This window comes from Gymnoscopelus microlampas (assembly GCF_963454915.1).
Source record: "Gymnoscopelus microlampas genome assembly, chromosome: 5".
Classification (NCBI taxonomy): domain Eukaryota; kingdom Metazoa; phylum Chordata; class Actinopteri; order Myctophiformes; family Myctophidae; genus Gymnoscopelus; species Gymnoscopelus microlampas.
The window spans coordinates 17,293,055-17,437,233 of record NC_139942.1 but is presented as its reverse complement, the minus strand read 5'-3'; the positions used below and the strand labels follow the sequence as shown (position 1 = coordinate 17,437,233).

General features: G+C 42.2%; 4 protein-coding genes across 7 annotated transcripts; 2 read left to right on the top strand and 2 right to left on the bottom strand.

The window, feature by feature from the left end:
* Positions 1 to 51,105: 51,105 nt before the first annotated feature.
* On the top strand, positions 51,106 to 56,006 carry LOC311044967 (neuromedin-U receptor 1-like; the record flags this gene model as incomplete). The annotated part of the gene is made up of 4 exons (XM_084056776.1): positions 51,106 to 51,465; positions 52,000 to 52,390; positions 54,126 to 54,359; positions 55,708 to 56,006. 4 exons carry the CDS (start codon positions 51,106 to 51,108, stop codon positions 56,004 to 56,006), a joined length of 1,284 nt encoding a protein of 427 aa, XP_083912902.1.
* Positions 56,007 to 70,764: 14,758 nt separating this feature from the next.
* cpdp (CPD photolyase) lies at positions 70,765 to 88,972 on the bottom strand. 2 transcript variants are annotated; one of them, XM_084057077.1, is made up of 11 exons: positions 88,740 to 88,972; positions 87,915 to 87,985; positions 86,855 to 87,103; positions 85,899 to 86,047; positions 84,878 to 85,060; positions 83,897 to 84,055; positions 79,249 to 79,447; positions 77,025 to 77,177; positions 75,161 to 75,282; positions 74,115 to 74,274; positions 70,765 to 71,070 (listed from the first exon to the last, which is right to left on the bottom strand). In XM_084057077.1, the coding sequence occupies exons 1-11, from the start codon at positions 88,757 to 88,759 to the stop codon at positions 70,907 to 70,909; spliced, it is 1,629 nt and encodes a 542-aa protein (XP_083913203.1). In that variant the 5' UTR covers positions 88,760 to 88,972; the 3' UTR covers positions 70,765 to 70,906. The 2 variants fall into 2 exon arrangements, with proteins under 2 accessions (XP_083913203.1, XP_083913204.1); XM_084057078.1 differs by lacking the exon at positions 70,765 to 71,070 and adding an exon at positions 72,334 to 72,778.
* A 119-nt stretch (positions 88,973 to 89,091) lies between these two features.
* On the top strand, positions 89,092 to 101,895 carry LOC311045820 (UAP56-interacting factor-like). Of its 2 annotated transcripts, XR_014600810.1 has the most exons (10): positions 89,092 to 89,299; positions 92,266 to 92,604; positions 94,427 to 94,581; positions 96,197 to 96,345; positions 97,147 to 97,219; positions 97,674 to 97,729; positions 98,954 to 99,049; positions 100,087 to 100,213; positions 100,962 to 101,249; positions 101,560 to 101,895. XR_014600810.1 is itself a non-coding variant. In XM_084057878.1 (9 exons), exons 1-9 carry the CDS (start codon positions 89,227 to 89,229, stop codon positions 101,061 to 101,063), a joined length of 1,170 nt encoding a protein of 389 aa, XP_083914004.1. In that variant the 5' UTR covers positions 89,092 to 89,226; the 3' UTR covers positions 101,064 to 101,895. The 2 variants fall into 2 exon arrangements, 1 of the variants encoding a protein (XP_083914004.1); XM_084057878.1 differs by having other exon boundaries at positions 100,962 to 101,895.
* Positions 101,896 to 105,128: 3,233 nt separating this feature from the next.
* Positions 105,129 to 143,372, bottom strand: LOC311046476 (TSC22 domain family protein 2-like). Of its 2 annotated transcripts, XM_084058816.1 has the most exons (5): positions 140,941 to 143,372; positions 125,393 to 125,467; positions 107,504 to 107,555; positions 105,576 to 106,203; positions 105,129 to 105,527 (listed from the first exon to the last, which is right to left on the bottom strand). In XM_084058816.1, exons 1-4 carry the CDS (start codon positions 142,674 to 142,676, stop codon positions 105,784 to 105,786), a joined length of 2,283 nt encoding a protein of 760 aa, XP_083914942.1. In that variant the 5' UTR covers positions 142,677 to 143,372; the 3' UTR covers positions 105,129 to 105,527; positions 105,576 to 105,783. The 2 variants fall into 2 exon arrangements, with proteins under 2 accessions (XP_083914942.1, XP_083914943.1); XM_084058817.1 differs by lacking the exon at positions 125,393 to 125,467.
* Positions 143,373 to 144,179: the final 807 nt, after the last annotated feature.

Below are 144,179 nucleotides of genomic sequence, written 5' to 3'. Positions count from 1 at the left end.
CTCAATTTTTCAAATATTCACTTCCAATTTGAAGCTCAGATTATACTAAAATCCCCCGGGCCCTGTGAAGGTATCTTAGTATAATCTGAGATTCAATTCGAATTCACTTCTCAAGTCTATCTTACTGATTTTCGTTTCAGAACCTAAATAAAACATTGCTTGTTTCTGTCTGCTTCTGTGATGTATGTCCTGTAATGTACTTTGTGTAATGTATTGTGTATGTCCTGCCTGTATCTTGAACGGTGACGTCATGGACACAAAGCAAATTTTGGTGAAAGCTGACAATAAAGTTGTATCGTATCGTATCGTATCGTATTGCTTCATTTTTTCAATTTTCTATCCCACCAAAAAATCAGGAAAATGCTCAATTTTTCTGATATTCTGCTTAGTATTTTGGCTTCTTTTGATTTGGGACTGACACTGAGAAAAGCTCAAAATAGTTTTTTTTTCAAATCTTTCATCCCAGAATAAAAATCAAAGAATGTCTTTGCCATTTTTCCAATTTTCTAGCCTACCCAAAAAAATCAGGAAAATGATTCGTTTCGGTAAAATTTATTTTACCGAAACGAAAGTTAAATCCGAAGAAATCACTAAGTGTGGAGGCCAAAATCGTCCCCCCCAAAAAACCTGTTAGGAGTACGTTTCAGGCAATTTAGAGTTGATTGGTCATTTTCGTTTTGGTAAAATTTATTTTACTGAAACGAAAGTTTTTTTTTTAAAGATATTTTTGGGGTTTTTTTTGCCTTTATTGATAGATGACAGTAGACTGACAGGAAATTGGGAGAGATATGGGGGGGTGACACGCAGCAAAGGTCGTCGGGATCGGGAGTCGAACCCGCGACACGCTGTCAGGCTGGCATTGCAGCCTAGGGTGCCTGGACCGCCACGCTGCGGCCCAGGCCACCGAAACGAAAGTTAAATCCGAAAAAATCACTAAGTGTGGAGGCCAAAATCGTCCCCCCAACAACCTATTAGGAGTACGTTTCAGGCAATTTAGAGTTAATTGGTAATTTTCGTTTTACCGAAACGAAAGTTAAATGCGAAAAAATCACTAAGTGTGGAGGCCAAAATCGTCCCCCCAAAAACCTGTTAGGAGTACGTTTCAGGCAATTTAGAGTTGACTATACTAAGTTGTTATTTGTTTGTTTAAGTCAGGCTATACTCAGAGTCATAAGTTTACAAAATGTACTAAAGTACAGTGAACGTCTGTGCGGTTTGTCTTCATCACTGAAAATAACGTACATGTAAACTGCTGTCATGTGCAGTTGGGGTGAAGAAACACAACCATTTCACTCCTAATAATACCTATTTGATTTGACATCCTGACTTGCTGCTGTAGCTGAGGCTTGAACCTGTTACCTGCGACTCACTAGTCAGTGACTCTATCCATTCACCTACAGCTGTTTCCTTGGAATCTGTGGTTCTGAAACGTTTTGATGTCAACCCCCCAAATTGACATGTATTTGGGCAGTGGACCCCAATAGGAAAAGATGTAGTGTCAGGGCCCCCCATGAAAAAGATTTATATTTATGCTGTAAAACATTTTTTTTTATTTTTTTTATTTTTTATTTGTCTTGTTTGTTGTTCAAGTCAAAGCACCAGGAAGGCTGTACTTATCAGCCATCTGTTAGCTCAATGGGTTGAGACGCAGTATTCATGATCCAGAGGCCATGAGTTCAAATCCCATTGATGTCTTTCCTATGATCCTTTCCTTTGCAGACTGGCTTCCAGAAGATCAACTGAAAACAATCAGGAAGGCTATATTTGTCATCCAACTGTTAGCTCAATGGGTTGAGACGCAGTATACATGATCCAGAGGCCATGAGTTCAAATCCCATTGATGTCTTTCCTATGATTCTTTCCTTTGCAGACTGGCTTCCAGAAGATCAACTGAAAACTACCAGGAAGGCTGTACTTGTCAGCCATCTGTTAGCTCAATGGGTTGAGACGCAGTATTCATGATCCAGAGGCCATGAGTTCAAATCCCGTTGATGTCTTTCCTATGATTCTTTCCTTTGCAGACTGGCTTCCAGAAGATCAAATGAAAACTACCAGGAAGGCTGTACTTGTCAGCCATCTGTTAGCTCAATGGGTTGAGACGCAGTATACATGATCCAGAGGCCATGAGTTCAAATCCCACTGGTGTCTTTACTGTGATGCTTTCCTTTGCAGAATAACTTCTAGAAAAACAAGTTAAAACCACCAGGAAACCTGTAACTCTCAGCCAACAGCTTAGCTCAACTGGTCGAGCGTCTCTCCAATAACATGACTTGACTTGACTTGAGTGGGTTCGATTCCCACTCCGAGTCATGTGTCCCCGGTAACTTGGGGCAACGGATAAATTCACTGATATCCTTAGTGATGCTTCAAGTCAAGTCAAGTCATGTTATTGGACAGACGCTCTACCAGTCGAGCTATGCTGTTGGCTGAGAGTTACAGGTTTCCTGGTGGTTTTAACTTGTTTTCTAGAAGTTAGTCTGCAAAGGGAAGCATCACTAAGGATATCAGTCAATTTATCCGTTGCCCCAAGATACCGGGGACACTTGACTCGAGTGGGAATCGAACCCACTCAAGTCAAGTCAAGTCATGTTATTGGACAGACGCTCTACCAGTTGAGCTATGCTGTAGGCTGAGAGTTACAGGTTTCCTGGTGGTTTTAACTTGTTTTTCTAGAAGTTAGTCTGCAAAGGGAAGCATCACTAAGGATATCAGTCAATTTATCCGTTGCCCCAAGTTACCGGGGACACTTGACTCGAGTGGGAATCGAACCCACTCAAGTCAAGTCAAGTCATGTTATTGGACAGACGCTCTACCAGTGGAGCTATGCTGTTGGCTGAGAGTTACAGGTTTCCTGGTGGTTTTAACTTGTTTTCTAGAAGTTAGTCTGCAAAGGGAAGCATCACTAAGGATATCAGTCAATTTATCCGTTGCCCCAAGTTACCGGGGACACTTGACTCGAGTGGGAATCGACCCCACTCAAGTCAAGTCAAGTCATGTTATTGGACAGACGCTCTACCAGTTGAGCTATGCTGTAGGCTGAGAGTTACAGGTTTCCTGGTGGTTTTAAATTGTTTTTCTAGAAGTTAGTCTGCAAAGGGAAGCATCACTAAGGATATCAGTGAATTTATCCCTTGCCCCAAGTTACCGGGGACACTTGACTCGAGTGGGAATCGACCCCACTAAAGTCAAGTCAAGTCATGTTATTGGACAGACGCTCTACCAGTTGAGCTATGCTGTTGGCTGAGAGTTACAGGTTTCCTGGTGGTTTTAACTTGTTTTTCTAGAAGTTATTCTGCAAAGGGAAGCATCACGAAGGATATCAGTCAATTTATCCGTTGCCCCAAGTTACCAGGGACACATGACTCGGAGTGGGAATCGAACCCACTCAAGTCAAGTCAAGTCATGTTATTGGACAGACGCTCTACCAGTTGAGCTAAGCTTTTGGCTGAGAGTTACAGGTTTCCTGGTGGTTTTAACTTGTTTTTCTAGAAGTTAGTCTGCAAAGGGAAGCATCACAGTAAAGACACCAGTGGGATTTGAACTCATGGCCTCTGGATCATGTATACTGCGTCTCAACCCATTGAGCTAACAGATGGCTGACAAGTACAGCCTTCCCGGTAGTTTTCAGTCGATCTTCTGGAAGCCAGTCTGCAAAGGGAAGAATCATAGGAAAGACATCAATGGGATTTGAACTCATGGCCTCTGGATCATGTATACTGCGTCTCAACCCATTGAGCTAACAGTTGGATGACAAATATAGCCTTCCTGGTAGTTTTCAGTTGATCTTCTGGAAGCCAGTCTGCAAAGGAAAGAATCATGGGAAAGACATCAATGGGATTTGAACTCATGGCCTCTGGATCATGAATACTGCGTCTCAACCCATTGAGCTAACAGATGGCTGACAAGTACAGCCTTCCTGGTGCTTTGACTTGAACAACAAACAAGACAAATAACTTTTAAAAAATGTGTTACAGCATAAATATAAATCTTTTTCATGGGGGGCCCTGACACTACATCTTTTCACATTGGGGTCCACTGCCCAAATACATGTCAATTTGGGGGGTTGACAACAAAAACGAAAATTACCAATCAACTCTAAATTGCCTGAAACGTACTGCTAACAGGTTTTTGGGGGGACGATTTTGGCCTCCACACTTAGTGATTTTTTCGCATTTAACTTTCGTTTCGGTAAAATAAATTTTACCGAAACGAAAATTACCAATCAACTCTAAATTGCCTGAAACGTACTCCGAACAGGTTTTTGGGGGGACGATTTTGGCCTCCACACTTAGTGATTTTTTCGGATTTAACTTTCGTTTCGGTAAAATAAATTTTACCGAAACGAAAACTACCAATCAACTCTAAATTGCCTGAAACGTACTCCGAACAGGTTTTTGGGGGGACGATTTTGGCCTCCACAATTAGTGATTTTTTCGGATTTAACTTTCGTTTCGGTAGTGACAAACTTTCGTTTCGGTAGTGACACAATGGTGAAAAAATAAATTTACTAAGTCCAGAGCTCGATGAATGTTAGGGACCAAAAAAAGTCACTACAAAGTACTACCAATCAACTCTAAATTGCCTGAAACGTACTCCTAACAGGTTTTTGGGGGGACGATTTTGGCCTCCACACTTTTCGGATTTAACTTTCGTTTCGGTAAAATACATTTTACCGAAACGAATCATTTTCCTGATTTTTTTGGGTAGGCTAGAAAATTTGAAAAATGGCAAAGACATTCTTTGATTTTTATTCTGGGATGAAAGATTTGAAAAAAAAAAACTATTTTGAGCTTTTCTCAGTGTCAGTCCCAAATCAAAAGAAGCCAAAATACTAAGCAGAATATCAGAAAAATTGAGCATTTTCCTGATTTTTTGGTGGGATAGAAAATTGAAAAAATTAAGCAATACGATACGATACGATACGATACGATACAACTTTATTGTCAGCTTTCACCGAAATTTGCTTTGTGTCCATGACGTCACCGTTCAAGATACAGGCAGGACATACACAATACATTACACAAAGTACATTACAGGACATACATCACAGAAGCAGACAGAAACAAGCAATATTTATTTAGGTTCTGAAACGAAAATCAGTAAGATAGACTTGAGAAGTGAATTCGAATTGAATCTCAGATTATACTAAGATACCTTCACAGGGCCCGGGGATCTTAGTATAATCTGAGCTTCAAATTGGAAGTGAATATTTGAAAAATTGAGCAATATCTAATTTGGGGTCTGAAAGGAAAATCAGTAAAATAATTGTTTAAAAAGTGAATTGGAATAGAATGTGAGATTATTCTAAGATCCCCTGACCCAATAGGGTCGCGTAGTTGAAAGCGTGAGGAAATACGGAAAAAATGGCCACCGATCGAATTAAAATGCTTTTTATTGAACAATACAGACAATACAGGTATTTCCGAGTGACCTAGTAGACTTGTAACATCCGTGGCCATGGAGTAAGCACTTTATATTTAAAATCTGAACGTGTATGTGGATGTACAGGTTGTAAATAGAGAAAGTACAAAAACCAGGTTGCAGTTCAGCCATGACGCTCATGACGGACGAGCGTCGTGTGATCCATGGCTAATACGCTAATATAATTGCACTTTTACGATACTAACAAGTTGGATAACATAATTCCATAAACTAATTAAAGAACTTACCTGCTATCTAGTAGAGTAGAAGCACGGAAGAACCCGATTTGTTTGTAAATAAATGTTCGCTTAGCCGACAGACGTTAGTTAGATCCACATGACGAATTCAAAACGAATAGGCTCCGCCCAGAGCTGCGTGACGTATTTCTGTGAGAGTGTTCTCAACCTGTGGGTCGGGAACCACAGGGGGGTCCCCATATGATTTGGGGTTTCCCAGATGACAGTGAAGTAAAATTTAAGTAAACTTTTTAAAACCTAAAATAAAAAATAAAAATAAAAAAAAGTAAAGAAAAAGACTATTACTGCATCAAAAGTAATCAACAAACTATACAAAAAAACTGGTCAAACATTGGCCAAATTGCCAAAAATATAAGAAAGAGGCAAAAATAACCCATCAAGCCGTTGTTGTGAGCTTGTAGATCGGCTATTTTCACAATATTGATCTGTGGAACAGAGTCAAACTAAATGCATCAACTCCTACATTCCAAATGCATATTAGGGTTGGGGGTCCCCAGTTCAAATATGATTATTTTGGGGGATCTCGGCCTGAAAAGGTTGAGAACCACTGCTGTAAGTAACAGGATAGATGGGCACGGCATGGGATATCTGCACACCTCAATGTAAATTGGCTATTTTGTCCAAAATGTAAAAAAAAAAAAAAAAAAAAAAAGGAAAATATTTCTAAGTAAAATAAAGTATACATGATTAGAACATTCTTAAACATTCGACAATTAGGGTCTAATATGTCCATAATTGCTTCAAAATTGCTACAAAACCTGTATAGCAGTCATTTGGGGCATAAACAAGAAGTTGAAGGATACAACTACTAATGATAATAATAACTGATAATGATGATTATGTTCACATCATGTAAAACATTTGAAATTGTTGTGCCTCTAGAAGGCAATGGAAAACAGAAAGGTCTTTAGTTGTGTTTTAAAATAAATAAGAGTGGCAGCAGACCTAATTAAACAATATTGTCTTTATGTTATATCTTCCACAATCCACAAACCACAATCTACATTGAATGGAAATGGATACATTTTCTTATATAACTTTGGACTGATATGCACATATTACCTTGCAAATAAAAAAGGGAGATATGAGCTATATATAAAGGCATTATGTATGACATATATGCAAAAAGTCAAATACATATTAGCTATATATGTAGGCATTTATGACATATATGCAAATATATGAACCTGATTGTGGAATATATGTGAACATATATGAGCTACATATGAGACATATATTCCCTATATATCAACATATATGCACATATATGAACCTGAGTGTGGCATATATGTGAACATATATGAGCTATATATGAGACATATATTCCCTATATATCAACATATATGCACATATATGAACCTGAATATGACATATATGCAGCATATATTCTGCATATACCTGCCATATATTGGCATATATGTTCATATATTTCCTTTCCGTGTGTGTGTGTGTGTGTGTGTGTGTGTGTGTGTGTGTGTGTGTGTGTGTGTGTGTGTGTGTGTGTGTGTGTGTGTGTGTGTGTGTGTGTGTGTGTGTGTGTGTGTGTGTGTGTGTGTGTGTGTTTGTGTGTGCGCGAACATGAATGCATGCATGTGTGGTGCATGCATGATGCATGTTCGTGCGTGCATAATGTGACTTCCACCATACGGCAAAAAAAAAAAAAGATCATTCAAACACCAGAGTGCAATGTGCATAAATATTCACTGATCAATATTCACAGTTCTGGTTGAATGTTTTTTTTTTTTTTTTTTACAGGGTTCCGTTTCCTTCTGCAGGCTGCAGTGTTTGGTGTGCAAACCAAAACGTCTTGCTTAATTTCTCTCATGCTGTCACCTGGGCTCCAGACGTGTCCACAGTCCAACGGAAGACACCGACAACAAGACATGTTCACCCAGGCAGCCATGAGAACAATGCAACTCAGTACACATCCTCCTGTCCGCACTTCCGTTTTTTTTTTAAAGCTTACAAGGGATCTGGAACGGGCCAAGAAAATCACAGCACTCCCCTCTCATGGTCTACTCTCAGTGGTAGAAAAAGTACTCAAAATGTTTTACTTAAGTAAAAGTATCAATACTGCAATGTAGAAGTACTCTGTTACAAGTAAAAGTCCGGAATTAAAAATGTACTTGATTAAAAGTACAAAAGTATTGGTATCAAACAAAATGTACTTAAAGTACTAAAAGTAAAATTACTAAAATGTTTGAAAATAGCAGATCTACAAGCTCACAACGCGTCGCGATGCGACGCGTTGTGAGCTTGTAGATCGGCTATTTTCAAATAGCCTAGGTATACAATAGGGCTATAAAGTGGGTCATTTATGTTTTATAATGTAATAATTTATATCTGAAAAGTAACTAGTAACTGAAGTTTTCAAATAAATGTAGTGGAGTAAAAGTACAATATTTGCCTCTGAGATGTAGTGGAGTAGAAGTAAAAGCATTGGAAATTGGAAATATTCAAGTAAAGTACAAATACCTCAAAATTGTACTTAAGTGCAGTACTTAAGTAAATGTACTTAGTTACTTTACACCACTGTCTACTCTACACAGCCAGCCCTAAACCCCTCAGTGTTAATTTAACTCTCATGAAAATGGAACCAAATGGACCCTTACGTGTCCATTTGGTTCCATTTGCTCGCTCAGGGTTATAAATGGATGAATTAACACTCAGGACTTTTACTGTGTGTGTATAGGCCTCACTAATGCAATATTTCACTTTCTGGCACGATCTTGGGTATTAGAGGAGGTTCAACAGTCCATCCCGTTCCAGAAAGTTCACAGGTTAAATTTCCAAAGCTCCCGTGTTTCCCACTTTAATTAAAGCCCTGTGCACAACCTGACCTGGTCACACCCGCAGGCTCCCCGAGGGCCAGAGCCAAGGAATGTGCTCTTTCTTTTGATGCTTCTAAGTATCATTTCTCATCTTTTGACCTGGACACACTGTATGATAGCGTAGGCACCATGGGTGTATGTTAGTAAAAATGTAGATTTAGGAAAAAATCAGTTTGAGTGCTTGCTTCAGAAAACGACTTTTCAGCATTGCGTCGTTACCGCGCGGGAGTAAAGAATTATGCCCATTAACCGGTTCCACCCAGAAATAACAAGAAGCGCTTTATTCTTTACGATTCCCCAGATAATACTTAGTCTTCTTCTTCTTAGCCTTTTTTTCCCCTCGGAGACCTGAACTCATGCGTTTCCGTTTGGAGAGGTCAATCCCGGGGTCAGAGGTTCTGTTAAGCATTTTCATAATGAGGACAAGGCGAGGCAGCACGTGGACGAGTCAAATGCCTTTATAGATGAATAATGTTGTTGTAATCATAGATAGATAGATAGATAGATAGATAGATAGATAGATAGATAGATAGATAGATAGATAGATAGATAGATAGATAGATAGACAGATAGATAGATAGATAGATAGATAGTAAGCAAACACAGCATAGAGACAGGTAAAAATAATAATAATGTAATTAAATTAATAGACTGGAGTCTGACCTTAGAAATCTGCCCTTGCTCGGAATGAGTTATATTCTATCAATAAATCTAATGTACAATCTATGACCAATAAATATAGTCCTGATATACATCTATTGCCTATGAATGGATACAGACCATCAACAGTGAATGTGGGACTGATATATGTGCAGTGTCAGCGAGCCTACAACAGTGGATATCTGGATAATATATGTAGTCTATCAATTGAATATAATGAGTAGACCTGTATATACGTTTGACAACTCCCCTGGGACAGAGTGTGGGCAGTAATAAATGACACTGGCCTCGACTCTTATTAAACAGAATGTGTTTAGATCAGCGATTCCCAACCTGAGTGGCAAAACACTATCATAATCAAAATTATATCATCATATAACATTAGGGTAAGAGATATTGTTTGGTTAAAACAAAACTTTTTTTGTTAAAAGGTTAAAGCACGACATTCTGATAGTAATCATTGTTCTAGAGTGTGTGTTCAGTGACAGAGGTCTCCCCGTCTCTCCAGCTCTTTGATAAACAGAAAATACATGTTCAGGTGGGTTGAAACATGTCAGTCAATCAGGAAAAAAAGAACATTTATCAGTTTTAATTGGTAGTGTTTCAGCTCCAAGTTTGTCTGCTCATGTATTGGTGTCATCCCTTCCAATTTCACTTGTTTAATCTGTATCTGTCTGAGTTCTCTATCCTGATTGGATGAAATTGGTATCCTGACCTGAAAATGCATTTTCTGTTTAATAAGAGAGATGAAGCAGGGACCCCCTCTCTACATTGTATAAAATTGTGTTTCTTGGTCTGCTCTTTTTTCCCTCTACGCCTACACCTCTTTGCCAAAAATAGCCGATCTACAAGCTCACAGTGAGCTTGTAGATCTGCGTGTAGTTGTGAGCTTGTAGATTGAAAAACCCCTTGGTTTAGAGTTGATTTATCAGTGCTTCTGACTGCTTACCGCCTCTGAGCTCTCTCTCTGCTGCTTCCCATATCCCTGTAGTAGTAGCCTAGTGGGGTGACGCAAGTGAGAGGGAGAGAGAGGGGGTCTGAGTAATTCTATCTGGCATGAGGACATGGGGTACATTAACATTACATCACACTGCAATGTATAGCCTATGCTGTAAGCACTCACTGGCCATTCCTTCACATTCCTACCATCTGTGAATGCACATTTGTGCCATCATGTAACCACAATGCCCTCTGGTGTCTGATATGGGTAGTGCAGTGGTTCTCAACCCTTTTCCATTTCAACGACCCCCCCCACCCCCCCAGTTTGATATGCATTAGGACATGCAGGCCCCTATTTGATATGATTTTTTTTTTTTTTTTATCTCTGGGACCCCAATCTAGTACTGTCAAATCTCATTCCATAGTGTTAATTTAGCTCTGAGAGTGTAAAGTGGACCCCTGGGTCCAATTGGTTCCTTTTGTAGGGTATAAATCATTTAGCTGGGGGACCCCCTGGATCCCCTCGGCCTCAAGGACCCCTGGAGGTCCCCGTACCCCACGTTGAGAATCAGTGGTGCAGAGCAATGACAGGACAAAAAGCCCTGCTAGAGCCATTGACTGGTGGTGACTCACAGGCAGCAGATAATTTGTTTTTGTTCTGTGTCTCATTGAAAAGACTCAGCGATTCTCTGGAAGTGGAAGGAACATAAACCGCTGTGTTTTACAGCAAGCGGTTGGCTGGAGGACACCCTCGATCTGGTAAACACTGAAGGAAGCAGGTTGTTTATTGAAAGATGCTGACAGAGGCCAGGGTGGCCACTGGGAACAACTGGGCCAAGAAACACCTCTCCATCGACATGATGTTGTGATATACCATGGATTACATGTTCGGGTTAGATCCCGACCGACATATCGGTCTGGATGACTTTGTGTGACTTTTTGAATCGGTAATTGTGCAGCTGATGTGTCCTAATCATTAGACTGAGGGTGAAAATGTTCAAACATTTTCAAAAATAGCAGATATCATGTCGGTATCATCTCAGTGTCATGTCAGTATCATGGTCATTATCATGTCAGTATCATGGTCAGTATCATGTCAGTATCATGGTCATTATCATGTCAGTGTCATGGTCAGTATCATGTCAGTGTCATGATCATTATCATGTCATTGTCATGGTCAGTATCATGTAAGTATCATGGTCAGTATCATGGTCAGTATCATGGTCAGTATCATGTCAGTATCATGTCAGTGTCATGGTCAGTATCATGTAAGTATCATGGTCAGTATCATGTCAGTGTCATGGTCAGTATCATGTCAGTGTCATGGTCAGTATCATGTAAGTATCATGGTCAGTGTCATGGTCAGTATCATGGTCAGTATCATGTCTGTGTCATGGTCAGTATCATGGTCAGTATCATGTCAGTGTCATGGTCAGTATCATGTAAGTATCATGTAAGTATCATGGTCAGTATCATGTAAGTATCATGGTCAGTATCATGTCAGTGTCATGGTCAGTATCATGTCAGTATCATGTCAGTATCATGGTCAGTATCATGTCAGTATCATGGTCAGTATCATGTAAGTATCATGGTCAGTATCATGTCAGTATCATGGTCAGTATCATGTAAGTATCATGTCAGTGTCATGGTCAGTATCATGTAAGTATCATGTCAGTATCATGGTCAGTATCATGGTCAGTATCATGTCTGTGTCATGGTCAGTATCATGGTCAGTATCATGTCAGTGTCATGGTCAGTATCATGTAAGTATCATGGTCAGTATCATGTCAGTATCATGGTCAGTATCATGTAAGTATCATGGTCAGTATCATGGTCAGTATCATGTCAGTGTCATGGTCAGTATCATGTAAGTATCATGGTCAGTATCATGTCAGTATCATGGTCAGTATCATGTAAGTATCATGGTCAGTATCATGGTCAGTATCATGTCAGTGTCATGGTCAGTATCATGTAAGTATCATGGTCAGTATCATGTCAGTGTCATGGTCAGTATCATGTAAGTATCATGGTCAGTATCATGGTCAGTATCATGTCAGTGTCATGGTCAGTATCATGTCAGTATCATGTCAGTATCATGGTCAGTATCATGGTCAGTATCATGTAAGTATCATGGTCAGTATCATGTCAGTATCATGGTCAGTATCATGGTCAGTATCATGTCTGTGTCATGGTCAGTATCATGTAAGTATCATGGTCAGTATCATGTAAGTATCATGGTCAGTATCATGTCAGTATCATGGTCAGTATCATGTAAGTATCATGGTCAGTATCATGGTCAGTATCATGTAAGTATCATGGTCAGTATCATGTCAGTGTCATGGTCAGTATCAGATCTTGTAGATCGTAGATCTAGATGTTTTTTTTACATTTTAAATACGGCTTAAGTGATTATTTATTTGTTTGCTTAGAAGTTAATCCTTCTCAAATTGAAAATGTAATCAAGTTTGTAAAACTGATTTGAAAATCGTTGCCATTTTTGTCAACATATCAGTCAAAACATTGGTAATCGGTGGTCCAGGATTCTCCAAGATCGCTATCGGACGCAAAATGTGGCATCGGTCGGACTGAAGTTGTGATATAGCTTTCTTTATGATACTGACTGGATGAGCACAGATTCCAGCATGCCTCAGGGATGTGCCCACGTTATTGTTGTTTATTGGTGTGTTATTGTTATTATTCACTATGGGGAATGTGTTGGGGGATAAGTGTGTTATGTTGTTTTATGTATTTCATATTAATGCGCACAATATCTGTGTGTGTGTGTGTGTGTGTGTGTGTGTGTGTGTGTGTGTGTGTGTGTGTGTGTGTGTGTGTGTGTGTGTGTGTGTGTGTGTGTGTGTGTGTGTGTGTGTGTGTGTGTGTGTGTGTGTGTGTGTATTTGAGTGCAAAGCCACACACAGAGTGGTTTTGTACAGTGTACCTTGTCTGGGAGAATGTGAGTTATAAAGAGAGTGGTGGACAGTAACTAAGTACATTTACTTGAGTGCTGTACTGAAGTGCATTTTTTTTAGGAACTGTACTTTACTTGAGTAATATATTGTTGGATACTTATGACGTTCACTCCACTATGTAATATTGTACTTTTGATTCCACTACATTTCTAGAAAGGTAAAAAATAAGTCCATTATGAATCAACCACTCAAGCCCTGTTTAAAATATTATGAAAATAGCAGATCTACAAGCTCACAACGTCTCACATCGACATCGCAATGCGCTGTGAGCTTATAGATCTGCTATTTTCACTGTTGAATTTTCTTTTCTTTTTGTATGTCTGGAAAGTCTTCTTTTTTTTTCGGGGGGAAGTGTCAAAATTCACAGTAATGCATTAATCTAGTTTTCAGTTAATAAAGACTTGTTTTTTGCATTCCAAAAGAATCTCAGGCAGCAAGACCCTGCAATTCCTTTTTCTGCAACAGTTCCGTATAGACAAAAACTGTAATAAGAAAAAGCTACAATGGTGTCACCAAAAACCGAACGAAAAAAGCAGCCTCCACACACTTTAACCCATTTAGATCCGAGGCCGATTCTAAGAACGCCTTCTAAATATTTATTAAAAAATTACAACAAATGTATTTTGCTATATACTGTACAAGAACCCCGAAAGGGGTTCCCGTCCTGAAAGGTATAGTTACAAATAGGGGTTCACGCCCAAAATGGGTTAAATCCATACTTGTATTGCAAGCTTTCCGAAACGACTAAGATTAATGTACACGGGGTTATCCTTATGTTCCCCGGGTTCTATGTTCCCCCACTAAGGTTAGGGTTAGGGTTAGGTTTAGGTTAGGTCCTATGTACACAGTATCACTTTAAATGAAATATATTTAATTCTGTGTGTAACGATGCAAGTCTGAGTGATAAATGTCTAAAATGTAGACATTTATCACTCAGAGACTTGAATGTTCATTTAGACTCTAAATGAACATTCAACTTACTGTTGAACATTATTGTAGGCGGAGAGGAAGCAGCTCACCTGCACAAACTGCACCAGAGAATTCCGCTCAAGAGGCGGACTGAGCAACCACAGCAGACGCTGCAACGCAACAACACACTAATAGCCCAGGCGTTTCGGGCCATATTTTGATGGAATCGTGCACTTTACGATAAAAGCATGAAATTTGGCACACAGTTAGAGCATGCCATAAGGAACATTTTTGGCTATAGGGCCATCGCAGATTTTTCCTGTGGTAACCATGGCAGCCATTTTCCAAAATGGCCGCCACCTGCTGTCATTTTACCAATAACTCACGTGCTAGACCACCTAGGATCTTGATTATGGTGACTAATCCTACATTTTCAAGGATGAGGAATACAGCGGTACTATTTACAACATGCTACTACCTAACTACATATATCTGGCATTCAGTTAATTAAATAATAGTAAACCCATCAAAATATGTAATGGTGTAGTACAGTACATGTTTTCAAACTGACAAGTGAGAGTCAAGAATGTTTCTTTTATTAGTAGTAGTATTGCAAAATTATTTTCAATGGACTATAAGACACAACAAAGGCAGAGTACTCATGAGTCATAGCCTAATGGCATATAGACCAATTATTTGTTTACCAACATTGAGACTGGACGCACAAGTGATTGTTTCACGCAATCAATTCTCAACCTGTTGTTTTGGGGTGCGCTGGTTTCAGCACACCCCAACCCCCTCTTGTGTGTTGGCTAGTGAGGCGCGTCCTAGCGAGACCTGATAGAATGGGTTTCATTGCGCGCATACTGGTTCCGCGCAGACTGGTTCTTATCAGTGTGACGTCGTCTGTTAAGGGGTCTATTCAATAAAGCCAGATGATCTACACAATGTTAGTTGCACAGTCCACCACAGTAGCAAAGGGCAGTACACTGAAGTGCTGCCTTAACACATCTGCATTGTCCACTGCATCCCTTTTTGCAACCACAGCGGAGGAGTTCCCGACAGGCCAGGCTCGCTTCTGTGTGGTCCAGTGCACTTCCCATCCTCCTGTCAAAATTAGAATCAGCTTTATTGTCAGATCACAGGTTTACAAGTGTAAAGAAGTGGATTAAATGATTTGTATTCACCTGTCGCCTTCCTCTTCCACCCCCATTCACCTGGGGATGGGAGTTCAGGGGCTGCAACCATCACCTGTCCCCAGCAGTGGCCAGCTTGGTAGGCTGCCCTCTTTGTATGTTGAATCAGTGCAGCTCGTGTTGGGGGGAGTCCATCAATTGTTCTACCCTTCTGGGTGAATAGCTGCTTCCGTGCCTGATTCACTGAAGCCTGGCCGCTTGTGCGGTCATAGAGCAATACCACAAATCGCTCCAGAGGCTCCATCCAGTCATCTATTTTGTCTGGGGTAGCAGCTAAGGAACTTTTCCCAGTTCCAAAAGCAACCCACAGCTCAGTCAAGTGGAGGTGTTGGGCTGACGTTACTGCCAGGACCAGCACATCCGTGTCTACTGTGCGTATTGTCACCTTGCTATACCCTTCCTTCATAGCATCTTCTAGGTGTAATATGATGCGAGTATCAGCCTCCTCATGTACTGTAGTTAGTTAGGTAGTTACTAGCATGTTGTGAATAGTACCACTGTATTCCTCATCCTTGAAAATGTAGGATTAGTCACCAGAATCTAGATCCTAGGTGGTCTAGCACCTGAGTTATTGGTAAAATGACAGAAGGTGGTGGCCATTTTTAAAAATGGCTGCCATGGTTACCACAGGACAATTCTAAATAGTACCAGTGTATTCCTCATACTTGAAAATGTAGGATTAGGCACCAGAATCAAGATCCTAGGTGGTCTAGCACCTGAGCTATTGGTAAAATAACAGCAGATGGAGGCCATTTTGGAAAATGGCTGCCATGATTACCACAGGACAAATCTGCGATGGCCCTATAGCCAAAAATGTTCCTTATGGCATGCCCTAACTGTGTGCCAAATGTCATGCTTTTATCGTAAAGTGCACGATTCCATCAAAATATGGCCCGAAACGCCTGGACTATAAACCCTGGTGCATACTCAGTGGTGGACAAAGCACTCAACCCCATTACTCACACCCAGCTGGCACACGACGTCCGTTAACGTTGTTTTTTGGTTGGATTTAGGTTGTGACGTCAGCTAACCAAAATCCAACGTTGGACCAACGTCAACTTCCAACGTTGTATCAACGTATTCATTTGACGTCAATTGACGTTGACTAGAAGCGGGCGGCCGAGCGTCTAGCCCTTCGGGTTGCCGAGGGTCTAGTCGGGGACCGGCCTACACAGGAACGATGTAAATAGGGAATGAATGCTCCACCCTTTAAATCAAACCCCATTATACCTGTTGTCATAGGACCCGTTTTGGCCATCTGTTTGCCTGTGTCCATTTATGCCCATCTGTGTGTGCATTTATGCCCATATATGGAGCTATCTGTGTCTGTGATATATGGACATCTCTGTATGTGTCTGGGTGTGTCCCTTTTATGCCCGTATATGGAGATCTCTGTGTCTGTCTGTGTCCATTTATGCCCATTATCCTAAAGGAGTTCGCTATAAACAATGTTGTCAGTAATGCCCTTGTCATTATCCACAATGAAAACTTTTACAGCGCTGGCTCTCTTTCCTCTAGAGAAGGCTGTGTAGAGTTGGCCATGAGCGAACACAGGTTTAGGCAAGTAGATGCCAACTCGTTCATTCTCTTGGCCCTGACCCTTATTGATTGTAACAGAGAATGCTAAGCGGATAGGGAACTGTCGTCTAATGAAGGTGAAGGGAAGCTCACCTCTGTCATAGTGAGGTATTCTTGGTAGGAAGATTGTTTCACCCCTGTTTGTGCCTACTGCAATCTCACACTCAATGACTCTGTCCATCATTTGCATTACCACCATTCTGGTGCCATTCTTGAGAGTGCGGTCAGGACCTGATTGCAGGTTTCTAAGCAGCTTGACTGGTGCGCCTACTTTCAATTTGAGGTTATGATCAGGGATTCAACATAACACTGGCATTGATGAATCTGGAGATCTCATCCCTGTCTTCAATATCGAGAGTGCCAACATCAACTCCTTTATGGACGTATTTGTACAGGTACTTGATGGTACGGAAGGAGCCAACAAATTCAACATTGATGTGGCATTATATTTAAGTAGGACCCAAGCGTTGTAAGGAACGACCCACCTGCTGTCAAACAGAAAGTCATTCTTCTTATGGGTGTGACCGACAATGGGCCGTCTGTACTCTGGGTAGCCATGACCATCATGAGGCAGTCGTGTGTTGGCACAGAAGTTTTTAGGGAATTTCTTAGTACAGATACCATTGACCATGCAGGGGCTGTTAGGGTAGGCCGGGCCACAGGGTCCATGTAGCATGAATCGACACACCAGCTCATACAGCTCTGGCTCCTTTTGTTTGTCAGGTATGTCTGCTCTAATTATTTGATCAATGTCATCGACAGTCAAAATCTCATGTAGGAGTAGCAGTATGTGGGCATGTTTCAGTCCTCTCATCTGTCCTTCAATAGTGTGTATTCTAGCCTTCATCTTCCCAAAGACGCCGAGCTTTGTGTCGTGGAGGAGCTCATCCAAACTGTCTTTTACTGGATCAACACTGATTCACATGCAGGTAAGGACATGGTGTCAAAAAGCAAAAGGCGCTGGCAGTATGGTACTCCTGCTTTAGCGGGACAGGGTTCAACTCCCTGGGGTGCCCTGCTGACCTTTTTCACTTTTGTCCTCTGTTGTACAGTATGTTTACCAGAAATGTTGGGTAGAACCGTGTGTGTGTGTGTGTGTGTGTGTGTGTGTGTGTGTGTGTGTGTGTGTGTGTGTGTGTGTGTGTGTGTGTGTGTGTGTGTGTGTGTGTGTGTGTGTGTGTGTGTGTGTGTGTGTGTGTAATCCAGACACAGGAACAGTAGAGGAGGCCCAAAGACATGGAGGAGAGGAGTCTGGGAGGTCAGGAGGTCAGGTCCAAACGCATGGAGCTCCACAAGCCCGCAAGTACTGATTATAATTTTTTGTAAAAATAAAAACATATTTATTTTATATATCAATCATTTGATTAACCACTAATAAGAGACATTAATCCTCAGTCCATTATGATCCATTATGGTTTTTTTTTTAATAATAATGTATAACCACTCACCATACTGACTCTTGACCAAAGCTCTTAATCTAAACCATTTCCATGTAGATCATTCCCTCTTTTCTCGTGCGTCTCGTCCAAAAACATGTTAGGAGTACGTTTCAGGCAATTTAGAGTTGATTGGTAGTACTTTGTAGTGACTTTTTTTGGTCCCTAACATTCATCGAGCTCTGGACTTAGTAAATGTATTTTTTCACCATTGGGTCACTACCGAAACGAAAGTTGGTCACTACCGAAACGAAAGTTAAATCCGAAAAAATCACTAAGTGTGGAGGCCAAAATCGTCCCCCCCGAAAACCTGTTAGGAGTACGTTTCAGGCAATTTAGAGCTAGATCCAGAGCTCGATGAATTTTAGGGACAAAAAAAAAAAGTCACTACAAAGTACTACCAATCAACTCTAAATTGCCTGAAACGTACTCCTAACAGGTTTTTGGGGGGACGATTTTGGCCTCCACACTTAGTGATTTTTTCGGATTTAACTTTCGTTTCGGTGGCCTGGGCCGCAGCGTGGCGGTCCAGGCACCCTAGGCTGCAATGCCAGCCTGACAGCGTGTCGCGGGTTCGACTCCCGATCCCGACGACCTTTGCTGCGTGTCACCCCCCCATATCTCTCCCCATTTCCTGTCAGTCTACTGTCATCTACCAATAAAGGCAAAAAAAAGCCCCAAAAATATCTTAAAAAAAAAAAAAAAACTTTCGTTTTGGTAAAATAAATTTTACCGAAACGAAAATTACCAATCAACTCTAAATTGCCTGAAACGTACTCCTAACAGGTTTTTGGGGGGACGATTTTGGCCTCCACACTTAGTGATTTTTTTCGGATTTAACTTTCGTTCCGGTAGTGACAAACTTTCGTTTCGGTAGTGAGGACAAAGCGCGGCACAAAGTGACGCGCTATGAGCTTGTAGATCTGCCATTTTTGAATGGCGAAAGTATAAAATGTGGTTAAAGTGGTTCAAATGATTGTGACGCTGTATTAATACATTTTGCTGGGGACCCCCTGGTACATTCACCCATTCACACACACACACACACACACACACACCAACGGCAGAGGAAACCATGCAAGGCACCAACCTGCTCATCAGGAGCAGTTTAGGGGTTCGGTGTCTTGCTCAAGGACGCTTCGGCGCTAACGCAGGGGGAGCCGGGGATCGAACCGTGAACCGGCGGTGGACGTCACAAATGTCCGGACTTGCGAGGCGCACCGTTGCATCCGGTCCACACCAAATGTGGCACCAACACTGTCCATGGGCCTGGCCTTATAGTAGTCACGTGGCCACAGGCACACTATTGTTCCAATCTGCACCAAGCGTCTGTAATGACAATAGTAACACAAAAAAAAAACTAAATTGCACATGTCGTCGCTGTTTTTTGTGTTTTTTTCGTAAATGAATGCCCTTACTTGATCATACAGTGTCACACAAAAGCACCAAACGTAGCAGATCCACAAGCTCAAAAACGCGGCGCGAAGCTTGTAGATCTGCTTCTTTTGAATTTGAATCCTGAAAAGTAACAGTTTTGGACATAATGAGGTTTCCACCGCACAGAGACGATGATATATGGGGCGCTACAGCAGTGTTACAGCAGTGTTTAACACTTCCAATGGACATAACCTCTGTCTGTGACCGTTGCTCTGAACCATTCAATATAGGACTAGATTCATCTCATCTGGTAGAATAAATAAGTATTTAATTAACTGTTCCGTTCTTGTGTATTTGACACAAAAAAATTAACAACATGACTTGACTTGAGCAGCAACAGTTCTTGTACATTAAACTGGTATCAAACAGCAGTTATTTCTTATCAGTTCAGTCAAATAGGGACAGCGTGTGACAGGGAGTGACAACTGGCCCTCATTTAAATGTCAAATGAAGTCCATTGTGTCACAATGAAGCTACAGATCATTACAGCTCTTCTTTACATTATGACCATCATGATCTGAGTCAGAGGTGTAGGACCTAAGCTCAGGACAAAGGCCGAGGATGAGGCAGACATCGGGCAGGTCCAAATTATATTCACCATCTAACACAGTGGTTTTCAACCTTTTTCATGCCAAGGACCCCTAAATTGATATACAAATAGAAAATGTGTTGTGCCAGGGACACCCAGAAGCAAAGATATCAGTTCATTTTCGCTTTAAAAATTATAAATATTCAAAGATATGCACACTTTTTCAAGGTTTTTCAAAAATAGCAGCTCTACAAGCAGACAAGTAGAAAATGACACCTCCAACCAACTTTTTGGTGGAAATGACATCCATGATTTTACAGAAAACCTTTTTTTCTGTTTGAAAACTCCTTTTGTCTGCAGGGGGCACCAATGGGCTCAGTATTTAGTCCAGATGATGCAGGCATTGCATTGGGCTTTCTAGAACACAATTCAGTGTGGCACAATAATCAATTCACTCACAACATGCTGTTGTTTAAGAGATACATTGATGATATTTTTCTCATCTGGCAGGGAACTGAGGAAGCGTTACACAGATTTGTGTCCTACCAAAATAATCTGACCCCTACTCTCAAATTCAACATGGAGTTCAACAAAACTGAAATTCCGTTTCTAGACACCCGTGTACTTTTGCAGGAAGGTAAATAGTCCACACTAAACCTACAGACAAGAATAGCCTGTTGCTCACCTCCCTGTTTTAAAGAAAGGCTTACCATATTCTCAATTAGACTATAGACTAAAACAAATTTGCAGTAGTCCTTCAGACTTTGAGAAAGAGAGAGACATCATGTACGCAAATGTTGTTGAGAGAGGTTACCCTCGAAAGTGGCTTGACTCTGCTTTAACCAAATTGAACAACCAGAAACAGGTTGTGCAGAACAAAAGGAAACGTTCATGTGCCTGCATCACAACCCATTGAGTAATGATGTATAGTATCATAGAGAAACACTGGCTTGTTCTGTCAGCTGATCCTGAAGGTGCGAAACTGTTCACTGACCGTCCGCTCTTCTCCCATTATAGATCTCGAAGCATCAGGGACTATATGGTGAAAGCAGACTGCTACATACCCCCCCCCCCCCCAACAATGCAACAATATACCATCAGACAGTTTGTCAATAGGCTCTATGCACAGCAGCCATATTGTGAAGACATTCACAGGTGTTGCCAATGATACTAATGAAGGCTCTGTTGCATTCTGGTCAAACAGAGTCAGGGTGCTGATATTGTGCACGTTGGCTCACTGGAAACGCTCTGCTACACCAGTGGGTCTAAAATGTGGGTCCAGGGACCCTCATGGTTCGTTAAGGGGGTTCCAAATGGCACCTTACAGGTGTGTAACTCTGAGAGTGTACAAATGAAACCAAATGGACCCGTAAGGGTCCATTTGGTTTCATTTGTACGCTCTCAGAGTTATGGGGGTCGTGGAAATCTGAAAGATCTGAGAACCACCGTGCTACACTAAATGGAACAGAGCCTTCATTAGTATCATTGGTAACACCTGTGAAGGAAGTGATAATATGGCTGCTGTGCATAGAACCTATTGCAGTTCTTCCAATGTAGACAACATCTTCCATCTGGCTAGAAATAAACAAGGAACTTACCACAACCGAAAAAAATGTCTACCTGTGTGCCACCTACATCCCCCCAATTGAATCCCCTTACTATACAGAGGACTTTTTCCCCACACTAGAAGAGGATATCAGCCGTTTCCAGGCACACGGTCACATTGTAATTTGTGGAGACCTAAATGCCAGAACAGGACAAGGGCCTGACACCCTCAACACACAGGGAAACAAACACCTACCAGGAGGGGGAAACATCAGCTCCCCAACATGTCCCCCGAGATACAATCACGACAAAACAACGAACAAACATGGGTCACAACTGCTACAGCTCTGTCGCTCACTGGGTCTGTACATTGTTAACGGTAGACTCCGAGGGGACTCCTTCGGTAGATATACATACAGCTCATCCCAGGGAAACAGCTCGGTAGATTACTTTATCACGGACATAAACCTAGCATCGCTCAGAGCCTTCACAGTCAGCCCGCAAACACCCCTGTCAGACCACAACAGAATCACAGCCTATCTAAACAGATCAACACACAGACACAAAGAACAAACGCCAAACAAACTACATACTATAAGAAAATGTTACAAATGGAATGAACATAGCGCAGAAGCTTTCCAAAATGCTATTAGGCAAAAACAAGTCCAATCACAACTGGATCATTTCCTAGAAAAAACCTTTGAAGAAAACAGTGAAAGTGTAAACAGGGCAGTAGAAGGCCTCAATCATATATTTGAACTAACAGCCTCACTAGCAAACTTAAAAGTATCAAACAGGAAAGCCAGAAAAAACGTTGAGAATGACAAATGGTACGATAATGACTGCAATAATCTCAGGAAAAAATTAAGGAAACTATCAAACCAAAAACACAGAGACCCAGACAACCACAACATACGTCTCCAATATGGGGAAACACTGAAACAATACAAAAATACAGTAAGAGAAAAAAGAAATCAACATGTTAGAAACCAACTGCAAGATATCGAAGATTCCATACAGACAAACAGCTTCTGGGAAAACTGGAACAGACTTAATAAGCTAAAACAGGACGAACTACCCATCCAAAATGGAGATATATGGGTGAATCATTTTTCTAGCCTCTTTGGCCCAATCGAGAAGAACAAAGAACAAAAACAAATAAAAGATAAACTACAAAACCTAGAGTCAGCCGTAAAAGACTACCAGAATCCACTAGATTCCCAAATCAACCTAAAAGAACTACAAGACAAAATAAAAACACTTAAAACCAAGAAGGCCTGTGGGGCAGACGGTATTCTAAATGAAATGATAAAATTCACCGACCTCAAATTCCAAATGGCCATACTAAAACTCCTAAATATAGTGCTCAGCTCTGGGATCTTCCCTAGCACATGGAATCAAGGGCTGATAACGCCACTCCACAAAAGTGGAGACAAATACGACCCAAATAACTACCGTGGGATCTGTGTAAACAGCAACCTCGGGAAGATCCTCTGCATGATCCTCAACCACAGAATCCTAAACTTCCTCACAGAAAGCAATGTCCTGAGCAAATCACAAATTGGCTTTCTACCAAAATATCGCACAACAGACCACATTTACACTCTAAACACCCTAATTGACAACCAAATAAACAAAAACAAAAGCAAATTATTCTCCTGCTTTGTCGACTTCAAAAAAGCATTCGATTCAATTTGGCATGAGGGTCTGATGTACAAACTATTGGAAAGTGGCATAGGGGGGAAAACCTATGACATCATAAAATCAATGTACACAAACAACAAATGCGCAGTTAAAATAGGCGAAAAGCACACAGACTTTTTCCCCCAAAGCCGAGGAGTTAGACAGGGATGCAGCCTGAGTCCAACACTCTTCAACATATATATCAACGAGTTAGCAAAAACGTTAGAACAGTCTACAGCTCCAGGCATCCCCTTGGCAAACACAGAAATCAAATGCTTACTTTTCGCAGATGACCTGCTGCTGCTGTCTCCAACCAAGGAAGGACTACAGCAGCAACTTGATCTCCTACACAAATTCTCGCAGACATGGGCCCTGACAGTGAACCTAACTAAGACTAAAATCATGATATTTCAAAAAAGATCCAGCCGCCAAAACCATCAATTTTTCCTAAATACGATCCCACTAGAACAAACAAAAAACTATACCTACCTTGGCCTAAACATCAGCAGCACAGGGAACTACAACCAAGCTGTACAGGACCTGAGAGACAAGGCAAGAAGGGCATTCTATGCTATCAAAAGAAACATCAAAATAGACATCCCAATTAAAACCTGGCTTAAAATACTGGACTCTGTGATAGAACCAATTTCCCTCTATGGTTGTGAGATCTGGGGACCATTAGCAAACCATGACCTTGAAAAATGGGATAAACACCAAACCGAGACCCTACACACAGAATTCTGCAAATCCATTCTCCGTACCCAGCGAAAAACACCAAATAATGCATGCAGGGCAGAACTAGGACGATACCCACTCATAATCAAAATAAAAAAGAGAGCACTTAAGTTCTACAACCACCTAAAAGAAAGCGACCTAAATGCACTCCATAACAAAGCACTCACACACAGCGAAACTCTAGAGAGATGCCCCCTCAGCCAGCTGGCCATGGAACTCCGGGCACAAACACAAACAGAGCCACGAGATAGAAAACCCATCGGACCAAACAAAATTATAAAACAGCAAAAGGAAAACTACCTGACACATTGGAAAGAAGCAACACAAAAGCAGAGTAAACTAGAATGCTATCTGGCCCTAAACAGAGAATACGCAGTGGCAGAATACCTGAGCACCGTGACCGACCCAAAACAAAGAAAAATCTTAACTAGATACAGACTCAGTGAGCACAGTCTTGCGATCGAGAAAGGTCGTCACAGGCAGACCTGTATCCCGAGAGAAGACAGACTATGCACCCACTGCACACAAAAGGAAGTGGAAACCGAGCTACACTTCCTAACCGTCTGTCCATTGTACCAAGACATCAGAGACACATACTTCCCACAGATTACAACCACACACAGAGACTTTGAAAACATGACCAACGACAAAAAACTCCCATATCTGCTGGGCGAAGTACAACAATGTGCAAACACAGCAGCAAGATTCGTGAGTTGTTGTGATAGGAGAAGGATATCGAACGGAACACAACCACCCTAAAGACTAATCATTGTGTATATTCCTGCACTATACCTGCACCCAGTGATCTTGGTACATAGAAATTGATCTATTGAAGATTCTGACTTTCAAATGTACATTTTTTGTTTTGATTGTATTGCTGTATTGTTGTATTGTGCTTTTTGCTTTGGCAATGTAAACGTATGTTTTCTCATGCCAATAAAGCCCTTTGAATTGAATTGAATTGATTTCCTGTAAATGTAATCTCCAGTATGTAGGCAAAACATCCAGACCAGTCCGCACACGCATTATAGAACACATGAGTGCCATCAGACGCAAGGACATTAAATCTCCCATTGCCAGACACTTTATGGAAGCCGGTTACTCCACAGCCGATGATCTGTCGTTCACAGTGATAGAACAAGTTAAGAAATCTAGAAGGTGTGGTGATGTAGACACCAAACTCCTACAAACAGAATCCAGATGGATTTTTTTATTTACAGTCTGTTAACCCGGGAGGTATGAATGAAGACCTGTCCCTCCAGTGTTACCTATAGGAACCCTTTCATTTCTTTTGTACTATTATGCACCTTTTTGCAATTTGTTTAAAAAAAAATCTTTAAGAAATGTTCAGAAATGTTTTTCAAAATGTTTTTCAAATTTTCTTTTCTAAAAAATACTAACTTGGCTTTACATGTAATGGTCTGTACAATGAATTTCATGTTTTCAATTGCAACACTGTGTAACCCCCGTTTTTTTTTCTGGATTAATATGTCCACGCCCCACTATTGCCATGGTATTGTCCCTGAGCCGAGTTGATCTAGAGCCATAAGAAATGTTTGTCTGTGATCTTGATCTTGATAGCACTGACGAAGGTCCCATGCAGGACCGAAACGTTTGCTTTTTAATTCACTTTGAGCACAGAGCACTATGAGCATTTAAAATAAAGAAATGATATTCTCTTAAAGTCTAAGGAGTTTTCTTTAAATTGTTTTGCAGTGAGCGAGTTTAGTTCTGCCAGTTTTCCTCTATATTTTTTAGACCACTGCGATACCAAAGCTTGTAGATCGGCTATTTTCAAATGGCCGAAATGTATTAGGACCGAAGTGGTTAATGTGTGTTTTGTAATCAAAATCTACAAAATAATTCATCAACAAAGGCCTAAACAGGCCTAAAGAACAGGCCTAAAGTGTCCACGACCATATAAGGGCATAAAAGGAAGTCAAAGTCTACGGCTCGAGGAGCGGACCGTGACAATTATGCTGCGTTCACACGGGCAGATACAAAGCTACAGTCTACCATACATTTTCAATTTAAGCCAGGGGCATGAAGATACATCCAAGGTGTGTATCTGCTACAAAAAAAAAGAAAATATATTGCTGTTATCTTAGCTTTATTCAATACATCTGTGCACACTGCAGTCAAATTGTATCAATCTTTGTGTTCTGTGGGATATACAGACGCTCCCTTCAAGTCTTGAAAGTCAGATTAAATAGTTCCTCTGCCAAGATGCCAAGATTTTCAGAGATCCTTTGAAGAACCTGTCCATGACAAAGCACTTTATAATATGTATCATATTTCACATGTACAGTGTGTTTCAAAATGCACCAGAAATGATAGATGTGTTTTTTATAAAAATCTAAATTTTCAATCTGTGGTCATGTCAAACTCTCCACTTTGATGAATATTCTATACATATTAATGTGTGGATGATTGGTTTACAGGAATAACATTAAAGATGGTTCTTCTCTTGGAAACCACCACGTCAACAGCTTTCGTCTCAGTGTTCTTATGATGATACAACCTTGGCACAGATGTGAGATTAAAGTGGTGTTAAGGGTATACAGTACAGTATGTGCCTTCAGCGGAGACGTTGATAATTATATGATCATGATTTACGCTGTATCTATCCTTGGCATTTACCGTTACTGTGGTAATGTTTATCTATCATTGTGCTAAGGATTGTAAACTCTCAAGAGCTGTAGAATACATTATAAAAAAGGATTGGGGAAAAGCAAGCAGACTCACCGCTCATCATTACAGTTTCCAACACAAGTCTCACAACCTCTGTCAAATAACAAGGGATAAACATCATTATGAGTTGTTGAGTTGAAGCACACTACACCAACACAATCTGCCGTTCTGCTCCACAAACCTAACTTCTATTCTAATGCATTTGGTGTATTTTCGGTTTAGGCAAAGCGAGTATACTCACTGTACTGCTCATTACTACACTTTCCAACCTAAGTCTCACAAACTATCAAAATAAGGGATAATAAACATCATTACATATTTTATTGTTGAGTTGAACAATACGATCTGCTGTTCAGCTTTACAAATCTAACTTCTATTCTATTGCAATTAGTGTATTTTCAGTTTTAGGCATTTCTGCATAGCTTTTTGATATAGGGCAGTGAAGACCGGCAGAAATGTAATTAAAAATGTACCCGATCGGGTTCAACTTCAAACACTACCGGCACCAGCATCGCTTGTTCTACATATCTCAGTTTCTGAGATATGGCTAATTATGTTATGTTGACATTGAAATGACCTGGACCTTTTGTGGGGGAAAATTATATTTATCAGGTTTTTACCGTTTTTTAAGACAAACACAGATACATATACACACTTCACAGTGGAAGAAAAAAAGTATAAAAAGATACACTGCAATATTTATGAAACAGTTATGTTAAACATTAATAAATATTAAACATTCCTATTTTCAATCACTCCTCTTAAGAGCATGTCCCCAAGACACTTTCCCCATAGATGCATATAGTCAGATTTTCCATGGCTAGATAGTAAACGTTTAACCTCTTTGACCTCTTGACCTCTCCAAACAGTAATCATCTCTTCTGTACTTCTCAAAGAAGTACAGAGATAGGATAGGACCGGTTATACCCTGCCACAATTGTGTGAGGGCAGGATAAGATGGGATGACACACAATATTGGTCACTGTCACTGAGCAATAACTGAACTATTTGTAACTATTGTTTCATTTCTATCTGCAGATGTCTCTTGTTTTTCTAAAACTTGAGTGTTTGAGTCTTGTGTCAGAGTGATTGTTATTTGGAATGCTTTAACTGCCTCTCGGCACATGGAGAGCTGTTTTCTCTTTTCTTCATAAAGAGTGTTAGGACACGACCGTGAAAACTTAAAACTCAAACTTTCAACAACGTTCTCTCGCTCGCTCTTGTCACATGTCAGGAACGAATGTTAAGAGAGACAGAGAGAGAGAGAGAGAGAGAGAGAGAGAGAGAGAGAGAGAGAGAGAGAGAGAGAGAGAGAGAGAGAGAGAGAGAGAGAGAGAGAGAGATTTCATATAGTGCGTTTTAGAATCACCATAATCCAAAAGCCTGGAGCGACGATGAGAGATTACTTACATCCCATAGCCTGGAGGGACGACTGCTCTGTCTGCTGCCAGCTGCTCTACTAATGCTGTCAGTCAGTCAGTCAGTCAGTCTGTCATTTACCGACAAACCCATCTGTAGGGCCAGCCAGAGTGTAGAAGAGAGAGTAACGACGGAAAGCGGGCTGCTCTGGGCTATAGTTCCAAACACTGGAACTATCTCATTGAGATACACAGAGAACTTCCACATTCCTTTCTTACAATGGGAGTCAACGCTAGTGTAGTGGTTAATGAAAGGGATCTGTAAAGTTGGAGGTTGGGGTACGATTCCCACTTGGGTCGCCTAGAACCTTATGAAAAATGATGGTGTTTTTTACTTTACTGGAGTATTACTGTACTTTTACTTCCACTCCACTACATCTGCAGGGGCAAATATTGTACTTTTACTCCACTACAATTGTTTGAAAACTTTAGTTACTTTGCAGATATAAATTGTTATATTATAAAACATATACATTAACCACTTTAGCCCTATTTTATACCATTTGAAAATAGCCGATCTACAAGCTTGTAGATCGGTTACTTTGAAACATTTTAGTACTTTTACTTTTGGGACTTTAAGTATATTTTGATGCAAATACTTTTGTACTTTTACTCAAGTAACATTTTGAACACAGGCCTTTTGGTTGTAATAGAGTATTTTCATATTGTGGTATTGCTACTTTTACTTTAGTAAAATGTCTGTGCACTTCTTCCACCATGAAACACAGTTGTGTTTAAAGAAACAATTGCTTTTGAATTCATCCTAAGGACTCTGCATTATTTTCTATGTTTACAAAAAATAAAAATAACAATCACTTTTAAATGCATTCACCCTTCCCCTGCTGCTAATAATGTACTGTAGGGTTCATGGACTCACATGCGCCACATCGTGGGCGATCAGCCACACTACACCTTAAAAAAAGGTGTCAAATGTGGCACCACCAAGTAGTAGTGGTGCCTCTGTGGCACCACAGAGGCACTCAGATGGTATTACTGCCATTCTCAAGTGCTAACCACTGTAACTCTCTTATACGGCTCTGGGGCCAACATGAGCCCAGGCAGCCAAAGGGCAGGGAGGTTGATAGCACAAGAGGTAGGTTACCTTAGGTGAGATATAGTGATAACAAACAGGCTGAGCAGTTTGGAAAATAGGTTACAAGCTCAGTCGGAGCTTTTCTTGGCAATGTCAGCTCAGTCTCATCTGTACTCATGCTGCTTATGCATTGTGTTTGAAATACAGCTATTACAATGTTGGCAAGTTTCTACAAGTTCTACAAGGATCTACAAGTTCATAGCGCGGCACCGAGTGCCGCGCTATGAACTTGTAGATCTGCTATTTTTGAAAAACCTTGAAAAAGTGTGCACATCTTTGAATGTTTATATTTTTTTAAAGCAAAAATTAACTGATATCTTTGCTTCTGGGGGTCCCTGGCACAAAACATTTTCAGATGGGGCTCCGCGGCCAAATGTATATCAATTTAGGGGTCCTTGGCATGAAAAAGGTTGAAAACCACTGCTCTAGCAGATACGCCTTAGTGTCCCATTGAAGATTACAATCTATTGCTGGCCAACAGTCTGAGCAACCATCTATAACACAGATCTGAATAGAGTGACTGATAGAGAGAAGAGTCGGATATTACTTAAAACCCTATGTCGTCACTGTCGGGTGGAAACCTATAGGTCCAAAACTGTAACTTTTCAGGAAATGGAGATGGAGAACCTGTGCCCCATTCGATCCAATGTAGTTATTATAGTCACAAGCTGTTGTTGTCATTGGTTCAATATTTATAAAACTCACAGACAGACTTAAAGGACAACTTTGTTTTTTTACAACCAATGTTTATGTTTTAGATTGTAATTAAAGTAAATAAAAGATGAGTGTTAAAAAAATTAAATTTACTGCTTTCTATAGTTTTAGCAATTTTCACAATCTTTTTTACAGTGTTTTCACAGTGGGCGGGGGCATTCTGTCCGGTGGCTAAATATGTATTTTTTTAACACAATAACCCGGCGTTTTCTTTATTATTATTTATAGTAGCTCTTCTAGCCCCCAATAACTCACATCTGGCCATCTCAGACAGCCGGACCCTTTTTTATTGTGTAAAAAAGGCATATTTAGCCACCGGACAGAATGCCCCCGCCCACTGTAAAAAATATCGCAAAAAAATGCTAAAACTATAGAAAGCAGTAAATGAAAAAAAAATTACACTCATCATTTATTTACTTTAATTACAAGCTAAAATATAAACCTTGGTTGTAAAAAACCAAAGTTGTCCTTTAAGCACTTTCACTTTAAACATTTTCAAAAATAGCAGATCTACAAGCTAACAACGCGTTAGCTGTGAGCTTGCAGATTTCGCTACTTTTGTGTGACCCTGTAGTATGGTGAAGTACTGTAGGGCATTAATAAAAAGAAAACACGTAACAAGTTGAAATATGGAGATACAAGGTTTCTGCCCGACATTGACAGAATGTGATACGTGCATATCTGCCATCATTTATCTTACCTCCCGCACAACAATACACAGAGATAATGGGCATTATTTGGGGCATATGTACAAATGGTGATTAATCATAATTAATCACAGCTAAGCTGTGATTAATGTTTTAATCTTTTCATGTTTTGAATCTTTTGGCAGCCCTAAGATAAACACATGTGTTGTGATTCTTTTCAACGGAGGGCACACTTTCCAAAGGATCGGTGAAGGTCGTTTAGGAGATGAGCAGTCTGCCTCCCTTCGATCCATCAGCTCGAAATGTGACAAAACAACTTGAAGCGCAAAGTTTAAGAAAGAACATACTTTGTGGGTACACTATATACAGTACTTATACTCATCAGTCACTAGTCGTGTCGAGGATTCCAAAGTGTGTACGTGGCCTTAAATGGCCTGAAAAGTAGCTTGAGCGTTGCATTGTTGATGCTCGATTCCAGCACTGGCAACTACTTTACTATTTTGAGGGCTACAGTTCGGGAATTGTTAATGAGAACATCCAAAAATGGAAGCGATCCATAGTTTAGGGGCGAGTGCCGAATAGATAAATGTCAAACAAGCACTTCACCGCACTTCAAACGGCCTAAAATAAATTCCTCGTGACTGAGCTCATATTTATAGGTGCACATACAAACGAGCGTGTGCTGCGAGCGTGCGCCGGTGTCTAGAAGCTTTGTATCCGCTCCTCACGGTTCCATTTAGTGTAGCGCAGTGGTTGTTCTGATAGACATTCCTTTTTCAAGCAGCAGCGACAATAATAAACAGTGGGTGCAGGTGCCCAATACGTTAGAACAGTGGTTACCAACATTTCTTTCCTTGGAGGCCCCCTTATCTTTCATCTGACACAAGCTGAGACCCGCAACACGTGCACGCGCACGCACGCAATAGTCCTTTTTTCTTTTTTACTTACGCAAAACAGGAATGCCAGGTTGAAAGTGGATGAAAGCATTAGCGTCGCAGAAGTATAGCAAAAGTAGCAGATCTACAAGCTCGATCTGCTACTTTTGATGCGTCTGTGTGACGCTGTTGGAGGATCAAGTAGGGCATTAATTACGACTTAAAACACTTTTATCCAAATGCTCTACAATGTGCATTACATTCACAAACCGACGGTGGAGGAAACCATGCGAGGCCTGCTAATCGGGAGCAGTTAGTGATTCAGTGCCTTGCTCAAGGACACCTCGACACTAACCAATGGGGGAGCTGGGAGTCGAACCTTGATTGATTGATTGATTGATTGAGGTACAGTTATACAATAATGATAAAAGGTTAACACATAAAGCCCTGAGAGCTTGTTTGTGGTCCTATGTATTACATTTATCAAGACATAATAAAGACATACAATACTATACAAGAAATTATCAATACTAGGAGCAGTAAAAGTATATATACCGAAAAACAGTGGAGGGTATTTTTTTTCCTTGTGGCTAGCTAGAACAGTGGTTCTCAAACTTTTTCATGTCAAGGACCCCCAAAATGATATGTATTTGGCCGCGGACCCCCATCTCAAAATATGTTGTTCCAGGGACCCCCAGAAGCAAAGATTTGAGTAAAAAAAATAAAGATTTTTGAAAAATAGCAGATCTACAAGCTCATAGCGTGGCACTCGGTGCCGTGCTATGAGCTTGTATATCTGCTATTTTTGAATAGCCAAAGAATAAAACGTTAAAGTGGTTAAAATGATTGTGATGCTTTATTGGCGCGTTTTGAAAAGCCTCCCATCCTAGCTTCAGACAGGTCAATGAGTGCATTAATAGGGTCAGTGTGAAACAGGTCACTTCGATTCCCCTCAGTCATTACAGTGTGTCACCGTCTGTAATGGACCCTGTGATGACACCCCCGCCATCAATCACCAAGCTGAGCTCGTCACCAAGAGAACGGCCCAGTTAGAAGCCTTTTATGGCGCTTTTCCACTACAAGAACTATAAGTTAACCGTATTGTGCGTTTGTTTCCATATGCTACGGCTCGGTTTATCTATGCACAGCAGCCATATTGGAAAGAATTTGGGCCTCTTCCTTAATTCCTTCATAGGTGTTACCAATGACACTAATTAAGGGTTTGTTCCGCATTCTGGTCAAACATGTTGGCTCACTGGAAGTGATGGCCATTGTATTTTAACAGTGAGCATGATGTCACCTCAGTTATCCTTTTAGTTCAAATTCCATTCAGTGTGGTAAGTGAATGTCATGGTGTTGTACACGGTGATCTGCACAGAGTCCAAGCTTTATTGAATAAATTACACAGGATCTGTTGTTTTACTGGAGCAGATAGCCTACTGTAAAGCGGCACTATGTATTTTTTTTTTATGAATACGATGTAATTTTGTCCAATCTGTATGGTAGAGTATGTAAATACAATATAACTTTATACAATTGGGGTGGTTGTATTTTGTCTCCCCGCTTCTATAGAGATCATGTCAAAGTTCATGTCTCACCAGTGGTGAGATGAAATGTTTTACTTAAGTAAAAGTATCAATACTGCAATGTAGAAGTACTCTGTTACAAGTAAAAGTCCCAAATTAAAAATGTACTTGAGTAAATATACGTATTGGTATCCAAATGCAGATCTACAAGCTCACAACGCGTCGCGATGCGACGCGTTGTGAGCTTGTAGACAGACCTGATGAATGGTACACGTGGAGTCTCCAGAGCTGTGGCTGACATTGTGTTTCATCCATCCCTGGACTTGGCGCTCCTCCAGCTGGCTGAAAATGTCTCGTACACTCACGAGATCAGACCTGTGTGTCTGGCAGCGACCGGAAGCGAGTTCCCCCACGGCACTCCCAGCTGGGTTCTTGGCTGGGGGGAGGGAGGTACAGTAGTACAGTAGAATGCCATTGAATTGAATTGCCAAAAATATGGGCGCAGGTTTGAGAGTGATTAATACTATACATGTCTAGCCACTACTACTACTACTACAGTGAGAGGCTGCAGACTGATAAGATTGTTCTACTGTCTATTGTCTCTGTCTACAGTCGTTCTGCAGCAAGTCATGCTTCCAGTTGTCGACGACGTGATCTGCAACTATGCCTATCCAGGACGACTTAACGAAGGCGACAGTGTCTGTGCTGGCCGGTGTACCCGAGGGAGACATGTACATCTGTGAGGTATACTATGCCATTCAGATCCCATTCAAATCTTAGCCATAACTGAGTAGAACTGAAGAGTAAAACTATGTTATTTCTGTCTTATCAGGGCGATTTTGGGGGTCCAATGGTCTACCGCGACAAGTACCAGAGATGGATCCAGGTTGGAGTTGCAAGCTGCGGTGCCTGTGGCCACTGTGCTAAGCCTGACGTCTTCACCAGAGTGGACGGGGCCGAGAAGTGGGTCGATTCCATCGCCGATGACGTGTGCTTCTTCTGGGTTGAGAGCAGCTCCCGCCCCACTCTGCCAGCTGCTGTTGGCTCAGTGCCAGAAGGTGGGTTTGGAGTAATACGGTCCTAGACCAGTGGTTCTCAAACCTTTTAAATTCAAGGATCCCCATTACTCTGAGAGCGTACAAATGGAGGGGTCCATTTCACGCTCTCAGAGTCAGAGAGGTCAATTTGGATGTAGTCTGTAGTAATCTAACTACTGTTTCCCTTCTCTCGTCCTCAGTGGCGGCTGACCTTGGCGCTGCACGGTATCTGGAGGACAGTGTGGAGGAGTGAATCTGAGGAGGCGAGCGAATGGTCCGACCGTGGGAGGCAATGTTCAAACATTCATCAACTGTTTCTGTTTGTAGATGCAAATATTCAATCAGGTCACTCCTTGTAACTCAATTAAATTGCATTTTTCATGGTCTCACCAATTTCTTGTAAAAAAGATTAAATTAGATTAATAAATACATGCTCCTTGTCTTGTTTTTTCTGTTTCCAGATCATGGACAAAGGAGAAAAGTCAAATCAAGCCGCTCCAAAGACCACAACACTGCACTCCACAACCTTCTCTGGCTTCCGCTCAAGAAACGCCCCTCAACAACAACCATCCTAACTAATCTAAAAAGACAAATAGCTCAGAATAAGTTGATTAGAGTCTTGTAACTGATCTTATTCTTATTAAGCCATATAAAAACAATTGCAACAATAAAAGCTCACAAGCTGACAGGCTGTGAGCTTACAGATCTGCTATTTTGGAAATTTCTTGAAATGTATTGAAATTGCTTACCTATAATGACAAGACCAGGTTGAAAATGATCTATAATACAATAGGCATTCAACATTATGGAATAGGTTATGGAAAGCATTTGATGGGAGACACTGCATGCAAAACAACAGCCTTTCATACTTTGTGGCAGGCTGGTGTTGTTTACTGACAATAACCCATTTTCAAGTAAAAAAGCATGTGATGCAATGCATCACAGATATCAAGTCAAATCCTCAGTGTTCATTTATCCATGTGTAAGTCTTTAACCCATTAAAACCGGGAAAGCATTTGCGTCATTTTACTATTAGATTTAGCACATTGGTTGGCTAGTTAAAAATAGCAGATATACTCATAGCGTGTCACCTCATGCCTGGTACAGAAAGATAAGGTCAGAACACAGGGCTCTTTTCTCTATAATGATGTACTGTCATGCACTAGGGAACACATGGCAAAAAAAACAGGGAGTCCACACACAAGTCAAACGTTTAAAGTTATATAATGTATTGATCTAAATTAAATAAAGAATGACAATAATCCAAACATAAACTGAGACGAGCACGTCAGTAATCAGTCATGTCTGCAGTGTATGGATGTATGGTGTGTGTTTGTGTGAGTGTTGTATAAAAAGGTGTAAAGTAAGAGGAGGAAAAGAGGAAGGTTGGTAGGAGAGGTAGTTATACACATTCCCAAAAAACCCTCACCCAGCTGTCCTGAGTTCCACTCTGCACTGATCATACCAACACATATGTGCACCTGTATGCTATATTATGCACAAATACCTGTTACTGCCACAGTATCCTGCCTCAGCAACCTTTGTACACAGGAGAAAATTTAAGAGAGCCAAAGACAGGACAGTCTACTGTATATAGTGGAGAAAACAAGAAACATTAGGATTAGAGGTGGGCATAGATTAATTTTTTTAATCTAGATTAATCTATCTGCAATCCTGGAGTTAATCTAGATTAATCTAGATTAAAATGGCTCATTTGAAGTCTGCCGAAGGCATTCAAAATGTGTGTTCTAGGGATGCACCGATGGGATTTTGGCCGATATCGATATCCGATATGATATATTGCTGTTATGACCGATAACCGATATAACCGATGTCGATATGATCAATAAAAAAAACAGTTTTATCCAGTCTGAAAAACATGTGTAAACACTGCATTTGAAAAGGCAATCCCTGTTTATTCCAAATTATTTTATATTATCATCTGGATAATCCCCAGAGCAAAAAACATATGTGTCAACTGCAAAAAGTACCAGTGACAGCAGCTTAGAAAGAAACTTGGCAAATATCAATTGATATTGAATAATTGAATAAAAAGTTTGGGCCCCAATACTGACCCCTGGGAGACGCCCAAATGATTTGAGCTGTATTTGCCCAGCTTCACAAACTGTTGACGTCTGTCCAAATAACTTTGTTTTAATCCAGTCTACTGCAATGCCTCTAATACCAATTTTCTCCAGTTTGTTTATTAATATGGTGTGATAGATAGTGTCAAAAGCTTTTTTGGGGTAAATTAATATTCCAATTGCAACTGTGATTCTTTCAATGGATTCCATCAATGCCTGAGATGTTGATCTGTTAGTTCTAAAACCATATTGACTCTCTGAGAGTAGGCTACATTACATTTTTCCAAAAAAGAATCTAGTCTGCTATTGAAAAGTTTCTCCAGTAGGCCTATCATTGAAAATTGTGAACAATTGGTTCCATTTGGACACTGAATTTACAGACCCATAAGCCATAAGGGTCCATTTGGTTTGTACACTCCGAGTTACAGACCCATATAAGGACCCACTTTTAGAACCACTGTCCTACACTCTGTGTGTGTGTGTGTGTGTGTGTGTGTGTGTGTGTGTGTGTGTGTGTGTGTGTGTGTGTGTGTGTGTGTGTGTGTGTGTGTGTGTGTGTGTGTGTGTGTGTGTGTGTGTGTGTGTGTGCACCCGCACGCTTAATAGCATACATGTGTTTGTTGTTGTTAGCATGTAGCACTCATTAGCATGCTCACGCAACAAGTATTACCAAACAGCGCCCAACTACTGCTATGTTTGTTCATCAACACGGTAGCGGTCGGAGGCTCTGCTTTTGTCCAATGACCACTTTAATAAGCTTCGCTGGGCTTACAGACCTGAAGCAAATGAATTAACGAGTGGAGCAACACGCTCCTCCTCTCTCTGTCTGAGTGAAATGAATAAGAGGCAGTGCGCACGTCTGACCATGTGAAACCCGACACCTATTCCCCCCCCCCCCCCCCCCCCCCCCACACACACACACACACACACACACACACACACACAGAGTAATTCGCCCAGCTACATCAGCTAATGTTTTGGCTCCCAGACCGAACTTTGAGAATAGATTAACGGCGGTAATTTTTTTTATCGCACGATAAGAGTCCGCGTTAACTTAGCCCGTTAACGGCGTTAACGGCCCGGCCTTAATTAGGATACACAGCAAAACGTGTCAACACAAAACCTAATGTACACATGACAGTGCATCTGCCATCATGTTCTCAGAACCTTTTTGGCGAATATCCATATCGTAGGAGTGCAAGTAACCTCTCCCTTCTTCCCCCTGTTCTATCACAGACTTGTTATCTTACTTTCGAGGACAAGAGCCCAGACACACACACACACACACACACACACACACACACACACACACACACACACACACCCACACACACCCCCACACACACACACACCCCCCCCCACACCCCCCCCCCCCCACACCCACACACACACACACACACACACACACACACACACACACACACACACACACACACACACACACACACACACACACACACACACACACACACACACACACACACACACACACCTCTACCCCCAGCCCCAACAAGCACATGCACGCACAGACACAAACACGCGCATACACTGAAAAGACAGCTACTCTTTGGAACGGAAGAACTGAAGTTTATTGTGTATGAATTATCAATCGATACTGACCATATGCATTATATACCCAGTTGTGGGCAATAAGGCTGTCGCTCAAAACAAAAGAAAACAAAGAACAGAAAACAAACAATGAAGGTGGTGATAGGAGGGCGATAGTGAACTTTTCCTACAAAGGTTTTTCAATTGACATTCCCAATTATGATTTTATTTTTCATCATATGTGATTAATGAATAACTTAGCATTTAGTCTTATGCAGATTATGTTTTAATTAATTAATGTAACAATTACTTTCTAAATCATGATTGCATGATTTACTGTAATAATTACATTTGCATGTAACAAAAAAAAGAAAAGAGGATAGAACTGAGGAATTAGTTATATGGCTGCAGTGCTTATATCTAACCTTTACATTTGACCATCACTTTATAATACTTCTACAATACACTATGATATTTGATAGCTTGTAAGTGCCTAGATGTCTCCACTAGGCCTACTAGCTATTGTTTTGGTACAGCCTATCTTTGTTCAGTTTGTCCAGGCAGCTAATAGCCTGATTATCAGACAGAAGCTGCGTGGAGCTTCAGTCTGACATTGGCTGCAGTGTCCGCGATTAGAGGGAGGGGATTCGAATTTCCCTAAACCAATCACAAGAGATTCACGATTCCGCCTACATCTGACGTCATCGCACAGCTTGTTTTAGCAGATATTCACTGATTGGCTTGTCGTTAGACCACTCCCACCTCCGACTCTGATTTGTCAGGTATTGCTTCGATCGCGAAAAGCCATAGGCTGACATTATAATGCCAGACCAAGAGGAGCTCACTCAGAGAGTGGGCGGGGTCTATGGGCTGGAACCAGGCTAAGCTACAGCATAACTATGATCTCTTCCCTGTGCTCGAGGCAGAACTACCGTACGACTGACATGAGTGTTAATGTACTTCTGACCATGATATCATGTAACATAAAGCATAATAGCTGCGAGGCGTTGTGAGCTTGTAGATCTGCTATTTTTTGGCAAAGAGGTATAGGTGTAGAGGGGGGAAAAAGTCTAATCTGAAACCCCATTTTATACAATATAGAGGGGGTCCCTGCTTCATCTCTCTGTCAGCTAGGGGGTCCTTGGCCTGCAAACGTTGAAGACCCCTGCGTTAAGTTGAACCCCTAACTGCTCCTGATGAGCAGGTTGGTGTCTTGCATAGTTTCCTCCACTGTCGGTGTGTGAATATGCACATTGTAAAGCGCTAGGGATGAAGGCGCTATTGTGCATCATTTACAGGCCAAGCTTGCTGTTTTTTACATGCGACACCTGTGCGCAACAAAGTATAAATCAGGAATTATTGTACATTGTCATATTAATTAGGGCCGACCACCATTGGTGCAAACAAACAGTGGCACATTGTAGGGCCGCAAATATCGATTATTTTCTTAGCAATTATTCTCTCGATTACTTTTTTGAAGTGCATATTTTCATATTCAAAATAGCCGATTAACCACTTAAGCGTCATTTTATACTTTCGGTGTGAAAGTGTGAAAATAACCATCTACATTTTGACATTTATATAATGACATGCCCAAAATATTGATAGATTATTAATTGATTATTTTGACATTAACAATTAACAATGTTTTTTATAATTGATTAACTGTTGTGCCCTAAAAGCGTCCATATGTAACATTGTTTTCAAGAGATGCTAAATAAACCACCACCCGCTGCACAACCTGTGTGGCGAGAGGGAGTCATGTACAGACAGACAGACAGACGCAGGGGATTGGCTCTCAGTCCACGTCCGAAAGAAAAGCGTAATTATTGTATGGCGGACTGAAGCTAAGATACCATCAGTAGAAAGCTTCTGACACAGCGGTTACAGAGCCACCACACCTATCCCCAATTCCTTAGGGATTAAAAACTGTTTGAATTACATGTCGTCAGAGAGGGAGGATGACAGAGAGAGAGGATGACAGAGAGACAGAGACAGAGACACAGAGACAGAGACAGAGAGTGAGGAAGAGAGAGACAGACGACAGACAGACAGACAATATTCAGACACAATTCAAGCAGCAGCACAATCATTTGAACCACGTTATCCATTTATACGTTGTCAATTCAAAAATAGCAGATGTACACGCTCGCGGCGCGTCATACATATCAATTTGGGGGTCCTTGACAGAAAAACAAACGTTTGAGAAACACTGTTATAAGAGATCCACGTTTTGGAAGCCAGCAAACAGAGCCGAGCATTTTCAGTTCGGCACGGCAGTGCCTGTGAGGGGCTTCTCATCCAAAATTCTCCTGTCCCATTTCGTTGCCGTCGGGCAGAAACCTCTTATCTCATATTTTAACTTTTTGTGTTTTTTCGTAAATGAAAACCCTGCTTGATCATACTGCAGCATCACACAAAAGTATCAAACATACGGATCTGCAAGCTCAAAACGCGGCACGAAGCGACCCGTTTTGAGCTTGCAGATCTGCAATGTTTTGCTATGTTTTTATCTGAATCCTGAAAAGTAACAGTTTTGGACACACTGTGTGAGGTTTCCTCCCGACAGAGACGATTTGTTGTGTCTGCGAGAGAGAGAGAGAGAGGCCCTGTGAAGAGTGGAGTGCTCTTTCATTGGAACGCTGCATGTTCCTATCAGCCATGAAAATCTCAACACGTCAAATAAACCATTTTGAACTATTTTCTACACCCACACGCAGACTACTGTTCAGTGGTCATGCAGTGCATCCTACCGTTTGAGGCTTTAAGCGCTACTGCAAGAATCACAGTGGTAATCTAGCCGTGACTGTCTGTACGCGCTAAGCCACTTTGCCACCACACATGCCAGTGGTGAGGAGCTGTTCAACAGGGCTCTAAAACAGTTGGTGCAAAAGTACATTTACTCAAGTACTGTACTTAACAGGCCTTGTGGTTCAAAGAATGATGCTATGCGAGAGTGCGGTCTAGCCGACACCAACTCGGGACTCTGAATCGCTACCCTCGCTAGTGGTGGGGAAAAAAAGAGTTCATTTCAGTGAAGGAACGATTTTGTTCACGTTCACGGCAATGATTCGTTCAAATGATTCGTTCACGTTCTCGTTCAGTAGCGCTATTTTTAGCGGTGCCAACCGCTCTACACTTGACTTTGTCCGTATGTCCGTCCGTCCGTCCGTCCGTCCGTCCGTCCGTCCGTATGAGCCTGACGGCAAAGAAGAAACACATACAAACACACGCACGCACACACACACACACACACACATGGCCTTGGACATTGCCTATGCCATCTCTCCTCTCTTTGGCCACACGTGCCACTGCTTATCAAAGAGGGGTCCAGGGACCCCCAATGATGTTATGTCCGTCCGCCCGTTTATAGCACGGGATTTCAAACAGCTATAACTCCAGTTCGCAGCATGCCACCAAGTCCTAATTTGATATGTGGACTTAGACCACCAATAGGGACGAGCATGAATTGCTGAAGTTATCAAAGCAGGCTCCAGGGACCCCCCCCCGTAAGTTATGTCCGTCCGCCCGTTTCAGCACGGGATGTCCGTTTCAGCACGGGATGAGCACGGGATTTTAAACAGCTATAACTCCAGTTTGCAGCATGCCACCAAGTCCACATTTGGTATGTGGACTTAGACCACCAATAGGCACGAGCATGCATTGATGAAGTTATCAAAGAGGGGTCCAGGGACCCCCAGCGCCCGTATGAGCACGGGATGAGCGCGGGATTTTAAACAGCTATAACTCCAGTTTGCAGCATGCCACTAAGTCCACATTTGGTATGTGGACTTAGACCACCAATAGGGACCAGCATGAATTGCTGAAGCCCCGCCCCCTCTGTCTTCCCATTGGCTGGCCTTCAAGCAGCCATAACTCAAGTTCGCAGCATGCTATGGAGTACAAATTTTGGACATGGACTAAAGCCAGCAATAGGGACTAACTGTCATTACTTAAGCCCCGCCCCCTCTGTCTGCCCATTGGCTGGCCTTTAAACAGCCATCATTCCAGTTTGCAGCATGCTACCAAGTACAGATTTGGTAAGTGCACTCAGACCACCAATAGGGACAAACTGAAATGAGTTAAGGCCCGCCCCAAAGGCACCGCTTCCTTCACACAGGGTGTGATTTTTTGCTAGTGTTCAAAGTTTACTCGAGTAAAAGTACAAAAGTATTGGCATCAATACTTTTGGCGCAGTTGCCCTGCCAGCCTCATCCTTCTCTCTCTGACTTTGTCTGTGACCCGTGGTAGGTCCCCGTCGGTGACCACATTTCTGATGCGGTCCGTCCACGTGACACCTAGTGCCATTCGTAGCATTCTTGTGTAGACTCCATCCAGGGCCACCCAAACAAAAACAAAAAACGTATTACGGTCATTTCCGAGTCGCACGGCCCAATTATTGGTTACGTTAACGTTTGGGCTGGGATGCTTTTCAGCAGTGGCGTAATTTACACAGGGTTGCTGGGTTAAAACAGCGAAACGCTGGATTGCAAACTCCCTATTAGTGGATAACTTCAAACTGAGTCGTTTCAGAGTGAAGGCTCCTTCATCAGAGTAAACGTGCACCGAGGCAGAACACAGAACACACCATTTCATAAGAATGCATTACATAAATAGACAGGAATCACCCGCACAAAGTGCAGGAAGGCCTCCCATAGTGATTATTAGCGTTGAGCATTCTTCAGGTAACGATTCAATCGCAAATACAAATCTATCTATCAATAATTTTAATATAACTGCTGAAAGCAATGCATAGTGTCATACTGCAAGCAATACTGAAGACGTCTGAGGTTTGGTCTGTGAATGTGAAATATGTTAAAATATAAATTATTTAAAATGAAATGAAATTATAAAAAATGTGTTTATGTAGTTCATGTATTCAAAGTACTGTAGGTAGTGGATGCCATTATGACTGATAAGGTTCATTACATTGCATCCAAAGTTGTCGACATGTCTTTGTTTTTAGCTTTTTACCCCCCTGTTCTCCCCAATTTAGTCGTCATGCCAATTGATTCCTCCCCACACACATTTCTGCCTTCGTCCTACTCCTCCCGCCCAACACTCCCTGCTGACAGGTGCCACCCAGCCAGTAGAATTATGTGCAGTGACAATTATCACCCTCCCCGCCCGGCTTCCAGAAGGCCAGTGTTTTTATGAAGTACTTTGGAAACATTTAAAAGGAAAGCGGACCTGAGTGTTGAACATAAAAAGGTAATACAGTATGTAATACAGTAGGCCTATATGAAGGTGCCAGGTTGTAAATGCTTTGTAAACAAATGAAACATTTAATCAATACTAAAAGATAAAGGTAACCAGTGCAGGACAGTCGCCAGGAGTGGACTAATGACTAAGTGATCACATTACATTACAGTCATTTAGCGGACGCTTTTATCCAAAGCGACTTACAAAAAGTGCATTCAACATAGGTAGGCAAGAAAACTACTAATCACCAGAAGTCTTAAGTGCATTCAACACTTCACTTGTTCTGGCATTTCTTAAAATTCTACCAGCCGCATTCTGAATTACCTCTAGTTTCCTTTAAAAGAAAAATTGGTAGTCCTTTAAAAAGGGAGTTACAGTAGTCTAAGCAGTGATGAGCGGGCCGACCCATAACCCGCGGGTCAACCCGCGGCGCGGGTGGTCGAGTCAGGATTTCAGATGCAATTATGCGGGCTGCGGGTGAGCGGGTCAGCCGCTCTCACATGCAAAAAAAAAAAAAAAAAAACTATTTTGAACAACATGCTTGTTTATAGGCCATGACAATGTTGTGCTACTGTAGACATTTAAAGCGACTTTGGGTACTTAAAAGAGCCCTATGATGATGATTATTTTTTTTTCCCCACCGCGGGTCGCGGGGCGGGTTGAGCCATAGATTTATATATGGGTTTGCGGGGCGGGTTGAGGCGGGTTGGGTTCCGTGGCGAGGCGGGGCCATTTTCAACCTATCATCATATAATTGGTCCTCACTCATTTTCATGATAAAATGGTAGCATTTTTTCCTACTCGGTCTGTGTCTCATAGGAGGGCTGTGGACACTTCAGAAACCCACCTACCAGTAACATCAACAGTTTTTTTTTTTTTTTTCAAACAAGATTATTATTATCATTTTTGTATGTTATTAACGTGAGAACAATGGCTTCCATTATAGCATGCTAACTTTCCAGGAATAGAAAGCCTGCAGTTTCTATCAGCTTTGATTCCCCATCGTTAACGTCACTGGTAAGCAGGTTTCTGAACTGTCCACAGCCCTCCTCTGACACAGCCCAAAGACAAAAATTATACCATATTATAATGAGCATTAGTGAAGACCAACTATATAAAGATAGGTTGAAAATGGGTGAAGTCGTCCTTTAATCATGCTCATGTATCACGCTCATGTATAGGCTAAATGAATAATCAATTAAAATATTTTTTTTATATAAATACATTTATTTTACATAACATTAATTTCTTTTATGTCAACGAATCGACACAAAAACGTAAATATATTATAGTAACTAAATTAATTAGTCTGATTAACCTCTTAACCCTGTATTATACTTTGTAGTACAATGCAAGAATTCAACAAATTGTGAGCCAGTAGTTCTGCTATTTTCACAAAAGTTTGAAATGACCGTGATATTTGAAGTCATATTGCCCAGCCCTAATAGAAAGGTCATGTCAGACAACAGCACACAGCATAATAGTAATAATAATAATAATAATAATAAACTTTATTTGTATAGCACCTTTCATGACATGAAATGCAGCTCAAAGTGCTTTACAGAGCAAGAATACAACAACTAATTTAACAATAAAGCAAAAAAGAAAAGCAAAAGCATAAAACAACATTAAAATAATAGCAAAAAGAAAGTGAATCAGGCAATACAGTGAGGACATTGATAACAACACAGAGATTTAAAAATCAACCAAAAAAAAAAAAAACAGCTAAAAGCAAGAGTGAATAAGTAGGTCTTGAGCTGTGCTTTAATGCGGGATCGTAAATAAGTTTCAAGTCTTCCCTCACGGTTTCATCCGTAACCTACTCTTGACCCTAGCTTTTGTTGCTGAACTCAAATCTTTCCCTTGATTACATTTGCTTAAAGATTATTTTTTAAATGTAATGTTTTACCTCAGCTTGGATTTACTAAAATAAACTGTTGCCTGCACTTATGTCCTGCCTAATGACTATGCCATCATCACTGTCACGTGCTTTATAAATTGAATGACATTTATCCCAGGGGGGCTTTGATGAATGACCTGATGAAGCCCTTCCTGGGCTAAACATTGTTTGGATGTTGGATAAATAAATCATGGAACAAGCATATTATTCTGTGTGCTGACATTACCTTTCTTTACTTTCTTTTTTGAGTTCCAAATGTACACATCCTGTGCTGTATACACAGTCACATTAATTAAATAAAATGTAACTCAATTTAATACTCTCAGCGTTAAATGAACACTGGAGATTTTGCAGTGTGTATTAACCACTTTCAAACTGGTGTCCCTACTTTGGTCGTGTCATTATACGGCAATATTTTCAAAAAGATATACATTAGTAGGCTAATTTTAAAGTTGATCATGTATTGAGGTGTATTGTATATTACGTAAATAATCCTTTCATTGTGACCTAACCAAATTCATGCCGCTTTAATATAATTCAGCACTTTATGTTTCAAGTTTCGGCCAGTGGCGTCAGTTCAGCAAAAGCTAAGGTATGGCAGCATGCACGCGACGGTCACCCCGAAATTTTTGTGCGGTTATGGGCGGGTTGGGTTCGTTTTTTTCCAGTTTCTGGTTACTTTATTTCGGTTTTAGGGTTAGGATTCGGGTTAGGTTAGGGTTATGTTATTTAATTCTTATTTTTGCCTGATTTTCCCGATTTATTATCAAAAAAGTACTTCTTTTTTTTTTCTTCCCTGGAGCCAGGGTATGGCAGCTGCAATAGCCTGCCATACCCAATTGACGCCCCTGGTTTCGGCCCTATCGAGGTCAGTATGGGTCGTGGTCTAGGCGTGGATGGTGGAGAGAGAGTACCCCCATCTGCAAGAGATGGGGTATGAATGGGGTGAAACTGAAAGATAGAGTGATGGAGGTGTGTGTGCGTGAAGTAAGTAAGGAGAGAGAGATAGATAGAGAGTAAGGGGGGGGGGGGGCTGAGACAGAGACACAGAGAGAGAGAGTGAGAGAGAGAAGGAGAGAGGGTTATTATTGTTTGTGTCTCTCCACTCAGTGGAGTCAGTGGTGGAAAGTAACTAAGTACATTTATTTAAGTACTGTACTTAAGTACAATTTTGAGGTATTTGTACTTTACTTGAGTATTTCCAATTTCCAATACTTTTACTTCTACTCCACTACATCTCAGAGGCAAATATTGTACTTTTACTCCACTACAATTATTTGAGAACTTTAGTTTGCTAGTTACTTTTCAGATATAAATTATGATATTATGAAACATACATTAACCACTTTAGCCCCATTTTATACCTAGGCTATTTGAAAATAGCAGATCTACAAGCTCACAACGCGCCGCAGCCCGACGCGTTGTGAGCTTGTAGATCTGCTATTTTCAAACATTTTAGTACTTTTACTTTTGGTACTTTAAGTACATTTTGATGTCAATACTGTTGTACTTTTACTCAAGTACATTTTTTATTCTGAACTTTTACTTGCAACGGAGTACTTCTACAGTACATTGCAGTATCGATACTTTTACTTAAGTAAACAAATTGAGTACTTTTTCCACCACTACATATAAAGACAGAGGCAGAGTGGAGCAGCAGTCTCAGACTTCCACTTCTTCTACTACGTGATGCAGGGACGGACGCACATCTGGATTTTTATCTTCTGAACAAGCTGAGGATCGTTGTTCATTTCCAAAACAAAGCAGGTGAGTTTTCACTTCCATTTCCCCTTCTTCATGTTGCGGAGTAGAAGTATGAATGATCGAAAAACGAAAACACTCAAGTAAAGTAAGAGCACCTCAAAATTGTACTCAAGTACAGTACTAGAGTAACAATGATGGGTACAACATTGGTAAATGGGTAGTTTAAGTTAATTGTGTTGATTGTATTCATGCTGTGGTTCGTATTGTAACAGTAAGCTGACTTAAAATAAGTGTTAAATAGCTCAGCATTCCCCTTGTAATAATCTGTGATTGTTCAATAATGGGTCACTGTCTCTCCTGCCTTCAGTAACAGAAAATATATGTGCAGGTTGGGATGCCAATTTGATCCAATCAGGAGAGATAACTCATACAGGATAAACAAGTGAAATTGGAAGTGATGCAACAAAAAGAAACAAACAGACAATGTTGGAACACTATATAATTGAAGCTGATAAATGATCGTTGTGGAGTTCTCCCATAGAGTTAAAACAAATAAGAGTTCTCCCCACTGATTGGATCAAATTGGAACACTATAAAACTGAAGCTGATAAATGGGTTCTTCTCCCCTAATTGGATGAAATTGGCGTCACACCTGAATGTGTATTTTTTGTTTACTGAAGCGCTGGAGAGACGGGGAAGCCCAAAACCTTTTGTTTAAACCAAATAATAACACTTACAGCACTGTTAACTGCCTTACTGTATGTGTGTTGATAAGCTCTATTAATAGTTGTCTGGTAATACTGGCTATGAGGAAGACTGGTATGCAGGTTTGGATTAATTCCAGTGTGAATAGATTATTTAGACAGGAGGATTAAAGAGTGTTTAACACGCTGCCACTGGCCTGTTACTCATCTTTGTTTGATGCAGTTTTTTTTAAGCAGTGTGAGCCAGGCATTAGGCAATGGACTACATTCTTCCAAGTAACGACTGTATAATACATTGTCTGATTCATTCTCAAATACCTAACAGTGTTTTTAAACCTAGCATAAGGCTGGACCATGTATGGGCAATTTGTTGCAAATTGTGGCCAATTTGTTAGAGGGATAGTTAAGTGGGAGTGCTTTGCGCAGTAACAGCACACATTTTATAGCTCTATTCTTCTTGACATCTACAGTGAGAGTCATTGCAAAACACTTGGACTTGTAATACTGTAGGCCTATGCTGATCCCTGAGCAGCTTTCTACAGATGAAAGTCCCCTATTACTTTAGATTGGACTCCTAGGGCTAATACAAAGTACTTTTTTAGGCCCATATTTAGTTTAACAACTGTTAACAATTTTCTAATCAATCACTTACATCAGGGGATGAAGTCTGCCTGCCTGCCTGCCTGCACGCCCGCCCGTCCGTCCGTCCGTCCGCCTGCCTGCCTGTCTAATGATCAAGTTGAATGGTGAGAGATAAGCTTAATTAAACACAATTTAAAAATAAAGTGTCAACTGACAGATTTCGAAGACAGCTCCTCTGAGTTGAGCTTTGGTGCTCGTTTCCTTTTGTCTGACATAATCTGTAATTAATATGATAAAAGAAGGTGTTCATTATTACATGCTGTGAGAGGAAAGGAACTGTCGCCCTCATGGGCCTATATCAATCCACATGTGATTGAGACCATTATTATAATTCACATATATGTGATAACTTTCTATTATTCCGTTGTAATAAATAGGATGATTGATATCACCTATCAAATTCAAAGTATGTGCATTTTACCCCATTGCTCTTCATCTACGTCAACTGTCATAGTGCTGTCCCCCCCCCCCCCCCCATGACATTTTGGGGGACTTTTCTGCCTTTATTCTATAGTACAATGGAGAGAGACAGGAAACAGGGAGAGAGTCGGGGAGTGATATGCAGCAACGGTACGCGTCTTAACCACTGGGCTATTGGCGCCCCCAATGTGTGGAGACGTTTCTGCCTGGCTAGGTACATGTTGCCATTTAGCAGCGGATTACGTCTTCAGTGTAGAGGCTGCAAATTAACCCTCGTGTCCCCATATTTTCTAACCATAGCAATCGCCTCTGAGCTCTGACCACAACTTAATCCAATCCTTAATTCTTTTCACAGTGCAGACAATCTACCATTGCATTGGTAATGCTTGCACATGAAAAAAACAAGATTGAAATATTGTAATTTAGTGATTGAAAGCTAAAGCAGTCTCACGGCAACGTATAATGTGTGCATCAAGCGTATCTTACCTATTCTTTTTAACTTACTTTAATGTAGGCTACGTGAGGTTTGCACCAGGCAGCGGTATTAGGAAAGCTAGAGGTGTTCTAATGTCCAGCTATCTTGCCAGGTGTTCTGAATGCTTGCCGGCCCGGGACATACGGTTGTACCAGAGCCAGGCCAACAGTTGGCCGCCGCCATGCACTATTGATGTTTTAGAACCACCACAAACAGACACCAACTGTCTGCATTGCATTTCCACCCCCCTGTGAGCTCTAGTCTCAGGCAGCCTGTGGATACTCTATGAGGAGGGCCATACATGATCCACACATCCAATAGGCTCTACGCACAGCAGCCACATTGGAAAGAAATTGGGCCAGTTCCTTACTATCATAGGTATTACCAATGATACTAATGAAGGCTCTGTTCCATTCTGGTCAAACAGAGTCAGTGTGCTGATATTGTGCATGTTGGCTTCCTTGAAATGAAAAGGTGTGAAAACCACTGTGCTACACTAAATTGAACAGAGACTTCATTAGTATAATTGGTAACACCTGTGAAGTGTTAGCCTGGAGGGACGATTGATGTGCGATTGGTTAGTTAATGTTATTTGTTAGGCCAAACAGGATAGACTACATGCCATAGACCATATTCACACGGCGGCCATATTGCCATTAAGTCAATGAAATGCCACCCCAGTTGCCACCCCAGTTGCCACAGCAACGCAATGTTAAATTCCAAAATGGCCGCCGTGTGAATATGGACTATAGTATGAGGGATGATGACTCTGTGATTGGCTAATCCATAGTTAGGCAGCGGCCCAACCAGCCGACCAATGCTGTAACTTCATGGCCAGACTTTCTGAGATCTCCACTAGGTAGGCGGAGCTAGGCGGAGGAGCGTTAACAACAATTTGGTACCACCCACCCATAAAACAAACATGGGCAAATTCTCCTTCTACAGCACTGCCACCCAGGATTGGAATGGACTAACCCCATCCCTCAAAAAATGCAGTTCGCTGGGCTCATTTAAAAGAGCCTTAAAAAATCACCTTTCAGGAGGCCAAAAGAGGAGGTAGTACCATTTTCCCATTAGATAGCCGACCCCCCCCCCCCCTGTTCTTGTACATATCTCCCCCCCCCCTTTTTTATTTTTTTATTCTCTTTTGTTGTACATAGTATTATATGTATGTATATATGTATGTATATATATATATATATATATGTGTATAGATATATATATATGGATATATAGATATATATATTCTTGCTGTTTTTTTATTTTCTTTGTGTAATGATATTCGAACTGTGATGCCACTATATATGTCTATGAATTGAATACCAAGGCCCTCATTGGAAACAAGTCCGCAAGGACTTTTATGAACGGACCTGTTAGACAAAGTATTTTAAATGTAAATGTGTTGTTTTACATTTTTTGCCTAATAAAATATTCAATCAATCAATCAATCCAACCGCCTGGCTCTGCGAGGCTAGTAAGACTAAGAGCTGGCCCGACCGAAAATATAGTAGACTGTAGACATTTTTTAATAAACCTAAGCATCTGAAGAAACAGTAGTTAATTCTGAATAGGAGTGTGAGTCCAGGCCCTCCTTGTACTCCTTGTTTTATTGTTACGTTTTTTTTTAAATCATATCTCCTATTGCTTTTTTGTCAGGAACATAAGTAATGATACCTTTGTTTGAGGCCTGAAAGGAAAAACTATGAAGCAGATAGGAGAAAAGCAATCATAGCTTATCACCAGGTAGAAATGTTTTGCGTGTCCAAAACAATTTGCATAACTGCAGACTAATTATACAGTAATTAGTCATGACACAATTAGAGTAGGTAAAAACATTTATTTTCATGATATTTGATCATTTACTGTACTTTATATGAGATCTGTCTCAGTCTGTCGTTTGCATGCCCCCCTTCTCACCAGTCTGATTGTCTTTTATGGCCCTATTAGTGTGTCACCGTCTCACTGTTTTCACTTTGTCTCTGTCAGGTGGAAACCTCATATGTCCAAAACTGTTACTTTTCAGGATTCAAATTCAAAAACAGCAAAAGTAGTAACTTCAAAACGTGTCGCTTTGTGCCACGTTTCGAGCTTGCAGATCTGCTTCTTTTGACACTTTTGTGTGACGCTGTAGTATGATCAAGTAGGGCATTATTTAACGAAACAACACAAAAAGTTAGAATATGGAGATAAGAGGTTTCTGCCCGACAGAAACGATTTGCTGTGTGCAAACAAGGTTATTTGGGCAATGTTCTGTTGACCACAGCATTATTACTTGACCTTTCATTTGTTACACTAAAATGCATCAACACGTCTTACAGCAGCCATCTAACTACTCCTCATCAGCCGCCATGTCTGTGTTGAACTGCTCCTTCGTGACTCGCTCCACCACCTCAGACAGCGGCGGCGCCGCGGTGCACGATGACTTCGGCTGCCCCGAGGCAGCCGTGGCGTGTGGCATGAACCTGTCCTGGATCCTGGCCAACGCCAGTGCTCAAGACCTGGACGAAATGTGCCTGAGCGAAGTGGAGTACCTGGCGAAGTACCTGGGTCCCCCGCGGTCCCCCGTGTTCCTCCCCGTCTTCGTCGTCTTCCTCGCCATCTTCGTGGTGGGCGCCCTGGGCAACGCTCTGACCTGCGCCGTCATCATGCGTTACAAGGTGATTGTGGGAAAGGTTCAGCAGCAGGAGGGGTAATGAGAGATTCATCCTCCCAAGGGGCCAACCAATAGACTTAAACGGTCCTTTGTGCCACTAGCTATGAAGTGTACCGAGGCACAGCTCGTTCAGTAGACTAATTGCTCGGAAAAACAACTGTTCAGCACAGTAAGGACTCTATCTGACATGCGTTCTCTTGTATTTACTTTGTCCTGCACTATGCAAGCACTGCTGAGGGTGTATAGAGTTGCACTGTATATCGTAAATGTCGTAAATTATTGATAGTGTTGCATTGCATACGATGTCTTTTCCTACAATGCTGTATCCACTTGCTCTTGTTCTTGCTCTGTAACTCTATCTTAACCTCTTGAACCCCAACATGCCTAATCTGGGGGGGGGGGGGGGGGGTTGGACTATATTCAAACTAGAGAATTTGGTGGTTAAGAGTTGACTTCCACTCATCTAGAGGGTTTAAGCGGTTAATAACTGCTGTGCTGCCTTTGGCGACTGAATCAATAAGGTCTTCTCTTACCTAAGGTGATGCGAACCCCCACCAACTACTACCTGTTCAGCCTGGCCGTGTCCGACCTGCTGGTCCTGCTGTTGGGCATGCCCATGGAGCTGTACGAGCTGTGGCAGAACTACCCCTTCCTGCTGGGCGAGGAGGGCTGCTACTTCAAAACCTTCCTGCTGGAGACCGTCTGCTTCGCTTCGGTCCTCAACGTCACGGCGCTCAGCGCGGAGCGCTACGTGGCGGTGCTGCACCCGCTCAAGGTCAAACGCACGACCACGCGCTCCCACGCCAAGCGGGTCATCCTGGCGCTCTGGGTGCTGTCCATGCTGTGTGCTGTGCCCAACACCAGCCTCCATGGGGTGGTGGTGCTGGCCCCGCGGTTTGGACGAGAATTCCCCCAGTCTGCCATGTGTAGTACGTATGAAATGTGACTTTATTTTCATTTTATTTTTTATAGTAGCTAATAATTTGTTCCCCTTTTTTCCTCACATTTTATTCTTTATGCCAATTAACACCCCCACACACATTTCTATGTTGCCACTGGTGTTACTCTACTGGCTCAACTGCCAGTGAGGAGCCCCGACGAGAGGATGTAGTGCTTCTGTCCTACAACCCCCCCCCGTTCAACACCCTCGCTGGCATAAGAATAAGATACAAGTACAGCAACAAAGATCAACCTCCCCCTGGCTTCTCTCCCCTGAACACAGCCAACTCTCCCACATCAATTTAGTTTAGCAGACGCTCTTGATCCGGAACGACTTGCAGTAGGTAAACACATACTCATATAGTGCCTCAATAATATAGGATCATAGGTAAACCAAGAACCTAGCATCAGTCTAAACATTATAATATAAAAAAAACATTATAGAAACTATAGGATACCAGGTCAACAAATGAATCTATAGCATCTGTCTATATAACATACAATCAAAATTCTGAGAGAGAGTCTGAAGAGGCGAGTTTTCAGATTACGGCGGAACATTGGGAGTGAATCTGCAGTTCTAACTGCAACGAGGAGTCTGTTCCAAAGGCGCTCTGCCACGCAGAGGACAGGTACTTTAGCAAAATAAAGAAATATAAAATAAAATGATAAAATAATGAAATATAACATTTAACTATGTAGCACTAACACACACTGAAATGGGTTTTTTAATGACATGGCACGGACCCCAACCATAGAGCCACATATTACTGCCTGCAGACCCCGAACTCCAGCCAAACCTCATGCATATTGTTTAGTTGATACAGCCAACCGCAACAAAAAACGATAACTCCCCACAACAATTACAGTTATGGCAGACACTGTTATCCACTGCCAAATCAATGAAGACATCATGAAACCTATAGTCAACAAATAACAACGGTAAATAGTCACATAAATAGAGTGGAAAGAGAACAATGTAGTGCAGGGGTCCTCAACAGGCGGACCGCGGTCCGTTTCCGGACCGCGGGGCACCTCTCTGTGGACCCTGGGAATATAGTTATTTTCGCGCGCGCGGGGGGCACATGCGCGCGCGTGCATGTGCGGACCCTAGCCTTATTCAAAAACGGATTTGTGGACCTTCAAGATTTGTTGTTGAGGACCCCTGATGTAGTGCTTCAATATCTCATCGTTGCAACAGTGTTGATTTTGTCGACTAAAACTATGACGAAAAATGTTCGCCTTTTTTCACTGACGAAAACTAAATAAACACGAAATAAAAACTAAGCTATGATGTATAAACCAAGACTAAGTATATTGACAATTTCGTCAACAAATAAAAACTAGCCAAAATGTTAGGGAGGGACTAGTGGAGAAGAGATCCAGTAAAAATAACAAGTAAGACAAGTCATTTTATATTTGGTTGCGCTGTCGCACTCTGAAAATAGCCGATCTACAAGCTCACAGCGCGGCGCGCTGCGACGCGCTGTGAGCTTGTAGATCGGCTATTTTCAGCGTGCAATGCAGTGTAAAATCAGCCATTACGATCAACTGTAGATTTTGTTGATTATAATCTTATATTTAGTCGACTAAAACTAGACTAAAACTAAAACTGACTAAAATATGACTAAAACTAAATGGATTTTTATCCAAAAGACTATGACTAAAACTAAATCGAAAATTGCTGTCAAAATCAACCACTGTGTTTTCACAACATACTGTCTATAGCTCTGGTGAGACCATCCTGGATGTACCACCTGATCGCCCTGATCTCCACGCTGTTCTTCTTCCTGCTGCCGATGCTGTTGATCAGCGTGCTGTACCTGCTCATTGGGCTGCGGCTGCACAGGGAGCGTGTCATCACCATGGTTGAGTCCAGGCCCGGCGTCGTCAGGGACGGCCTCTCCTCCGCACACAGGCAGCAGCAGAGGACGAGAAACCGCCAGGTCACCAAAATGCTGTGTAAGATATGATGCCATTGCAATTGACTTTTTTTTTTTTTTCGCTAAAGAAAATCAAACACAGTTTAACCACATTAACCTTTTTTTTTGCCAAGGAAAATCTAACATAGTTTAACCACATTAACCTTTTTTTTGCCAAGGAAAATCTAACATAGTTTAACCACATTAACCTTTTTTTATATTTTGCTAAGCAGAATATAAACATAGTTTAAGCACATTAACCTTTTTTTTGTTAAGGAAAATCAAACACAGTTTAACCCTGGTGTCCCTATTTTGGGCATGTTATGTCAAGTTTTCTTTTTTTATTAACGCTTAAATGAAGAAAAAAACGTAACACTTTTAGAGCATATGTCTAGTGGGGACAGAGTTAGCAATAAATGCCAAAGAAAATTGAGTTGTTTTCTTTTAATAGCAAACTTCCCTAAAAGTCAACGGTAAGAAATAGGCAATGCAGTACTAACAGACACTTGATTTGTTCAACTGCACACTGTGTGGAGGTTGGAAAACTCTGGTGGTCCAACACCGCCGCCCTCGCTGACTGTGATTGGCTGAAACGTGCCCAGCCCCTGTTTGACTACCAAATACATCACAATATGGTCACGAAAAGCCATTACAGCTGGTCTTTAAGTGGTTAAACTGTCTGCTCGTGGCTGTGCGTGCGTGCATACGTGTGTGTGTGCGTGTGTGTGTGTGCGCGTGCATGCGTGCGTGAGTTACTCATGTAGGCCTACCAGAAGAATAATACCTGGGCACTTCAGGAGAGACTACCCAAATAAAATACTGGAGCACTGGACTGGTCTGCACGTATTTATTATTTTACAGGGGTGACATTACGTTTCGACTTGCGTCTTCCTCAGAGTCAAACAAACGTCTGAAGTGCCCAGGTATTATCCTCGCTGGTTCAAGTTGTCCCTGTTGAGCACCAACGAGCCCTTCTGACTTCAACTGGTTGAAGCGCGCCGGACTTCTCTTTGTACCTTCATAAAGGACTACGTTTGCCTGGTGGTGCCTGCCTACAGCATACCTTTTTCTCAACTTCGTTGCTGTCGGGTGGAAACCTCTGGATGTACAAAACTTTAATTTTTCAGGATTCAAATAAAAAAAAGATCAAAAGTAGCAAATCTGCAAGCTTCGCGTCACGTTTGGAGCTTGTGGATCTAAGTGAGCGACGCTGTACTATGATAAAGTAGGGCGTTAATTTACGGGGAAAAAAACCCAAAAGTTAGAATATGGAGATATTCTGCCCGACAGCAAAGACGTATTCTTTCTCAACATTGTAATCATGCCACCAACCATGCAGCCTGTGTGTCTGACCGTGTCCCCACCAACCCCTGTTTTTTTCCTGCCAGGCGTACTGGTCGTCGTGTTCGGCCTGTGCTGGGCTCCGTTCCACGTGGACCGCCTGCTGTACAGCTACATCGTCATCGACCCGTGGTCCATGCGGCACGTCCGGCTCTTCGAGTGCGTCCACATCGCCTCCGGCGTGTGCTTCTACCTCAGCTCCGCCGTCAACCCCATCCTCTACACCCTCATGTCCACCAGGTTCCGGGATATGTTCAGACAGGTCACCTGCATGACCCCTGCGGCGTCGCCGAGCGCCCAGGTGACCCTGTGCGAGAGAACGCCACACGACAGAACCCAGAGGTAAAGGGACATTTCACTTTCAAACATGTTTGGGGTTATTTTTAACGTCTTCTCTGGCTTTTGTGAGCACCCCCCAGACAGTTATGAAGTTGCTTGATTCGGTATTTAGATATTTGATATAAATTTTAGCAGACACGCCCCCTTCCTATACAAACCCCCCATTGTAACTTCAAACCTGACAGATTTATTGAAAACACACATCCTTGGTTCAAGTGACTGATATTCTCTTTCTAATCTAATACGTGAGGAGGCTGTGTTTTTTTTTACTTTTTTTATTTATTTTTCTTTATTGGGGGGGAAATGGATTTTTTTCTAAAGAGAGATGGGGATACCCCTTCACAGCCTACACCACTGGTTCATAAAGTGGGGTCCGGGGACCCCCAGGGGTCCCCAACAAAATGAGGAACAGTTTAAACAAAAGCCCAATTTTTCTTTTTCAATTATTTGAATATAGCAGATCTACAAGCTCGCAATGTGTCACGTTGTGGGTTTGTTGATCTGCAATTAATTTGTTCTTTTTTTTAATAAATGTTGACAAATCTTCTCTTATAGGGTTAGGCTGGCACAAAGTATTTTCAGATAAGGGTCCGTGGCCAAATATACATAAATTTGGGGGTCCTTGGCATGAAAATGTTTGAGAACCACTGGCCAACACATTGTGCAACCCTAATACCTAATTTATGTTATACGTGGTACATTGGCGTCTCGCACCGAAAATAGCAGTTCTACAAATTCACCGTGAGCTTGTAGATCAGCTATTTTTGGTGTGTGACACAGTTGTACAAAAAAGTATAAATCAGGCTTAATCTTGTCATAGAGTTTGAGTCCTGAGAAAAAGATGATCCTGTTGTGGGACTATTTACGACCATAGACTGTAAAAAGAAAAATGGACAAAGCAAGCCCCATTGGTTTCTGCAGACCGTTTTGAAGCCACTTTTTCGGAATTCAAATCCGCCATCTTTGAACTCCCAGTCCCAAAAACAAACCGTAAACGACTGCTATTGGCTGCCAGCGCAGCGAGGGCGGGTCTTCACTCGGTAGAACCAGTAGAAGCTCTAGAATCATACCCTTCTTTATCATATTTCTTTTTAATTTAATGGGACCATAATTTACTAAACGCATATCATGGTAATTGAAAGAATACTTTAAACTAGCGAATGAAAGCTTAAAGTATTTAAGACAATGGTTATTAAGGTAATAAAATCAAGTGTAGTGTCTGGCCAAAAAACAGTTCGCTTGAATAGAGAGTTATTGCTCCTGCAGCCAGCATGGGGGAAATAGCAAAACTAGTGGCCATTCATATGAACTGTCACTTCCTATATGGACTCAATTTAGAAACCGGATGCTAGCCCCTTGGTTATGACTGTTGGATCATGTCTGTCAGTTGTGAGAAAATCAAATAATGATGTGCACTTATAATTTGCCAAGTGGCTTCTGGTAAAATCACATTATCTCCTAATTCAGTGGTTCTCAAACTTTTTCATGTCCTGGACCCCCAAAATGATATGATTTACAAAATATTTTGTTCCTGGGACGGGTGATGCTATATTAACTAATTATGCTGGGGGCCCCCTGGGACCCCCCCAAGGACCCCTGGGAACCACTGTCCTAATGCATATGCCATGTCTTTTCACTGCGTAATAAAACATTATGTATTTATTTGTATATAGTTTGAAACAATTTACAGCTGTAAAAATAGCATAAAGCATATTTCTTAACTGATGGCTACGCTGATTATAAAATATTGTACAATCTTGCTACTATTGTCATTATGGCTTTTTTTGTTGTTAATTGCTTTGATGTTTTTGAAAGGGTGCATACAAGTACATAATTACAGTGTTAATATTCATTGTTAATGTTCTCCTGGGGGCTTGTGTCTAATTAAAAGTAACTAGGCCTAGTGAAATGAGTTCATTATTTTTTCTCGCTCATGTCCATATTATCACAATAAAAAGGAGAGAGAGAAACGATTGCTTGTCATATGACCAACAGGCTACTCTTTCAGAGATGATTTTGAATGCAAATGTATTGAATCATTTTCTCCCAATGCCTCTGAGAATATTGTGTATTTCTGTTCATTAATATAATTGTACTCCGCCGTTCTCCTTTTGAATGACAATTCAAAGGTGGCAATAGACCCAATCCTCCCAATTAGGCACACAGTTATTTTGGTATTCGGAATTCTCCGGATAGCTTGCAACTATGAATTTCTAAGGTTTTCTTGAAACAGCAGGCTTCTGCAGATCACTCACTATTTTAACATTGATAGTCTAAAACCGGGGTCCTCAAAAATGTTCAGGCCAAGGACCCCTTATCTGTGAGAGAGATGAAGCAGGGACCCGCCCCCACTACATATTGTCACAGATTCAAAACATTTGTTCATCAGTGTTGTGTAAATTAATGTTTTGCTTTTTGTTTGTTTTTTGTTAATCTGTTCTATATGATGGATTCATGTTAATGTGCATTTTCAGCCTTTCAACCACTTAAACCCTCAATGCCGTTGGCTCTGTACTTGTCTGCTCTTTTTTGTTACCTCTGCAAAACTCTCATGCCGAAAATAGCCGATCTTGTAGATCTGCTATTTCTTTTTTGTTTTGGCTAATGTTCTCCTCAGAATAGGGATGCTAGGGTTCAAGTGGTTAATGTAAAAAAGAAGTACCTATTACACAGAGATTTGGTGGCCCCTCTGTAGTAACTCTGAGGACCCCCTAGGGTTCCCGGACCCCCTGTTGACACCTGGTCTAAATACAACATGTAAATAGCTGAATATTGACTAAAAACAACCTGTCACCACTCTTTATAAAGCTGCTTGAGGACTCATATTCTTGTATGATACCTCAAAACAAGCAAAAACGCCCGGCACAAAATGCAATTATGCTGGAATAGCAAGAACAAGTAACAACTAGACGCGTCGCAATTCAGGGCAATTGCAAAGTGTGGTTGTGCCGACGCCGGTCGTGGACTGCGGCCGCCGGGACTCGAGGAATACGCCAGGAGGAATACTGTCGGACGCTGCGCCAATTACATTGTCACGTCTCTCATGAGATCACTTGCGTTTCATTTTGAGAGGATCGATCCACCCCGAAATAATGTTTTTGCATCAAACGGTTACTTTTTGCGCATTTGTGGCGCCCCCTATGGATCAAAGTGGAAATGCTTTTGGGGATTCGTTGAGTAAACCACCCTCGACATGTGATTCAAATTTGGGATCGATTGGTCGTTTCGTTTTTGGCATTTTTGGTAAAACGGGCTCCTCCCACTAACTTTGGAAGACAATTACAGACGAACGGTAAGGACTATCAAAATGCCGTTTGGATAGGTTTATCGCATGGGTCCATAGATCCCGTGTACCGATTTTTGTGAGATTTGGAAAAAAATTGTAGGAAAAGGAGCAAAAAGTGTGTTTTGAAGAAAATTCAAAATGGCAGAAAATCTATCCTGACGCAAATAGGCGTGGCCTATATGGGGAGATGCGTTGTGACCCAAGGAATCCAGCGAAAAAGACATTTTGATTTTTCGACCTACGGTTCAAGAGTTATAGGCCAAAACGTAAAGGGGGCTGTTATAGCGCCACCATGAGGCCGACTGGTGTAATAATTTTTTTGATAATTTTGGACTAAATTATGAACCTTCCCTCAAAGTCTTGTAACTCTAGCCCTTACCGTTTCCGAGAAAAAAAAATATTTGAATGGGAGTTTTTTCATTTTCCCATTAAAGTGTATGGGGAAATTTAATGCACTAATAAATCAATATCAATTAAACTATTTAACCAATCTCTTAGCAAAATACAAGCGCACGATTCCCGTTCAAGCCGGTCATTTTGACATATGGCACTAAATTGGGGAAAAAAACAGTGGGAGGAGTAGCTGGCTCCTTTCCGAGCAAAGGAGTAGCGTCGACTTCCACGACTTCGCCTCGAGCTCCTGTCCATGAATATCACAAACAGGATAGGTGACATGGCGCTCAGGCTCTGCTCCTGTCGGGGAGGGTGGGTCTGATGTCATTGGGTATAGGAGTTCCTCAAAGTGTTCCTTCCACCGCCCTACGACTTCCTCACTTGACGTCAGCAGAGTCCCGTCCTTGCTGTACACAGCTTGGATTGTTCCTCGCTTTCCCCTCCTTAGGTGTCGTATGGCCTTCCTTGTATAATGACCCGAGACCATACATTCCCACAACACACCTTGGTGCATTCTATTGTGTATTGAGGCAATGCTCTGGGGATTTAGGGCTAAGTAAAATGCAATAATAGGGCAACAATGTAGGCTATATATGAATGTGCACGTAGGGCACACCTATACACAGATGGTTAATATTTAGTAGTAGGAATCATGTACACAGCACCTTCAAGCACCATTAATGTATACCTTGCCATCTTATTTCTTACTATATACTATTCTTTATTTTTGTATTGTTATTTCTGCTGCAATGTTGTTTACTTTTGTGCACTTTAAATGTTGAATCTTAAATCCTGAAATACAAAAAGAATCCTATACTTGATTTACTGTACATGACATTCACCCATTTCAACAAAGAATAAAATGAGCAGAGTTCGGAGATTTTACGTGGGTAGAATATTTAGTAGCATGAAAAAGAAAACAACGATACAATATACTGCAGAGCTTTTGCATGATTACCAGTGTGCAGACTTCATTTCTTCTTTGAATATTTAGTAGCCCACAGGTGAGCAGTGCAAACCCTGACTCTCCTGGGTACAGACATGCAAATGTCAGTTGTTTGATGACCGTCCGCTATACATATCACAAACATAGGCTACTATAGTGATATAGACACTCACACTAATATCGTCACTGTCGGTTGGAAACCTCATTGTGTCCAAAACTGTGACTTTTCAGGATTCAAATTGAAAAGTAGCAAACGTATCCAGATTTTCCAGATCTGCTACTTTTGAGGTTTTTGTGTGACGCTGTAGTATGATCAAGTAGGGCGTTGATTTACGAAAAAATAAACCACAAAAAAACACAAAGAGATAAGAGGTTTCTGCCCGACAGCAACGCTGTATGTTTGTGAGTCCAGCGCTGCTCTGGTTTGCTGCTGTGCTGTGGGGAGGCAACATGAAAGCAAGGCAATGATGAGGCCCGGCAGATTCACTGTCGTTGGCCTACTTCTAAAGCCTGTGCATGGACAGCCGGGAGGAGGAGGTGGAGGAGGAGAGGAGAATAACATCTCTGAACTGATCTCCATGCTGCTGGACACAGACTACTCTCATCTTTGAAGTGCTTTCATCTCCCCCCCCCGCCAAGCTTCAGCACAGAGCGTTTTAATCAACACCAATCCGGCTTCAATGTACAGCAGTGATCCTCAACTCTTTTATTTATTCATTTCCAGGACCCCCGGTATTAGGAATTAGGCGATGGACCCCCTTTTGTTATCTCATGGGACCACAATCTGTCCTCAGTCTTCAGTGGTTAAGGATAATTCCTTTTAACAGGTTGTTCATGAAAGTCCTTGCGGTCTTGTTTCCAATGAGAACCTGTGAGCAATTAGGGGTTAAGAGTCTTGCTCAGGGACAAATTTCATTTCATCGATGCTGACCTGGCCTGGAATCGAACCTGGGACAACCAGGGCCTCTGGCTCCCTAGGCAGGCTCACTAACCATTCAGCTATGGCCGCCCCTCCTGGTAATTTAATTCTGTGCAAAATAAATTGTAGCAATAATTTGCTCCCCCCCAACAAGAGAACCAGTGCTGTACAGTATGTCACCTGCACGAATGTTGCCCTGCTCTTTTGGATGGCTGTTTGTACGACTCCCAGGACTCAACCCCCGGGTCAGCATGGGAACCCAAACATCAACGGCTCACACAATGGGGAGATATTGGGCTTACATGCGCTGACAGGGCTACTCTGTTACGCTAGGAGGACTCTTTGGACTTCAAGGTAGTGGTAAGTGATATTTTTTGGTTAAAACAAAACGTTTTTTGTTGAAAGGTTAAAGCTGTGTAACTTTCCTCTTCTACCCCGGATTTGAACCCAGTTTCCTGCTTAAGTTTATCATTGAGCTAATAGAGCCGGCCTGCTTGCTCCGGGGATAAATTGAATCTTGACCTTCAGGTCAAAATTCATGTCAGATTCATACATGACCTTTGACACGATCTAAATGTCTCAATAGAAGAGCAGGGAGACAAAATACAACCGCCCCAATAGTATAAGTTATTTTGTATTAACTCATTCACTGCCAGATTTATTTCTGGCTGTGTTTGCCCCACTGCCAGCAATTTTCGTTTTGTTTTTAACTTTCAACAGGTCACAAAAAAATGATATTCATTATGATCGCATGGCCAGTGTACGCATGTCCAGTGTAAACACACACGCTAAACATTCCAATCGGCTTGTCTACTTCTCATGCAGCCCCATGTGAACGCGTCATTTCTGGTCAAAGATGCACGGTTCTCTTACTTTTTCAGCTCGCCACAGAAAATGTACATCCCTTATGATCGCGTGTCCGACTGTTGGTAAACACACAGGGTACGTATGTGTGTCACCCAGAGAAAAAATATTCCATCTGCGACATTCCCTTCTCCTGTAGCAGCAGTTTTCAGCAGAGTTAAACAGGAAGCGGACGGAAACAGAAATCTTGGATTGACGTTATTTCCGTATCCGGGTGAGGTACAGTGAAAATGGTCACTGCGGGTGATAAAGAACAGTTTAAAGAACGTTTATTATGTCCGTGGCAGAATTGGACATTGGGAAAAAATATGTTTTTTTCCAGTTAGCATTGTTAATATTGATTACTAATTGACGCAATGATTACTATTTTCCGATTAGTAATCATTGCTATAGAGTGTTTTCTTCAGTCACAGGAGTCTCCTTGTCTCTCCAGCTCTTTAATAAACAGAAAATACATTGTCAAGAAGGTGACACATTCTCAGCCAATCAGGAGAGAGTACCCATTTATCAGCTTACTTTTTTTCAGTTCCAATTTTTGTCTGCTCATTTGTGTTATCCTCCAATTTCACCTGTTTAATCTGTATCCTGTCTGAGTTATCTATTCTGATTGGACAAAATTGGTATCCTGACCTGAAAATGCATGTTCTGTTTTGACTCCTGTTACTGAACAAACACTATATAGCAACAATGAGTACTATCAGAATATAGAGATATTTAACACTTATTTTACCCAAATAAAGCCAATACCCTAACTTTCACTTTATATTCATTTGAAAGGGGGTGCAACAGCTTATCGCACCGATGGATTTAATCAATTATAAAAAGTTACCGATAATCAATTTAAATAAAGATTATGGGGGGGGGGGGGGGGGGGGGGGGTAAATTTAACTCTTTTGTTTCAAAAGTATAAAATAGCAAAGCACACAATATGCAACACATTCCTGCAGGAAACGCCACGCAAAGAGACACGTTTTGAGCTTGCAGATCTGCTATGCTTTTGAAACTTTCGTGTCACGCTGTAGTATGATCAAGTAGGGCATTGATTTGCAAAAAAAAACAAAAGGTTAAAATATGGAGACAAGAGGTTTCTGCCCGACAGCAACGATATCTATCAATATACATTTAACTTAACCTTTTACAGTAGAGAGGCTTCCAGAGCATTGCAAATATATCTGGTTTGGAATACAGTAGGCTACATCTAGCAGCTTCCTCCACTCTCGATGTAATCACTGCACAGTTCCTTTCTGCAATAGGGTCATCATTTCAAAATTTCAGATTTTAAGTCATATACATATAACTGCATGAAAACGAAGAAAATTATGTTGCCGTTTAGGTGGACTAGTATGTAAATATGAAAAGTTGTCCCGTATCCGTTGTCCTACTGTATACCTTTAAATTATTCAGTATCTGCATACTTGTGCATTTGATACAGGATATTTTGTTTATGCTGTACTGTATATCATTCTCCCACTGTCGCCGAGGTCACGTTAGCAGTGCCAGTGCATTAAACAGCTCAGTGACAGGTTGATGACACCAACATGTGAATGATGATGTTGGCAAAGACTCGGCAAAGATAAAAAACGGTCCGGGAAGGTTACGGGACTGTGGAATCCCAGCGCAACTTCTCAATTGTGCTGTCGCTGCACTCTTCTTAGTATGTCTATAATATCATCTCTGTCAAACTTTTTGAACAGGGAACCAAAAAACAACCTCCTTTGTGTTGTGAGAAGAATAATATAATAATAATATATAATAATTCAACATCTTGTTGTCTTTTTTCTCTCTGTGACAGCAGCATGTTCTTAGTTCCTATAGTGCTGAGCAACCAATGCTCTCTGAGACAGATTTAAATGAATTGTCCCATGAGGAAGTGCCACTATACACCAAACACAACGTGTTTGATTGCTTTTACTGAAGGAAACACCTTGTTAACGGTAGCTGAGCTATTCACAGCTACACAGTATGGTTGACTGAACAAGTGAATTAGTAGTAAAGCTTAATGAATCTCCACCAGGCCCCAATGCTGCTTGTTAAGCACACCAGCAATATTCTCAGCTCTATATATCCTTGTGGTTCAGCGAGATGTTCAGCGAGATATGGGGCATTCATTTATACAATGAATCTGGTTAGGTGTAATGTCCATGGGTCCTATATGTCTCCCTTACAGTGTTGGGATAGTTACTAAAACATAGTAATATGTTACTTATTACATATTACTTGTTTAAAAAGTAATGTAGTTACTTTACTTATTACTCCCTGCCAAAAGTACCTAGTTACTTATTACTTTAGTTACTTTTTTTTTCTCGCCCCCAGTAATTTGCATCCTTTCTCCCCAAAAGTCTGACTTTGCATTTTCAACGTTAGCAGTTGTTTTTTTTCTCTTTTCTGCAGCCTACATTGTAAAATCCTCATTGTACACTCATTTGAATCAGGGCCGGCCGCTGCCATAAGCAATATAAGCGGTCGCTTAGGGCCACAACCACTAGGGGGCCACAAAAAAAAAAAAAATGTTTTTTTTTTTTTTTTTTACTTTCATATTGTAATTATGTCATGTATCTCCTATCCAACAACTAGTGTTATTATTTTAGTATGCAATAAAAAAATGACAATGATTTTATAATGGGGGCGTTTGGGGAGGGGGGCCACCCAAAAAAATCTTGCTTAGGGCCACGAAAGTCCTAGGGCCGGCCCTGATTTGAATTATATTAACACTAAGACTTTTACAGTGTATGAATTCATAACTTACAGACTAAATGAAAACCATTTGACGACTATGAATTGAATACTAAGGACCTCAATGGAAACAAGTATTTTAAATGTATTGAATGTATTTTTTGCCTAATAAAATATTCAAATTCAAACACCTGGGCTCATCATGAGACACAATCTGCGTCAGACAGAAAACAGACGTCAAACAGTCAGTGACCTATATTATATATATACTAGAAGTTCGGGCCGTCTAGCGTGACGCGTCGTTCACTTTGCAATGCCACCTTACAGGCACCTCACAGTGTGAGAGAGAGTTTTGTGCTCTCCTAAATCCACGGCAGGCTTTGAAAGTACCCACTTCAGAAAGAGGTGACGTGCATCACCTCTCCAATGACCAAAACCCACTATGGAAGCCGTCGAACTGGTGCGATCTGACGGCATCCTAGAATTTATAGGTAGGATGTGATGTCATGCGTGATGTCATGCTGTCGTGAGATTACGTCACACTGGCGTGATGTCAGATTACGTCACACTGGCTACATACATACATACAGACAACCGACATGGCGCAGGATTCAAATTGTATATATAATATAGAAATATAGAAATATAGAATAGATATAGATATAGATAGAAAATAGCCGACCTACAAGCTTACGGCGCATCTTCATCGGTTAACAAGTCGCTTATAATAAGCAGACATGGCAACACTGTTTGTTCCGGTTTAAGGGCGGCCCGCCCTTCCGCAGCTGATAATAATTCACACAGACAAGTGCGCAACGTTTCCGTATCCACTCTAGACCGGATCAGCAAGCAGCCTGCATAGCAACTCGATCCCAACCAGTCTATCATTATATCAATGGACCAAAAACAACACAGGATCAAATAAACACACTCAAACCCAGAGTACCACCGAGGCTCGTGAAAAAAAAGTAATAAGTTACTTTTTGAAAAAAAGTAAAGGTAATATTATTACTCAAAACGTGAAAGTAATTAGTTACGTTACTAGTTACTGGGAAAAGGTAATAATATTACTTTAAGTTACATATTACTTTAGTTACTTCCCAACACTGCTCCCTTAATATGCCTAAATGTATAATCTATTTATCTATATATCATGGATTGCACTGTGATACTTCCTACATAACTCGTTGCTACAGTTTGTTTTTACTTACAATACTTACAGTATAATGTAGATTTGAGTCTCAGGATAGTTTATCTAGCAGCGCAAATTGTACAATACTTGATTTGTTATGAATCATTGTGGATGCTTCAGGAAAATATTGTTTGTGTGATAGTGTGTTAAACTGGTTTTGATGCTATATTAAGTCATTTGGTTGGGAACCCCCTGGAAATTCCTCAAGGACCCCTTGGGGCCTACGGACCCCACTTTGAGAACAATTGCCCTACAATGTGTGTTTGTAGCCTACTTGCCTCTGATCTATATCATTGCTATATCCATATTTGAACTTTATGTGTTTTTTCCCGCAAATTAACGTCCTACTTGAGCATACTATAGCGTCACACAAAAGTATCAAAAGTAGCTACCAGATCTGCAAGCTCGCGTTTTGAGCTTGTGGATCTGATACTTTTGCTGTTTTTGAAGTTGAATCCTGAAAAGTAACAGTTTTGGACATATGAGGTTTCCACTCGACAGAGACGATACGTAGACATGGTTCTTACACCTGAGTTCCATCACAATGATGGTTGTTCAGACTCAGTCGTTTGTATAATGCAAGGAATGACAGATTCAAACATCCCTGTGTGTAGCATTACAGATAAGCCACAGAACACCACCTGGTTAGCGTACATTAGTACAGCAGCATGAAGCCATATTTTGTCTTTAATGTGACAAGAATAGTAAGAATGGAAACGGCTACGTCGGGCAGCATAGGAATACAAGAAGCAATTAAAAGCAGAAAGAGGCAATTATCTAGAAAAGGAAATATTATTCTTTAAAGTGGTGATGATTTGAGGGTCATGTGAAGACAAGCTTACAGTTCAGCCAAAGTGCACCATCATGTGTTGGTAATTAACAGAGCAAAACAAAATAAAAAGAACGGAGGATAAATAGGCCATATGTATGTCACACTATGGTACTACCCCCTTTAACAATGCCACAGGAATTGTTTTGCTAATATGCACGAAAGAAAAGTATAATCTCTGGAACTATTAAATGCCCTTTCTCATGGAAGAAACTTGAATAAAAAGAGTAATTTCCCTTAGTAAATTGTGAAGCCAATTGTCACTGGCAGGGATTCATTTTATCTTCTGCTATCGGGTGTGAAGTTAATTATGCTGGTATATTTCAAGAACGTATTATGGCTCCTCTGCTTAATTACACTTATCTTTTATGACGCCACATTTAAAATGATAATAGCACTACTTGTGAAATACTCGAGCACAAAAAACACAGAAATAAGCTGTAAATATAGGCTATGTTTGGGGTGGTCCACATTAAGCTGCTCTGTTTGGTCATTGCTAAGGTATTTTCTGTGAAGCATGGGGTGGACTGGATATTCACCAATAAGCTGTAATGTCACACACAAGTCGACACTATAGTGGACAAAAACAAGAGAAATAGTGAACTTATCCGGCATTTCATGACATGAAGAACCAGAATACAACCAAACAAAGCATGAAGTTTCCCCCGCTCACCTCGCTCCCTTTCATGTCCGCGTCTGACGTACACAGTATCGCACGCACTCGGGCACACGCACACGCACTTACTTGCAAGCCCAAGACAAGTGTAGCATTGGTAGGCTACTCTGTGGAAACAGCAGTCTTTCATGTATTCCGTGATGGTACAATCTTTGTCAAGTAGCCTACATGAATGACACCAATGATCCCATCGTCATAAATCATACCATACGTTTGTATATTAATTCAACCCATTAGGAGCAGAGCGCAGGGCGCGTTCTAGTTACACTAAACTTAAAGGCTCTATGCATAGCAGCCATATTGGAAAGAAATTGGGCCTCTTCTTACTTCCTTCACAGGTGTTACCAATGATACTAATGAAGGCTCTGTTCCATTCTGGTCAGGGTGCTGATATCGTGCATGTTGGCTCACTAGAAACAATCCATTTTGGTTCCCAAATGGCCCCTTATGGTGGGTGTGTAACTCTGAAAGTGTACAAATGGAACCAAATGGTCCATTTGTACACTCTCAGAGTTATGGGGATCCTTGAAAATAAGACAACCACCATGCCACACTAAATGGAACAGAGCCTTAATTAGTATTATTGGTAACACCTGTAAAGGAAGTAAGGCAGGGGCCCAATTCATTCCCAATATGGCTGCTGTGCATAGGTTAGAGCCTATTCCCTCTTGGGCTGAGACGGGCATAATAATCTCAACGTTTATGGAGTTATCATTGATGAATGAATTATAAACATTAATGTCCTGCAATTATTTGAAAACTTTAGTTATTAGTTACTTAGTAGATTTAGATAATTATTACAAAACATACACTAGCCCTATATCCATTTTGGCCAATCTCACAATGCATGTGAGCTTGTAGATCTGCTATTTTCAAAATATTTTTATACATTTTATTATACATTTGAAAACTGAAATGGGACATTCTGCACAATGAGTACTTTCTACTTTTGGTACTTTAAGTACATTTTGGAACCAATACTTTTCTACTTCTACTCAAGTACATTTTTTATTCTAGACTTTCACTTGTAACAGAGTATTTCTACATTCCAGTATTGATCCACAGCCAAATGTCATTTTAGGGGTCCTTGACATGAAAAAGTTTTAGAACCACTGGTCCAGAGGGACCATGCAGTGTTGTGCCAGGTAACTAAACTATCAGCATGGGTTAAAAACACAACATTGATCTAAATCCATTGAACTAATAGTGTGATAAGTGTAATGGTGCATCGTTGGTGCACCATGCATCTTGTGATGATCATGGTTGGATCTGGTTATATGGAAACGTAAGCAGAACTTGGTCCCGGAACTTCACAGGTTCTTGAAAGTTCCGGGTTCTGTAAAGTTCTGGTTCCACCCTTGTAGTGGAAAAAGGGGCCGAGTGTGGCTGCTGGGGTGGCCATCACAAGCAGATGGCTTCAAAGTGCATATGATATGATGAGGAAAAAAAAACATGATGCTTTAGTTGTCCAAGCCCTCCATGACGGATAACAATATTGTGCCATTGCACTGCAGGGCAGGCACACTTTGATGCAATATTGAGAATTTTGCAAAATCCTCACAAGCAGATGATGCAAGACCGGATCATCCATAGGCCGTGGGGGGCGAGTGCCCTGGGGCACCAGCCAATGAGGGCACCACATGATTCAAAGGGGGGAAAAAGAAAAATAAATCTATTACCCCCCCAAAAAAAATCAAATGCCTCTAGCAGCCTAGTCTCACGTGGCCAGACTGTTGCCTCCCACAATTTTCAGATGTTTCCGGTCATACACTTTGGGACTTGGAAGCTCTGATCATGATTGAAATATAAACCGGATGTGAGGCCTCCTCCCGGAAGGTCCAATCTGCTCAGTTTAAAGCTTGTTGGATGCGTGACTTTGAGGACATTAAGGGGATGCGTCCCCTGTCTTACTGGGTTAAATGCTAAACTAGCGGAACAAAAACAAAGAAGCCTGTAGAAAAGTTATTCTAATCTAATCTTCTTGAAGCAAGTTATATATCTTCGCTGTTGGGCAACATTTTTAATGTCCAAAACCTTTATTTTTCTAGGACATGGAAAAGAGAAGCTGTTGAATGTATGTTAATGGATCCAATGTTGTTATCATTTAGTCACAGGCTCTTGTTAAAACTATTCCTTGGTTCAGTGTCAAAGTCAAAGTAACATAACCTTTTTATTACTTTTTTTTTTAACTGCAGAAGACTTCAAAGACAACATGCTATGACATGACATACAGTAATACATAATATATTGTGCTGTGCGTAAACAAACAACAAAATGCGAGTTCCAACAAACAAAAAAATTACAGTAACAAAATACAGAAGAACAGAAAAGGCATTTCTATCAACTGGACCAACACACCAGCCCCACTCCACGAACCCTTCTATATAAAGAATGTTTCTTGAGATGAATTAATTTATTAATGTTAACGTTGCAAACTAGCAGGAAAAAGTGTGTAGAAAAGTTCTTCTAATCTTCTAAGCTTCCTATGGTATGGTTATACAATAGTGTACATCGTCTATGTCGGGTAGAAACCTCATATGAAACCTCATATTTATTATCTCTAATGTGTGACTGAACCGAGTACTGATTACATTTCTGTCTAATACAGTATTCAATCATTTAATCAATCAATCAATGTCCAAAATGTTTACTTTTCCGGATTAGAAGTAGCAAAAGTAGCAGATCTACAAGCTCAAATCGAGTTTGAGGATCTGCTACTTTTGATGCTTGATGTGTGGGGCTGTAGTATGATCAAGTAGGGCATTTATGAAAAAACACAAAAAGTAAAAACATGGGAGATGAGAGGTTTCTGCCTGACAGCAACGATATGTTAATGAAAAAAAATCTAAATCCTAACATTTCTTTTCAAGATTTTTCAAAAATAGCAGATATACAAGCTCATAGCGCGGCACTCGGTGCCGCGCTATGAGCTTGTATATCTGCTATTTTTGAATAGCCAAAGACATCTAAAGTGACACGGAATGCGTTCCAGGTCTTAAAGTTGCAAACTGTAGCGGCGCAAAGACAATGACGTTTGTAGGAAAGTTCTTCTCGAGGTCGGTCACATACAGTACACGTAAACGCTAGAACACAAAACTGTCCCGACATTTTCTTCATCGACAAGAGCTTCTAGTCTTGACTCAAAAGGTCTTTTTTGGGGCAGTACGTCCTCTCAAAGCGGGCCACGTCAAACTTGCGGAGGCAGCCGTTGTAATTCATGTAGCGGATCTTCCCCAAGACGCCTCTCTCTGTCCAGGCCCGGTCATGAAGCCCACAGATGGACCACATGCAACCTGGAGCAGGGGGGGACATGAGTTTCGGAAGGAACATGCGTTTGAGGAACGTCTTCGGCAAAGAATGTTTTTCCCCCTTTAAGATCCGAGGCCGATTCTACAAATGTCTTCTAAATCCCAACAGTTTTCTGAAAAGAATGTATGTTTCTATATCAGTGGTTCTCAAATGTTTCCATTATTGTCAAGGACCCCCCAAATTGTATGTGTTTGGCCGCGGACCCCCCGCCGCGGACCCGCCCCCCCCCCCCCCCAAATCTGAAAATATTTCGTTCCAGGAACCACCAGAACCAGAGAGAGGAGATTTGCACACATTTTCACAAATGTTCAAAAATAGCACCGAGTGCCGTGCTACGAGATTGTAGATCTGCTATTTTTGAAAAGCCAAAGTATAAAATAATGCTTTTTTTTTTAAGCTGAAATCTAAAAACAACGCAGATGCGTTCCAGGTCTTAAAGGGTTATAGTACAGTGGTTCTCAAACTTTGGACCCCCAAATTGATATGTATTTGTCCCCGGACCCCCTATGTGAAAAGGTTGTGCGCCAGGGGCCGGCAGAAGAGAAGATTTATGAAGGGGGAAAAAAACATTTTCGATACTTTTCAAAAACGTTCAAAATGTGCAGATGTGCAAGCTCGCAGCGCGGCACAAACGGACACACTGTGAGGTCGTACATCTGCTATTTTAGAACATAAATGGACCCCCTAGAATTCCCCCGAGGACCCCTGGGGGTCCCCAGACCTCACTTTGAGAACCACTGTTATAGTACAACGATTCCCAACCTGGGTCGTCAGAATATTGCAAGTGGGCCCCAAATAATTGGCAAAACACTATGATTTTATTAACAATATGGCATGTTTTCCTTTTAAAACTTGGACAAATGTTTTCTACCAATAAATAGGAATGAATTGATCATTTAAATTAAACATGCTCCGAAAATGCACGCGGCCCACCCATCTGACCACTTAAAATGGCTGCCGTGTTAGCCACTTAAACACATACGTTGTAGCGGAGTCCCTCAGGGCTCTATACTGTTGTTTTCGCTCTAAATTAAATATCTTTGCTGAAAATGGAGAGAGATTCACTGCATCATTTTATATTGTTGATTTCGGTCTTGAATGCCATTGTCGTGTGATATCAATGTATCCTTATGTCCCAGTATAGTGTTTGAAAAAACTGAAACTGTTCAGATATACATGATGACATTCTATTGGAAATGAAACATCAAAGTGAACGTAACATAACCCTTTTATTACTTTTTTTAACAGCAGAGAACTTCGAAGATGCTATGACATGACATACAGTGATACACAATATATTGTGCTGTGTGTAAAAAGAAAAAAAACTAAAATGCAAGTTCTAACTAAAACTACACAGTAACAAAGAACAGAACAGAAAGAACAGTTCCAATCCACCAACCCTTTTATATAAAGAATGTTTTAGATGCAAACTAGCGGCACAAAAACAATGTTTCGTAGGAAAAGTTCTTCTTGAGGTAGGTTACATACGGTATGTAAACGTTTACAATAAAAACTCTCCGGACATTTTCTTCACCGCCAAGACTCAAAGGTCTTTGGGACAGTACTTCGTCTCAAAGCTGGCCACGTCAAACTTGCGGAGGCAGCCGTTGTAATTCATGTAGCGGATCTTCCCAAAGACGCCTCTCTCTGTCCAACCCATGTCATGAATCCCACAGATAGACCACATGCAACCTGGAGCAAGGGAATGAGTTCGGAATAGTCTCGTGCAGCCAGAGAAGTTGTTCCACAATCTCCGAATGCTACATAGAGTCTGGAACTACACATCCCGAAAGCCGAGAACGGAAGCTGTCGACTGTTCCGTCATTTCCGTTTCACGAAAATATATTGAAAAATATCTTTGCTTTTTTTTGTATTTGCTTGTAGATCTGCTATTTTTTGAAAAATCGTGAAAATGTGTCCAAATCTTTGAATATATATTGTTTAAAGCGAACATTTTTAACTCTATTCTTTGCATCTGGGGGTCCCTGGAACAAATCATTTTGAGATGGGGGTCCGCGGCCAAATACATACACATTTTGGGGTCCTTGACATGTAAAAGTTTGAGAACCACTGATATGGAAACATACGTTTTTTCAAAAAACTTAGGATATAGAAGACATTTCGTAGAATCGGAACCTCAGGCCTTAATGGGATAAGCAGCAAGTTATATATATATGCCACGATTATTTAGATTTATATTGGGACAAAATTGCTCGACTGTAAAGACGAAACAGAAGCGGGGAGGAGGCATCGCATCCGCTTTATCCTCTGATCATTTTCAGAGCTTCAGCGCTCCAGACTGTATGACGGAAGCATTTGGAAATTGTGGGAGGCATCAGTCTGGCTCACGAGACTAAGTTCGCAGGGACAAGCATTTGAGGAACTTCTTCTGGAAAGAATGTTATAGTGAATGAGCGTAACCCAACAACCAACTTAACTCTTTAACTGCCAGAGTACATACACAATCTACCCCCTTCCCTGCCATAGAATAACATGGCAAAAATAGGTAAAATGTGAATTTTGTCTCCGTTTATTTTTTAACATTGAAGTGAATGGAGCAGAAAATCTTCGCATCGCGTTATCTCCTGCTTCCTTTGTGATAAACAAAAAATGCAAAAAATAAATAAAATAAAAATGTTTTCAAAAATCTCTTTTTTCTCGTCGACGGCTGGCTGAGCCATGCGGAGAAAAACGAGAAATCTCGTCAATGGCAGGAAAAGAGTTAATCTTGCTCATGTGGGTCAATTGAATAATCGAGAAGCAGGTTTTTTTTAATGATTGTCAAATAGATTTTTTTTATAAATCATCTAAATTGATTAGTCTGATTTTTTCTTTCTTTTCTTTGTACAATAGTGGCGCGCGAAAATAGCCGATCCACTTAGGTCACAACGCCACGATATGCTGTGAGCTTGCAGATCGGCCATTTTCTATAATGATGTAATAGTAATAATGATACAATAGTTCATTGAGTTAGAAATAATTGTGATAGTGCCAGCCCCTAGAGAGAACATTTTAGCCTCAAACTTACCGACAAAACCGTTCGGGTCCTGTCCATCCAGCGAATAGCGGTCATTGAGATAGAGGGCGTTGGAGAGCGCCTCCTCTGGTGAGGAAGTCCACTCTAGAATCTTTTTGGCCCAGTACATCCTCAGGAAACCATGCATCTTCCCTTCAGTGACCATCTGGTACTAAAGGTGAAACAATACAGAGCCAGGAGAAAACATGCTAATGTTATATATTGCAAAGACCTGGAGCGCATCTGTGTCACTTTAGATTTCTTTGGCTACTCAAAAATAGCAGATATACAAGCTCATAGCGCGGCACCGAGTGCCTCGCTATGAGCTTGTAGATCTGCTATTTTTGAAAAAACGTAAAAAAAAAAAAATGTATATATTTTTTCAAAAATCTGCTAGGATTTAGAAAACAGTTTAAGAATCGAACTCAGGCCTTAATGGGTTAAGCTGCATACTGCAAACGCCAACATTACTGTAACAACTTAAGCCCTATATATTTCGTCGTACGACAACTAGCAAAAATATCAGATCTACGAGCTTACAGCACGTCGCATCGCGACGAGTAGATCTACTATTTTTGAGGAAAAAAAATCGAATATTTCTTTATCAAACAATTTGTTTTGTTTTTTTGCGGCAAATGTAACTTTTTGTCCAATCTATATGGTAGACTGATGGTCAAGATTACATTTATCCCCTGAGCAAGCAGGCAGGCTCTATTAGCTCAATGGTAAAAAAATGTCAGCACTTGCGCAGGAAACCGAGTTCGAACTTTGATTCTGCCTATGCTGGCGGATTCTGCCAAATGCTTTTCAATGGGAATTGAGTGGTTTGTTGCCAATCGAGGATTTCCGCAAAACAAACACTTCGTTCCCATTGAAAAGCATTGGAAGAATCCGCCCGCATAGGCAGAATTAAAACTGACCGCACCCTAAAAGAGGAAAGTTCCATAGTGCATGTAGTTAACTAGAAGTTGTACAAGAAAAAAAAAAAAACACCTGGACTCTTCATAATAACAGGGATACTAGGAAGTGTATATTGATTTTTGGTTTGGAGAAGAGACCTGGGCTGCATTCCAGAGCTTGTCATGGGTCTTGGCTTTCTCCAGCTGCTCGCGGTTGTAGACGTACTCCCTCGAGTCTTTGCTGTGATCTTTCAAGGTCTTCTGTGCCCACTCACTAGCACCTGTTTTACCCCCCCGGAAACAGGATTTAAAATACAAAAACGGATTCATCATCACATGCAAAAAACATCACATTACGTGTATATCCCCCAAACGACAGCCTTGAGAACAAAGAGAATGGCTTAGTCTAAATCCTCACCCAAGGGATGCCGCGGGGAAAAGCCTTAAAACTGTTAAAAACATTTTTTTTTTCATGAAAGCAAAGAATTACAGGAGGAATAAGCAATGATCCTCAAACAGCAGTGATGATCCAAAACGTTTGGAAATTTCCCACATCTGCTCCTGCTTTTGTGTGCACCACAGACAGTTTTTATCTGGCTCGATTCAATATTTAGATATTTGATATTCAAATTTGATCAAACCTCACCCTATATGAGCCTATTCAACTTCAAACTCGTTGAGTAGACTCATTGAAAACACACTGCTATGATCCGTCTAATGAATGGTGGAGACCTTCATTTCTTTCCATTAGTTATTTCATTATGTTAATATTTTCTGTAATGCAGTATTGCTTCAAGGAGTCCTGTATGTCCATGCATGAAATCCATGCATGAATTAACTAATCAAAAAACAATGAAGGTCTCCCCATTCATTAGAATGAATCAATTCATCAATTCATTGATTCAAATGAATCAATGAATCAAGCAAACTTAACAACCCATTAAGACCTGAGGCCGATTCTACAAAATGTCTGTTTTTAGAATGTCTTCTAAAAAACGTTTTTTTGAAAAATACTTATGTTACTATGTCAGTGGTTCTCAAACTTTTTCATGTCAAGGACCCCAAAATGTACATGTATTTGGCCAGGGACCCCCATCTCAAAATATGTTGTTCCAGGGACCCCCAGAAGCAAAGATTTGAGTTCCAAATGTTCGCTTGAAAAAAATATATATTCAAAGATGTGCACACATTTTTACGATTTGTCAAAAATAACAGATATACAAGCACTCGGTGCCGCGCTATGAGCTTGTAGATCTGCTATTTTTGAATAGCCAAAATGTAAAATAATGCTTTTTAGCTCAAATCTAAAAATGACACAGATGCTTCTCCATGGGTTAAAAACTGACGCCAAACTGACCCCAGAAGTGTGTTACCCCATTAAAACTGGGAAAGCATCTGTGTCATTTTGGATTTGAGCTGTATATAGCAACATACGCTTTTCAGAAAACCCATAGGATTTAGAACAGCGGTTCTCAAAAAAATTGCAGATCTACAAGCTCACGCCGCGTCACTTCGTGCCGCACTGCGAGCTTGTATATCTGCTATTTTTTAACATTTTGAAAAAAGTTGAAAGTGGGTAGAAAAATAATAATTTAGATGTTTTTTAAACACAAATCTTCTCTTCTGAGGGTCCCCGGTACAAAACATTTTCAGATGGTGGCACTTTGGCCTATTCAAAAAGCTTTTTTTGAAAAATCGAGAAAATGTGTGCAAATCTTTGAATACATATATTTTTAAAGCGAACATTTTTAAACTCAAATCTTTGCCTCTGGGGGGTCCCTGGAACAAAATATTTTGATGAGGGTCCGCGGCCAAAAAAACATATAATGTTGCGGGTCCTTGACATGAAAAAGATTGAGCACCACTGATATAGAAACATACGTTTTTTTTCAGAATACTGTTGGGATTTAGGGAGACATGTAGAATTGGCTTCAGGTCTTAACGGGTTAAACTATCGAACTGGAAAACAACAGGGACAACAACGTCACAGTAATAACACCTTAAAGACACATTCAGAGCTGACCTTCAACACTGTCATATTTGTCATTGTAGAAGCAGAAGTTGTCGGTCAGCTCCCTGCGCACCACCAGCTCCTCGATGAAGGAGGAGACGGACTGGCTGGCGTTCTTGCCACAACGCTGCACCTGCAGCGCCACACGCTGGGCTGACAAGTGTCCTGCGGGGATGAGAGGGTGGTGGACAAACAGGGGACAAAGATTGAGAGCAAACGGAGGAAAAGACGGGTTGACAGTTGGCAAGCAAGAAGGAAGAAAGAGAGACAAAAGTACTGGGAAAGCTTCTGACAGTTTTAAACAGTCTGGATTTCAACAGGATCGACGGAGGAGACGACGGTGTGTTGAAAACACACAGAAACAGGGATCAGTGCTTCAGTATGTCATTTAGGCAGCCGTCAACCCATTAAAGGACGACTTCACCACTTTTCAACATATCTTCATATAATAGGTCCTCACTAATGCTCATGATAAAATGATACAATTTTTTTCTACTTGGTCTGTGTCTCATAGGAGGGCTGTGGACAGTCCAGAAACCCGTCTACCAGTGACATCATCGTTAGGCAGGATTTTTTTTTCCAAAAAGATTACAATTTTTTTATTCAGATTTTTATTAAGGCGAGAACAATGGGATCTATTATTGCATTGCAACTTTCCAGGAATACAAAGCCTGCAGTTTCTATTAGCTTGGATTCCCCATCGATGATGTCACTGGTAGACGGGTTTCTGAACTGTCTACAGCCCTCCTCTGAGACACTATTATATGAAGATATGTTGAAAAGTGGTGAAGTCGTCCTTTAAGACCTGGAACGCATCTGTGTCACTTTTTGATTTGAGCTAAAAAAAAAAGCATTATTTTACACTTTGGCTATTTAAAAATAGCAGATCTACAAGCCGCGCTACGAGCTTGTAGATCTGCTATTTTTTTTTAATCGTGAAAATGTGTGCAAATCTTTGAATATATATTCTTTTAAAGAGATTTTTTTCGCTTTAAAAGAGTCAAATCTTTGTTACTGGGGGGGGTCCCTGGAACAAACTATTTTGAGATGGGGGTCGGCGGGCCAAATACACATCATTTTGGGGGTCCTTGACATGAACAAGTTTGAGAACCACTGATATAGAAACATACGTTTTTTTTTTTACAGAAAACTGTTAGGATTTAGAAGACATTAGTAAGAATCGGCCTCGGGTCTTAATGGGTTAAAGGGGCTTGATGGATGCAAACAAAAGGGGTGTGGTTGTGGTTTGTTACGTGGGCCACAGGGTCATGATGCACATGACGGTTTTAACCACATTAACCACATTAAAATGTTTTCTAAATCCTAACAGTTTTTTTGGAAAAAATCTAAAAAGAATGTTTTCAAGATTTTACAAAAATAGCAGATCTACAAGCTCGTAGCGCGGCACTTCACTGGAGTATTTCCAATTGTTTATACTTTTACTTCTACTCCACTACTCCTCAGAGGCAAATATTGTACTTTTACTCCACTACAATTATTTGAAAACATACTAGTTACTTTACAGATATGAATTATGATATTATAAAACATACATTAACCACTTTAGACCTATTTTATACCTACTGTAGGCTAATTGAAAATAGGCGACCTACTTGTAGATTGGGTATTTTCAAACATTTGTGTACTTTTACTTTTGGTACTTTAAGTGCATTTTGATACCAATACTTTTGTACTTTTACTCAAGCATTTTTTTTGGGAATTCCGGACTTTTACTTGCAGCAGAGTACTTCTACATTGCAGTATTGATACTTTTACTTAACCCATTGAGACCTGAAGCCGATTCTACATGTCTCCTAAATCCCAACAGTTTTCTGAAAAACGTATGTTTCTATATCAGTGGTGCTCAATCTTTTTCATGTCAAGGACCCCCAAAATTATATGTATTTGGCCACGGACCCCCATCAAAATATTTTGTTCCAGGGACCCCCCAGAAGCAAAGATTTGAGTTAAAAATGTTCGCTTTAAAAAAATATATATTCAAAGATTTGCACACATTTTCACAATTTTTCAAAAATAGCAGATCTACAAGCTCGTAGCGCGGCACTTGGTGCCGCGCTACGAGCTTGTACATCTGCTATTTTTGAATAGCCCAAAGTGTAAAATAATGCTTTTTAGCTCAAATCTAAAAATGACACAGTTCCAGGTCTTAATGGGTTAAGTAAAACATTTGAGTACTTTTTCCACCGCTGAATTCTACCCAGCACTAAATACTGACCAAAGCGCAGCCAGGGGGAGAGCTGGCTGAGGGCGTCCGAGTTGGGATCGTTGCGGTGGGTGGCGAAGTACTTGAGGCGCACGTCGATGAAGGACTCCAGCGTGGCCATGCCCGCGCCGCTGCCGGCCGTGGCCCAGGACGCCTCCTCCACCGCTCTGTCCACCGGCAGGGCCGCGAGGGTCTGGGCCCAGTCCGTTGGCTGTAAAGTGTGTGAGGTAGAGAGAGAGACAAGAGGGGAGCACAACACAGTGTTTCCAGATTCTGTGAGAGAAACAGGCAACCAGGTCTAGGAAAACTATAGGTTACTGGACGTAACCCCGGTTTTATGATAATATGAGCGAGATGTCTCGCTTATAAGCGAGACATCGAGTGAATATTTGAAATAAAACCAGCCCAAAAGAAGCAACTAGGTTTAGGACTTTAGGTATGGAATAGTCTAACCCCATCCCTCAAAAAAAATGCAGTTCGCTGGGCTCATTCAAAACAGCCCTAAAAAACTCATCTTTCTGGAAGCCAAAAGAGGAGCTAGTACCAGTTTCCCTGTAGACAGACGACCCCCTCCCCCCTTCCCTTTTTGGGGCGGTGTAGCCGCCCCCTATAAGTGAGTTTTGGACACTGACCAATCCTGCACCGTGATTAGCCAATAGTCTACAACAACGCATTGTATACCCCTAACCCTTCCATTGTTAATGCAAATCGATATTTTTGCAAAGTCAGCCAATCACATTACAGCTAGTGCCATCACCACTAACTGTAATGTGATTGGCTGACTTTGCAAATTCAGGACTGTGATTGGCTAGCGAAACACATGACACATGTGCAGCCCTATGAATAGCAGTATGGACTTTAAAAAAAACGAATTTATCCTTTTTTTAAAGTGAGTCATGTTGTGATGACTACACACCGCCCACTTCACACTGGGTGTGATTTTTTTGTATATATTTTTATTTTTCATGCTTTTTTTGTACATAGTGGTATTTTTCTCTGTATTTTTATGTTGATATTTGAACTGTTTGGTTGCTACTATATATGTCTATGAAATTAATTCAAGGACCCCAACGGAAACAAGTCCGCGAGGACTTTTTTGGTCGGACCTTTTAGACAAAAGTATTATAAATGTAACTGCGTTGTTTTACATTCTTTTGCCTAATAATCAAAAAACTATGGGCCACATGAGCACTTTAACATATACATCAGCTATTTGAAAATAGCAGATCTACAAGCTCACAACGCGTCGCGATGCGACGCGTTGTGAGCTTGTAGATCGGCTATTTACAAGACAAATATTGCGAGGAAATTATAATAAGCAGAACTGGCAACCCTGAGCACAACAGGTCACCACCACTCACTACTGACAGGTCAGCGTGGCTTGTCGGCTAAAAATAAGGTTTGTTATATACCCGGCAACAGCACCAAAAAAAAACCGCCTAGGGTCAAATATGCAGTTTTGATTGGCTGAGTCGCGTGGGGTTACATGGGGTGACGTGGATTCTCAGTAACACTGCTAACGAGAACAGACGTGTACAATTTGTTCTCAGCTAAAACGTTATATTACCTAATGCAAACCCTACAGCAGTCCGGTTCATAATTACACCTTTTTACAAATATATGTAGTGTACAGTATATATATATACATATATAAAATCAGGTAGCTCTCATGCAGAAACGATTGGACTTGCGATCATAATGAAAAACAAAAAGTGTGATTTTTTTTAAAGTTATAAAAAACACTAAATCTCTGGCAGTGGGCAAACACAGCCAGAAATAAGTCTGGCAGGGAATGAGTTAATACGGCAGGCCCCCCCCGGGGGAGCAGTTAGAAGGTTAAGTCCCTTGCTCAGGGACCCTTGAACACCTTCTCATTAGCTGACGGCCTTAAGTTTGTCTAACCCGCTCAGCTATGGCCACTTTGTTAACATTTCCTGTAACTATGGACACTCTGCAAGTTAGCCGTGGTGTAAAAGGGATAATGAGCAAGTCAATTAAGATAAAACAACTGCACTCCAGGGGGAGAGAATGGAAGCATCCCCATGTCAGGTCATTATTTTTCTCATACCTGAAGAAAGACACTGTCTCCCTGAAAGGAGCGAACAGATTTTTAGTTTTCTTTTTTTTTTTTTACAATCTGAGACTTTGACCTTGAGCAGCGCCAGGCCAGTGAGAGCTCGGCACAGTAGCAGCTGAGGCAGCAATAAATGGGAACATTATTTCGAGTGGTTGTGTTGTTTTAGTGTTCGCCGTACAATAAAAACACCCCACATAGCGGCTTGAGACCGCACTGATTAATGGCTACTGAAAAGGCTTCATTTGTGTGGGCAGTGGACATCACTTATGAACGGCTGTTAAATGGCTATTCCAAGAGTGGGCTCTGTTTTGCTTTAACCCATTAAGACCTGCAACGCATCCTTTTTGGATTTGAGCAAAAAAAGCATTATTTTACACTTTTACACTTTCAAAAATAGCAGATATACAAGCTCGTAGCGCGGCACCGAGTGCCGCGCTACGAGCTTGTAGATCTGCTATTTTTGAAAAAACGTGAAAATGTGTGCAAATCTTTGAATATATACTATTTTAAAGCGAACATTTCAAATCTTGAAAACACTCAAATCTTTGCTTCTGGGGGGGTCCCTGGAACAAAATATTTTGAGATGGGGGTCCGCGGCCAAATTCATATTTTTAGTTTAGGGGGTCCTTGACATGAAAAAGTTTGAGAACCACTGATATAGAAACGTTTTTCAGAAGACTGTTGGGATTTAGAAGACATTCGTAGAATCGGCTTCAGGTCTTAATGGGTTAAGTGTATAGTGCAACTTAATCACTTTCAAAGTGGTGTCCCTATTTTGGGCAAAAAAAAAAGCATATAAATGTATGTATGGTATAGTGGTGCATACAAATAACATTGCTGTAGGGTGGAAACCTTGTTTGGCCAAAACTGTTGGAAATAAACAAAAAAACATATGTGTGCCCATGGGGCCTAGCACCAGCAGAAAACACAGATGGATGCAATTACAATCTACTGAGGGACACAAAACAATTGATTATAAATAATAACGTCTCCCAGCTCACATAAGATACACTCCCCCACCATCCCCTCCCGTCCCATCTCCCACAGTGGTGTAAGTACTTTTACTCGAGTGCTGTACTTTTTTTTTTTTTTTGGTATTTTTACTTTACTGGAGTATTTTCAATTGTTTATACTTTTACTTCTACTCCACTACATCTCAGAGGCAAATATTGTACTTTTACTCCATTACAATTATTTGAAAACTTTAGTTACTAGTTACTTTACAGATATGAATTATGACATTACTAGAGTTTCGGGGGGCTACGCCCCCCTCAACCCCAGCCGCGCACGGGGCCCAGCGTGGCCGCGTGTATATTGGGGTACTCAAATTGCTGGAGTAAAACTGTGGAAAAGTAAAAAAAAAAAAAAAAAAAATTTGAAAAAAATATATTTTTGATGTTTGAGGGGGACCCCCTGTGGAGTGTTGGGCCGCGCGGGGACCCCCCTGGAACATGGCGGACCCCTTCGGTGTTTTTTTTTTTTTCATGAAGGTGGTTGCTTGTTTCTGGCGCTTGTTTTTAGAGAACCTGGCATGCCAACGACTTGGCAACCCGACTTGTTTGTTTTTGTGTTTGGGATGAACATGGCACGTGAAGGACGGACATAGTGTGAGCGAGACATGAGTGAAGTGAAAGTAACGGCCTGGGTGGAACAAAGGAGGTACGTAAGAAGGGGGGGGGGGGGTTGAAGCAAAGGAGCTGCGTGTGTGTTGGTGTGGAGGAGATGGGCAGAGTGCAATGGCGGCGCAAGGCAGCGCATGCTGCCGCACGTTACACCAGAAATGGTGCCTGGAGAAAATGGTGACCAAAAAAAAAGTTTGGAAAAAAAGGAAAAAACCCCCGCAGCGGCTGGCTGCTGTTGTGGTGATGAGGTCGTGCGCACGGTAAACGGTACGAAGCTGCCTCCCCTTCCGTTTTGTCCGACATTTGGTGAGTAGAATTAATTATGTTGCGCGGTGGAAAAGGTGTACTGAGCAGTGAGATGTCCCCTACGCGAGGCGTAAATTCAGCGCGGCCGGCGTGGCGAGTCAGTTGGCGACATGTGGTCTGGCGGTGCGTTGTTTATTCGATAACAGAGCTGTGGGGTGTCGCACCTAGGGTGCGGAAGTTGCTCGCCATTTATATAGTTAGATAAAACATACATTAACCACTTTAGCCCTATTTTATACCTCGGCTATTTGAAAATAGGCGATCTACAAGCTCTGAAAAACATGACTTTTTCAGAAAACTGTTAGGATTTAGAAGACATTTCTGGAACTTTGTGAGCTTTTGTGAGCTTGTTTATCTATTTTTGAAAAATCTTCAAAGTGTGAGAACTACTGATTTATGCGGCATTTGTAGAATCGGCCTCATGTCTTGGAACGCATCTGTGTCACTTTAGATTTCTTTGGCTATTCAAAAATCTTGACCATTTTTTTTTTTTTTTTCTCCAAAAACTGTTAGGATTTAGGACTGTTAGTTAACTGTTAGTTAGGAAGAATCACCTCAGGTCTTAATGGGTCTTAATGGGTTAAATACATTAGATGGATGAAGTGTCGCACCGCTACTTTGAACGAGCCTCCCCGAGTCGTGGCACTGCACTCACCTTGGCAGTTCTGGTGGCTGTGTAGGGGTGTTGGTCCACCATGGGGAAGTCGGTCAGGAACTCAGGCAGAACCTTGGTGATCTTTCCTCTGATGGTTCTGGCAGCGTACTCCAGCTTATTGGACGCCACCCAGCATGGCACTACATTGTGGGTGTCGACCTGTGAATGGAAAATTAGATTGAATTTCATAGCGTAGTGGTGTTGGATCTTAGCCGCACACAAGGTTATTATAGTTATCATATTTCATTCATTTTTAGTATTTCATTTTGATTTTTTCGTTTTCGATTGCAGTTTAGTTGCAATTCGTTTTTAAAGCTGCTCTGCTTTTATTTTGTGAAAAGGCTTAGTTTGAGTTTTTATTATTATTATTTTTTTTATTAATATGGGATATTTATCAGGGCGAGACTCAAAAAGCTCAGAAAACGTTGTGTAATAAAAACTCTACAAAGTCATTAAAACACAAAATCACAAAACATTTTCATGTTCTTCTTTGGGGTACTCATCAGGGCAAGATAAAAAACCAATAAGGGCACCATTTTTTAAATGTATTCACAAAATGTTTTATTCATATTCATCCAAAAATATTAGGCTTATGTATTAAATAAACTGTCAAAGACTAAAACTAAGGACATACTGTCTATAATTGTCTAAAAAACGTTCAGAACCCAAGATATCGTGATCCGAAGATTTTCTGCTCCATTAACTTCTTGGTTAACTTATTACTTAAAAAGGCTGTATCTCTGCTCCTGTGTACTTTTTTTTCTTTTTTTTTACTATGTATTTATGGTCCAGACATGCTATTTTTAAAGTTGACAATTAATGTCAACGAGGTCGCGATGACCTCGGATCATCATACTGGAGATAAATAATCTGTGACTACTTGAAAATTGAAAAATTGCTGGCACAGTACGCACATCTTTTTTTTTAATGTCATTGGCAACGAATGAATTAACTACAGTATAATAACCTTGTTGTCTTTACCTGTATGAGTGGGATGTCGTCGGGAAGGGCTTTCTTGACATCCTCCAGCCACTGCAGTCGCTCCCTGAGAGGGCAGAAGTCCGTGACCACGGCCCCCAATCCACGGTCACCCACAAACCCCGGCAGCACTTCCCCGGGGGCGCCATGGAGGAGATGGAACTGGATGTTTAGGGCTTTGCAGTCCTGTGAGATTGGAGCGGGGGGGGGGGGACATGAAGTTAGTCGCCAAAAGAATAGACCAGTGGTTCTCCACTTTTTAATTTCAAGGACTCTCATATTGGTACGCATTAGGCCACGGACCCCTATACGTTATGGGGGTCTTAAAGTTACAGGCTAGAACTCTGAGACTGTACCAAGGGGTCAATTTGGTTACATTTGTACACTCTCAGAGTGACATACAGTACCTGCAAGGGTCCATTTGGTTCCTCCTAACGATCAATCCTTTAACTGGGGGACCCAATGGAAAGGGCCGCTTATTCAAACCACGCCCTGATCTTTTTCTTTGGCTACGTTAAAGGTAGCTAGCCTAATACTGTATATGCGCAATTTTTGGCAAAATCCTTCAACAGCGACACCGACAGGCAACGATTTCTTTTTCCATTGCAGTTGAAAAGGCTTCCGAAATCAGGGAGAAAAAAGCCTGCCATGGCTCACTGGAGTGGATTTTTCAGTTAAAACATTTTAATACACGTTTGAAGGACCATAATAAAGACTTCTAATGTGTTGTAAGACTGAATGTCATGAAACCTTTCATTAAAAAATGACCAAAAATAGCCTATCTACAAGCTCTCAAAGCGTCGCGAGAGCATGTAGATAGGCTGCACAACATGCTTTCATAGAAGACATGCTGGCGTCTATGGAATCCGTCGTGGCGACTGAGAACGTTAATTCATGGGAATGCCACCTTCTGGAAAGGGGAACTACGGTCATGCAAAGAGCCTATTGAACCCCTGAACCAAACCCACCCAGGCCCCTACAGTGGTGGCGGGGCGACTATTTAAACCCCTCACAAAGTCTCTACCTTGGCAACTTCCTCCAGCCCCTTCAGCAAGAAGGCGTAGTGTCGGGCGGTGGCCAGCTCCGACTTCGGGACAACCAGACAGACGCCTACGTGCAGAGGTAGTTCCTCTGCCACGGCAAGCCTCTGGGCATGGATCAGTGCCCAGTTATCTACGACACAAAAGTAAGCAGTTAACAGTTTTATGAAAGAACGTATGTTTCTATATCAGTGGCGCTCAAACCTTTTTATGTCAAGGACCTCCAAAATGATATGTATTTGGCCGCCGACCCCCATCTCAAAATGTTTTGTTCCAGGGACCCCCAGAAGCAAAGAATAGAGCTAAAAATGTTCGCTTTAAACAATATGTTTTCAAAGATTTGCACACATTTTCACAATTTTTCAAAAATAGCAGATCTACAAGCTCATAGCGCGGCACTCGGTGCCGCGCTATGAGCTTGTATATCTGCTATTTTTGAATAGCCACAGTGTAAAATAATGCTTTTTTAGCTCAAATCAAGAAGTGACACAGATGCGTTCCAGGTCTTAATGGTGTTAAAGGACTTAAAGGAGGAGTTCACCCAAAAAATGACTTATTTTCTATCAATTGCACACCTTATTAAGCCTTGAATCCATGGATTCTTTTTTGTTTTTGTGGCATTCCTAAGCTAATAATTTGATTCCCGTCTCCTACCGGCTAATGTATCCGGTAGGAGACACAAAGTAGATTATTTGTGTCTCCTACAGGAAATACACACGGTCATCAAATTATTGTCTTAGGAATGCCACAAAAACAAAAATAAATCCATGAAATCAAGGCTTCATGGGGTGTGTAATTGATAGAAAATAAGTCATTTTTTGGGTGAACTCCTCCTTTAACCAGAACTTTGCTCAAGGTTCATATCCAAGTCAAGGTCACTATTCTCCATATAACGTGCCACAACACGTCAGCGTCTGATCTGCGGTAAAGCTGCGATTACCTTGAACTCTGTGGTCTCTTGACATCCAGTACAGAACGCCCTCAGAACCCTGCTTCAGCTCTTGGGTTTCCGATATGAAACGAAGACGCTTTTTGTTGAACTTCATCTCGTTGTTCGCCCCCCTCTGCTCTGCCACTTGCTCCTGCAGCCATCCCTCCGGTTTCTCTCTCTTCCCCTGGCTCATGGGAGGAAACTTCTGCTTCTTGCCGCCGGGAGCTTTCGTCGCCGCCGCCGATGCCTTGCGCTTTCCTGACATTTAGTGGTGGGGAAAAAAAAAGGTTCATTTCAGTGAACGAACGATTTCGTTCACGTTCGCGGCAATGATTCGTTCACGTTCTCGTTCAGTAGCGCTATTTTATAGCGTTCAAAATTGACTTGAGTAAAAATACAAAAGTATCGGCATCAAAATATACTTAAAGTACCAAAAGTAAAAGTGCTAACATATTTGAAAATGGCCGATCTACAAGCTCATGATGCGACGCGTTGTGAGCTTGTAGATCTGTTATTTTCAAATAGCCTAGGTATAAAATAGGGCTAAAGTGGTTAAAGACGGGGTGCCGTGATTTTCAGTGATTCCCCCCCCCCTAAAACATAATCATCAGGTATTATGGTTATACTAGGAGGAAGATTTTTTTCAAAAAAGTGTACAAAAAGTGTTAAAATTATGTTTTTATGTGGACACGCCTCCAGTTCATTAAGTATACCTGGTTCTCACCTTAGCACCTCCTCCACCACCTTAGCACCTGTTGAGTTATGATAATGAGGGGGAGGGCATGTTTTTACTATGTCACTAAAGCGCTGTTTTTCTATTGGCACGTTTGACCCTCAAGGTTTCAGGCTCCAGGAAGAAACTCAAAGTAGTCAGAGAAGACATAAAACACCATAAAAACACCACCAGGGGGCTTAATAAAGTCCTATCAACCTCATAGACAGAAAAAGTTTTTTTTTTACGTCTCGCGTGAACGTAACAGTTTCAGAAAGTGAACGAGCTTGTTGACGTTCGTGGCAAGTGAACTAGTTCTTTTGAACGAATCGATCACGAACGACACATCACTAGTACCTGACATGATGGTTTGACTGCTGAACAGGTTGGTCAAGGAGCTGAGTGGTAACCAAGGTTTGAAGATGTGCCTGGATTAGAAGGAAGATCACACAGAGGAAAGATTAGCCATAATCATTAGGGTAACACGGAACATCAGGAACCAACACAAGGTCAACAGCAAGGAAGAAAAAAAACATCCTCATCTTATATTCTAGCAGGCTCATAAAAGGCTTGTACACTTAATGTCACTGTAAATCAGTACAAAGGTAAATTGTCACACACACACGCACACACACACACACACACACACACACACACACACACACACACACACACACACACACACACCCCAATCTAGCCCTAGAATGGCTGTGGTATTACATTAAAAGTTTGCAATAGTACAGTGGCGTATACAATGGTGCTAAAAGGATAACACAAATAGGGGTCCTGTGTATTCAATTCATCGAGACATTTAAAGACAACAACATACAATAATATACAAGACATCACCTGCAGGAAACAGTAGTAGGGGGTGAACACCAATATCTGTGATCTCTTGATCGATGAATTGAATACACACAGGACCCCAATGGAAACAAGCCATAGTGCTTTCTTGGGTTTATCCTTTTAGCATCCTTATGTACTGAACTGTACTTTCTGTGCTTTCTATTTTTTACGAAACTGTTAATAAAGTATTCAATCAATCAATCAATCAATCAATCAATGGGTGCAAATATTAGTCCTAAAGAGAAAACATTGCACATGTATTATTACACAGAAACAAATCGCAGAGGCATCATGCCTAGACGTGTAGAAACATGATCTCAGCATGGGGTTACTTACCTCCTGCAATGCAATAACATACAACGAATGGCATTAATGTAGAATAGGACACGAAGGAAGGAATGCAAAGCTTCTGAATATGGTTATAATAAGCTTGATTCTCTCTCTAAAAAAAACACCCGACTATTGACTGTTGTTCTACGGCGAAAACGTGTGCGTGTGGTTAGTCCTTGCCTGCCATTAAAAACAGGGTTACACAAGCACATATGTTACGTCGACACGTGAGCGTTAAGTAACGCCGTTGTTTTGGTCATTTCGAACTCCGCTTCCCAGAATGCATCGGGGTCACCGAACGTCACTCACGACGTCGCTACGTTGTTTACGTCCTGCGTGAAGGGGGAGGGTCGGTTGGGGCTCCTTGGTTGCTATTGCTAACACTAACAGCAAAGAAGCTGTGTGTGTGTGCTGCTAGTGCAGTGTGTATAGGAGCGTATATCACTCTTATCTCCATATTTCTGTGTTATTAGTTAATGTTTTATTTGCGGGTATGAGTAAAAAGGGGTTCCCGGCCGGCCAGAGGAGGACGCCAGTCGTTCCGGATAAGGTCGATATGTCATTAGGTAAGAACTAGGCCTAGAGACGAACCAGCAACCTGCTACTACTAACCTACATACTGTACTAGTAGTACTACTACTAACCTACATACTGTACTAGTGGTACTACTACTAACTACTATCGTTAACCACTTAAACCCTCAGTTCTTAGTCAAAACTGACCAGAGTTTTGATTAATTGATGTACTTTATTTAGTAAGACATGAGAACATCAGTATGGAAGTACAAATTAACAATACAAGGTCTACTAAACTGGGAGACTCATTAAGCACTGAGCTTGTTTAAGATGAGATCCCCATGCACACAAATCATGATGACATATAAGAGACAGACAGAGATATACACACTACTATACAGAATGTCATACAATCAGCTTACAGGTTACTGGTATGAAGAAAAAATAATGTACAAGAGAAGAAAAATAAATAGGGGGGAGGTTAAGACTTTAGACAGGGCCCATTTTCGAATTGCAGCCTCCTGAAGGTGTATCTTTAGGGCAGTTTTGAAAGTGAGTAGGGTTTTACACTCCTTTACTCCTTTTGGTAGGGCGTTCCACATTTTTGATGAATAGCATGAGAACGAGTTCATTCCCTTTGTTGAGCCAAATCTGGGTTGAACGTGATTAGTGGAGCTGCCTATGGTGTTATGATCGTGGACTTCATTAACATTTTGGAAGTATTTAGACAAGTTGCAACGGTTCTTTGACCGAATTCCCTCTACACCAAATGTCTTTGCCAAAAATTGCTCATGTGTGAGCTTGTAGATCTGTCATCACCACAGGTGAATGAGTGACCTAGTTACCGTTACTCACCCTCATGTCAGTGGAAAGACCAGTTTCTTCGTCCACAAAACACTACATTTTAACACTGCAGGGAGGCTGTTAGATAAACGGATTCTGATTCAACACAATAGGCTCTATGCACAGCAGCCATATTATCACTTCCTTCACAGGTGTTACCAATGCTACTAATGAAGGCTCTGTTCCATTCAGTGGTTCTCAGATTTTTCCACGACCCCCATAACTCTGAGAGTTACACACCCGTAAAGGGCCATTTGGGCCACCTGATTCGGATGCTATCAATGCATTGAATGGGAGATTATCACGTTTTATCAGACCATTGAATGGGCGAAGTAGGCGACCTACTTACCTACCCGCGATTTATCAGACCATTCATTGGGTGTTATCAAGACATACTGACCTACCAACGGAGATGACTTAAATAGTTCAGTTTCGGTTTTGGTTTTGGTTGTTTTGGTTTCGGACCATGACGGAGGCGCGCAGTCTCAGGCGAGCTGGAGCCCCGCGAAGGACCACCGAGGGAGCTAAAGCGACCGAGTTGCCGTCCTGAGCGGTGCGACGCTCGCCTGAGCCTACTCAGCGCCGTTGGAGTTATGTACCGATAGGCACAGAATCGTAAATATTGTTGTGGGGACTGCTCCGCCTCCAAAGTAGGTCAGTAGCTCCTGATTACGCCCAATGAATGGTCTGACAAATCGCGGGTAGGTCCGTGTATCGCCTACTCATCACCTACTCGCCCCATTTAATGGTCTGATAAAACGTGATAATCTCCCATTCAATGCCTTGATAGCATTCGAAGCCGGTGATTTGGGAGTGTTTCCAGTGAGCCAACATGCACAATATCAGCACCCTGACTCTGTTTGACCAGAATGGAACAGAGCCTTCATTAGTATCATTGGTAACACCTGTGAATGTTTTACAATACGGCTGCTGTGCATAGAGCCTATTGGAGACAGTCCTGTCCTTCACAGTTGGAAACAGCACACACAGTGAATCATCAACACAAGTCATAATCCAAGCGATTGAGATTATCTGCACTGGTTGTAAATAATATAAGAGTTATTTTTGGAATTCATCTTTAGTCTAACTTTATTATCAAATCGCAAGTTTACACAAAAGGAGTTAGTTAAATTATGATGTGTAAGATTCCCACACATTGTAATTACATTTAGAAGAAATAAGAAGTACGGTTGCAGCAGCGTAGAAAACGGTGATAAACAACAGGGATTATGTCTGTATTTGTAAGAAGAATAACGATAAAACATATAAACCCAGAAGCAGTCACTACGTAGTAGCTGCAAAAAGAGACAGTGATTCTACTCTTTCTACACTCAGTCTGCGCGCAGGGGGGCTCTCTCAGGCTGGTGGGTGCTGCTGGCGGGGAGGCATTAGCATTTCTTAAACTTATCTGGTTTGGTCGTTAAGGTGTCTTGACTGTCCTGAGGAAGAAGCTTTTCTGGAGTGTACGACTACCACTGCCTTGTTGCTTTGTGACTGTACTAGTGGGGGCGTGGTGGAGCCATTTCCCATGTGAGCAAATCTGAAACGGTTCATGGTTGGGGTGGGTGCGATCTTTAATGATTCTGTGAGCTTTGCTGACACAGCTTTCATCGTATATAGATAGGTCATGGATGGAGAGAAAGTTGCATCCGTTGATGCATTCCACTGTCCGCATGACCCATGGTATTGCCTCTATGATTGAGGTCGGTACAGTTCCTGTACCAAGCAAGCAGTGATGCAGCCAGTCACGACGCTCTCAGTGGTGCCTCTGTAGAAGGCCCGCAGAACTTTGTGGTCCATGCCTGCAGTCACCTGAGAAAGTGGGGTCGTTGTTCTCCTCTCTACTGCGGCACCTTCTATGCAGACTCATGGGTCGTGCTGTCCGCGTGGCTTCCCTGTGTCGTGTATGATCGGCTCTTTTGTGTTGTCGACATTGATAGCCAGGTTGTTCCCTCGGCACCATCGCGTCAGTTTTCCACGTCCCTTTAAGCTACAATGGTCAAACTAACTAACTTTATCCATGTTCCACTGGCATGAAGATGGATAGATCCGTATTATAATGACTGAATTGTCAATGTTTGGGTGATCTATTCTTTTTCCCTTACTAGCCATAGTAAATACTAGAACTTGCTGAAGCATTTCTATCACCCTTGTTTGTTTTTTTACCTCATCAGATGACATCATTCGTTTGAACAGAAGAGAGCAACAGTCAAAGGGTAGACAGCCCGCCGGCGGGAACCGACGGCCGGTTATGAAGAAGGGACGTTTTGCCCAGGGAAAGGGGTTCACGCCAAGGACTGGAGGACCAGCCCAGGGAAAGGGGTTCACGCCAAGGCCTGGGGGACCAGCCCAGGGAAAGGGGTTCACGCCAAGGCCTGGGGGACCAGCCCAGGGAAAGGGGTTCACGCCAAGGCCTGGGGGACCAGCCCAGGGAAAGGGGTTCGCGCCAAGGACTGGAGGACCAGCCCAGGGAAAGGGGTTCATACCAAGAACTGGGGGACCAGCCCAAAGAGGTATTTTACTTCATATTATAATTGGTTATGACTGGCTATATAGTACCTGGGAAAAGGCACAGAGTGCCACGCTATGAGCTTGTAGCTCTGCTATTTTTGAAAAATCTTGAATTTGTGTGCATCTTTGAATATATATATATATATATATATATATTTAAAGTGAACATTTTTTACTCAAATCTTTGCTTCTGGGGGTCCCTGGCATAAAACAAACAGATTTGCACAATAACGGCACGGAGCTCAACCAAAACGCGTGCTCACATGGCGCTGCCCCGGAAGTACTCTCCGTACTGGCAGAGATGTGCGCTCCACTGAGCATGTGAACCTTTCTAGTGGTTTTTAGTCATGGCTGCCAGTTCCCACCTGATGTCGTGAGGGAGTTCTGACCGCTCCTCACCGTACTGAATAACTACTAGCTTGCATAATGTCTTCAGTGTTGGACTTAAATCTAAGATGAACAGACCATCTCCAAAGAATATGATACGATCTCCCACCATGCAACAGCACATACAATACATCTGAGAAGGGCCGTTTCCCCTCACTTCAACATAATTCCAGGTGAAGGTCAGTGGGTTGAATTTCCACATATAATTTAAGTATCCCCCGTTGTAGCCACCATACATGTACAGCTCTCCATTGTAGGCAAAGGCTGAATGATCCCGGCGTCCTTCTGGGAGAGGCTGTGCAGGAGGTGTGTTCAGCCAGTTGTTGGTCTCTGTGTCAAACATCTTAGACAGCCACTTGCTGGACTCAAATACAAACATCTTTGTCCCGATGATGGTGGCAGAGTGACGATGTAAAACAGGTGGTGGAGTTCCTCTGGTGTTAATTAAAGCCCAGACCATTGTGGTGGTGTTCAACTTGTACATATCATTAGTGAGGGATCCTCCATAGATATACATGACCTTCTCCAAGACACAGGTTGTGTGGTTGAACCTCGCCTCTGGAACGGTTCCAGAAATCTCGGGCTTGAACCATCTGTGGGAGTCGACATCAAATCCATAGAGCAGGTTGCAGTAAGGATACCCTCCCCAGATGTAGACGCAATCTTCTATAAGTGCAGCTGTGTGGCCATGTCGCCTGGAGGGAACATCAGGGGGACCTTTTCCTCTTCCATTTGTCAATGGGGGCAACTTCCTCCAGCGCAGAGACACTGTGTTAAAGATGCGGACTTTCATCTGACCACTGTTCTTGTGATAGTTTCCTTCAAATAAGTACACCTTGTGTCCGACCGCCACAAAAGCTGGGGAGTCATTATGATGTCCATTCAGATGTATCGTCCAGTGAAACATTACACACACCAGCACCACTGTGTGAACCAGTAAAAGTAATTTAAAGAAAGGTTGCTAGAAGGCAGGGCAATTTATTGCCAGAAGTTGCTGAATGGTGTTGTGTTAGAAAATACAATAACAACATTTAAAAGGACAATTACATCTGATGTAATAATGATGTTGTGATATCATTGCGTGATGACATCATTATGGAATAGCTAATGACGTTACTCAACCTGAATGTCTATTTGAGCTAAATCTATGATCAGAATTTTGTCAGTACTATGACATTTCCATATTTGGGCATATCATGATAAAGTCGCGGCGGATTTCCCCTTTAACCGGGCACTGCTGATTATCAAGTCTGTCGATCTGCGGCAAAATGTATATCAATTTAGGGGTCCTGGGGGGGGGAGGGGGGGATTCTATTTTGTTTTTATCTTATTTTAAAATGTACATAAATGTAATACCGTACCTTTTTTTTATTCGCCAAGTTAGATGTGTAAGTACTCTGCAATCAATGATGGGCTCTTAAAACTCATGTTTTCCAGGTGGAGTGGTAACGAGGTTAGGTCTACGAGCCAGAAGAGGTCCTCCTCCAGTGGGTAGAAGACGTGGGCAGGGGGTCATCACAGGCCTGGCGGCCAGGAGAACCGCCGCGCTTCAGAAAGTCATCAGCCCACTCAACAAAGTAGCTGTATATCAGGTAATACTTCCTTCACAGGTGTTACCAATGATACTAATGAAGGCTCTGTTCCACTCTGGTCAAATCAGAACCTATATGCTCTAAAAGCAGTGGTACCCAACCTTTTCAAGGCCATGAGCACTATTCCAATGTGTAAGCCGAGATCTACCAGTACAATATGTAAAAAAAAAAAAAAAAAAACAATGAGCAAGACACATTTAATTTAGCTATTTCTGACAGGCTCAATCTATTTGCATACATCCACACAAAAGCTAGTAGTCTAATTGTGAATAGAAAAAATGACAAAAATATTGGAAAAATATATTAAAAGGTCAACATATTAGAAAATGTTTTAATAAAGTTGACACTTTTTAGGTTACTTTTTAAAAACAAATGAAAACCCACAGGGACATGAAATACATTTAATCTAATCTTCAATGCACTTTCACAATATTGACTTTCTCATCAATTAATATTCACATTTATATATTCCGTCCAATTGATTGATAAGATTGTTTTTATTGGCAAAAAAAGCATACACATATATATTTGTACTTTTGACAGATGTGACGACAGATTATCTGTCATCGATTGTTAGGGATAATTAAATGTCTGTGAGGGTTTGTTAAGATTTGGGAAGTCTAATGCACAAAAAAAAGCCGACAAGCTCATGACTTGAGCTTTAACGTTGTGAGCTTGTAGGTCGGCTATTTTCCCCTCATGGGTCCAAATAGTGTCCGGTCGTGTCCTTTTTCCTTTAAATGATAAAGTGACACGCTGTGAGCTTGTATATCGACTGCCATTTTTGAATAGCCAACGTATAAAATATGGATAAAGTGGTTAAAATGATTGTGATGGTGCTTAACAAATGTAGCTGGGGGGCCCCCGGACCCTACTTTTGGAACCACAGCTCCAGGGAAGGGCTGTCAAACTTATTTTTAGGACTGGGCAAATTGCCACTTCATGCAGGCCGGATGGACACCCCCCCCCAGACTAGATGTGCACCTGTCTTCATGTTTTTAATAAATAGATGTGAGTAAAAATGAAATATAAAAAAAAGTCTTCCCAATGAGTCTGCCCATGAGTCTCCAGTTTGAAGATTCTTCAGGATATGGCATACATACATACATACATACATACATAAATACATACATACATACATACATACATACATACTTACTGACATAAGTACCAAGAAATTAGTTGTTTGAGGTAAACCATCTGTCTTGAAGACATCATGTGTGCTCTGTCCGTTATGCAACATCAAACAGTAGAATGCACCTGTGAAGACATTTATGCTCAACTGAGCTAATGAGCTTCTTGGACTGCACCATGTCGAGGGGTGTTTTCTAGATCGTGAAACATGCATAAATAAACATACAATAAATACATAAACCCACATCAATTATATTAAAACTCTTAATGATCTACAGGCAAGTAAGTCTTTCCTTCAAAATGACTCTGTGCACTTCTACAACAATATCCTAACTACGCAATTAACCATTACATCACAACTAGGGCTTGGACCCGTTAGGATTTTAATGGTTCCAAGGCCACTGTGCAGGTAGAGTCGCACATGAAGCGTCTGTGAATTCAACCCCTAGTGATGTTGTCAATTAAAACGTCCTCTCTGCAGAAACCGGGGCCGAAGGCGAGGCCCTTCGTTCAACGCAACAGCGCCCCGTACAGAAAACCAGAAGTACAGCGGAGGCCCTACAGACAGACGGACCTTCAGAGGAGTCAGAGTGCGACATCAGTCAGGAGGCCGTTTCAACTGAGGAGACGGTAAGACGCGCGATAATACCTTGTAACTGCATATTGAACCACTTAAACCCACGTAGTTTACTAGGGGTCCTATACCAGACCTGCTCCTTTTTTCCCTATACACAAAATATTTTGGCCAAAAAAACTGCCAATCTACAAGCTCAGAACGAGCTTGTACGATCGTCGTCGTGAGGAACATAACAGGAACATGAGCGTTGACGTTGCTTAGCCTTTCGGACGGCTTGTAACGTTTTAATTGGGAGAGCTCTCTTGGTCATAATTCTGTACACATAAAAATAAACAACTCATGGCACTTGCGCACACGCCGCATTTTGATAGACAAACTCGGGTTATTTGGCAGTGGTGGAAAGTAGCTAAGTACATTTACTTAAGTACTGTACTTAAGTACAATGTTGAGGTCTTTGTACTTTGGAAATACGAGTATTTTCAATTTCCAATACTTGTACCTCTACTCCACTACATCTCAGAGGCAAATATTGTACTTTTACTCCACTACAATTATTTGAAAACTTTAGTTACTAGTTACTTTTCAGATATACATTATCCTATTAATAAACATACATTAACCACTTTAGCCCTATTTTATGCGTTGTGAGCTTGTAGATCTGCTATTTTCAAATATTTTAGTACTTTTGCTTTTGGTACTTTATGAACATTTTGACGCCAATACTTTTGTACTTTTGCTTGTTTACTTGTACTCTATATTGCAGTATTGGTACTTTTACTTAAGTTTAGAATTTGAGTACTTTTCCCACCGCAGGTTATTGGTCCTATAACGCCTTGCATGTCCTGATTTTACAGGCCCCTGCCACCTGTCCATCAGGCCCAGAGGGAAGCCCGTCAGGCCACCTTTCTCTTCCACAGGGGACTCAAGGTATTGAATGCCTTCAGTTCACCAGATGCCGCCTGGCTGTGAGACGCCCTGGTGCTTGGGGGCCTCATACCAATAGGCTCTATGCACAGCAGCCATATTGAAAGGGCCCCCTTCCTTACTTCCTTCACAGGTGTTACCTAGAGCTTGTAGAGCTGCTATTTTTGAAAAATCGTGAAAATGTGTGCACATTTTTTAAAAGCGAACATTTTTGTTCCAGGGACCTCCAGGAGCAAAGATTTGAGTTCAAATTGTTGTTTCAAAAATAATATATGTATTCAATGATTTACAACAAAAAAAATCAAGGTTAAAAAAAAAGTAGCAGTAGATCTGCTATTTTTGAATAGTCGGAAGTATAAAACAATGGTTATGGCTCAAATCTAAAATGGCACACATGCGTTCCTCCCGGATTGAATGGGTTGTTCTTCCCCCTGTTGGATTTCCCATCACGCTGCAGGTACACACCCAGGTGCAGAAGCCAAGTCCACAAGCTGCTCCAGTCAGAACTCGTCCGTGAGTATTCCAGGATATGGAGAGCCTTTTCTTTGTTGTTGTTTGTTTTTGTTTTTTAGCTGTCAAATAAACTTGACAACTGTATGGACCCCACAGGATGATTAGCTGTCGTCCCCCCCCCCCCCCCATTGCTATATAGACTAGTGTTCAGTAACAGGAGTCTCCCTGTCTCTCCAGCTCTTTGACACATTCACTGCCCAGGGGCTTTCTATATGCTGGCAGGTAGCTTCTGCCAGCATTTTGAAGCATTCTGACTTAATTTTTCAAGAACCACAGAATATTTATCTCCAGTATGATCGATCCCCTGATGGTTGCTAATCACGGAGGAAATCACTGTGCTTTCGTGTTAGAAAAAAAAAATGTCATTGTGACCTCCCGTTCTCTTGTTGTACCCAGTTGAAAATGGCATGTTTGGCCAAAAATACATAGTAAAACACAGGAGCCGAGATACAGGATTTTAAAGTATTAAGTTAACCAGGAAGTGAATGGAGCAGTAAATCTTCGGATCACGTTATCTTGGGTTGTGGACGTTTTTTTTTTTTTTCAATGACGGAGATGGCGGTGAACGGGTGGATTTTAAATGACGGAGATGTCCGTCAATGGCAGTGAATGTGTTAATAAACAGAAGATGCATTTTCCGGTCGGGATAGCAATTTCATCCAATCAGTAGAGACGACTCATACAGGATAAACAAGTGAAATTGGAAGTGATGATGCAAAGAAATGAGCTGACAAAATTGAAACTGGCACACTATAAGATTGAAGCTGATAAATGGGTACCCTCTCTTCATTGGCTGAGATTGGTATACCCACCTGGAAATGTATTTTCTGTTTATCAAAGCGCTGGAAAGACAACACTGTTACTGAACAATGATTTACTAGAACTTTAACCTTAATAAAACAATAAAACATCACTTACACTATCTCTAAATATCGTCTCTGTCGGGTGGAAACCCTCATATGTCCCAAACTGTTATTTTTGAGGATTCAAATTCAAAAATGGCAAAAAGAAGTAGATTGAATTGAAAATAATTGAAAAGTTTTTATTTTTTTATCCCCAAGCTAAAACATGGGGATAGGAGGTTTTCTGCCCGACAACAACGATGTGATGTGAGCTGTGTGACTGCAATGTTGATGGAGAGGGATTTTGGAGGGGTAGACACCGTCTGTGCAGCTGTGGTGTAATAGGTCTGCCTCTAAAACACCTTACACTTCTCACCACCAGGTGGCAGACACGTCCATCAACAACACGCACATCAACAGACAGCAGTGGAATCCTGACCGTTTCAATTGACAACCCCACAGCCAGAACACAGCCCGAGTAAGTTCACATTAGGTGTGCAACAGTTTGTCGATTTTAATCGATTATAAAATATTTGATCATTTAATAAAGCAATTGATTCATAATCTATCAAAAAAAATCAAAAATAGTGACAATAGGTGATCTACTGTAAATATCTCAATAGCAGAGCAGGGAGACCAAATACAACCCCCCCAATTGTATAAGTTATATTGCATTAACATACTGTATCATACAGATTGGACTAAACATTTAACTCATTGAGTGCCAGAATTTATTTTCTTTTTTTTAAACGTTTGGCAATTCTGGCACTCAATTGTACTACCTTAACCTATGAGTATGTAAAAGAACAGAAACGAATAAACAAAAAATATTTCTATATTATGTTGTCCCAGTGCCAGAGTTTTTTTCACAGAAAACAAAAAGTGCTTAGGAAGCGAGATACAGCCTTTTTCATTTCTAAGTTAAACAAGGAGTGGATGGAGCTGCAAATCTTCAGATGATGATATCTTGGGTTCTGGACATGTTTTTTACTATTTTTTCAAAAACACGTCATTGGCACGTTGAGCCATAGCGGTAAAAACACGTGAAACACGTTAATGGCACTCAATGAGTTAATTTGCCAAAAAAACGTACATAATATGCTCTATAAGTCAGTTATTGGTTTTAAATATAGTTTTTTACTAGGTTTTCGGTTGATTGCTCAGCCCTGCAACAACTTCACCCATTAAGACCTGGAACGCATCTGTGTCATTTTTAGATTTGAGCTAAAAAGCATTATTTTACGCTTTGGCTATTTTTGAAAAATCGTTGAATATATATATATTTTTGAAGCGGACATTTTTAACTCAAATCTTTGCTTCTGGGACCCCCCTGGAACAAAATATTTTGAGATTGGGGGTCCATGACCAAATACATATAATTTTGGGGGTCCTCGACGTGAAAAAGATTTGAGCACCACTGATATAGAAACATACGTTTTTGGGATTTAGAAGATATTTTGTAGAATCGGCTCCAGGTCTTAACAACTTAAAGATAATGCTTGCTGTTTTCTCAAGGCCTCCCACCTCGTGGTTCCTGCACCCCCCTGCCGCCGCCCCCGCCCCCGTCAAGACAGAGGTGGTGGAGAAGAAGATCCCCAAAGGAGTGCCCCTCCAGTTTGACATCAACAGCGTGGGCAAACCGGTGAGAGCCGCGCGATAAGCCCGCTGGATTTAGCGTGCATGCCTAGATATGAGGATCAGAATTCAAGCGCTCGCCTCCCTAATCCTCTTAACGCTTCAAGACCGGGAACGCATCTGTGTTGTCATTTTTAGATTTCTTTGGGCTATTCAAAAAAATTGCAGATCTACAAGCTCATATGATTATTTAAAGGTTTTAAATAAGTATTTGGCCACGTACATTACATTACAGTCATTTAGCAGACGCTTTTATCCAAAGCGACTTACAATAAGTGCATTCATCGACTAAACAAGATCCAATAAAACAGTTATTGGATCTTGTTTAGTCATTAGTATCATATCAAAACAGTTTGAGATGGGGGGGACCCCCCCCCCCATCTCAAAATGTTTCGTTCCAGGGACCCCTAGAAGCAAAGATTTGAGTTACAAATGTTTACTTAAAAAAAAATGTATATTCAAAGATTTGCAAAAAAAAATCACGTTTTTTCAAAAATAGCTGATCTACAAACTCATTGTAGATCTGCTATTTTTGAATAGCCAAAGAAATCTAAAAATGACACAGACGCGTCCCCGGTCTTAATGGGTTAAGAGGATCGATTTCGTTCTCAAAGGAGGACGTTGACTCGCTTCTAACTGTTTATTTTTATGGTAATAGAAAGAAAAAAAAAAGTCTGCAAGCTAATTTAAAGTGTGCATAGGATTTTGCTGACAGGCCTCTCTTCTGAACGTTTTCTCCTCCTCTCTCCTCGCAGCAAACGGCCATGACCCTGAACGAGCGTTTCCGCATTCTGAAAGATCGACGCGTGGCCACAGCGCACAGCAGCAAAGGCAGTCGATTTGTCACCGTGGGCTAGCTAGCAACAGGACGGGGACGGGGGGGGGAAACGGACGCTATACCTGGGAACCCTTTTTCCTCCCACTCACAGGCCTATACCACCGACGTGTACCCCAGCTTTTCGACGGATGGAATAACTAAGACTGGTCTCTCTGGTTAACCTGTGGATATGGACAGGCTGGGATTTACTCGGGGAGGAAGACCGGTACAATAGGCTCTATGCACAGCAGCCATGTTATCACTTCCTTCACAGGTGTTACCAATGCTACTAATGAAGGCTCTGTTCCATTTAGTGTAGCACAGTGGTTATCAGATTTTTCAATTTCCACGACCCCCATAACTCTGAGAGTGTACAAATGGAACCAAATGGACCCGTGACGTAAAGGGCCATTTGGGAGTGTTTCCAGTGAGCCAACATCAGCACCCCGACTCTGTTTGACCAGAATGGAACAGAGCCTTCATTAGTATCATTGGTAACACCTGTGAATGTGTTACAATACGGCTGCTGTGCATAGAGCCTATTGTGCACACGTGCCCAACGACGAGAAGAGCCTGTGTGAAGGTTTATTAACGGAGGGTGATTAATTCTTTCCTTTGGGTTTACAGTACCAATATTGATATCACGTTCTCAGCTGTTTGTCTTGTGTCATGGAGATAACTATATTGGGGTGAAAAATGTTTGTTGTTTTTTTGCCCGGGACTTTGGACTGTTGATACAATGATAACTGCTTAGGTGATGACGTTTTTTTTAACGCCATTGAGCTGTTGTAGTGGAACCTATCTACCCCGCCCCTTCCACATTTTTGTAAATTGTTTTGTATTGTTTGTTCAAATAAAGAAATAGAACACAATTCGATGTTGGTTTTTGTAAGTTATACTGTAGATTTATAAGCTTGCGTTGCAGGATGAACATCCTCTGGGTGCCTCTAAAGTTTCCATTTGTAAACAAATGACACCATCTAGTGGTGAAATGAACCAAACTATCACCTTTGAGATTTTTGTGCATTATAAATCAAATCCATTATTACCGCATTTAAAATGTCAAGCAAAGTCACATTTCAGTAGGGCTGGGCGCGTGACATCATCGTACCTGGAGGTTATGCGGGAACGCCTACTGAGTGGCATAAAAATACTTTCTGGCCTTGACAGCCCATACATCCAAACAGAAAAAGATTGTGTTAAACTCACCAACATGGCAGCTGTATGGAAAGCTTAAATTATCCTCTTTCTATATGCCAAGTTTTAGAGACATGTTATGAGCTACTTTCTGTCAAATTCCGTGCAGGTGATTACTTTTCTAAGTGTCAGAGTTTGTTTTCAATAACAGTATGTCCTGCTGCCTCCTGCATTATGTGCAAATTAGAAACAGGTGGTACGTTAGGGAGGTAGGACCGTTGAGTGATTTCTCCACGCTGCTCAAGTCTAGATGAGGGGGGCGTGTCCCAGTGGAAAAGTGACACACATGCATACTCTCTTTATCAATATGAGACTAGATAATGTCTGGGATTTGGAATATTGACATGGCAAAAGTAGTTTTAATACTTTCTAAATCCTCAAATTAAAAAAGTGAAAACTAATGTTTTCCGGTCTCGTCACATCACGTTGTGAAGCTTGCAGATCTGCTATTTTCATGATTTACTTTACTTTGAAGAGGGGAAAAAAAGATATCATACGGTATTAACATTACTGTATCGATAGATATTTGGTCAAAAATAGTTATTTGTAACCCATCCGTATAATTCAGGGCCAAGAGCAATATTAACCCATTAAGTCCTGGAACGCATCCGTGTCACTTTAGATTTCTTTGGCTAGTCAAAAACTTGAAGAAAAAAAAACGGTTAGGATTTAGAAAACATTTTTAAGAATCGCCTCAGGTCTTAATGGGTTAACTCACTGAGTGCCATTAACGTGTTTTTACCGCTATGGCGCTGGGTGCCATTAACGTGTTTGACATGTTTTTGAAAAAATAGTAAAAAAAAAAAAAAAAGAAAAACATGTTCAGAACCCAAGATATCATCATCTGAAGATGTGCAGCTCCATCCACTCCTTGTTTAACTTAGAACTGAAAAAGGCTGTATCTTGCTTCCTAAGCTCTTTTTGTTTTCTGTGAAAAGAACTCTGGCACTTTTCAGAATCAATCCTGGCACTCAAATTAGTACATGGAGCCCGTTTTTCACACTGAAATGCATTCCCACTGAACAGCAAATTTGCTTGCAGTATTGCCCATGTGAGCTCATCATCACTCAGGGTTTCAGATTCATGCAAAAACAAGCAACAAAACTGTTGGAATCTGAATATTGCGTTTATTTAAATACATTAAAATTTGCAATGTAACAAAACTATTGGCATATGAAATTCAAACACCATTTGAATGAACAAAAAAGAAAAAAAAAAGAAAACATGGCTCACTTCATTTTTCTGAAGCTAGTGTCTGGGTAACACTAGGTTTTAGTTTTACTCTCTGCCACCTCCTGCACTTTGCTCTGTCAACCCTCCCTCCCTCCCCCCCATTTACATTGTTCACAGACTACTATGTTACAATAAGAGTGCTGAATAAAAATGAGGTAAGAAAGTGGTTTTGAAGGTTACAGAACATGCAGAGACATGCTGAAAACAGTAAAGTAAAAAAAAAAAAAAAAAAAAAAAAATGTGAAGGAGGAAGAAAAAACACAAAATAAACAAGAAGTGTGCATTTAAAAATAATTTACACAGCTTTGCATCTTTGGTTAAAGGTTGAATGATTTCTTTCACAGCTTTCTTTCCCCCGGACCCACCCGAATACATTGAAACAAAGAATGGGGGAGGGGGGAGTATGGCAATAAAACTTTTTTTTATATATATATATAACAGTGGTTCTCAAACCTTTAAAAAATGTCAAGGACCCCCCAAAACTCTTGAGAGCGCACAAATGGAACCAAACAGACCCGTATACGGCTCCGTTTGGTTCCATTCGTGCGCTCTCAAGAGTTACAAACCTGTCGGGGGTCCATTTGGGGTCCCCCGGACCGCACTTTGAGAACCACTGAGATAAACGTAATCAGAACTGACGTCTTCATTGACCACTTGAGCCCAATTCATGGAGTCGTCGTGCCGCGAAAAATGGCCGACACACAAGCTCACAATCGCGTCGCGTGTTTGCGAGATCGGTTATACTCGGCGACTGGTTGAAAGTGGTTGAAGGGCCTGCTTGCAGGCAGGCGGACATTTCCATGTTGTCACAAGGTGGTGTTCACCTACATACACATGTGTAAATGCTAATATTCATATCGGGCATACATTCATTCGATCTCGACTTTTGACTGTGTGAATGAGCAATTCCAGTGAGTTTAAATTTCACTTAGTGTTGAACATTTTTGTCAGAATTCCTTTATTATTATTGCCTACATTTTATTTTTGTACAATTGATGTGATTCATTATCCCTTGGAGGAGGGGGGGGAGATGCGACCAATCATCTGCAACACTGTAAAAGAAAGAAAATCAAACGGAGGGAGGGAGGGAGGGAGGGAGGGAGAGGCTTTCGTCGATTTTTTTAAAAACGGGTTTCCGTGACATTGTTCTTTTAATATGAAAATAGCAGCCCTGTAATAAATAAACATCAACAGTAGAACTCGAGAATGAACGCATGGTGGTGGTGGGGTGGGGGGTGGGGGTCGTGGGGGGAGGGGGGAAGGGTCGGACACGATGTCAAAGTAACGGCAGGCGGCGCTTTGAAAATAGACTCTCTCTCCCAAAACGTCCTGAACCTTTTCATGTGAAACATGCAAAGGCTTAAAAATACACTCCCCTTCGCCCCACTGAAGTTTTTCTCTTTAAAAAAATATTATTCGCTCTCTTTTTGACACACATTCTTACTCGTTTTCATTCCCCCCGTCGTCCCCGTCCCCTCTCCCCCTTTCCGTGCGCCGTGGGGGGTTCGGGTTCGGGTTGCGCCCCCCCCCCACGTCCGGTACCACCGGGCCCGGTCTTAAGTAGGAGAAGAGGCAGTCTTGTCTGGTCCACAGGCTCTGACCCAGCAAAAATCAACCAGTCCAGAACTCCAGCTCAGTGACCGGTGAGTCATCCCGCCCCTCCCTCCCTCCTCATAATAACCACCACCCCCCAAAAGTCTGACCCCAATACCCTCAACTCAACGCTTTGTCTGTCCTCTCGGGATGATTGCATTAACACTGGAAAAGGCCCACAGCAAACACGCATACACACAGTACATACGTACACAAAACACTGGTTGACGCGCACACACACAGACACACACACACACACACACTCGCACACATGCGTGCTTGCACACTCGTCACATTCGCGCACACAGAAGCACTGCACTTTTTATGGTCAAGCTGGTGGCTAAGAAGACAAAGTTTGTTTCTTTTTTTCTAAATTAATTCACATATACTAATTGTAATAAGTCGAAGAGCGGGCGCCCTTCCTCATTTTTGTTTTGGTTGTTTTTTTTCAATCGTCCCTCTAAAGGCAGCGGTTCTCAAACTCTTTGAAGGACCCCCCCCCCCCCCCCCCCCATAACTCTGAGAGTACTAATGGAACCGAATGGAGCCGTTTTTTTGTGCACTCTCTGAGTTACAGACCCGTTAAGGGTTCACATTTTGGTTGCCTAACTATCAATCATTTAACCGGAGACCCACCCCCCTCAAGGACCCCATGATGAGGGGGGGGGGGTGGGGTCTGGTCTTTGAGAACCACTGGCTCTAAGAAAGCGTGAGTGAGGAGAGGATGGAGGCCCGTTTCAAGCGGAAGTGACACTGGGTTGCGGCGGTAGTTGTTGTTGTTGGCCGTTGGGGTCGTTGTGAGGCTGATGAGTCTGCGGTTGAACTTGAGGTGGTGGTGGTGGTGTGGGCTGCTGCTGCTGCGGCTGCGGCTGCGGCTGCGTCTGCGTCTGCTGCGTCTGGGCCTGCAGGCTCAGTCCTTGCTGGGGAGGGGTTCCGGCCGAGGAGGGGGGGGGAGCGCCGGCGCCAACGGCAACGGCGGCACCGCCGCCGGTCGACTGCGCCGGGAGCTGAGAGAGCTGCTCGCTGTTGGCCAGAGACTTCAGCACGGCGTTCTCCCTCTCCAGCATGGAGTTCCGCTCGAACAGCTCCTTGATCTGCTCCTTGAGGACCTCCACCTCCTCGCGCACCGCGTACATCAGATGGCTTTTCACCAGATCCTGGGGGAGAGGGAGAGAGAGAGAGAGAGGGAGAGAGAGAGAGAGGGTCAGTGGCGAGATAGCGGCTGAGAAGGAGTGTTGATTTTGACAGCACATTTTGATTTAGTTTTACTCATAGTCTTTTGAATCAAATTCCATTTAGTTTTAGTCATATTTTCGTCGTCTGAAATGTTTTACCGTTAGTCTAGTTTTAGTCGATTTAGAAGATTATAGTCGACTAAATCCACAGTTTATTCAGTCGACTAAAATGTATTTTGGCGGTGCCTTGATGGCGTCGTAATGGCTGACTTGGTTGCATGCTGAAAATAGCCGATCTACAAGCCCACAACGCGTCGCAGCGCGACACGTTGTGAGCTTGCAGATCTGCTATTTTCAGAGCGCAACACCCGAGCACAACCAAACATAAAATGACTTGTCTTTTTGTTCTACGGGATCTCTTCTCCACTAGTCCCTCACTAACATTTTAGTCTCGTTTTTTATTTGTTGATGACATTGTTAATATATTTAGTCTTAGTTTTAGTCATCGTAGCTTAGTTTTTATTTCGTTTTTATTTCGTTTTCGTCAGTGAAAAAAAGGTATTTTTCGCCATAGTTTTAGTCAACGAAATCAACACAGCTGAGAAGGAGGCGCTTGGATCACGTGCGGTTCATATGGCCTGTTTACGAGGTCTTTTGACACACAGCCGACTTTGACACAACCAGAGTAGCATAACAAAGAGGAACTCATGGCTTTCATCAACCACATGAACCCAAGTGCCCCTATTTCTGGGCGTGACGGGTGGACATTTGGCAAAGAAAAAAAAAAGAATGGCTTATCTACAAGCCCATAAACTGGTAGATAGGCTTTTTGTCCTGTGAAGAGATTTGGTGTAGAGGGAAAGGGAGACAAGTACAGACCCCTGGGGGACCGAATATAATCTACATTCAATGAATGGGCTAAACTGGGTTTCTGGGCAGAGCCAATACAAAGACTTTGGGGTAGTCCTTCGTATTGGGATGTTGATATGATTGGTTTTCAAAGCAGTAGGTGTAGGTTTGTTATTGGCCATAATCGCCAATGTTCACGCTTCTGGGTCGCGGACCAATTGTTATGGGAGTAAAAAAAATGAGTTTCCTACATTTAAAAATATATATATATTATTTCAAGACTTTCCTATAAATTACATGCCCAACATTGGCATGCCAGGTTGAAAGCGGTCAACATTCCTTTTCTGAAACATTCTCAAACAATGGCCCAAGACCAAACGCTATAGCATCAGTCACAAGAACAATGTGATCACTGGGAAAAGGGTTTACTCACCATCGCCTGTTCAATTTTATTATCGATGGCAACGACACTGGTTCCAGAGGCACTGTAAAACACAAATAAGATCACGTTACAATTAATGAAGTTGTAGAGTTAGTCAAAGAACATTTAGTCCGAAATATGACCAGTAAATGCTTGATAGAAAACGGTGTTCCACATTAGGGCCATCCTCAGGGTTGCCAGTTCTGCTTATTATAATTTCCCACGCAAGATCTTTTTTGAAAATAGCCGATCTACAAGCTCACAACGCGTCGCGATGAGCTTGTAGATCTGCTGTTTTCAAATAGCTGATGTACATGTTAAAGTGCTCATGTGGCCCCATAGTCACTTCTTTTGGGCTAGTTTTCCTAGACCTGGTTGCGCGTTTCTCTCACAGAATCTGGCAACACTGGCCCATCCTAATCGCATCCCCCATGGCATGATTTTTAGGCTAACGCGACACGTCATCCAGTCATTCAACACCTTTACACAACCAGTCACAAAAAAAAAGAAGGAAAACAAAAGCAGAAAATCAAGGGCAACATTGCTTTTTTGTTGTCGTTGTTGTTGTTAGAATGAAGGTGAGTACTCTGAACCAGTTTCAACAAGCAGTTGGATGCAAGCCAGGGCATAGAGAATGAACCCCCACATCCACCCCCGGCAGCAGCCAAAGTAATGCCATCTCCTGTGCATTAAGAATAGGCCTATTCTGGGTCAGGTCACAGAGTTTACACATGAAAGGAGAGAAGCTGCCATGCTCAGTCACAGTTAATACCACGTTGTCACCTCGACTACGGTAGTTAAAAGATTTAAGGGGCGATGTCATACTCGGCCTGTCGATCAAAACGTCTTGGAAGTGCTAATTCAATACACGTAATAATAACGTTAAACTTTATTTAGGCAGAAATAAAGTTAGTGTTTTATATTTAAAAATAAATCAATACCAGAACAAAATAATTAACACAAATTTGGGTAAAAAAAGGTTTGTGACGAAAAAAAAAAAAAAAGAACCATTACATTTCAACATACAAATGATGGAAAGGCTGTTTGACAAAACCAAGTAATAACACAAGGTTAAAATTAGAAGAAGGACACCCACTGTACTCAATGGGCAAGATAACCTACATGATATCTTAACCCATTAAGACCTGAAGCCGATTCTACAAATGTCTTCTAAATCCCAACAGTATTCTTTCTATATCAGTGGTGCTCAATCTTTTTCATGTCAAGGACCCCCAAAATGACATGTATTTGGCCGCCGACCCCCCATCTCAAAATATTTAGTTCAAGGGACCCCCCGGAAGCAAAGAAAAGAGTTAAAAATGTTCGCTTTAAACAATATAATATTCAAAGATTTGCACACATTTTCACGATTTTTCAAAAATAGCAGATCTACAAGCTCGTGCCGCGCTATGAGCTTGTAGATCTGCTATTTTTGAATAGCCAAAGTGTAAAATAAATGCTTCTTTAGCTCAAATCAAAAAGTGATACAGATGCGTTCCAGGTCTTAAATGGGTTAAAAGTCAAAACCACCTCCCCAACAAACAAGGGTTGCCTACAAAACATGTTATACCCGTCTTCTTGAGCTTATTACAAATAATAAAACCCCACACAAATATAGTTCACGCTGAAAAAATGCATGCAGGCAACAAGTAGTACTGTGGTAGGCTTATACAACACCATTTTGGCAAGCTCAGAGTCACAACGCATTCGCGCCGTGTGGATTCAGGCTCTTTGTAGGGTCAAGCAAGCGACCCCCCCGGACGGACGACATCATCATTACCTGCGGCGTCCCCTGTAGAAGTGCGACGAGACTATGATGGCCTCCTCGGTAGGGTAGCTGTGCGGGTACCCGGGGTAGCATGGTAGTTGATAGGAGTATGAGCACCGCATGGTTCAGGTCGCACCGCGGTTGGTGGTTCGGTCGAGGTTACCGTGTCGGGGGGGGTGGGGGTGGGGGGGGGCAGCCAGGCAAGCGGGGGACGACAGCAAGGCAAGCGGGAGAACGGTGCACTCTGGGTCTCTCTCCCGGGAGAAGTGGGCCACCGACCGGGAGCGGATAGGAGGCTCGGAGCGCACCGGAGGAGGAGCGGGGGGAGGGAGGAGGAGCGGCGACGGAACTGAAGTGAAGTAGGTCAAAGCCCCCGGACTACATTTATAGAAAACATGAAATGTGACCCCGGCGCGGTTGTAGAAGTCGAGTCATACTTGCTCTGCATACCACTGGCTCCTCTCTCCGCCCTCTTTGTAAATAGCGCTTTAAAACCAGAGTCATACTTCGACCGCGCTACGGTGGTGTGTGTCGAAAATACCAGACATGCAAGCCCACAAAGCGTCGCCTTCTGCGAGGCTCTGTGGGCTTGCATGTCTGGTATCTTATGACTTAAGATAAGGAGGAGGACAGAGTGCGCGTTCGACGTGTCAAATTGCGAGTGAGGCGGATTTTAATTGGACTTTTCCACGTGCCTTTTATGCGCAAAACGTGTCGGCTTATCGTGAACAACTATTTACACGACCCGGTCAGCGGCATAAATCAATGGTGACCGTGTCACCAAGACAGTAAAACACACATGCCTCGTCGCCTGCTTGTCATTTGACAGACGGTTGTCGAGAAAAAGCAAGTTTGGTAGCCCTATGTGGGTCTGACTCCCGAGGCCCTAAGGTTTCCTGTTTAGCCCATTAAGACCTGAGGCCATTCTTAAAAATGATTTCTAAATCCTAACAGTTTAAAAAAAAATGTTTTCAAGTTCTTTCAAAAATAGCAGATCTACAAGCTCATGGCGCGGCACTCGGTGCCGCGCCATGAGCTTGTAGATCTGCTATTTTTGAATAGCCAAAGCTTACACCATTCTATAACTATACAACTAGACCATGTAGCCTATTATTTCCAAAAAGCCAAAGATGCTCTCTCAAGATAATTATGTAGCTCCAGGAAAAGCGGAAACGCATTCTAGAAATACTAAGAAAAACTTCTTGCAGAAAAGCTGCTTGCCAACTATCTAGGGGAATTTTTAAAAGTTTCGACTGGGTTCTCATAAGGTCATCGGTGTAATAAATGAACGTGCAATGCAAAAATCGAATTAGTACATGTAATGAAGTCAGCAGAAATAATAACAGGGAGAATGTTTTGCCTCCCTCCTGCTGCTTGATTTTCAGGGAGCATTCATTCTTTCTCCCATGCATATCTCTGAACTGAAGCTCAGTGGGTGATAGGTCGGCCACGGTGCATGCGTCCTAAAAAACACCACCGCACCCATGTGGCGGGCAGTGGTACTGCACACAACAGGTCCTGACAAACACCTCAAGTCCCTTCACAACAAATGGGTTCTCAAAGCAGGGTCCAGGGTCCTTTTGAGGGGGTTCCCCAGCAAAAAAAAAATCAGGGCCAGTTTAACCAGTTTAACTATACTTTGTGTATTCTACAAGTTCACAACAAAAAAAGCTTCTCTATACTGTGGTCACTGGCACAAAACCTCTGTAACTCCACGGCCAAAATACATATCACTTTGGGGGGGCGTCCTTGACGTGAGCATGTTTGAGAACCACTCCTTTCACGAGACATTCTGTTCCTGAACATCCAATTTAAGTGTCCCAGACGAACGGAAGCTGATGGCTATCAGCAGCCTCTCCCTGCACTGTGCTGTGTTGCTGGTGCTGCGCGAGGGGGAAAAGGAATGTTGCCTCATACCTCCGCCGCTGTGGAATACCTGTCTGTCACTCACTAGTGGTGCTCCTTTTGTTCCCGAGAAACGCCTTTGATCAGAGCCACACGTCGGATGACGGGCAAACGCAAACACGTCACGGGGATCAATGCAAACGAACGCAGAGCCAAACGTTAAATAAAGACAACAACCGCAGTTAAGTTGTCGGCTTAAAAACACTCACAAACATTTAGTGAGACGGCACTTGCTCAAAAAGCACTAGCACGGCCTACCCCCATGGGTTGCCAGATCTGCTTATTATAATTTCCCCCGCAAGATTGTATTTGAAAATAGCCGATCTACAAGCTCACAACGCGTCGCGTTGTGAGCTTGTAGATCGGCTATTTTCAAATAGCTGATGTATATGTTAGAGTGCTCATGTGGGCCCATAGTCGCTTCTTTTGGGCTGGCTTTCCTAGACCCCGGTTGCTTGTTTCTCGCACAGAATCTGGCAACACTGCCTACCACCCACTTACACCACCCCCCCCCCCATGAATCTATTAGTTACATAAGCTGGGGGGTGGGTGGGGTGGGGGGGGTGGTGGCTGTGTAAACCTAAACTTCACCCCTGTACTAAAATGTGTGTTTAATTAAGACCAGGGCGTCACACACCGACCCTTTCCTATGTGTGGGGACTATAGGCTTTCCTGTGTCCTCAGGGAGTTCTCAATCAGTCTCTGACTAAGAAGAAGTCTCCAGCACTCCATACCATAGAAGCACGGAACTTGGGAGTGTGGGGGGAGGGGGGGGGGGGGGTCTCCACTCAAATACACCCATTCCTTCACCAGTTGTCCTCGACTGACTGACTGACATAAATGCATTTACGTTTCCTGTGTTTACTTCCTCCTACTATACAGAATATTTATGTTAAAGAGTAGAGAGAGACGGGAGGAAGAAGGTGGTAGGGGCTGGGAAACCAACTGAAAATATATCGAAACCGACATTTCAAACCAATAACCGACGACTTAACCCATTAAGACCGAGGCGATTCTTTAAAATGTTTTCTAAATCCTAACAGTTTTTTTTTTTCACGTTTTTTCAAAAATAGCAGATCTACAAGCTCATAGCGCGGCACTCGGTGCCGCGGTATGAGCTTGTATATCTGCTTGTATATCTGCTATTTTTGAATAGCCAAAGAAATCTAAAGTGACACAGATGCGTTCCAGGTCTAAATGGGTTAATCTTGCTCATGTAAGTTAACGAATAAAAATATTTTCAATGAATCGACGCTAACAAATTCGAATAGATTTCGACTAAACAGATTAGTCCACTTAACCCGATATTATACGGTACTTAGTTGCACAATGGTGGCGTACAAAAATAGAGAATATAGCCGAACTGCAAGCTCACAATGCGTCGAGCTAGTAGATCTGCTACACTTGTTTTTATAATCGTTCTGCCCTGGATTTGAACCCGGTTTCCTGCTAAAGTGCATGCTGACATTTTTTTTTACCATTGAGCTGATAGAGCCCGCCTGCTTGCTCAGGGGATACATTGAATCTTGACCACGAGGTAAAAAACTCTAATTGTCTAGGTGAGACATGACCTTTGACACGATCTAAAAAGGTCTCAATAGAAGAGCAGGGAGACCAAATACAACCACCCCAATTGTATTAACATACTCTACCATACAGATTGGACAACATTACTTTTATTCATTAATTAAAATAAAGTTACAAAGTGTCGCTTAAATGTAATTACAAAAAATCTAAAAAACGTTTGAAATAATCGTGATACTGATTTGAAGTCAGATCTCCCCAACCCTAGGAGGGGAATAATGTTGAATGTATGTCTACACTGAAATTGAGTCGTGTTACAGTCCTGGTTTGACACTAATCCTGGTTTTAATTGGACATTTTATGTAGCAGAACGCAGTCATTCTTGTCCACTTTAACCCTGGTGCCCCTATTTTGGGCAATTTGGCCAATATAGGTTTTATGTCATTATGGATAGCAAACATAGCAGATCTACAAGCTCGCAACGCATCATGACGCGACACGTGAGCTTCTACATAGGCTATTTTCGCCATTTGTCGTACGAACAAAGTATATGGGGCTTAACCCATGAACTCTTTGACTGCCAGAGTATTTTCATAAAGTACTCCCCCAGTGCCAGCGATTTTCGTGTTTTTTTTGTTTTGTTATTTTACATTCAAATCGTTTGTCTGGCTGCGGTTTTAAACACACACGCCAGATCGACCAGCAGATCGACCTCTCGATCACTCGCTCGACCCCCCCCCCAAACAGGCTCAAACAGTCCAAACGTCATATTCGGATATGGCGTTTTCGCCGCTCGCCGATCGGGCTGCAGATCGTTGGTATACACGACGACGATAACTGTTCGTCATCCAGACTAAAGAAAATAGAACTGGAGCTCTCCTTTCGTTTTTTATACCGTGTGAAAAAACGTGTTTTTCCCTACTCTGGCCTAAAATGACACTTTTCAAGCTTCTAGAGAACCGGAAACGGAATCTGCGTCATGAATCCGGATCCCGGTGAGTGTGAAGTAAACAGAAAGCGAAACTGATGGTGAAAAATACACAGAACAGCGTGATCACAGATTAAACAATGAAAAAGCTATCAGCGCGTCTAGCGCGTCGACGGCCGAAGTGGACAAACTAGCAATTGACTCGATAGCGCGCCGACGGCAGTCAAAGAGACCTGAAGCCGACTCTACAAATGTCTTCTAAATCCCAACAGCATTCTGAAAAACGTATGTTTCCATATCAGTGGTGCTCAAACTTTTTCATGTCAAGGACCCCCAAAATTATATGTATTTGGCCGCGGACCCCCCATCTCAAAATATGTTGTTCCAGGGACCCCCAGAAGCAAAGATTTGAGTTAAAAGTGTTCGCTTTAAAAAATATATGTATTCAAAGATTTGCACACATTTTCACTATTTTTAAAAATAGCAGATCTACAAGCTCATAGAGCTATAAGGATAATTCCTTTTAACAGGTCGTTCATGAAAGTTTCCAATGAGAACCTGTGAGCAATTAGGGTTAAGAGTCTTGCTCAGGGACAAATTTCATTTCATCGACACATATGCTGGCCTGGCCTGGCATCGAACCTGGGGCAACCAGGGCCTCTGGCTCCCTAGGCGGGCTCACTAACCACTCAGCTAAGCTAAGCTATGAGCTTGTATATCTGCTATTTTTGAATAGCCAAAGTGTAAAATAATGCTTTTTTAGCTCAAATCTAAAAAGGAGACACCCTTAATGGGTTAAGTGGTTAATATTGGCCCAGCGCTTGGTATTTGGGGGGGGGCTTAATTTGGGGGGTAATTAATGTCAAACTGCTCCAGACATGAGATGACCGGCTAATATTTTAAAAACGTAACATTAATTGTGGTGGCACCCGTGTCTGAATATAGAGGACGACCTGAATGCAGCGCGCTGTGGAGTAGAGTGTGTTCTCTATACCGAGGATCTCAAAATAACAGTGGGTTTTAGGAGAGAGTATGAAACCAACACACACTGAGCAGTGAGAGCGTGAGAGAGAGACAGTTGCATCTATGTTCCCGATGGAGAGACGCAGGGGGGGGGGGGGGGGGGGGGGGGGGCGGTCGGGGGGGGGACAGATGACGAGGAAGACTGTTTACTCCTTTTAATTAGAGATGGCTGGGAAACAAACACATAGAGGATGGGAGGGGACGGAGGAAGGGCAAAGACAGAAAGAGAGTGGTGTGGTGGACAAAAGTACTCAAATGTTTTACGTAAGTAATAAGTATCAATACTGCAATGTAGAAGCACTTCGTTACAAGTTAAAAGTCCGGTGTTCAAAAATTGACTTGAGTAAAAGTACATTTTTTGACTCAAATCTTTGGGATTCCCCATTACAAAATATTGGGGGTCCGCGGCCAAATACATAAAATGGATTTGGGGGTCCTTGACATGAAAAAGTTTGAGAGCCACAGATATAGAAACATACGTTTTTCTTTTTCTTTAAATGTAGGATTTAGAAGACATGCGTAGAATCCCCCAGAAGCAAAGCTTTGAGTTACAAATGTTGGCTTTGAAATATATATCTATATATTCAAAGATTTGCACACATTTTCACGATTTTTCAAAAAAAAATAACAGATCTATTTTTTAATAGCCAAAGAAATCTAAAAAAAAATGACACACAGATGCGTTCCCGGTCTCAATGGGTTAATGCAGGTTGCCATCATTAAAATACAGAGCTTATTCATTATGCTTGTCCCATCCGTGGAACTTTTCAGCTCCAGATTTGCCTCCCAGTGCCTGACGAATCTGCCAGCTGGAACCGCAGGACCAAGTTACGTGATGTTTCTGTCCCTTCTTTTATAATAATACTCCTTGGAGGAGGAGGAGGAGGAGGGGAGGAAAAACAGAAAACACCCCCCACCTCCCCGCCCCCCTTTTTAGCATCATCATCATCAGGACATGTGATGGGCTACTGGTGGGGTCTGTTGCTATGGCGATCGGTAAACAACAAACAGTGATATTATTCTGATTTATTGCTGCTATTTACACCCATAGCGTCTCTCTCCCCGACTAGTCTCCGGAGCAAAAAGGCTCGAATGATGAACGGCGCCCGAAGGTTATTTAACCCATTAAGACCTGAGGCCGATTCTACAAATGCCTTCCAAAAAAATCGGTAGTTCTCACACTTCAAATACCTTTCAAAAGAAATGTTCAAAAGTAGCAGGTGTACACAGTTCGAGTACGAGCTTGTGGATCTGCCGTTTATTGAATAGCCAATGCTAAAATCGGCACGTTTGATCGCCTGGAGCCAAAACGGAGTCGAGGAGCAGCTGATGTCGTTAAGTCATGCTGGGTTGGGTCGTTACTGTTCACTTAAAGCTGCACATGCACCAGTGGTGGAGAAGAAATACCTAGAGTTTTTACTTAATTAAGTGAAGGTAGCAATACCAACTATATAGCAACATAGCTACATAGTATAAAATAGGGCTTAAATTCATAATCTGAACCTGCAAAGTAACTAAAGTTGTAAAATGATTGTAATAGAGTAAAAGGTCACATATTGTCTACAATCTCAACGTTGAAATCGAGCCAATGTCGCGTACATGGCTCGATTTCGCGGCTCAAAATTGTACCCAAGTACAATACTTGAGTAAATGTACGTAGTTTACATTCCACCTCCTCTGTCAGCTGCACACGTGCATTCTTATCCACAGCCAACCAAGAAGAAGGGAATAGCAACTGGGATGAAGGCCAACATGGGTGGCTTCACGTTGGCCCCACGATTACGAACTCACGGTGCACTAGATTGAACAACTTCCCGAAAACAACTGGTACTGTGGGGGGGGGGGGGGGGGGGTAGCCAGGCGCGAGATAGCTAAATCTTTGAATATGTATATTTTTTAAAGCAAACATTTTATTTTTAACTCAAATATTTGCTTCTGGGGATTCCAAAAATGTCTTCTAAATCCTAACAGTTTTTTTTTTTTTTTTAATGTATTTGGCCGTGGAACCCGCATCTCAAAATATTCGGTGCCGCGCTGTGAGCTTGTATATCTGCTATTTTTGAATAGCCAAAGAAATCTTAAAATGACACAAGATGCATTCCCGGTCTTAAAAGGGTTAAAGAGCCAGGAAAGCTTGTAAGCCTGAACCGCTGGATATAAAAAAAAAAAAAAAAAAACGTGTAGCTGAACATCACAGCGAAAGCCACGTTTACAGTACCTTGCGGGTTTTACCTGCGCGTAAGACAAACAGTGTTAAAAAAAAAAATCACACTCAGTGTGAAGAGAGTGGTGCCTGTGATGAGTTAATTAGTGTAACTGGTTGCATCTTTGTGTTGCAATCAGCTGCAGCTGTTGAGGCTGCGCTCATACGGACACAGAGCTGTTGAGGCCGTGCTCATACGGACAGACGGGCGGACGGACGGACAGACAGACACACAAAGTCAGTCCTTGGAGTGGCTAGCACCACTCAAAAAAAAAAAAAAAAACGCTTCTGTTCGCGAGCCAGAGAGTCCCAGAGGGATAAAGGGCCGGGCTCACACACATCAAACAGCGGCGCTGCCATGGGTTGGAGCCGTTGAAAGCTTATCGCTGTCACTCATTGCACAACCCCGTTGCAAACTCTTCTGTAAAGTTTACCTTGTGCAATAGCAACACTGACGTGGAGATTGCACTCATCCGTACAGGCTTCTGCTATGAAGTTATTTTAGGGGCCAAGAGGGAAGTGTGTTAAAGGACACTAGGAGAGCATTGGTTTTCATTAATGGTGAGACGAGCCCAGGTGTGCCTTGGGATTGCATGACAACCAACCATGCGTTATTATCGCCATAAACCTGAATACAACAATACAAAAGGTTATGATTTTTTTCTTGTTATATCAGTACTTAGTGCCTCATTTCCCAACACAGAGAATTATTATTATAATTATTACTATAATAAATAGTATTGTTGTCGCTATTATTATTGCTATTATTATTATATTTTAAGCACTTTCAACCAGGAGTCCTATTGTTATATTGTTTTTCACAAATTTCCCAAAATAGCAGATCTATGAAACCTTTAATTTGGTATTAGTAAGTAAAAGTTTACGTAGCGATAAGAATGCTAAACGTGTGTTATAGAGGCTATGTTGCAGGGATAGGAACGCAGGTATTAATACGGCATCACAATCCTTTTAACCCATTAAGACCTGAGGCCGATTAAAAAAATGTTTTCTAAATCCTAACGCTTTTAAAAAATATATATACATATTCAAAGATTTGCACAAATTTTCACGATTTCACAAAAATAGCAGATCTACAAGCTCGTAGCGCGGCACTCGGTGCCGCGCTATGAGCTTGTAGAGCTGCTATTTTTGAATAGCCAAATAAATCTAAAATTACACAGATGCGTTCCAGGTCTTAATGGGTCAACCCCTTTATTTTATACGTTGTATATACGTTATACCTCTGCAAAAATAGCAGATATACAAGCTCGATAATGCTATTTATTTATTTTTTTAAGAAAAACAATCTTGAAAAGTGTTGAACTACTGCTGAACATAGCAAGTCCCGGAGGCACTGAGGATGTGAAAAGCGGTGGACATAGAATAGCGATCATTCCTTGCCTCTAGCTAAACTGTCAACATACCTAACTCCATCCCCTGTGAGGTCACTTTAGTCACAGACTAGTAAAGCAAAGAAACCTTGTATCTCCATATTTCAATTTTTTGAGAGTGTTGCGCAAAGGTAGCGAAAATACTAGTCGAGCCACAAGCTATATCAGTACTTTGTGCTCATGTCCAGATACAGAGGCAAATCACACATACCATAGGTAGAAACCTCTTATCTCCATTTTTTTTACTTTTTGTGTTTTTTCGTAAATTAATGCCCTACTACTTCATACATGGGCAACTGACGGGCCGGGGGCCACGTGCGGTCCCCCGGCCTTCACTTAATGCGGCCCGCAGGTTAACCCATTGAGACCTGAAGCCGATTCTACATGTCTCCTAAATCTCAACAGTATTCTGAAAAACCTATGTTTCTATATCAGTGGTGCTCAATCTTTTTCATGTCAAGGACCACCAAAATTATATGTATTTGGCCGCGGACCCCCATCAAAATATTTTGTTCCAGGGACCCCCAGAAGCAACGATTTGAGTTAAAAATGTTCGCTTTAAAATATATATATATTCAAAGATTTGCACACATTTTCACAATTTTTCAAAAATAGCAGATCTACAAGCTCGTAGCGCGGCACTTGGTGCCGCGCTATGAGCTTGTAGATGCTATTTTTGAATAGCCCAAAGTGTAAAATAATGCTTTTTAGCTCAAATCTAAAAATGACACAGTTCCAGGTCTTAATGGGTTAATATCGGAACACTGATATATTATTGATTTCAGCTGTTACAATTCATGCAAACATGACCCGCTTTAATTACTTCAGCCTATATTAGTAGCTTAATGACTAGTATTAAAATGCTATTGTCTTTTTTGTATGTCCAATGTGTTTCATAAGTTCAAAGTCCAAAGTTCATAAAGTTAACTTAAGTACAACTAAAATGCATTTGACATTTAAAAAAAAGTTACATATCAGGATTCCAATTAAAAAATAGCAAAAAAAGAAATCAGGATTCCAATTAAAAAATAGCAAAAGCAGCAGATCTGCAAGCTCGAAACGCTAAAGCTGCACTATGTAACTTTCCTCTTCTACCCCGGATTTGAACCCGGTTTCCTGCTTAGGTGCAGAATTTTTTTACCACTGAGCCTGCCTGCTTGCTCAGGGGATAAATTTAATCTTGACCAACGCGTGTCAGATCCTGTGTCTAGGTGAGACATGACCTTTGACACGATCTAAAATGTCTCAATAGAAGGGCAGGGAGACACAATACAACCACCCCAATTGTATAAGTTATATTATTGTATTAACATACTCTACCATACAGGCCGCCACCGGAGAACAAACAGCTATGCAAAATGGACTATGTTGTTAATTTGGTGGATTTACGGTTGATCAATGGTTAGAAGGTTATAAATATCCTCCTGTGTAAAGTAAAATGACTCCCATTTCGTTAACAGTCCAGTAGGCTATATGCTCCGTCGTACGACCGTGTCACGCGGCCAAAATAGCCGATCTACAAGTTCACAACGCGTCGCCATCGCGACGCGTTGTCAGCTTGTAGATCAGTTATTTTGGCCGCGTGACACGGTTGTACGACGGAGCATATAGCCTACTGGAATTCATTCCACTGCGCAAGCATTGATAGCTCAGCTGTGTTGATGAGACGGTGCGTCAAACTTAAAGCACTGCTACAGGGACTATTTAATGTCTCTCAGTCAAAAACTCTTCTCTTTACAGGGAAACGGACAATAGCGAAACATTTTTATTATTAATTGCCCCACAATATGAATACATTTGGATGTGTTTTGATGGTAACTGTTGTATAATCGCAATATTACACTCGAGGGTGTGCTTTACCTTACATTATTGGCACTTCAGTGATGCTGGCGGAACTCGGCTTCGCCTCGTTCCTGACCGCATCACTGGCGTGCCAATAATGACGGTAAAGCACACCCTCTCGTGTAATATTGCTTAAATCACACCCAGTGTGAAGAGAGTGGTGCCTTTTGAATTAGTGTAACTGGTTGCATCCTTGTGTTGCAAACAGCTGCAGCTGTTGAGGCCGTGCTCAAACGGACAGACAGACCCAAACACACACATGGTCAAGTGTAGGAGTGGCTGGCACCACTCAAAAAAAGTTACAAAATGCCGCTTTAACAGAGTAGACCAGCTTTTTTTAAAAACTATATTTAAGTGAAAAGTGGTTACGTGTGTCTGTGTGGGCTTCATAAATATTGAACCACTTAAAAGTATTAGAGCTTAAGAGCTTGTGGGACTAAATCACAACTACATTGGAACACAGGTTCTTCCATTTCTTGAAAAGTAATGCTTTCGGACATGCAAGCTTTCCCTCCGACAGCAACAGAAAGGCTTTCTCCCTTTTAGCGCGTTCCGACATGTGATAAAGTGAGCTCAAAGCTCAAACAAGTATGGCCTGACCACATGCTAAAAGACACCGCAGGTGGGGCTGCTACCTATGAGGCCCTTCACGCCCGCTTTTAACCCATTGAGGCCGGAAGCAGAGTCTACAAAATGTCTTCTAAATCCGAACTGTTTTTTTTAAAAACGTATAGTACTATGTCAGTGGTTCTCAAACCTTTTCATGTCAAGGACCCCCAAAATGATATGTATTTGGTCACGGACCCCCATCTCAAAATATATTGTTCCAGGGACCCCCAAAAGCAAAGATTTTAGTTAAAAAGGTTTGCTTTAAAACAACATATATTCAAAGATTTGCACACATTTTCGTATTTTTTCAAAAATAGCAGATCTACAAGCCCGTAGCTCGGCACTTGGTGCCGCGCTATGAGCTTGTATATCTGCTATTTTTGAATAGCCAAAGTGTAAAATATTGCGTTTTAGCTCAAATCCAAAAAGTGACACAAATGCGTTCCCGGTCTTAATGGGTTAACACAAACACTGCAGAAACTCAATCATGTGACCAAAATATGATAAGCAAAAAATTCCTCTGAGCTTATGTGATTGCGCACATTGTATGATAACAAGGTTGACCGAGCGCCCCAGTCAAAGAACACCGTCAAATCTTGGCTTTTACAATTTGGTTAATGCTTCAACTTCAATTATTATCAGCTCTCAAAAACATAATCAAATATTTCAATCAGATACTTGAAAATGAAATGTTTATGTAAAGTCACTTTCTTTCTATTATATTTTAAGACCTACAATTGTGTGTGTGGGGGGGGGGGGCTTTGTTTATAAATCTGGTACCATAAGTCTGGTAACTGAAAAAGTACCACACTACCTGACAACCCTATTTAACACATGGGGTGCCAGTTTTTTTTAGAAACAGAGTACACTGAGTGCCAGGACTTTTAACAATTTTTTAGGAGCCGAGATACAGGCTTTTGAAGTCATAAGTTAACCAGGAAGTGGATTGGAGTCTAAATCTTCGGAAAATGATATCTCCTGGTGCTGTGAAGGAAAAAAAAAAAAAATTGAAAACATTTTTTTTTTCTTCAAAAATTAGTTTTTTTCAAAAAACGTATATATACGGTTTTGGCACTCCATGGTTGTATTCCCAAAACCGTATATACACGGTTTTGGCACCCAATGTGTTAAAAAAGGTTTTCGGAAAAAAAAATTAAAAGATAGTGAGCCATATTTTAACCCATTAAGACATGGAACGAATCTGTGTCACTTTTTCATTTGAGCTTAAAAAAGCATTATTATACACTTTGGCTATTCAAAAATAGCAGATCTACAAGCTCATAGCTCATACCGAGTGCCGCGCTACGAGCTTGTAGACCTGCTATTTTTGAAAAATCGTGAAAATGTGTGCAAATCTTTGAATATATATATTATTTTAAAGCGAAACATTTCTAACTCAAATCTTGGCTTCTGGGGGGTCCCTGGAACAAAATATTTTGAGATGGGGGTCCGCGACCCAATTCATATAATTTTTGGGGGGTCCTTGACATGAAAAAGTTTGAAAACCACAGAAATAGAAACATACGTTTTTTTCAGAAAACCGTTAGGATTTAGAAGACATTTTGCAGAATCGGAACTTCAGGCCTCAATGGGTTAAAATAGCCGTAGGACTTACAGTGGTTAATTATCAATATCCAAGTCAAATATAAAGTCATAGAAAATGATGACAAGTAATGTATGCAACGGCTGCAGCAGTGGCTCAGAAGTATAGAGCGGTTCTGTGGTTATGAGGTTCTGACATCATAAGTGTCCTTGAGCAAGGCACCAAACCCCGGCCTCAGTTGGATCTGTTTACCATTGAGCTGATAAGAGCCTTCCTGCTTGCTCAGGGGATAAATTGAATCCTGACCATCAGGTGGTCACGATTCGTGTCGGAGCCTGTGTCTAGGTGAGACGTGACCTTTTTTGACACGATCTACTCGTCTAGACAAAATACAACCCCCCCAATTGTTATATTATACTCTACCATACAGATTGGACAGAATTAAGTTTTCAAATAATTGTAGTGGAGTAAAAAAGTACAATATTTGCCTCTGAGACGTAGAGGAGCAGAAGACGTACTCAATGGACATACTCAAGTATAATTAGAGAACCTCAAAATTGCAGTTTAAGTACAGTACTTAAAGGACGACTTCACCACTTTTCAACATATCTTCATATAATAGGTCCTCACTAATGCTCATGATAAAATGATACAATTTTTTTCTAATCAGTCTGTGTCTTAGAGGAGGGCTGTAGACAGTTCAGAAACCCGTCTACCAGTGACATCATCAATGGGGAATCCAAGCTAATATAAACTGCAGGCTTTGTATTCCTGGAAAGTTGCAATGCAATAATAGATCCCATTGTTCTCGCCTTAATAAAAATCTGAATAAAAAAACTGTAATCTTTTTGGGAAAAAAATTCCTGCCTAACGATGATGTCACTGGTAGACAGGTTTCTGGACTGTCCACAGCCCTCCTATGAGACACAGACCAAGTAGAAAAAAATGGTATCATTTTATCATGAGCATTAGTGAGGACCTATTATATGAAGATATGTTGAAAAGTGGTGAAGTCGTCCTTTAAGTTACTTGACACCACTGCCTCCCTTGCTCATCCTTTCGCCTACTGAAACAAAAACCAGCCTCTGGCGGAACTACACACACATGCCCACACAAACATCACCGTTTGAAACCGGAAGTGAAGCACGCAGCACTCAGCACTCGGCGACGTCGAGGCGACCACATCTTCAAAGCTGGTTACGGTGGCACGGCATATATAGCCCACGAGAGAGACAGAGAGAGAGAGAGCGAGACAACCTCAAGACGCGACAGACGACAAGGCACATCAAACCCACAGACACATTTTAACAGACAGGTACAATGGATGCTGTGGTGATGGAACCAGAGGGCATTAAATAATATAAGCTACAACAGAAAGAGCAAGTTATGGTTGGTATGGTTATGAAATTACTGCGTGTGTGTGTGTGTGTGTGTGTTTATGTGTACAGTTCCTCAGTGGCTGGAGATTGGTGTGTCAGCTGAACACGGCTCTAAAAAACAAGTTTCATTTCCCCGTCACTCACAATATGGTTTCGACTTTCAAAAGTGCTTCCCTTTTCATTTTTAGGAATCTGAAGAATGTTTAGCGACTCTCCAAGGCTCCTCCCGATTCACTCTAAAGCTACAGTGCGAGAGGTCGTAACGTCGGCAAGCGCCTGTTTGTTGCCCCCTCGGGGCTGGCCAGGTAATGCACCAGTAAAAACACCTGACATTTCCCCGGCGGTTAAACAATGATTTTGTAACCGTCTAGTCGACTAGTCCAAAAACAAGTTCACAACGTGAACGATTTTTTAAAAAAATCCTAAATCTTAACGCTTAAAAAAATATATGTATTCAAAGATTTGCACACATTTTCACATTTCTCAAAAAATAGCAGATCTACAAGCTCGTAGCGCGGCACTCGGTGCCGCGCTATGAGCTTGTACATCTGCTATTTTTGAATAGCCCAAAGTAATCGTAAAATTGACACACAGATGCGTTCCTGGCCTTAATGGGTTAAAGGGAGAGATGTGGGGATTTTAGACTTCAAAACAAGTGTCTCTTCGCAGAATAAAAGCGGTTTGTCAAATTATGATAATAAATATCGACTTAGCATTTAGTAAACGTTTAGTTGGGGGCTGCACTGTTTAACCGTTTAGTTGACTCGCCGGTAGCCGCGCACATTCCCTAGAGAGGTATGCGTGTGGGTTTCCTGTTCGTTTCAGATAGACGCACGACTCTGATTTTGCCCTTTGAAGACTGAAGTTCAATGGCCAAGGCACTGACGGGAAACGGTGACTCAGAGATGGTGACATGCCAGGAACAAGATATTACTCACTTTTTTTTGGTTTTAGGCCTAGTGCCTCCTCGGTTCTTTACTGTTAGCATGCAAGCACTCGTTAGACGCTTTGAAGCAGCTGAGTAGGGACGGGTCCAACATGACTTGTTCTCCTTCAGCACACCTGTAACAACACTTAACCCATTAAGACCTGGAACTGTGCCATTTTTAGATTTTAGCTAAAAAGCATTATTTTACACTTTGGGCTATTCAAAAATAGCAGATATACAAGCTCATAGCGCGGCACCGAGTGCCGCGCTATGAGCTTGTAGATCTGCTATTTTTGAAAAATCGTGAAAATGTGTGAAAATCTTTGAATATATATATTTTTAAAGCCAACATTTTTTACTCAAATCGTTGCTTCTGGGGGTCCCTGGAACAAAGTATTTTGATGGGGGTCCGTGGCCAAATACATATAATTTTGGGGGTCCTTGGCATGAAAAAGATAGAGCACCACTGATATAGAAACATTCGTTTTTCAGAATACTGTTGAGATTTAGGAGACATGTAGAATCGGCTTCAGGTCTCAATGGGTTAAGTTGACACCCTGTGTTGTTACAGAGGGAGAAAAGTGGCAGAAAGAGAGCGACAGAGAGAAAGAGAGAGAGAGAGAGAGAGACCAGGAGAAAAAGAAAAGAGCGACTGTTGCGAAGTCTATTGGCCAACACTTCCCTCGCTTGCCAGGCTTTAGTTTCCAAATCCCCATCCATGCACATGGACAAAAAGCAAAGCTCAACTGGGCTACCGCGCACACACACACACACACACCCCCACACACGTTTGTTATTTGCACACTTTGGAGAGAGAGGCCTTGTCCAGGCCCCCAACCCCCAGTCCAGTTACTGTACCTATCACTGTGGGCCTTCGAGTCCCGCAGTCTGCTGCCAGGTTGGAAGGCCCGGTAGAAGGCCTTGGAGGGGTTCCTGTACCAAAACCACACATTCAGAGAAAAACAGGAAGGAGGAAGAGGAGAGAGGAGGGGAAAGTGGAAGGAGATTAAACCAGTCAGAGACAAGAGGCTATGGTGGTGGTGGTGGGTGGGTGGGTGGAGGGTTGGGTAACATCTCACAAACGGTTTTCCTCGAAGCCTTTCCTTCAACTGGGCTCTGACTCAAGAGCGATATCGCAACGCCTTGTTACCCAATCGGTATTCCACGAAAGACCTTCTAGGCAGATTCTATGACCACTGCCACACAATAGACCATATTCACACGGAGGCCATGTTGCTATTAAGTCAATGAAGTGGCACTTTCAATGTTAAATTCCAAAATGGCCGCCGTGTGAATATGGTCTATAGAGAGAGGGGTGTGAGAAGAGGGGTGCGGGGGTGGTTTGGAGGAGGGGGAGGGGTGGGGGTTAAGTGGAGTACCGTCGCGATGCTGCGCGTTGGTTCACAGAGGGTTAAAAAGGTTAACCGCTTAAAACTCCAGGATCCAAATTTTTGCGGGAAGTCTTTCGCGGGAAAATAGCAGATCGACAAGCTCACAACGCGTTGCAGCGCGTTGTGAGCTTGTCGATCGACTGTTTTCGGCGAAAGCTTTCCCCTGCAATAACAGAAAACGGAAAGGACCCTAGTATAGAGCCCTGAGGGACTCCGTTCGTTCAACCATATGGGGTTTAAGTGGTTAAAAAAAGGTTAAAGAGACTGCCCGAGGCCCGCTTGAGTGTATGTTGTTGACAGAGACGCATTCCTGGGGCGGTATATATACAGAATTCACAAACATCGGTATGCTTTCCCGAAACAAAACGGATGACACGTTCTCTTCTCCAAGTAACGACAAAATTAAAAACAAACAATAACAACGCTCGTTTGTTTCCCCAAGGGATCTTTTGAGGGAGTTCGAGGAAGTCCCTGGAAATTACTCACGGCTGGGAACCGAAATGGACCCTTGCAAGTCTGCAAGTCCGAGAGTGCAAATGAACCAAACGAGTGAAGGAACCAAACGGACCCATTTCGTTCCAATAGGCTCTATGCACAGCAGCCATATTATCACTTCCTTCACAGGTGTTACCAATGATACTAATGAAGGCTCTGTTCCATTTAGTGTAGCACAGTGGTTCTCAGATGTTTCAATTTCCACGACCCCCATAACTCTGAGCGTACAAATGGAACCAAATGGACCCTTAAAGGTCAATTTGGTTCCACACCCGTAAGGGGCCATTTGGAAACCCCTTAAGGAACCATGAGGGTCCCTAGACCCAACTTTTAGACCCACTGGTGTAACAGAGTGTTTCCAGTGAGCCAACATGCGCACTATCAGCACCCTGACTCTGTTTGACCAGAATGGAACAGAGCCTTCATTAGTATCATTGGTAACACCTGTGAATGTCTTCACAATACTGCTGCTGTGCATAGAGCCTATTGTACACTCACAAGAGTTATGGGGATCTGTGGTCCTAATGATGCCTATATACCGATGCCAAATTACAAAAGTTTGGAGAACCACTGCTAGGGGTTGTACAAGTGCTGCTGCGGTAGTTTGGTTGAGGTCTGGAGGACTTGGGGAGAGGAGAGAGTGCTCCTACTGTGTTGATGAAGAGCTGGCTGGCTCACATGGTTGACATTAGCCTACCTCTCCTATAAGCCTGGGCTGACTATGGGGGCCTTTGCAGGCCACAAGTACACTGTGTTCTATGCCAGAGGATATATATGTCGGGAAGGGGGATAAATCCCGCCCCCTTACACGCACGTACACTCACCACACACACACACGCACCTTCATCCACCCCAAGCTCATGACTGTAGAACCTAAGTTCTGCATTTGCTCCCTTTCTTGCCAACGTACAAATTGTGAACACTCACTGCACACGCGTATGCGCGTACATGTGGTGTGGTAAGCCAACACACGCCAAGGGGGTGGATGAGCACGTGAACAGTGAACACACACACACACACACACACACACACACACACACTGCATAGGGTAGTGAGGTGAGGAGAGTGTGTGAACATTATAACGAAGGCAAGACTCTTTTCCTAGAAATCTCTGGCACAGCCTTTCTTTGTCACATTACCTCATAACTAAACACTCTTATAGGCCCTCCTGTTTCCCTCCCTCTGCTTAGCTTTGCTTTATAGGCTGACACACACACACACACACGCACACACGTCCACAGACCAACCACTCTATTTATCTGTCTTATGGTTCAGAGCTAGCGGGGGGAGCGTTTAGCAGAAGACATCAGCGAGCTCAGATGACTTGGACACAAGTGCCTCATCTCGAATGAGGTCAGAGCTTAGGAGAGTCATCCTCCCCTGTTTTCGAGTAGCCGTGGCCCCATGCTCTCAATGGCCCCCTTTGTAACGCTAAAACTGTATAACGTGTCAATATCCATGTATGAAAGAACTTCTTTGTAAAAAAAAACTACAAAAAAAAAAGACTTGTCAGTGTGTTAAGCAGCCAGGGGGGGGGAAACGCCATCTCCTCCGATAAACCTGGAAAGAGGGGAGCGAGGTCGAAGGGGAGAAGTGGGCGACATCGTGACATGAAGGGGCGACCAACCACACACACACACACACACACACTTGAGCTAAAAGCTCGTAGATCTAAGAGCTTGTAGATCTGCTATTTTTGATTAGCCCAAAGAAATCTAAAAATGACACCGATTCTTTCCCGGTCTAAATGGGTTAATGACCTTGATAACTCCACTGGGCACGTGAAAAGCTGCTTGGCTTTCCGAGAGACATGGAGGGAAATGGGGAGGGGGACAGGGGGACAGGGGAAGGTGAGAGTGGAGAAGGAAAGTGGGAATCGATGAGGGGGGCGGAGGTGGCGAGCACAGAGAGAGAGAGCACACCGGTCACAACATAGGCTCTATGCACAGCAGCCATATTATCACTTCCTTCACAGGTGTTACCAATGATACTAATGAAGGCTCTGTTCCATTTAGTGCAGCACAGCGGTTCTCAGATTTTTCAGATTTCCACGACCCCCATAACGCTGAGAGTGTACAAATGGAACCAAATGGACCCCTAAGGGTCCATTTGGTTCCATTTGTACACTCTCAGAGTTACACACCCGTAAGGCGCCATTTGTAAACCCCTTAACGAACCATGAGGGTCCTTGGACCCACATTTTAGACACACTGGTGTTGCAGAGTGTTTCCAGTGAGCCAACAATGCACAATATCAGCTGTTTGACCAGAATGGAACAGAGCCTTCATTAGTATCATTGGCAACACCTGTGAATGTCTTCACAATATGGCTGCTGTGCATAGAGCCTATTGGGAGAAGGCGGAGAGAGAGAGAGAGGAGCGAGCGACGAACGGACGGAACGAGAAGAGAAACGAAAGAGATATCGCTCGGATTCGTTTCTCAAAAAATGATCTTTGGGTGCGACTGCTGTCCACGCCGTTGTTTGCGAGCGATCAGATTTGTGTATTTCAGACATCGTCGTCATATGATGAACCGACACGTGACGGTGGGGTTTGCAAGGCGTACAAAAAAGTGGGTGAAATTCTTTGCCAACGCGAGCTCCCGTCATTTTACGGTTTGAAGAAAAGGGGTAAAGAATAGAGAAAGCAAGAAAACAGGAAAAACAGTACCGGTAAGCGAATATGAAGAAAGAGTTAAACAGTATGTCAATATGAAGAAACAGGAAGTCGGTATGTCAATATGAGCAGTGTGACACGTATACATAAGGTATAAGCTCACACCTCGTCGCTTATTTTCGGTTCGGTGAGCGACAGCATATGGTTGCTGTCGGGGCGTAAGAACTCTTATCTCCGTGTTTTAACTTTTGGTGTTTTTTTAGTAAATGAATGCCCCCTACTTGATCACACTACAGCGTCACAAAGTGACGCGTTTTGAGCTTGTCAATCTGCTACTTTTGTGTGACAGAGACATATCTCTATGAATCACATTTCAAACCAACTAGGAATGTGGTTCAAATCTGATTCACGAAAATCTCTTTCCATGTTTTTTTTTTTTTTATAAAAAATCTTTTGAAAATAGCAGCTTGTAGATCGGCTATTTAAAAATGGCCCAAATGTATATAGGGCTGAAGTGGTTAACGTATGTTTTGTAATAATAATCAAGTAACTCAAGTTTTCAAATAATTGTAGTGGAGTAAAAGTACAATATTTGCCTCTGAGATGTAGTGGAGTAGAAGTAAAAGTACAGAAATTTGTAAATACTCCAGTAAAGTAAAAGAAATACCTCAACATTGTACTGAAGTACGGTACTTGAGTAAATGTACTTAAGTTACTTTACGCCACTGGACTGCAGACCCCCATAACTCTTGAGAGTGTAAAATGTAACCAAATGGGTCCAAGTTGGTTCCATTTGTGAACGCTCAAGAGTTACAGACCTGTAAGGGTCCATTTGGTCCCATTTATAAACTCAAGAGTTACAGGCCTGTAAGGGTCCATTTGGTCTCATTTATAAACTCAAAAGTTACAGACCTGTAAGGGTCCATTTGGTCCCATTTATAAACTCAAGAGTTACAGACCTGTAAGGGTCCATTTGCTTCCCAATCCCAACTATCAATCATTTAGCTGGGGGACCCCCTAGCACCCTCTGCCTTAGAGTCATGGGAGGGGGGTTGGGGGGGGGGGTGACATGAAAGGCGATCAGCGATGGAGAGAAAGCGGTTTGGGAAGAACAAACGTTGGCTAGGTGGAATGGCAGGGAGAGAGAGAGGTCAGACGGACAGGGGGGCTGAAAGCTCTCTCAGGTGGGGTCCGTGGGGTCCTCCCAGAGGGCGGGGGCCCCCTCTGGGGTCCCGTCCCGTGCCCCCCATCCATCCATCTATCAGATCAGAAACCCAGAGCAGAAGTAGGTCAACAGTGTTTAGATTCCAGCCTTGCTGCCCCCTGTGGGAGCTTTCCTTCAACACGGTTCTGGAGGTGGGGGCAGAAGACGAGGAGGAGGGTGAGCTCAGAGAGACCCCACCTCCCCCCTGACCCACCAAACCCAATAACACACCATCTGATTCCGAGTTCCGACATGGTCAAGGAGAGGTGGCGAGCACAGAGAGAGAGAGAGCACACCGGCTCACAACATAGGCTCTATGCACAGCAGCCATTATTATCACTTCCTTCACAGGTGTTACCAATGATACTAATGAAGGCTCCGTTCCATTTAGTGTAGCACAGTGGTTCTCAGATTTTTCAGATTTCCACGACCCCCATAACTCTGAGAGTGTACAAATGGAACCAAATGGACCTTTACGGGTTCTGGTGGAGAGCTCTAAAGGGTCAATACTCAATACATGCTCCTAAAGCAGTGGTTCTCAAACTTTTTCATGTGTGTGTGAGGCGCTATATGAGCTTGTATATCTGCCATTTATTTTATTTTTTTCAAACCTGGGAAACGATGGCAGAAACACAGTGTGCCTCTGAGAAACTAGATCTGACAGACCTAGATCTTCAAAAAAAAAACGTTCTCTGAGTAAGGCAGCAGGAAGTTATGGCCTATAAGTATCAGTGACAGGGAGACCTCCCTACTGAAGTCCTGCCAGATCTGGCCAGATAAGAGACTAGGCCCAAGGACAAATAAACCAGTGGTTCTTGGGGGTCCTTGAGGGGGTTCATGAGGGGTCCACCCCAGCCATATTAGTTAATAGGGCATCAAAATCAGTACACGGTAATAATCACTTTCACCCTATATACATTGGCTATTTGAAAATAGCTCATCTGCAAGCTCACAACGTGTCGCATCGCGGGGGGTACTTGACATGAAAAGGCTTGAGAACCACTGAAATAACCCATTAAGGCCTGAGGTTCCGATTCTACAAAATGTCTTCTAAATCCTGTCAGTTTTTTGAAAAAGCTTATGTTTCTATATCAGTGATTCTCAAACTTCTTCATGTAAAGGACCCTAAAATGTACATGTATATGCCGCGGACCCCCATGTCAAAATATGTTGTCCCAGGGACCCCCCAGAAGCAAAGATTTGAGTTAACAATGTTCGCTTTAAAAATATATATATATATATTCAAAGATTTGCACACATTTTCTCGATTTTTCAAAAATAGCAGATCTACAAGCTCGTAGCGCGGCACCGAGCTTGTAGATCTGCTAATTTTGAATAGCCAAAGTGTAAAATAATGCTTTTTAGCTCAAATCTAAAAATGACACAAATGCACAAATCACCGAGTCACCTAAGTAGGATACGATCAGACCGGCACAACGGCAAACAAACACACAGCCTCAAATATGGCAGGGCAAAATATATCGATATCGCGATACGAGACTGCATATGGACTGGGATGGGTTATTTTTTAGATTGTTAATATTGTGATATGGCACGAGTGTTGTCAATCCCTCAAGCCATATCTTATGCTTTCAAAACATTGTCAGGAATGGTCAAAAAATGGCAAGAACACGTTGATGCAAAGAACATTTATGTCGTCGACGTCACAATATTGATATTGAGGCATTTGGTCAAGAAGTATCGCGATATTCGGCCTGGGCCGCGGCATGGCGGTCCAGGCACCGCCTAGTAGGGCTGGTGAATTGATATTCGAATATCGAATATTCCTCGAATATGGGGAAAATATGTATATTCGAATATGAAAATGTATATTCGAATATTAAAAAAATATATAAATAAAAATACACTTTTTTTTGGTTTGTTTATTTGGACAATACAAAAAACAATGTATCAAGTTGTAATAAAAACAAACACAAGATATGTTTTATTGGATCCAAGCACTCGATACATTGTTTTTTGTATTGTTTCTGTCAAAAAAAAAAATATATATATAATAATAATATTCGAATATCTGCCAATGTTTAAGACCAATATTCAAATATCATTTCTGAGTAAAGTTGACAGCCCTACCGCCTAGGCTGCAATGCCAGCCTGACGGCGTGTCGCGGGTTCGAGTCCCGATCCCCACGCACCTTTGCAGCGCGTCACTCCCCATTTCCTGTCAGTCTACTGTCCAATAAATAAAGGAAACTTTAAAAAGAATATATATATATATATATATATATATATATATATATATATATATATATATATATATATATATATATATATATATATATATATATATATCGCAATATTTGCTTTTGTCCATATTGCCCCAGCCCTCGCCCCACTGAATGTTAAACGCAGGTACAGTACATCCCCGGTTTAAAAAAAAAAGTACATTTCACACAGGCCGCTTAAAGAGAGAACAAAAGAAGAAGAAAAGAAAAGCCAAACAAAAACAAACCAGAGGGAGTCTGTACGTTCCGCTGTCACTCAGCCTGAACAATAGAAGTCTTCCATACGGTATAGGCGGTGGCGGAGGAGGCCATCAAAGTGGAAAATATAATGACACAAACTGGCAGAAGCAGTCGTCTTACATCTATAGACACACCTTACTTTTAAAGCAGCACGATTAACCCACTCAACGCCGGGGAACGCATGCACGTGTCATTTTGGATTTGTAGCTATAACCCATTATTTAAATACTTTGGGCTGTTCAAAAATAGCAGATCTATATATTACACACACACAATATTTGCACAAATGATTTTTCAAAAACAGCAGATCTACAAGCTCATAGCGCGGCACCGAGTGCCGCGCTATGAGCTTGTAGATCTGCTGTTTTAATAGCCGTATATACACGCATGCACGGCAAAATGGACACAGGAGTTGAACAGCGGTACGTGCGTAGATTACTGGGGAATGGGGATCACATCTGCACCACTGCTGCTATTACACCAACAGGCAATGGAGTACGTCGGGGGGGGGGGGGATACATTCTGGCTGTAATGTCTCGTGATGTAAACAAACGTATCAAACTGTGGGGAGGAATGTCACGTGGGGTCCTGTCTGTCTGTCTGTCTGTTCGTCCGTCAGAGCGTGTTCGACTGTCCTCCACCCCCCTGACCACCACCCCCACCCCTTCTCTCTTCAGCAAAACAGGATACAGAAGGACAACCCCCACCCCCCCCAGAGAGAGGAATGACCTTTTTGTGCACATTTACGGTATCACACAAATACACACACACACACACACACACACACACACACACACAAACATTGTTAAGGAAATTAAATATAAGGGCTGCATATGTTTGGCAGTCCTGCTCTAAAAACAACACAATCGTACTCCCAACTTTCCCCAGTAAGAAAACGTGTGTGTGTGTGTGTGTGTGTGTGTGTGTGTGTGTGTGTGTGTGTGTGTGTGTGTGTGTGTGTGTGTGTGTGTGTGTGTGTGCACACTCACGATGGAGCCCAGACACACCCCCTTCTCCACATGCGCGCACAAGTCTTTCAATTCACACACACAGCATCGGTCACTGTGCCTCCCTTCATCCAAGAAAAGACCCCCCCCCCTCTCTGACACAAGAGGCGGTCTTGTGTCAGAGTCAGATTCCACAAGAGCGTTTGCATAAGTTGTGAGGAGGACAAGACAATACGAGTTCCCTGTAATCACATTAACAGCTACTGGGATGACAAATCAAAAATACTTTAAATGAGGACCAATTAAGCTGTAAACTTTTAGAGGCCGATGTTGTCGTTCTCGTTTCTTCTTTTCATGCGGCACCGACACTGTGACAAGGGGAGGGAGAGGATTTAACTAAATAAGCAACGTTGACATTTCAAAATGCCAATCGTGTCATTGGTTTCAATGGGATCCCCCAGTAAGTAGTAAAGTAAGTAACAAAATAAGTTAGCAGCATGTGAGGCAGGCTGTGAGGATATTGCAATATTAACATATCATAAATATGAATAAATAATGTAAAAAAAATAAAAAAAAAAAGCTTTAACCCATTAAGACCTGGAACTGTGTCATTTTTAGATTTGAGCTAAAAAAAGCATTATTTTACACTTTGGGCAATTCAAAAATAGCAGATATACAAGCTCATAGCGCGGCACCGAGTGCCGCGCTATGAGCTTGTAGATCTGCTACATCGTGAAAATGTGTGCAAATCTTTGAATATATATATTTTTAAAGCGAACCGTTTTTAACTCAAATCTTTGCTTCTGGGGGGTCCCTGGAACAAAACATTTTGATGGGGGTCCGCGGCCAGATACATATCATTTTGGGGGTCCTTGACATGAAAAAGATTGAGCACCACTGATATAGAAACATACGTTTTTCAGAAAACTGTTGAGATTTAGGAGACATGTAGAATCGGCTTCAGGTCTCAATGGGTTAAGAACATAAAAGTATACCACGTTAGTTCCATTGATCAAAAGCCAGAACACAATCGATCGATTCATCATTCAAAATAAAACATGCTCTGAAAAAAAGGCACATGGGGTTTCGCGACTGTCAAAGCGGTGCTCCCTGAATCCAGGGAAAAGGTTTGGTGAAGGAACCACTGAATTAGCCTTTACTGTACCTCTAGCTTCTATTTATTTGTATTCAATGTGGCAATGAGGGGGAGAAAAGGAGGGGAAAAAAGGAAAGAAAAAGGCATTGACGTTATAGTGTTGTTCGGAGCCATCTGGGAGGCATTAAGGCTGAAAAAAAAAGTATCAAATTCTAAAGCATGAGGACATCGGGGCAGAACAACGCCATCATCAATCTACCATCGCTCCGCAATAATCACTTGCAGGGATTACCGGCGGGGGGGCGGGGAAGCGCGGGGGGGGGGGGGGGGGGGGGGGGGGGGGCGGGGGTCCGGGGTGGACATTTAGGCCATAATAACGCTCGCGGGCTGCAGCCAGACTTTACTGTAAGCCCGAGAATGCCTGTTTTACAACACGAGGGATGACGAGCAAGCAAGCAAAGCACAGGTTGTGTTAAGTTAACCCATTCAAACATACACAACAAACAAACATACTTTTGGGCGTCCTCGACGAGAAAACGGGGGGGTGCTACCAGGGGGTCTCCAGCTAAATTTGTTAATAAATCGTCACAATCATTTTAACCCCTTAATATCCATATTTTGTACTTTGCCTATTTTTGAAAAATATTGAAAATGTGCAGATCTTTAAATATATATATTTTTTTAAAGGCAAACATTTTTAACACAAATCTTTGCTTCAGGGGGTTCCCTGTCACAACATATTTTCAGGTGGGGGTCCACGGCCACATACATATCAATGTGGGGGTCCTTGGCACTAAAAGAGTCTGAGAACCACTGACCACCGACTGCCACCGCAGAAGAGACAAACAGCAGGGCATAGCCTGATGCTACGACAGTAGCATCAGGCTATGCCTGATGCCCACCACTAGTAGAATGCAAAGAATGCGACGCGCAATCTGCCTAAAAGATACCATAACACGAGGTTGGGGTTGAACCGTGAGGCGTGAGTTGCCCTAAATCAGTGGTTCTCAAATGTCAAGGATTAGGACCCCCAAAATGATATGCATTTGGCCACGGACCCCCCATCTGCAAAAGATTTTGTGCCAGAGACCCCCATAAGAAAAGATTTGCGTTGCTAAAAATGTTCAAAGTCATTCCCCCCAAAAAACATTGCAATGCTCTTTTTGAATAGCCTAAATCTAAAATAGGATTAAAAAGTGGTTAAACTGTCCCTCATTTTGCTGGGAGGGCGGACCCCTTGGAACCTACCTCAAGGACCCCCTGAGGCTCCCCGGACCACCATTTGAGAACCACCGCCCTTAAAATAGAATTGTGTCCCCGCGTAACTTTTAGTGTCAAGATAATGCTTCGGGGGAAGCTAGGGGGCACGGCAACGTGACGACAAACATGCTCGGGGCTGACACGCCCGGTGGACAGGGCCCTTATCTGCAGGGTAGGGGCACATTGGAAAGACCACTGTTCACGGTCAGATAGTGACCGCGCTGTCGTAAGAGAGTGCTACTCTTATCAGCCTGGGAGAGGGGGCACTTCTGACCGGTCAGTAGCTAACGTAGCACGCAGTACTTTTTCATTTTGTAATGACTTGTCCCACTGGGTTATATAACAGTGGTGGGGAAAAAGTACTCACATTTTTTACTTAAGTAAAAGCATCAATACTGCAATGTAGAAATACTCTGTTACAAGTAAAAGTCCAGAATTCAAAATTGACTTGAGTAAAAGTACTAAAATGTTTGAAAATAGCCGATCTACAAGCTCACAGAGCTTGTAGATCTGCTATTTTCAAATAGCTTATGTTTAAAATAGGGCTAAAGTGGTTAATGTATGTTTCATATAAAAGTACAATATTTGCCTGCGAGATGTAGTGGAGTTGGAGTAGAAGTAAAAGTATTGGAAATTGGAAACACTCAGGTAAAGTACAAATACCTCAAAATTTGACTCAAGTACAGTACTTAAGTAAATGTACTTAGTTAACTCTCCACCACTGCCCACTGGGTATATAAGTATGTACATGAAAGATATGACCACGCTGTATTTACACACCAGCGACAGGGGTCAAGTCAGGTAGCTTACACTGGAGGCTCCCGCAACACACACTGCATCCCTTATGCCGTGAAATGTTCTCAGAGAAAAATAGGTCAGGCTGGTAAAAAATTAACATAAAGCCATATGTGAACAGACAAGACGTGCAAAAGCCTATGTGTGCAGCATTGCATTGCATGGGAGCCCGTTCCCGCTCTATATTCTGGTCTATATAAAAAAGACTGAATGGAAACCACCACCGAGAGATTTGAGGCATTTCACTGTTTCCGCTCACAGCTGCCAACCGCTCTGTGCATTGTACCGTGCGTGCGCGCCGCGCGCGCAGGAATTGAAAGACGTGTGGCGTTTTGAAGAGGAAGCAAAATGCAATCACACCTTTCAACTGCACTGGAGGGAGTAGAATTAGAACTTCACTTATATCACGTGTGCTCAAGAGCTTGTGTGAACCGAACCGCATGGCTGCATGGCAATGACTCACTGCCTTATCAGAGTCACCGGCAGGGTTGGACATTGTAACGTGACTGACTTGAACCGAGTCCAAGATAGATGATAAACAAGAATTTCATTCATAAATTGCCAGTGACGGCGTACAGTCGTCCCTTTCACATAATTCGCAGGATGGGGCTTGCGCAATCAGGTGGGACCTGAAAAAAGTAATGAGCAATGTAACTACAACACTTCAGCCAATCAACGGTTAAATCCAGCCAATCCCCTAAAATCCCCCCATAAACACTTTCCTGAGGGGAGCCCGAGGGGGGGCCGGGAGTGGAAACCATGATATCATTCAAAATGTGGCAACACACACTCTCAGAACAGAACTCCACCATGTATGTAGGCCTTAGAAAGACTTTTAAACGGGGCAGCAGCTAAGCTAACTTATTTAAAAAGGTCAAGCACGTGTTCACTCTGCAGATTACCTAAGGCTAATGGAATGCCCAGTTTGCTCGATGCAAAGTGGCAAGTAATGAAAGCAGAGAGGCGTTTGAAGTTCAGAAGCAAGCAAGGCCATCACTTTAGAGAGTAGGGCAACTCCGGTGGGAGTTAACGCATTAAGACCGGGAACTCATCACACGTGTCATTTTTAGATTTCTTTGCCTATTCAAAAATAGCAGATATACAAGCTCGTAGCGGGGCACTGAGTGCCGCGCTATGAGCTTGTAGATCTGCTATTTTTTTGAAAAAATCATGAAGATTTGTGCAAATCTTTGAATATACACGAACATTTTTAACTCAAATCTTTGCTTCTGGGGGATTTTACAAATGTCTTCTAAATCCTAACAGTTTTTTCTTTTTTTTAAACTTATGTTGCTATATATATCAGTGGTTATCAAACTTTCTCATGTCAAGGACCCCCAAAATTTGTTCCAGGGACCCCCCAGATTTGCACACATTTTCACTGCTTTTTTCTTCATAAAAAATAGCAGATCTACGGCACTTAGCGGATCTCATAGCGCGGCACTTGGTGCCGCGCTATGAGCTTGTAGATTTGCAATTTTTGAATAGCCAAAGAAATCTAAAAATGACACACAGATGCGTTCCCGGTCTTGAAGGGTTAAAGGAGGAGGTCTGACAAACGTGTGGCGACGATGACTTGATGAGCCTACAAGGAACCAAACTGAAACCAATACAACACGGGTACGCTTCCAATTCCAAAACACCCCTCCACCCACACACACAGACAAACGGAATTAACATTATGTGTGTATGTTTGAGCCAGTTGTTTTCTGTGCGGGGGTGAGAGCCAGGGTGTTTTCCTGAAAACGGGTACACTCCTGCACTTCTTTCTTTTCTTTTTTTTAGGGCTCAGAGCAACACCAAACATTATATTTCCTTCCTGTGTGTGTGTGTGTGCCCCCTGCCCACTCCCCCATTCCCCTATGCTTCTCTTGACTCTCTTCCCCTCCCCGTATTGCCTGGGCGGAAAAGCCCCCCCTCCCCCGTTTGTCTGACCAGCTATACGAGCAAAAACCAAAACACTGATAATGAGACTGTCCTGTATTGTCCCTCTCTTTCTCTGCCATCTTCACTTCAAAACAAACTCCAGAGCCATGCCTGGCACTGCAGTCCAATAAGTCCACACACAGAGACCCGCCCCCCTCCCTTGTGCTCACTGCAACTGGTGGAGTGCGCCTGCTATAACCAGTTTATCCACATCTGCAATACAGCGTATGCCTGAATACCATGTCTATTGCGTTATATACAACATCGATGAGACATTACAATAGACCAGTGGTTCTCAACCTGCACATGATTTTGGGGGTCCCAGATGACAGTGAAGTGACAAGTCAAGGACTTATAATACCTTTAAAAAAAAAAGAAAAGTAATAGACTTATTACTGCATCAAAGGTAATCAACAAACTACCGGTACACTAAAAAAAGCAACCATTGGCCAAATTGTCAATGATAGTAGCTTGTAGATCGGCTATTTTCACAATATCTGTGGAACCGAGTCAAACTAAATGTAATGCCTCAACTCTGATAATTCCAAGTGCTTGTCAGGGTGGGGGTCCCCAGTTCAAATATGATTATTTTAGGGGGTCACGGTCTGAAAAGTTTGAGAAACAACGCAATAAACATTGGAACAAACACAGCCGGGCCTAATTGAACGGCCGTTACAACTGATAAGAGAACACGGATAAACAATGTTAAGATTCTGAGCCTGTTCAAAGGCCCTGAACACTCATCCAGGTGTTTTCAATTACTCTTACTGATTGCATCTCTAGTCAGGTTGACGCTGGGTGGAGCTACAGTGAGCTATGCTGACAAATTCACAAAAAGCGATGGGCCAAAAACAACGATAACAAGTTCAATTGGCCTGCTCTTAGAGGTGCAGCAAAGCCGACAGGAGCCGTGACAGTCAAACCTGGTGCACGCCCACACAGCTATGAGTAGAGGCTTGGGTGTTATGGAGGTATTGATAAATCCAGACGGTAATGATTTTCAATACCGTCAGAAGTACAGACATTCCTCTTTTCTATTAAGCCATTAAGACCGGGAAAGCATCTGTCATTTTAGATTTATTTTTGTCTATATAAAAATAGCAGATATACAAGCTCATAGCGCGGCACCGAGTGCCGCGCTATGAGCTTGTAGATCTGCTATTTTTTTAAATCATGAAAATCATGAAAAATGCGTGCAAATCTTTGAATATATATATTTGTTTTTAAAGCAAACGTTTGTAACTCAAATCTTTGCTTTTCTGGGGGTCTTTAAACTGGTTAAACTGATACTGTAACGATGGTTAACAGAAGAATCTTTTGGATGCAAAAAGAAAAAAGAAAATAAATAATTGGCTGGTCATTTCTGCTCTACAGTGTCTCCTTAGCTAATCAGTCAAATAAGACTGGATAATGGAACTGTGTGAACATAATTGCCACATATTCAACTTCATCTTGAGATGACTTCTTCCAACTACAAAAGCCGTTCATTAGTCACCACCCATATACATCATCTCCGTTCAGCCCGCTGATGTGTCGTATCGCCACAGCGACAAGTGTCATCAGCTCTGCCAGCAACATACAGTATGCTGAATCTGTGGAAGAAGGGTGTTTATTTCCTATATCTGTTCATTATTCTATGGGCCATAAGCATGTAAACGGATGGCAGTGGCTCATGGGGGTAGAGCAGCCACATGTTTCAGTCCCCTGGCTCTCCCCCTGTGTTAGTGTCGAAGTGTCCTTGAGCAAGACACTGTCTGCTCTGAACCCCCAGCTGCTCCTGATGAGGAGGTTGGCCGCTTTGAATGGTTTCCTTCACCGTCGGTGACTGAATGTGCGAGTGAATGTAATTATGCACGTTGAAAAGCACTTTGGCTAAAAAGGTGGCGCTATATAAATGCACCATTTACCAAGACGTGTCTAAGTAGACTAAATGCATACTAGACACACAGCATTCATGGTAGGCTAGACAAAGTCATGTACATGCTAAAATGACTTCTATCACCAGCTGCACAACTTGTTTTTTGTTTGTTTGTTTTACACAAATGCCACCATATACCCCGGTGAAATGTCAGGAAGGTATGAACTTATCTTTTAAAAGATAATTCCCAAGCCAAATGAGAAGAGGAGTAGTCAGCCATAGTAAATTAAAAACACCTGCGTGAGTGACCAGGGCCTTTAATATGGAGAATATTACCTGTCCTCATCCCCGTCGACAGGTATGGGTATTCCAAACAGGCTGTTGACGGTCGGCGTGGCAAGCTGCAGGCTTTCGGGGATTAGAGGCTTCATCAGGTTCCCATAGGCAATAGGGGGCTGGGGGCTGGCCAAGCCGTCTAACCTCCTTCCGCCACCGGCCTCCCCTGGTACAAATCCAGTCATGGGGAGGCCCTGCCCCAAAAAGCCCCCGGGGGCCACCATGTTGCTTTGGGGCATCAGAGACTGCAGAGGGGAGGAGGTTGAGTTTGGCATGACCGCACTCGAGGCACTGGGCACAGCGGCGGGCATGGTGGTGGGCACACCAGGGCTCGCCGCTACGACAGGCACGTTTTGCGCGCCAGAGGGCGCGGCGTGGAGGCCATACTGACCCACAGACATCTGCTGTAACGTAGATCCCCCGACACCTAACATTCCACCACCTATCTGTTGCAGTAGAAGACCTGACGCTGTCTGGCCAGGAGGAAAGGTTCCTCCTGAAGCTCCGGCCATTTCTACAACTTGACTCTGCATGGAAGCGGCTGGGGTCATGACCGGTGAAGGACCCTGTCCCCCTAGCTGTGCCCCTGCCGAGAGGCTGGTTACGGGGAGGGTCTGCGCGGCGGGCTGGGGCTGTTGATAGTATTCAGTTTGGTTCACGAGCAAACCGGGAGACTGACCGGTCAGATGGTGTGTCGTGGGAACCTGCTGCAGCATCTGCTGCTGCTGTTGAGGAGGGTAAGACGTGGGCAGGGGCTGGCCCGCGGGGGGCATGCCGGGAGACTTCTGCAGGTGGACGCCACCTTGAGGCAAGCCGTTGTGCCCGATAGGAAGCAGGGTCTGTGCATTGGAGGGTTGGAGACCTACCGCTGCAGGCTGTTGCAGCGAGAAAGCATTCAGCGTGGCCGTCCCGCTCCCACCCTGTTTCACAACACTGTAGGTTTGATGGTGGAGTTGCTGCTGCAGTGCATCCACCGACGGCATGCGAGAGGCAGAGAGAGAAGTATCTACTATGGAGCCCATGCCCTGGCCCGAGTGCGTGGCCACCGGGGTCGCCACCGAACCCCCCGTCTGGCCCAGTCCGCTGTCCCTGTCCATGCTGGGTTCCACCGTGGTGGCACTGGCATGCCTAATGCTATCTACAGTCCTGCTCACTATGGAGCCATCCGAGTCCTTCTCGTAAAACTCTGTGCATGTCCACCTGCCCCTCCTGAAGGGCTCTCCGGTACCGTGATCAAGTTTAATGACCCTGAAACGTGAACTGCAACTCACTGTCGTGGAGGTGGTGGTGGAGTGAGTCGAGACGGTCTGGGACGTGCTCGCCCACACGCCGGCGGCGGGCTGCGGTGGCACGGCCCCGGGCTGAGTGACATGCTGAACGCCCTGAGCAGGGCCCTGCACTGCTACTATGCGAAAGGTCCCGGTGGGGTTGTTGCCCGACGGCAACTGACTCGCGGACGACTGACCAGCTTGGGGAATGTGCGTCTGTTGCGTCTGCGGCTCCGGCTGAGGCTCCCCCACGTTGTTGAAGGGGAGCGCCTCCTCGGACGAGTCCACCCGGGGCGCCGCCACCGCGTCGAACGTCTCCGACGAGACGTCCTCCTCCTCGGCCCGGGAGTCGTCCGGGTCGTCCAGGCTCTCCGTGTCGTCGGCGGCGTTGCTGGCCTGGGCCACCTGGGCCTGTGTCACGCTGGTGATCTGGAAGCAGCTCTTCTTCTTGGCCGGCATTTTAGACATTTTGACAGGCTTGTTTACAACAAGCTCCTCCGTCAAAGCAACACAAAAAAAGATCGTCTCGGGGGGGTGGGGGGGACGGGGACAAAGGTCAAATCGTATTAAACAACAAGACCCCCCGAAGCTATGTCACTTCTTTCCTAACTGTAATCAAGATGAGTCTGCGCCATCCCTCCTTCTTCCTCCCGGGGTCTCCTGTTGCGTTTTACAAGCTCATAATAACGCCAGACCCCAGTCAGTCAGTCCCACTCCTACAGTTACACTCCTTATTCCTCTTGAAGATTCGATCCGAAGCTGCTGTCAACCCCCCGGACCTCCGGGTCTCTTCGGTCCCCCCGGCGTCAGAGAGAGGGCCCGTGTCGCAGAGAGAGAGAGAGAGAGAGAGAGAGTGTCCCCAGGCAGCAAGAGCCTAGTGGGGCCCAGTAGCACCTCCACTCACTCACCCAGCTAGCTGGACGGCTAGCTGCTGCTGTCTGGCTGCAACACTCCCCCTACGTCGGGACAAGTACATAAGACATCTTCATAAACAAGTTGTTCGTCTCTACCGACGCCGTTTTCGAGCTCCGACGTTCCCTCCAAGGGAGTGACGCTACGCTACGAAGCCAAAAGGTGTTAACAATTCGAGAAATGTGTGTTTAAAATGACCACACACACTCCTCCAGGGAGAAGTGAGGTTCTTGTGAACAGCGACAACCTCCCCTCCTCTCTTGACAAGATGGCTATGTGTGTGTGTATCGGCGTTGCCAGGTTTTGTGAGAGAAATAAGTAAGCAGGTCTAGGAAAACAAGCCCCAAAGAAGCGACCATTAGCCACATGACATGAGCACTTTAAACTTATATGCATTGGCTATTTATTTGAAAATTGCAGATCTACAAGCTCACAACGTGAGCTGTTTTCAAAGAAAAATCTTGGAAAAAATGTGAAAATTGTGGAACATTTTCAAATCCACACAAATCTTGTATGGGGGTCCCTGGCACAAAATATTTTCAGAAGGGCCAAATACATATATTGCTGACAAATGCATATATTAATATGGGGGTACAGCGTAATACAAATATAATTTCTGAAAAGGCTACAGTGAAGTCGTGCATTAGCGCAAGATGAGGATAAAGGAAACATTCAGTCTAAATGTCCAGTTTGCTAATAATTCACAACTGTGCCAGATAATCACCAAGAGAGTTAAAAAAGAAAAAACGTTTCAGTCATTCAGTCCGACTTCACTGTAGCCTATAGTAGCCTTTTCATAAATTATATTTGTACTCTTAGGCTGTCCTGAGAGTTTATAATATTTAGAGAAATGTATAGTTTCAAATACAAAAGTAGTGGTAGTAGTTGCGAATTACTGGACATTTAGACTGAATGTTTCATTTATCCTCATCTTGTGCTAATGCACGCAACTGTTTTGCCAGGTTTTATTTTTGTTGTTTCTCATAAGCGTGCATCCGTTGTCTGTCAACAACACAGTAGTCTGTGCCTTGACTTCAGTGCGCTGACTCTCTCCCCACC

Bases quoted from the DNA above. Each gene is read 5' to 3' on its own strand.
- cpdp (XM_084057077.1), bottom strand. From the start codon at position 88,759: ATGTTATTGCATTGCAGGAG. The intron at 87,104-87,914 runs GTACTAGTGATG...ACTAAATGTCAG, and splicing joins CAGTCAAACCATCATGTCAG to GAAAGCGCAAGGCATCGGCG. The intron at 86,048-86,854 runs GTAATCGCAGCT...TTTGTGTCGTAG, and splicing joins AAGAGACCACAGAGTTCAAG to ATAACTGGGCACTGATCCAT.
- LOC311046476 (XM_084058816.1), bottom strand. From the start codon at position 142,676: ATGTCTAAAATGCCGGCCAAGAAGAAGAGCTGCTTCCAGATCACCAGC. The intron at 125,468-140,940 runs GTAATATTCTCC...GTTTTGGTACAG, and splicing joins GTCGACGGGGATGAGGACAG to GAACCCCTCCAAGGCCTTCT. The intron at 106,204-107,503 runs GTGAGTAAACCC...CCTCTCCCCCAG, and splicing joins ATAAAATTGAACAGGCGATG to GATCTGGTGAAAAGCCATCT.
- LOC311045820 (XM_084057878.1), top strand. From the start codon at position 89,227: ATGAGTAAAAAGGGGTTCCCGGCCGGCCAGAGGAGGACGCCAGTCGTT. The intron at 96,346-97,146 runs GTAAGACGCGCG...CTGATTTTACAG, and splicing joins CCGTTTCAACTGAGGAGACG to GCCCCTGCCACCTGTCCATC. The intron at 97,730-98,953 runs GTGAGTATTCCA...TCTCACCACCAG, and splicing joins GCTCCAGTCAGAACTCGTCC to GTGGCAGACACGTCCATCAA.